Raw genomic sequence first — 144,179 nt, forward strand, 5'->3', positions numbered from 1 at the left:
CGTGTCTGACACTTTTGCGACCCGGTGGACTGTAGCTCGCCAGGCTCCTCTGTCCATGGGATTTTCCAGGCAAGCATACTGGAGTGGGTTGCCATTTCCTCCTCTAGGGGATCTTCCCAATCCAGGGATGGAACCCACATCTTCTGCATCGGCAGGTGGATTCTTTTATGCTGAGCCACCTTGGAAGCCCTCCTGGTTCTTAGATGGCTGTTTTTCTGTGTCCTCACTTGGCAAAAGGGAGGAAACCTTTCCTCTCAGAAACCTCTTTTATAATAATATAAAAGCACAAATCCCACTCATGAGAACTCCGCCCTTAGGACGAAATCTTCTCCTGAAGGTCCCACTTCCTAATGCCATCACAGTGGAGATTAGATTTTAATACGATTTTTTTTTTTTTTTTGGTGTGGGGGTAATGGGACAAACATTCAGTCCATGGCAAAGAAGCACCCTTCACTTACTACTACTACTACTAAGTCGCTTCAGTTGTGTCCGACTCTGTGCGACCCCATAGACAGCAGCCCACCAGACTCCCCCGTTCCCGGGATTCTCCAGGCAAAAATACTGGAGTGGGTTGCCATTTCCTTCTCCAATGCATGAAAGTGAAAAGTCAAAGTGAAGTCGCTGAGTCGTGTCCAACTCCTAGCGACCTCATGGACTGCAGCCTACCAGGCTCCTCCATCCATGGGATTTTCCAGCCAAGAGTACTGGAGTGGGGTGCTGTTGCCACAGCTGCTAAAATGTTTGTTGTTAGTAGTTACTACAGGTTATGGAGGTCCTGGGGTGCATGCTGTTACCTGCTTTGGTCCTATCAGAAGGTACAATTATTAATGTCAATTTCTACTTGTAGAAGTTGAGGTTATAGAGGCATCAGTTTTTCTCCCTTACTCCCAATTCTTTCCCCTTGTTTTATGTTAATATCCCTTCTTTTCCTTAGTGGAAGTCTTCCCATCTCCTTGTGATCCTTGCATAGTATCTTGTTATAACATCTAGTTATCCTCTTCTGTGGAGAAGGCGATGACAACCCACTCCAGTACTCTTGCATGGAGAATTCCGTGGACAGAGGGGCCTGGCAGGTTGCAGTCCATGTGGTCTCGAAGAGTCGGACATGACTGAGCGACTTCACTTTCACTTTTCACTTTCATGCACTGGAAAAGGAAATGGCAACCCACTCCAGTGTTCTTGCCTGGAGAATCCCAGGGATGGGGGAGCCTGGTGGGCTGCTGTCTATGGGGTCGCACAGAGTTGGACACGACTGAAGTGACTTTGCAGCAGCAGCAGCAGCAGCAGCAGCCTCTTCTGCTCTTAGATGGGGCTTCCTTGATGTGGGCTCAGATGATAAAGAATCTACCTGCAATGTGGTAGCCACAGGTTCGATCCCTGGGTAGTCAAGATCCCCTGTAGAAGGAAAGGGCAACCCACTCCAGTATTCTTGCCTGGAGAATGCCATGGACAGAGGAGCCTGGCAGGCTACAGTCCATGGGGTCCAAAAGAATCACACATGACTGAGTGAGTAACTCACTACTGCTTAGAGAGTGAACAGGTAACCTCGGATCAGGAATGGAATATTTCTTGCTGTATCAGTAAATGAAGACTATCATGGTCTTCAGCAGTTGCAGCCACCACCTGATGAGGAACTCAGGGAGGAAAGACTCCCTGCCACCTGGCAGCCATCAGACTGCAGCCACTGGCAGAGGGTTGTGAAAACCCAGGATACTGGCGCCAGATAGGTGAGGTGCACATCACAGGAGTGATGTCAGGGAGCCCAGACTCCTGCATTTTCTCATATACCTAGAAAAGCACTAAATTCCTTCACTTGAGATACCCGGTTTTCCATTCAGACTACCTGCTTGTTGCAAAACTTCTATATAACCTGGCTACCCCTTCGCCTCCTTGGAACAGTTCTCTCAGGGTTTTCCTGAGATTCTGCCTCTTGGGCTTGAAGTTTTAAAAATTCCCACCGAATAAAACATAACTCTCAGTGTTTAAGTTGTGCATATTTTTTCAGTGGGCACTGGGCCACCTTAGGTCCCAGCTGGTGGGGTCTTGGTTAAATATCCCCCCCTCCCCACTCCCTCGATTTCCTCCTGGTGCCTCTCACTGGCCACGGTCAACACAGGGCTGGAGGCCCCGCTGCCTGGATGGTGCAGCCTTTTCACGTGGACAAGTCAGTTACCTGCAGGGTCTGGCAAGTGGAGCAGAGCCACTGGAGGGGCCACGTGGAGAGGAACTGGCAGGCCGGCTGCCCCTTCTCTTACTCCCAGACCTCATCCAGCCACCAAGACTTTCTCATTTTCAGAGTGACTCTGACAGACTCACTCTGATTTTGGGCCTTTGTATATACTGTTTCCAAAAATCACTGCAGATGGTCACTGCAGCCGTGAAATTCAGACACTTGCTCCTTGGAAGAAAACCTATCACCAACCTAGACAGCATATTAAAAAACAGAGACATTACAAAGGTCCATCTAGTCAAAGCTATGGTTTTTCCAGTAGTCATGTATGGATGTGAGAGTTGGACTACAAAGAAAGCTGAGCACTGAAGAATTGATGCTTTTGAACTGTGGTGTTGGAGAAGACTCTTGAGAGTCCCTTGGACTGCAAGGAGATCCAATCAGTTCATCCTAAAGGAAATCAGTCCTGAATATTCATTGGAAGAACTGAGGCTGAAGCTGAAACTCCAATACTTTGGCCACCTGATATGAAGAACTGACTCATTTGAAAAGACCCTGATGCTGGGAAAGATTGAAGGCAGGAGAAGGGGATGACAGAGGATGAGATAGCTGGATGGCATCACCGACTCAATGGACATGAGTTTGAGTAAGCTCCAGGAGTTGGTGATGGACAGGGAGGCCTGGTGTGCTGCAGTCCATGGGGTTGCAAAGAGTCAGACATGCCTGAGCGACTGGACTGAACTGAACTGATATACTGTTTTCTCTGGCAGAAATTCTCTCACCCCTTTTCACTGCATGGAAAACAAACAAACAAAGCCCAAACTCCTACTTACCCCTCAAGATTCAGCTCAAATGTCACCACAAGTGTGTGTTTTACCTATACACTTTTAGAAGTAGCCGACTCCGAAAAACGGGACAAAGAAACGAATCCTCAGTCAGCCACTTACCAGTTGATGTGACTGTGTGCCAGGAACTTCTCAGATTTTTAAGTGCCTCTTCTGTTTTCCCTTCAAAATAAGAATGGGAATTGGTGCCTCGACATCCCTTTTCCCAGGATGAACAGGTCCCCGAGGTAAAGTGTTCTCTAAAATGCAAATCACTTTACAAATTTCGTTTTGTTGTCAACGCTTTTGCCATTGCCTATATATATTTTTTTCTTTCCTGTTGCGATCGAAGCGCAGCAGTCAACCTCAGCGGCATTCAAAAAGAATTCCACCCCCTCCTCAGTCCTTTTCTTTCTACAGCCCCCTTCTCTCCTATGCACTTCCCCTCCGCCGCACTCACGCCTTTTACCGCTTGTTTACTCTGAACCACGACTTGACGGGTTACATCCACCTGGATGTGTTACATCCCACAGTTAAAGACGTTGGGTCGTTTAGTCACGGGAGGGAGGCAAGTAGGGGTGGGTAATCCTAACACGAGCCTGCATTCTGAACGGTAAGGGAGCTGGACTTCTCTGGGAGGTGATAATTCAGACTGGCAGGGTGCTGAGCCAGCCCTCGCGGAGGCAGGACGCAAGGCGAGGTTGAGTTTCTGCAGAACCCGCGCCGCAGCCCGCGCGGGCAGGCCGGAACCGCGGGCATTCCGGAACCTCGGACAGGCGGGCGCGGGGGCGGGCCCGGAATTCCGGGAAGGGGCACTACAGTGTGAAGACTACAACTCCCGAGATGCACAGCAAGAAGCCCGTTCTCTCCCCGCTTGCCCCCTCTCTGTCCAGTGCTTATGATGGAGACCACCGTCTAAGAACCGCGTACGTAACCGTGGAGACCGTATACGCTCTCCTGGCAGTGCGGCGGCCGGGGACAGCTCACGGAGTATACCTCTCACTCGTTGGGTCTTTCGTGCCCACGGTGCAGAACCCGCCTTCGGAGCGGCAGTGTTTCTCGGGGGGACGGTAATTGTGGCCGGACGCGGTGGCGCGGCGGTTTAATTCTCCGGCGGCGGCCGAGCGAGTGGAGAAGAGACGAGATGGTCCTGACCGGGCTCATCCGGAAACTCGGTAACCGTCTGCGTCCCGCCGCGCCCGGGCCGCCCGGCTGAGGCGGCCGCTCGCCGAGGATGGCCGGGCCTCGTTCACGGAGGCCGGGCCACCGCGGCGACGACTTCCCGTGGCGGCCGGGCAGCCCCCCCGGGGACCCACGTCGGACTCGGTGTAGATACCCGGCGTTCGCGTCACGGCCTGCGCGTGTAGACGGAACCGGCTTGTTCCTTCGCCTCTTCAGCCGGCTCCCGCCCCCGGCCTGGATAGGGAAAGCGCTGGGGGGGATCCTCGGCGGGCGGCTCTCGGGGTCGGGAAACAGACGTGTGCTGTGCTGCTTTGACAGGTCACCCGCTGGCCGAGATCCGGGAGCGCGCGCTCAGGAGTATTCTCTGCAAGCTCGAGCACAGCTTGGTTTGCGGCGCGGACCTGGCTTCGCACAGGCTGCTGTTTCTCCACTTGCTGGAATGGTTCAATTTCCCGTCCGTCCCAATGAAGGACGAAGTCCTGGGTCTGCTGAGCAGACTGGTTAAGGTTAGCATCCCTTCGAAATAAGCAAGCGTTCTGTAGTCGCTTAGTTGGAGCTTCTGTTGAAAATTATTAATTTTAAAAAAAGAATCACACCTGGAGATGTTGAATTTTAATTCGTCAGGGTATATAATGTTCCTCCTTTCCTCTTATGTGTGATGTTCACCCTCCCAGGGTCTCATATGCTCTGAAGTTAACACGGTTTCTGAGTTCAGGGATGTCCCCCTTTTTTTTGGCATCATCTTGGGAGGTTAATATTTGTCATGCTGTTTTCCCTTATGGTCTGTTGTTTACATGTTAAAAATTAGAGGTACTTTTGTATAAAAGAGAACACATGAAAGATGATGTTACAGATCCCGATGGTAGACAGCACACGTGTTGTTTTGTTTTGTTTCTCCTCATACCTGGTTTTCAGATTATTTTTCTGTCTTGAGAGTAGTTAGTTGTCAGGGTGGAATAGCTCAGTGTTAGTTTAAGGCTTCCAAACTTTATAGATCACGTGCAGTTGTAGGGGGTACTTATTACTTTGGCATCCTGTGAGTGGTTGGAGGTAGGAAAGGATAGGGCCAGTGTCAGTGGAGAGAAGTAATCAGTTTAATAAATAAAAGTAGGGTTTGATAATGTGCATTTCTAATATTCATTGTCTGGGCTTTTCCCTCGTCAGTTTGACCGAATATTTCATATATGTCTGTATGAATCTATGTGTCATGTACATCATTGCAAGTTTTATGTTTTAAAAAGGGAACATCTGATATACCGAAAATAGTTTCATGTTTTACTTGCTGTAGCATAAACTCTAGAGGTTTTGATATTCGTAGTTTTTCTCAAGATTCTCCTTTTCTGATTGCAGTATCCTCCAGCAGTGCAGCATTTGGTTGATCTTGGTGCAGTTGAATTCTTATCTAAACTTCGCCCTAATGTGGAGCCGAATCTGCAGGCGGAAATTGATGGCATTCTGGATGGACTTTTTAGTCTTCCTTCAGAAGTTCCTGAAACGTATTCTTCATCTTTCCAGACCAGTCAAACTGGTAACTCTCTGAAATCAAACTGATGAAGTCAATTAATCAATCATTCTGTTAATATATTGCTTCTAATGGTTAATTCTAAGGAAAGGGACCTTGGTGGTGGTGGTGGTAGTTGCTCAGTCATATCCGACTCTTTGTGACCCCACGGACTATAGCACACCAGGCTCCTCTGTCTATGGGATTCTAAACCCTTTCCCGCTCCCCTATACCACAACTTACTTTTCTTGTGTTAATTTATATGAATTTGACCATAACTCTCCTCCTCTAACATTATACAGGGACTTGTGTGTAGGTCATATGGTAAAGAATCTGCCTGCAGTGCAGGAGACACAGGTTCAATCTCTGGGTTGGAAGATCCTCTGGAGAAGGAAATGGCAGCCCACTCCAGTATTCTTGCCTGGAGAATCCCATGGACAGAGGAGCCTGGCGGGCTACAGTCCATGGGGTCGCAAAGAGTCAGACCCGACTGAGCAACTAACACCACCAACATTATAGAAAGGAGGACAGTTGTGTAATTTTGCCTTTTTGGTTGAGGGGCATAAAAAGATGCAAGTAACTTTCCTTATGTGAGACTACTTTGACCGATTGTTTTTTAAACGATAAGAAATATTCATTGAGCACTCATTACTAAGTGCCAGGCATTGTTTTAAATGTTTTATACTTTCATTTTGGAACTGTGTTCTTCATAGTGATACTCATGATTTTGTTATGGGATACAATCAAAATGAGCTACACATTTAGTATACCTGCTAAAATCAGAGTCGAAGAGACTAGATTTATGTCCCAGGTCTGCCACTAGCTGTGTGGTCTTGGCTAAGGGCCTCAGTCCCTCTAGGCTTTGTTTTCTCTTCTAGAAATCGGTACAATAAACAAGAACATCTTACAAGATTTTTGTGAGGGTTAAGTGAGACAGTACTTAGCATAGAGCCCAGCGTCTATTAAGCCCAGAACTCCTATTTGATGTCCAGTAGTTCCTTGCTCATGGAAAGCATTTAAATTGATGTGAAGAAAAGCAAATGCTCCTGAAATTTGTGAAAAGTATAAGATTTTCATACTCTTGAGTATGAAATTGAAGTAGAAGTATAAACAAGTGTGTTTTTGCTCATTTAATCTGTTAGACTCGATGTTTCTCTATGCAGTGCTCTGCTGTCCCTGCTGTGACCCTTGGGCCCGCTCACAACAGGAAATAACAATAGCAGCTGCCATTTACTGAATTCTTGTGTGATTGTGATTTTTAACAGTGTATTTTAGAATTTCTTTGTAAGGCATAACAAAGAAAGGATAATCTTATATCATGAATTTTCAACCTAGTTCCTGCAGGTAATGTTAGAGGAGTGGTCGTGGGCTAATTTGTAGTTATCTGTATCAGTCTGAGGACCACTGGCATGAAAATTGCAAATGGAAAATTACAAAATTGAGTTTTAGCCTTTTCTTCATTCTCAGTCTCATTACAATTGAAGTGCTGAATATGCAATCATGTATGATAGGGGATAGTCAAGAGTTACTGAAAGGTAGTGCCTGAATCTTGCCTTGGCAACTTTTTTCTTAAAAACGTGAATGGAAAATTGAAGTGATGGGGAACTATGTGGCGTAAAAGAGGAGAGAGATGGACTAAGAATCAGAGGTGAACAGTCCTTGAATTAATCCTTGCAGCGAATTCTTTATGTACATTGTGCATGTTTTCATTCTAAGAAATAATTGCAATTACTTAACAGTAAAAGAAGAAACTCCCTGAGTTTGAAATTGACTCAGCAGTCACATTTTTTCCCTCTTTAGGAGGACAGATTATTTAGAGAAACATAACTGCATTTTTTTTAGTTTTTAAAATGATCCAGAAACTTAAAACATTAACATATGAAAAGAGCAAGTTTCACTTTCGCAAGTAATGCATTAATAATATATATATTTTCTTTTCAGATTTGCTGCATCAACCTGAAGTCTTAACAGGATATTTTCCTCAAGAGAAAAGTACTTTGCAGCAGACAGAAATACCTTCAGGACCTGTGGGTGAGTGTCTGTGGTGAAGTAGATACTGTTGACCTCGGAAATTGGAACATAATATACTTTTCCTCATTGTTCTGAAGACATGTTGTGGTCAGACTTACATGTTTCAGCACCAAACTGTTTATTTCCTGTAATTAGATTAGGATAGTCGGAAGGGTCCAACTTAATTGTTCTTACTGCCTTTGAGCTGCCGTGTGGGTGTGGTAATGGTGCCGAGGTCCTTGGAGCCTGTTGAGCGGGGAGTCTCTGTCAGGAGCTGAGCTGTGCCCTGTCACCTCATGAGAATTCACATCACCTCGTGAATTCTCCAGCTCACCCAGCAGGACTGTCCATCCACTGACACAAGCCAAAGACTCTGGATCACGTTTGTTTTTCCTTCTGTTGTTATCCCCACATCGGTTGACGTGCGAGTTCTGGTTTAGAGCCTCTCCCGGGAACCTCATCCAGGGCTTCCTGTGTCTGACCTCTGCTCACGTGCCACCTCCTCAAAGAGGCCTTCCTGACGACTCCAGCCAGGGTCACTTTTTCTCTGTCTTTGGTTTTCTTCTTACATGTGTTTAGTAAACTCGGTGTTTATTTATGTCTTGTTTGTCTCCCTTGTTGTAAGCTTAATGGCAGCCACAAGAACTGCTTCGTCTGGTATGCGTGTGGGGAACAATGCCGGAAATGCACTAGGTGTTCAGTATGTATTTTTTGAATGAATGAGTGAATCTTCATGGAGTCTCAGATTAATACTCTTAATAACCCCATTTTACTAGTGAGGACCTTTGGACTTAGAAAAGGATAAAATCTTTGTACTAGATGACACAGTTAGGGCACGGTTAAGTGAGCACGAACTTTATATTTTATTGCCTGTGAAGTTGAAATGAAAAGGCTGTTTCCGGTGATATTTCTATGGACATCAAGTATTCAGAGCAACTCAGTTTAGAAGCCCTCTGTTACAGAAAAGATTTTGTAGAAATTCTCAGATTGAGTACAGCATAAGAAGGAACAGAAGACTTGCTCAGCTGTTAAAATATTTGGCCTTTCCTTTCTGTAAAAGTTGTGTTAGATTTCTTGGGAGCTTAGGTTTGATATGGTAGTTCTTTGTGTTTGTGGCTGAGAGGCTTAATGTAGTGACAGCCGGAGACATCTGAAGGGAGTGTCTCCAGGGCTGGGAAGGGTGGGTATTTGAGTGAAGCTGTTGAAAGCATCCAGGAAGACTGAGATGGTGACGCATTTTTGTGTGAGTTGTAGTTTGTGGATTTGATGGTGTGGATTCTTTTAGACGCATCTTTATGTCCTTCCCAACTCTTGCTTTTCTCTTAGACGGTAAACCCTGCTTTTATGTTAACAGTTTTGAAAGAAGCAACTGTGCTGTGTTTGGGAATTTAATAATATCATTACCTGAATTTAGCAATCCCATGCTCTTTTCAAAGCATGTGGCAGAAAGACTGTTTGCCATTTGGAAGGGCTTCTGTGTTGCCACCTTAAGTTGTACACTAGAAGATCTGTTTAAAAATAATTTGAAGGAAGGTAGTATAAAATTGCATTCGGTTTCTTGGATTTCTTTTAATTTTGTTTGAGCACTGATATTTGGTCTTTAACCTTATGGTCTTCAAGTCATCCTCAAAGAGTAACCGTTAAAATATCGAACCCTATTTATGATATTTGAACTTGACTTACTAAATACAGTGTATGATTACATTTATATAATTTTTAATTTCTACAGTTAGAGATCGCCAAATACCAGTTTCTTTTTTGTTTAAGGTCTCTGTTCTGGGTAGCCACGTGACAGAATAAATAGTTGCTGCTATAAATGTCGTTCAATATTGGTTTCTAAAAATAATAGGAATTGTGTTTAAATTGTGAAAAGAGATCTGTTATTTTTTCTTTGAGGAGACAAATTTGCAGCTGATCTTTTTGACATACTTCAGGAAACTGTGAGCTGTAACTTTATTTGGGGACTTGTTTTGAAGGCAAAGCGTTCCTTGGAACATTGCAAATCTGTCCACGTTGCCTCCTTCGCTGCCTTATGTTTTGCTCTTCCGTTAGCAGCAAATCGGACCGCGAAGTGTTTGAAGTTTTCTACTTTCCCCTGGCTCCCCCTGACCGCAGCTGACAGACATGTTCTCTCGTCCAACGAAAGGTACTGTGCCCGATGTATGGTAGGTGTTTTGGCTTCTGGTGTTTGTAGCCATGAAGTCTGAGAGTTATTACTATACATTTTCATCAGGAAAAAAAAAATTCTAAAAGTGGCTGTGGTTGGTAGTAATGGGAATATATGAATGATTTTCAGTATTTCAAAAAGCAAGCCAGAAAATTCCCCTTTGCCTTTAATCAGGCTTCACGTCAAGTTTCTTTTATGTGCTTGGAATCCTGTGCATGCTTTGGTGACATGAGTCATCTCTTATCAACCAGATTAGCTGGCCATTGCTTAGGCCCTTGGTGTATAAAAATGGAGCAATTAAACATAAATGCAGTCTTTTTAGTAGATAGTATATTTCAAAACATGGACTCTGTTAGGGGAAGGTTGGAGACCTCTGATCTGATCTTATGTAATGGATTTTATTTGGTCATTAATCCTCAAAATAGAGAGATGATATCTAGAAGTTTGGAGAGTGTTTTAAAGTCTAGTTTCACTTTTTGCTAAAACTTAATTTCAATGAATGTCACACCAAATGCGTTGTCTGCCTTGTTTTGGTGAGAGTCTGAAAAATAAAGATCAACTTCTAGAGTTTGGACCAAATAGGGGGATGCTATTAAGTGACTTCTGATGATGGCCGTTCCAGGCCTGCAGTGAATTTTTTTGGAAAAACATGCTGAAGAGGTTGCATGCAGCTGGGGTTGGGCCTGGGTGGCATTGATCTGTCAGTTCTGCGTTGGTTGCTAAGGAAGGATATGGTCTCAGGGGGCACGTGTGGGTGGTGAATGGTGGCTTGGAGCTGGACTGAGAGTGGGTTTGGTTTCTTGGGGTGAGAGGTGAACAACTGCTGCCTTGCTGGGGAGGCAAGTGCTGTCAGAGAAGTTGAGGGGTGTGGTCTCCGTGGGACAAGAGAGGAGTGCCAGCTTGATTCCCGCCAAGTAGGGAAGAGCAGTAAGGAATCTAATGCCTAGAATTTAATTCTGAATCTACTATGATTTCCTCTGTTTTATTTCCTAATTCATTTAGCAGATTTCATTGACCTGATTTTATGGCATTGTGATGGTCCCTGGGCACACAGTGGTGGGCACTGTGATGTCCTTGCTCTTGAGGACGGCGCAGGGGCCTGCAAAGTCGACAGGCAGTAACTGCAGCACAAATTCTGGGCACGTGAAAGAACACCTCGCCCAGGCTTGCTCATTGGTTAGTGAGGAGAGCTGGGAAGGTTTCCCAGGAGACGATGTGTCAGCCGAGACCTGAAGGGTTCTGATAGGGTCATTATGCCGCCTGGTTCCATAGAATCTGGCATGGATAAACATTTTTTAAAAATAAAGACTGTATTTTGTATATTTTGCAGCTCTTTAAGAAGTAGTAACCACACTGTAATCTGGAACTCCTGTGAACTGTTGAAAGATGTTATCATGCAAGATTTTCCTGCTGAGATATTCCTTCAAAGGCCAAAAATTGTTCAGGTGCGTTTCCTCTGTAATTATTTTAGATTTCGAAATAGGGGACTTTCTGCAGTGAAACACATTGTGCAAAGTAGGAGTCCTCGGGAGGCAAATGTACACTCTCATGTTTAGATAATGAACTACCGGACTTTTCAGACCCATTATTCTCTAACTTACTTGGACAGAGGTTGTCCTCCTGATGGGAGGGGGTCTCATTTGGCACACTCAGTCCAGTTTGGCCACCTTGGCCTCACCATTGATGGGTCACTTGATGGGGAGGACAGACGTGGGGCACTGACGTTGGGCGGCCGTGACCAGTCTGATCAGTGAGACTCATATCACTCTGAGCACGTGGGTTCGAACACGCAGTGCCGGCTGCTGTGGGAACGGCAGAGGTGAGCAGTGTGGCTGCCTTCTAGGCGCCAGGCTGCAGCCTGCCGCACGCATGTGCAGTAGAGATGCTGGAGCCCGCGCTGGGCTGCAGCCTGTCCACAGCGTCCGGTCAGACCCGGCACCCTTGCTCTGCAGTTACCAGGCTGAGATGGCTGCTGTGAGTGGCGGCTGTGAATACATGCTGTCCCAGCTCCAAGTGATAGCAGAGGAACAGCTGTTAATCATCAAAACATGCCAAATGATTTGGCTGTTTGATATGAAAAAGGCTTGCTGTACTTTAAAAAAAGTACTCTGTAACAGTGTCTCGAATGTTGACTGTTTTCCTGTGTTCTTTGGGATAGGTACTCAACTAACAGTTCAGATATGAGAAATGCTGACTGTTCCCTTTAAATTAGTTCTTTGACCCGTCTTCCAGCAGTACGCTGTCATTTTTACCCGTTTCTGCTGCTTCTCTCTTATAAATATTTGGTACCTTATCGTGATTTTTTTGATTGTCCATTTAACCTTGAGTAAGCTTTGCGTCCGTCTTTGCAGTCGAGCACTTTGTTCCCATGGTCGTTTTCCTCACTCTTCGTTTCAGAGCCTTTTATCTCTGTTGAAACTGGCCTTTGGAGGAGACGGGAAGCATCGTCTGGCATTACAGTCAGTGTCCTGCCTGCAGCAGCTGTGCACGTGTTTAAGAAACAGACTCAATTTCCACAGAGATCCAAGTTTCTTCTCTAATAAACAAGGTATTTCTGTTTGTTTATTCCTTGTGCACTGGTGGTGTTTGTAGATTCTTCCAAGAACTCCCCATTGTACTTACTGTCAGGCTTACTGTGTGTGTACATTTTCACAGCGGAAATGCCCCATCCTGAGTGTTTATCAAATCAATCTTTGAAAACAGCGTGTTAATGACTGAAGAACTCATGAGCCCATCCTCTTTTTTTTCTTTAAACAGAATGAACTCATTAACTTTTTAAAAAAAATTGGTTTGTTTGGCTCTGTCTGGTCGTAGCTGTATTTCTGTTTGTTTGGCTATGTCTGGTTGTAGCTGTATTTCTGTTTGTTTGGCTGTGTCTGGTTGTAGCTGTATTTGTTTGGCTGCGTCTGGTTGTAGCTGTATTTGTGTTTGTTGTTTGGCTGTGTCTGGTTGTAGCTGTATTTCTGTCTGTTTGTTTGGCTGTGTCTGGTCGTAGCTGTATTTCTGTTTGTTTGGCTGTGTCTGGTTGTAGTTGTAGCACGCGGGTCTTCCTCATCATGTGGGACCTTGGGATCTTTGGTCGCAGCATGTGGACGCTCTCATTGTGGCTTGTGGGCTCAGTTCTTGGAGCACACTGGCTTAGTTTCGCCCCGGCATGTGGGATCTTAATTGTTCCAGGGAGGGAACCTGCGTCCCTGCATTGATTGCCAGGCGATTCCTGGGTGGCCAGGGAAGTCCCCGCGTCCTCTTTTTTGATACGAGACTTCTGCACGGTGTTTTTCTCCCATGCATGCAGTAGCGATAGGAACTAAGGACTGGGATTGTAAGTCCAGCTGATCACGTGGGGCTTTGGGCATTTTAGCAAGTTATACATTGTGTTAAGAAATTGTTTGGTTTGAAAAATACCTGTCTGTATTTTATGGAAACTATTTTAATGCAACTTGTGGTGTAGGCGGTTAATATGGTAGCAGTGCCAGACTCCTCAGGGAAAGAGCACCACCTAATGGCCACCAGGAGTACTCTGGGCTGGCCTTGTCACACCCGCACTTCAGTTCAGGGTTTCTGTGTTCTTACGCAGTATCCATTGAAAGTCGAATGTTTAATTACAGTGACTTGTCATGCTCATAGTTAAGACCTGTTTTGTTGAGAGCATCACTGATCCTGTGCTACTTGAATACTTATGCTTTAAATCAGCTTTATTATGGACTTCAGGGGACCTGGAGTTTCCTCAGTAACATTCTTGAGAGCTTGTGGGTACCCCATATTTCATCAGAGAAAGAGTTAAATGCAATTTGGTTGGTTAAAGTAGTGGATAAATCAGAAGACTTACTCATCTATTAAATAAATGTTTATCACCGATTCTGTGCCAACCAGTGCTTGTGGGCAGGGGTACCTCTCGTCAGATCAGGGGTGGCGGCACCTCTTGTCAGATCAGCGGTGGCAATATGTTAGAAGTGAAGCACACAGTACGTGCACTGTGCTTGAATAATCCCGAAACCATCCATCCACCTGTGGCCTCCTGTCCCTGGAAAAACTGTCTTCTACGAAACCGGCTCCTGGTGCCAGAAAGGTTGGGGGCCACAGCTCTAGGGGCGAAGCACTGAACAGGGCAAGTGTGGTGCCACCTGTCGGAGCTTATGCTGTGGAAGGCTGGTACAGGGCGCAAACACAGGAGTGTTCAGGTAGGTCGTGCCTGAAGGGGATAGGAAGGGTGCTGTGACAGAACGTGACCCGGGAGACGGGTCACCTGGGTAGGATGGTCAGGGAGGGCCTCTGGGAGGAGGTGGCCTGACAGTGAGTAGGAACCTGCATTTGAAGGGCTGCAGGAGGAGAATTCACAGAGGCCAGAGGCCTCGGCAACCCACTCCAGTACTCTTCCCTGGAAAATCCCACGGGTGGAGGAGCCTGGTAGGCTGCAGTCCATGGGGTCGCTAAGAGTCGGACATGACTGAGTGACTTCACTTTTACTTTTCACTTTCACGCATTGGAGAAGGAAATGGCAACCCACTCCAGTGTTTTTGCCTGGAGAATCCCAGGAACGGAGGAGCCTGGTGGGCTGCTGTCTATGGGGTCAGACATAGTCGGACATGACTGAAGCAACTTAGCAGCAGCAGCAGAGGCCTCAGGCACAAGGGTGACCTGCTTGAGGAGCAGAAGTCAGGCTGGAGTGAGTGAGGTGGTTAACCAGGTGGGGGTGCAGGAGGGGAAGGCGGGAGGTGGCCTGGGGCAGCGGGTATTGGGATTTGCAGCTCTTGGTATGACTTTGTATTTTTTTTGAAGTGCAGTGAGAAGCTCTTGGAGAGTTGTTATTGTTCCTCCCTCCGCAGATGTCTTTGTTTTACCTAATTCTTTAAAAAAATTACGGTAAAATACACATAGCATAAACTATGGCATTATAAACATGCAGTTCGGTGCATTCACTGCATTCATGCTGCTGTGCCCTCATCACCATCCTGTGTTTCCAGACCTTTCTCTTCATCCTGAATGGAGACTCCGTAAGCATAGCAGAACCCCCATTTCCCCTTCCGTCTGCAGCCCCCGCTAATCTCTTAATCTATTTTCTGGCTAGGTTCTTCATTTAAATGGGATCGTACAATATTTGTCTGGCTGATTTCATTTAGTTTAGTGTTTTCAAGGTTCATCCATGTTGTAGCAGATGTCAGAACTTTATTCACTTTTATGGCCGAATAATATTTTATTGTATGTACACACCACGTTTTACTTATTCATTCATCTGTGGATGGATGTGGGGGTTGTTCCCAGCTTCTGACTATTGAGTGATGCTCTCGGGAACATTGGCATATCTGTTCAAGTCCGTGCATTCAGTTCTTTCGGGTGTATACCCAAGAACAGACATACTGAGTCTTGTGCTAATTCTGTTTGTCTCTCTCTGTGTGTGCATGCTCAGTCACGTCCTAGTCTTTGCGACCCTATAGACTGTAGCCAGCCAGGCTCCTCTGTTCATGGGATTTTCCAGGCAAGTGTACTGGAGTGGGTAGCCATTCCCTTCTCCAGGGGATCTTCGACCCAGGGATCAAATCTGTCTCCTGCATTAGCAGGCAGATTCTTTACTGCTGAGCCACCTGGGAAGCCCTTAGCGTTCTGAAGAACCACCAAAATATTTTCCACAGTGGCTGTACAATTTTACATTCCCACCAACAGTGTATGAGGCTTCCAGTTTCTCCACAGCCTCTCTGACAGTTTTTTCTTTTTAATCATAGTCATCCTGGTAGGAGTGAGGTGGTATCTCATTGTGGTTTTGATTCCCTAATGGCTGGTAATTAATGACTAAGGGTTCTCTAGTGACTTTTCGTGTGCTTATTGGCCATAGATTTTTAGAGAAATGTCCATCAAAGTTTTTTGCTCATTTTTAAGTTGGGATATTTGACTTTTTTTATTGTGAGTTTTGGGAGTTATTTATATATCCTGGATATTAAATCCTTAGCAGGTGTTTGACTTGCAAATATTTTTCTCCCATTCTGTAGGTTGTTACTTTGTTGATAATGTCCTTTGATGCATACAAGTTTAAAGTTTTGATAAAGTCCAGTTTATCTCTGTTTTCTTTGTTTGTTTGTATTTTTCCTGTATTATCTAAAAATTCGTTATAAATCCAAGGTCATGAGGATTCACCCCTATGTTTTCTGCTAAAGAGCTTTATGGTTTTAACTCATATTTTGGTTGTTGATTCATTTTGAGCTCATTTTTGCACATGGTTTGAGGTATGGTCTCTAAGAGGGCTTTAAGGAGGAGAGTAGATGGTTTGGTTTCTGATGTTGTAGGTGAACGGTGCTGGCTAGAAGGTTCTGGTAATCAGGTCAGTTTCATACGAACCTCATGTGCTAAGGGAGCACTGCCGAAAAGGTTGACCTTCACTTTTCCCTCAGAGAAGCATTTCTACTATTTTCATTTTTTTTTAATGACAAAAAGCTCATAATCAGTCATTTGTCTGTAGCAGGGAGTAATTTTATTTTTTCTCCCTCAGATGCCGTGTCCCAGAACTCTTCCCTGTCTTACTGTCCTGACGCCAGGGCGGCTCCGCATTCCCAGAACCCGTCTCCTGGAAGCAGCAGCCCGCGGCCCTCCGTGGTGGGGCGCACGGGTCAGCGGCCGCGGGGGGACGGCCAGGACTGGGACGCCGTGTCCTCCAGGTGACCGGGGCAGAGGGAGCTCAAGCGCGTGTCAGTGCTAGAGGGAGATCGCCTTTCTCCTCTGTCTTATCTTTTGAAGCGTTAACTCAGATGTTGGCCTTGTGTTAACCAGTGGCTTTCATACTTTTTTGACCATGACCTCCAGTAAGAAATAAGTATTATACTGCAACCCAGCACTCAGAGCACAGACATAGACCCTGAATGTGTGTGTGTGTGTGTGTGTGTCCCTGTGTCCGTACACCAAAACAAAATGTTCACAGAACTGTTCTCTGATTTTGCATATTACAGAGTGAACTGCATTATTTGTTCATTTCTATTTTGTCAAGAAAATGGTGATTCTGACCCACTGAATTGTTTGTAGCAGCCACAAATGGACTGTGATCTAGTTTAAGAGCATAGTTTTTAAATGTTGGATACATCTTGATAACATTTTAATGAAACCCACTTCTGGGTTTCATTTAATTGTAATTTAAATGTATTGGTGTTTACTGTTTTAGGGAATGATTGGAGAATTAAAACAAAGTCCCCTTCAAGGTGCAGAGTTCATGGTGTTTATGGTGTTTTATTTATTTGTTTGTACAAAGAAGATTTTTGTACATCGTTTCCTTAAAGGAACTGGCACGGTGTTTGTGTGTTACCTCATCCTTAGGCTACAAGCATCTTAAAAGCCTCTTAGTCTTTTCCTTAGATTCGTTACACTAAATGCTCCCTGAGACCAGCACTTGTGTGTCGGCCTGATTCTTTTCTCCTGACATGACTAGTGTGGCCGCTCCAGGCTAACACCGACTCACGCTTGCTGTGTTCTTGGTGTTACCTCAAGGGCTTCATGTGCTTTGTCTCCTGTGGTGTCCTCGTAGGAGTCCTGTGCTATGATTGGAATGATTATTATTATCATTTTATAGACAAACCTGAGGCTGGGAGGGCTGGGGGCCAACCCCAGTTTGCACTGTGCAGGGGCTGGGCAGTGCCATCCGAGATGGCTCCTCTGCTGAAAGCACGGCTGCTGTTGATCAGCGTGGTTTTCCTCCTCAGCTCGTTCTCTGAGCTGTAAGTAGTGTGCTGCGTGCTTTAAATTTTCACTCCTGAGTGAACTTCCTTCCAGCCCCTTTCAGAGTTAGAGAGAAGCCCAGCTCATTTCCATGTTTTTGGATGCTTGGTATATGGGAGCTGAAGGAATGACGACGTGTATTAAATTGTACGTGTTCAGTAGCATCAGTCCGTCTCTGTGATTCAGCTTCAGCTGTGGGTAACATCAAAAGTCAACATTTTGGGATGCTTTGTAAACATGATGTTTCAAGCCTTTCTATGGCACTTTGATCCCCACCCCACCCTGTATACCCAAGGTAAAATTTGTTTTTTTTTTTTTTTAATAAAGAAAGCTAAGAAAGATGGGATGTTCCACTTTTGGGTACATTTTCAAAATCATATGATGTTGACTGTCCTAAATAAAGTAATCCATTTCTCATCATGTTTTTCTGGCATTTTCTTGCATTCTTCAGTTGCTAACATTGGCTTAGTTCGAACATTTGGTGAAAATCACAGAAAGTCTAGGGAGCCATATGAACTATTTAGTTTTTTGCCTTTATAAGTTACAGAAGAACTTTGCTATGAATGTGTTTGCTTTCCTTTAGAGATGGATGGGTTTTCAGTGCTTATGTCTATTACTGCTACAGGAATGTTGACATGTTTGGAGAATATCAGTTTGAAGAACAAAATATAAATGCATTCTTGGTTTCGCTTACAATTTTGAGCCATCTTTATGGAATTTAACGTCATAAACTTGTCAAGGTTTCTAGCAGTCTGACCACAGTTGTTCCATGGAACAGTATAGTCGAGCCCAGTTTGAAGCTTCTTAATAAGCCAGACAGCAGCCGTGCAGTAGTCTGTCTGCAGGCGGTTTCCCCACCCCAGGGTCGTGATTGTCCTTGCTTGCTTTACAGTGGGAGTAGCAGCCATGCTCACGTCAGCTCGCGGGTCTCTGTCCCCTCGCCTCTGGACCTGGCGCCCGTGGACCTGCCGGAGCTGGCGGAGGACACGCTGGAGCTGCAGCTGCAGCAGCTGAGCCTGCCCCAGCTCTGCGTCTCCCTCCTGGAGGCCGCCACGCCCCTCCTGAGGACAGGTTGGTGGGCCTTGGAGCCAGAGCTCGTCTGTACACTTTGTGTTTGTTTGTTTTCTAGGACTCTCATTTTTCTCTTTTCTGTCTTACGATCTTTAAAAATCTGTATTTACTTAGTAAGTTCACATTATTAAGGACTTAGTAAGGGCTTTATTGTCTCTCAGTTAAACGTGGATGTCATGGAACACTGTTCAGATAGAGTGTCCCCTTTCACTTCTGGCCTTTTATGGCACAGACATCCACTTGTGTGTGGCTATTTTAAAGGTAAGCAGTGAGAAAAAAACAACACAACTGAAGTTAGAGAAGATGGACTGGCAGGAATAAACCAAAAGAAAAACTTCTTGGTTTTGCTCTTTAGAGATTTTTTGAGTTGCTTCCAGTTGTTCACTCTTCCCACTCAGTTTTGACTTGAGTGATAAGTGAAAGTGAAAGTCGCTCAGTTGTGTCTGACTCTTTGTGACTCCATAGGCTATACAGTCCACGGAATTCTCCAGGCCGGAATACTGGAGTGGGTAGCCTGTCCCTTCTCCAGTGGATCTTCCTGACTCAGGAATCAAACGGGGGTCTCCTGCATTGCAGGTGGATTCTTTATCAACTGAGTTATGTGGGAAGCCTGAGTGATGGGGACATGTTAAAAACCAAAACAGTCCCAACACTGGATTGTACCTTTGCAGTAATATCTTCCTCTTAAAAAACAAACCAGAGTTCAGAAAACCCAGACCTTCTGGAATGACATTTCCTCACCACTGTGCTGGGTAAGTTTGCGCAGATGTCCTGCAGTGAACTCTGGGAAGTGGCTGTGATCTTCCTGGAGAAAGAATAGAGTGGCCAATGTCCAGGGCAGTCCCGCAGTCAGTCAGGTTACCACGCACCAAGGCCCAGCTGTGCTCAGCTGCTGGATGGGGTCTGCTGCTGCTGCTGCTGCTGCTGCGTCGCTTCAGTCGTGTCCGACTCTGTGCGACTCCATGGACGGCAGCTCACCAGGTTCCCTCGTCCCTGGGATTCTCCAGGCAAGAACACTGGAGTGGGTTGCCATTTCCTTCTCCAGTGCATGAAAGTGGAAAGTGAAAGTGAAGTCGCTCAGTCGTGTTCGACTCTTAGCAACCCTATGGACTGCAGCCCACCAGGCTCCTCCGCCCATGGCATTTTCCAGGCAAGAGTGCTGGAGTGGGGGCCACTGCCCTCTCCGAACAGGGTCTGGTGCATGTTATTCCACGTGCTCCTCACACCAGCCTATTCAGTTCATCCCTCAGTGGTAGTTACTGCTCTTCTCCCTGTTGTACAACAAGGAAACTGAGGTTTAGAGTGCTTTAGAAACTCATCCAAAGTCAGACAGCAAAAAACAGAGACTTGAACTTCAGTTCTGAGACCAAAATCCATGCACTTAACACTTTGCAAGGTAAAGGAACATTTGTAGTCTCCTTTGTATTTGTATTCTCTAAGTGTATGCATTTTAAGTAATTGATAAACTTGTCAAAGTATAAACACAAGATAAATTTTGCTTTGTTTGCTTTATACTGGCTGAGTGATAAGTGTATCCCACGCTAATGGTTCTGTAAGTCCTGTGGCTATTTTTTGCTTGCTTGGAAGTGATGTGGAAGAGGCAGGAGGTAAGTGTATATTTGGAAACATTAACAGTTTTTATTTTTTATTCTGAGAACAGTATACCTTAACTTCTTACTGATTGGAGAACTCTGCTTCGGGAGGGAGGAGAACAGATTAATTCATTTACTAATAAAGTGACATGAAGGAATATCTGAACTTCTTCAGCATCAAGTGTATATGTTTGTCTGCGTGGTGTACTGAGGAGAACACTTTTAAATTTAATGGTTTTGCATTTAACCTTTTCTTAATTTGCTGTAGAAAGTCAGATTGATAATTATAAAGCTGTATCATGGTACATAAAATTTTCTAAATGTTCTCTTGCCCTTTGGTAAAGGCACATTATTGCTTAATTTGTAATTGTTCAATGTCATAAGAGATTTCTAAGAGAATTTGCTCCAGCTGTTCCAATGAAGCAATTAATCTGGGCCCTCATGATCCGGTAGTTTGTTTTACTCTCATTCATTAGAAATTGACCTTTGGTATGTGGGGCAGGAAAGTCCTGATTGAATACTCACCTCACTTAGGATTATGGGTGGTGGAATTCCTTTGTTGTTCTTTCTCTGTGGAGAAGGAGGCTGCTCAGGTGCGTTAACAGCACTGTTTTTTTCTGGAATGTTTTTAGAGTTTAAGGTGAGTGTAGGTTTCCCAAACTCTTGTGTGGAAAACTACTAATTCATGACAAGGCTTAAACCTCCTAGTCCTAAGTGGGGAATTTATTAGACCATATCTTCTCAACTGACCTGTGCCTTGTCAACATATTACATGTAACATGGATGGTCTCTGAATTTGAAAACTTACTTTACTCTGTCTCACAGTGCTTTTAGTTATATTGTTATTCTCTTCCTGGCTATCTTTCCTACTTATGAGCACATTTGATTTTTTGTAGCTGAATAGTGTTACGATTGAAACAGACGCCTAATAGTGACTGTATACTGTGGTTTCCCTAGTCATCTCTCTTTTAACAGTTTTAAAGACACCAAAAAATAAGAAGAGAAATAGGAATTTGGGGGCATTAGCTAACCAGAGGATTGAACAGTATGCTATTCAGCTTTACCCGGAAGTTAACTTTTTCCCCTTCTTTCTCCTGTTTGTATTCCCAGGTAGTAGACAGATGATAATAAGAGTTCTGGAGTTGCTCTCAGAAGTTGTGGTGCTTATTGGTGAAGCGATTTCAGCACATCTGTGGGATGACAGCAGTCTTTTTGCAATAGATATGGTGAGACTCAAGATTTTCCTTGCAGCGTGGGTAACAGTATCAGTCTTTTGTTTTATCTTGGTCTTTTCAAGCTGGCTTCATTGTCTCATTAGCCTTTGAAATCTTTTTGTTTTAGATGCAATAGATCCCAGGCTTATTATGCACAGTGTCTAGAATCGACTATTTCTCAAGAGATTCTGCTGCTGCTAAGTCACTTCAGTTACACTTAATGCAGGCTTCCATGTAATGGAAACCATATCATTTTTTACATTTCCCGCATATCATAGATCATTTGCTTTTTTATATCTTTTAATTTCAAATTATCATCTAATGACCTTGCTTTTCTGGGTAGAACTGGTGTTCTGTTTTTCTATTAATGTAAATTTGTAACTTATGCCTCACTTTTCCTTATTTTTTTCCTTCATCAGAGAATTGGAAGTAAAATTTATTAGTCATAAAAATATATATATTGCTTCCTAGAGTTACCATTTTTTCCTCTTTATGTTATTTTGACCTACCTAGATCTGTCTACATTTTATTGATCTTTGCTATAGGCTGCTTGAAATCCTTGTGTATAGACGTTAAAACAGAAAAACTAAATAAAATCCTGGTTTACTTAATACCAGTATCTATGTGTGAAGAAATCCCCCAATATTTTTATATACACAAATCTCTTGAGAAGAAAAAGGATTTAAATCTTTTACAATAGGTTTAATAAATTGTTTTGTGCCCTTCAATTTCCTTGTTGATAAAATAGGGATTATAGTTCTTAATCTTAGTTTTCTGATAGTTCTGAAGGTTATCCCACTATTTTGTAGTACTTTTAGAAGATTTTCACATATTGAAGATTTTCAACAAGTGAGTTTTTCCTGAGAAGTGTGAAGAATGTTTTATCAGTTGCTTCTTAAAATAGCTTAAATTTCTTGGCCAGAGCATTTATCTGTAAAAGTTAGTCATTCACTTTTAACTTTTGGCTGCTGATCTTTTATGATTCAATGAATTATTTTTACTTTAAAGGTTAAATCTGTTGTACAAGAGCCAATTGGTATGTTAGAAATGTTAAATAAAACAGTACTGCTTGAAATTATATTTGATCCACTTATTTAAAAGGAAAAAAATGCTCCCTAGGAAAAAAAGTCTCATTCCTTTAGGCTATCTATTAATAGAAGCAGACAATTATGTAGAATTTCTTAATGTCCTTACTCTTTCAAAGTTTAAAAAGAAAACAGGTATATTTTTGTTGTGTCATTAAAGGAACAATATAATAAAAGTTGAGCAGTTCAGTAATTGAATACCTGAAGATGTGTAATAAATTCTCTAGAGCTTTCCAAATATTGCTAATAACACTCATGAAATCCCATAACTCAGTTTGTGTAGGCATAGTCAAAGAAATTTTTTTCTCTATAAATTGAATATTTTTATTTCACTTGAAGCAAATAAAATATTTTCACTGAAATTGTTTTATTTTGTTAAAATTTAAAATTTATTGATAAGTGTTTGTAAACGTTAGAAGACTTGAAGGATGTCATCTCTCCTCTGCCTCCCTAGGAAGTTGTGTTTATTTTTCCTTATTGGCCTGGTAAGTTAGGCTCATGGAGTGAGGCTCTCTTCCCCTTGCCAGCTGACTCCAGACTCCTGGGGCTGCTTCTCTTCAACTTTTGCCCTTTTCCTCTCTGTCACTGCTGTCACTCACTGTCACGAAAAGCAGTCTTTGCTCCTTCTTTCTTACTCATTCCTTCTAAATTCCTGCCTGACCTGCTGTGAGCTGGTAACTTAGATTTCCCGGTTTGTTAGAAGAGTTGCTGGTTGAAGTTCAAGTGAAATTGCGAGGATTGTGAAAGATTCTAGAGAGAGGGGCTTGGTATCCAGTAAGGGCTCAAGAAGGGTAATTGAACCAAAGTTTATATCTGTTTAATTTATTAAGTTGAAAAAGATTGAGTTAAAACCTAAAATCCAACTTCAGGTTTTGCTTGATATTTGTATTATTCAGACCACAAAGACTCATTTGTGTTGCGTCTTTACTGTCTATTACGCATTCCATCAATAGACAGTTACCACTTTATCGAATTCTTTTGTTCTGAATTATTCATTATTTATACCTTAGAGATTTCTTTCATATTTCACTACACTATTTTTTTTAATTGAAGTGTAGTTGATATATGGTACTGTTTGAATCTTTGCTACACAGCAAACTAATTCGGTTATACACATATATACTTTCTTTTTTTCAATAATCTTTTCCATTATGGCTTATCCCAGGATATTTAATATAGTTCGCTGTGCTGTACACCAAAACCTTGTTGTTTACGCATTCTAAATGGAATAGTTGGCACCTGCCAAGCCCAGACTCTCATTTCATCCCTTTTCTTCCTCGCTTCCCCCGTGACAACCACAAGTCTGTTCTCTTGTCTGTGAGTCTGTTTCTGTTTTGTAGGTGGGTTTTTTTGGTGCCATATTTTAGATTTATCGAATGATCCATGTGACAGGTTTACTTTGTATAAATAATTTTTCATTTTAGTTTTCATATCTTTTCTGTGGAAAGTTGAGATGAGAACCACAGTGTTTTTTTTTCTTCTGCCATCTCCTAACGCTGTCCTTTTAGCAGGATGTTTATAGATACATGTTGTTATGATTTGCCAGTCTTGTCTCTTCATACTTTATGCGTACCTTTCAGTTTAAAAGATACAACTACTGTTGGAGTCGTAAGCTATCTAGAAATTTATGATGGTGGAACATTTGCTCTAAATCGGCCTTGTTTCCTGAAGAGAGATTATATAATGTAATATTTCATTGTTTTTTAAATTATTTGGCTGTGCCTGTTTCATGTCTTAAGTAGATTTGGGATCCCTTTGAGGGCAGAGACCATGTCTCCTAAACTAGTGCCTTTTCCCCCACATACTTACCACTGTGTTCAGGAGACAGTATGTCCAGTAAGTTACTGGATGGGAGGTTTACATGTAATGTTCAAAGTTGGAACAATTAAGCATGAGAAACTAGGAGGAATTTATGGTCCCTTAAGGTTTTATATTTTGTTTATTATTAGAGTTCATCATGTTAATTTCTTAAAACTTGTAGCTTTTAAAAAATTTAGGTGTGCTGCTTATTCTCTCCTGCCATTAAAAGAATCTCAGCACGTATTGTTTATTCTTACCGAGAGGAGTACATTTGTGTTATTTAGTGATAGCATTTTATGTCATTCTCCATGACGTTTGCATACTGGCCCCTGCAGTTGACTGTGGTCCCTGATTGGTGTTTAAACGTTTGCAGAAAGAGAAGCTGCTCGTGGTGTTGGCGTCCCTTGGAGACACCATGTGCTACCATAAAAGCAGCGTCAGTCTGGAGCAGCCGGAGGCGCTGGTCGTGCACCACAGGATGGCCTTTGTCAGCATCTCGCTGTTTGCCGTCCGGCTCCTGCAGACGCTGCTCCCTGTGGAAAAGGTAAGGCGGGTAGTGTGGCTTAGTTGTAGTTTACCGGGTGTTACGGTCCCTGTTGTAATTCCTTCTGATCATTTCACAGTGTCCAGAGATTATCCTGGAAATGTAGAAGTTGAGAAACGGCTAATTTTAGCATATTTGACTAGTTTTGACAAATCAGTTGATAGAAAAAGGCACTCATTCTGTAAAGTTTTTTTTTTTAAGGTGATTTCTAAAAATTCTTGTGAAGCATATTTAGAAAAGTACATTCTTACTAAGTGACTGTCTTGTTGTTCAGTCACTGAGTTGTGTCTGACTGTTTGCAGCCGCATGGACTGTGGCACGCCAGGCTCCCCTGTCCTTCACCGTCTCCCAGAGTTTGCTCAGATTCATGTCCACTGAGTCGGTGGTGCTGTCTATCCATCTCATCCTCTTCTGCCCCCTTCTCCTTTTGTCTTCATTCTAAGTGACTATATCTCTATTTAAAAAATAACCACCACCCCAAAACATGAGGTGGAACATGGCCAGCATTTCACCGCCCCCTCCTGTCCTTTATCTCTCCTGCCCTCACCCCCACCCCCAGCTAAACTCCTTTCTGACATCTGTCACCATAGAAGAATTTGTCTGTTTTTGAACTTTATATAAATAGACTTACAAAGTGTTTACTCGCTCAAGATTTTTTTTTGAGATTCATCCTTGTTGCTTGTAGCAGGTTGTTAATTTTTATCACAAAATATTACTCCATTATGTGACTGTATGTTAAATGTGATTTTAATCAGTGTGACTGTTTCTTTTAAATCCTCTTATTGACTGTACTTTTAATTGGAGGATATATCTCTGCATTTGAATGTTAGTAGTAAAAATATCTCAAATGACTCATATGCAAGTGTTGTGCAGTGGACTTACTGCAAAAAAAAGGGTGTGGCATCATGCTTAGCTGAAGGTATGGGAGAAATTAATGTAGCTAAAGAACTATTTCCTGTGTCTTCTTGTTCTTTGTTATAGGTACTTCCCCTTTTGGTTCCTAGAATCTGCAGAGCACGTAGTCTAAACTCCATTTAATAACACATATGCAATATATGTAATATATTACCAGGCCATCTGAGAAAATCAGACTAAAACATTAAACTTTAAATATAGTATTTTGCTTTAGGGAAAAGTAACATCATTTCTGTTGATTTTATTTTTAACTTTTATTCCCTAGTCGTTATATTTCTGAAAAGCATAACATTCTGTTAAAGAGTGATAATTTTCCAAGGCATTTGTTGTTGTTTAGTCACTGTCATATCTGACTCTTTGTGATCCCATGGACTGCAACACGCCAGGCTTCCCTGTCCTTCGCTATTTTCTGGAGTTTGCTCAGACTCATGTCCATTGAGTCAGTGTTGCCTTTCAGCCATCTCATCCTCTGTTACTCCCTTCTCCTCCTGTCCTTAATCTTTCCCAGGATCACGGTCGTTTCAAATCAGTCAGTTCTTCGCATCAGGTGGCCAAAGTATTGGAGCTTCAGCTTCAGCATCAGTCCTTCCAATGAATATTCAGGGTTGATTTCCTTTAGGATTGACTGGTTTGTTCTCCTTGGAGTCCAAGGGACTCTCAAGAGTCTTCTCCAGCACCACAGTTCGTAAGCATCAGGTCTTCAGCACTCAGCCTTCTTTATGGTCAACATTCACATCTGTACATGACTACTGGAAAAGTCTTAGCTTTGATTGTATATACCTTTGTCGGTAAAGTGATGTCTCTGCTTTTTAATACGGTGTCTAGGTTTGTTATAACTTTTCTTCCAAGGAGCAAGCATCTTTTAATTTAATAAATCCCAAAGCATAAACATAATTTGAAGGATTTTAGTCATAAAAGACTGGAATTACTTTTGAAATATAGGTGTCTCACTTTAGATACTATCATATAAATGAAAACTTAATAGTGCTACAATAACTTATTGTTACCAGACTCAACATTCTATATGTTGAATGTTGTTGGAAAAGTTACTTGTTAATTCTACCATAGAGCTTAATTTTTGCTTTTTTGATTATAGATGTTTTTCATCTATATGCTTATTTGGGCAAGAATCAATTAAAATAGAAATCAGTAATTTATTTGTATAGAATAATGTAAAGCCAACTCTCAATGACTTTTTTGCTTTCTTAAGATACCTACTTTTCTTGTTTTTGAAGGCAAATCAATATCTGCAATTTTTGGTAGCTCTCTTAAATATATAGCTTGGAACTTCATTAGAGCAGTAAATGGGTCAATGAAGAGATTGTAATGAAAGTATCAGCTTATAGATGGTTATAATTGCTTTGATTGAGAACTTTAAAGTGAAATTTAAACAAAAATGCTCTTCTTCCGTTGCTGTTAAATTTGTCCTTTAATTGATAAAAATACAAGGTTTTGCTGCCCTCTGCCTGTTGCTAGCCCACCAGAAACTGAACTTGAATCTGAACTCTGAAACTTTCTACACTGAAAGTAGCTTTTAAATATTTAAGTTGCCACTTACCAAATATGTAATTGGAAGTTGGAAAATGATAGTATGACTCTATGTAAGGATTTCCTGAATTTTAACATTTTGACAGAATGCCCTGAAAGACCTTTTTTGAAATTGATAATTGCTGGTTGTTAGATGAATTTGGAGAATATCCACATACAGGTTAAAAGGAGGCATTGGTAATCTTATGAAAAGTGCTCTGCTTGGGTAAATCAAATTGGTGAAACAAATGATGTTGACTCTTTTTTACCTAATGGTGGTAATGGCATTCCACTGAAATATCTTCACTTTTAGTCCCACCTCACTGACATGTGACTAATGCTTGGAGGACTACCGTCTTCAGTCTGGGGTGTAAACTGTGACGGGTCCGCTGGCCCTTGTGAGGATTAAATGTACACCCTTCCCTTGGTGCTCTGAGTTCCTGAGATGAGTTTCAGATGTAGGAATGTAGAAATTCCTGAGTGATGGGTGAGAAGAGGAAAGAGAGGAAGTTAATATTTATTGAGTGGGATATACCACATACTCTTACTTGTTTAATCCTCATGTCAGCTGTTTATATTTTTCTGCCTAAAGTCAGAGAAAGCTCTTTTAAACTAGAACACAGCGTCTTTGGAGTTGATCGACTAGGATTTACTATCTCAGTGCAGTGCCCACCTCACTCATTCTTTTTAGCTAATTCCTCTTTGTCTTCTTAACCTCTTAAAGCAGCAGAACCCCAAGACAGGCCATGCCTCTCATGAAATGTCATCCCATTTTGAGTTTTTAAATGCCATTTATTTGGGGACACCTCCCAAACTTATACTTCCAGACCACATATGTCGTCTAAACCCCAAAGTCCTATGTATATACTATATCCTTCTTACATCTTCCCTTGACCGTTCATATCTCCAGCTTAACAGGTCCCAAGCCTAGTTCTTCACTTCCCTCCCAAGTGTGTTCTTCCTGTGGTCTTCCCATCTCAGTAAATGACACTTTCATTCTGGTTGGTAGTTGATCATGAGAAAACCTTACAGGCATCCTTGATTCCTGTCTTTCATACACTTAGGTCCAATCCCTGGACAAAGTGTCTTTTTCCTTTGATCATCGGTCCAGAACCTGAGTACTTCTCACCACTCCCACTGCTACGGCCTGAGTTGAAGCTGCTATCCCGTCTTGCCTGTGTTGTTGCACTGACCTCCTCCTTGGTCTCTCAGCTTCCACCATTGCCCTTTTCCACCTGTTCGTTTGGACTGATCATGATGTTTGCCCGAAACCTTCCAGTGCCCCCTTGGAGGACAAGTCCTTTTGATGACCTAAAGCCTTCCCTGATCTGGCACCACTGCCCCTGGAGGCCATCGCCCCGCGCTAGGTCTGCTGGCCTCCTTGCTGCCAAAGATGCTCCATGTCTGAGCCTTTGTACTCGCTGTTCCCTGCGCTGTGGCTGCTTTTCCCTCAGATGTCCACGTGGCTCCTGACTCCCAGGTCTCCACTTACATGTTGCCTTGTCAGAGTCCTTCCTCTGCGCCCCCTCCTGTCACTCCTCGGTCCCTGTCCATCCTTCCTGTCTCCTGTTTTTAGAATTTTCTCAGCACCCCCAGCCGCACCTGACAAGTGTGGCTTACTCTTTGCTTTCTCCGCTGGAATGTTAGCTTTGTGAGGGCAGAGGTTCTGTCTCTTCCCGCTGTGTCCCTAGGAGCTGAAATGGTACCCGCGCGCAGTGGGGGCTCAGGGAGTGTTTGCCAAGGGAGCGAATAGTCAAGAGGTGATTTAGTGTCTCTCTTTTTTCCATGAGGAGTGTTCTTCACAGAATAAGAGAAATTTCTCTTGACTTTATAATGGCTGCTTGTCTTAATAGTTTTTTTTTCCCATGTTTAGTAATATACAATTTTGATTCCTTTAGTTTTTGACTTTCATTTGGCAACTTTATTTCATGTAAAAGCATTGTTTAGCTGATTTAGCTCTTAGGCCTTCAGACAGTTAGTGATTATCCTTAAAGTAGGTTATCCATGAAAACATTATGACCAAACCTACTAAAATAAAGGCAGCATAGTACTGAGCTCTTCTCAAATGGTTTTCTCTGAGTGTTGAGTTTTCAGTCCTTTTCATTTTCTTAGTTGATGCATAGAATCCTATCACAAAGCTAGAATCATTAAAAGAAAAAATCTAACAGGGTTTTCTTAGTTTTGAATCAATTAAGTTATAAAACGGGCCCCTTGATTTTATACTGATTAAAGGTCAATTTTTTGTGAGTGTTCTAAAACTGTTTTAAATATTATGTTGAATTCCTCCTTTCCCTTCTAAAACACAAAACCAAATAGAAATTAATTTCTGTTCAAATCAGTGTATAGTTATACTTGATGTAGTGCTGTTCAATTCAGTGTGTAGTTGGTAAGCCCTGGGCTGTCTCCTCAGGGGTTTGCTGCATTTTTTCCTGGCCATCTGTGTGCGCCTGCACGGGACGCTTAGAGAGAGAGGCCTAGTGCCTTCTCTTCTGCTCTCTCCTGTTAAGCATAAGGTGTGGGCTCCGGGGAGAGGAATGCTAAGGGTTGCTATGGGGGAGGGTAGGTATCCCAGACCCCAGGCTTTGGAAAGGAGTTGAAATTTGGACTTGGGATATTTTAGGTTTAGAAAAAATTGCATTGAACAAGAGTGTAGAGGTAAATTAAGTCTTGGGGGATAGAATTTTCTTTGGAAAAGCACAGATTTTGTGAGAGAAAATGACTAAAAAAGAGTTGAAGTGCATTAAGATTATAGTTTACTGTATTTATCTGACAACGGTTAAATTTTTTTTTTTCTTAATTTATCAAGGCAAGCCGCTTTTTACCGGAACCTATGTCAGCAGCATTATTTTTTATTTCTTTGGATATGCCAGTTTCTTTGGAATATCCAGACATTCACGAAGCTGTTGTGGCCTATTTGGAACAGCTGAATTCTGAAAACTACAGTATTTATAAACGAACTGCAGAGGCTGCTTATTCAATTGAGTGTACCTGTAACTTCCTGTCTGATGTTGGCAAGGAGGTAAAAAGTTTTGTTAACGTCTCCTTAAAATTCCTTTAATAAAATGTTTAGAAAATATAACCTATAGTTTTCAAACTGATGGACATTTAACAATTGAATTCTTCGGGATAGGATTCATTATTACTTAATGGCCCAATTATAAGATTAAGGATATGATTTATATAAAATAAAATGAAGATTTGGCTTAATGAATGGTGTATTTTCACGAGACCAGTGGTATTTTTTAGAACAATTATTATCAGTATCTTTATTAGATTGAGTTCCTCTTTGAAGTGGTTTAATGTGTGAACAGTGTGACAAGTGGCATAAACAGAATTATAAGGGCAAATTTAGTGCTTCTTTGTAGGCATATTTTCCCCTTAATATTTTATAGATCTTTATTTATTTATATAAAGAGCTTGTTCTTTTGTTAAATAAAATTATGAACAGCATTGTAAGGTAGAAGGTCTACTTTCGGTACCCTGTTACAGTAGTAATTATGTATTTGTTATTTATCCCTTTTAGGATATTACTTAGTATGTTATCTAAATAATATAAATAAGTAGCACTTTCTAAATGAAAGTGTTAATGAGTTTTAAAATAGACATTGCTTCAGTAGTTGTTTACTGTCTGATATACCAAAATGGGTCCTGAAGATTTTGAAAAATTAGGAGCAAAATTCTTACTCCTTTTGGCCCCTACAGTAGACTTTTTGGGAACCTCATATTTTAAATTTTCCTTATTTACCAATTATTATTTATTTTTATTTTCTTTTCCCTTCACCTTGATGCCACTGTATCTTGTTTCCTCCATGAGAGACTTTTGAATTGCTGTTTAGTTGAATTATTCCTGTGGCATTTTGCATGGCCAGTTAATCACACATGTATTGATCATACCCTGTTTTCCTAGAACCTGTCAGGATGTTAGAAGGGGGAGGTAGATCTTAAAATACACGGGTCCTGCCTTGAGCTGCAGTTAATAGGGAGACAAGGGCACAGGCTCACTGTCAAAGAACATGCCGCTCAGAGATGAATAGAATAGAGTCTCAGGTGCTGTTGAGTTGGGCATTTTCTTCTCGTTTTTCCTCTGAGGCTGACCTTTTCGGTCTGCTTGTGGAGACGGTTGACTTAAGCAAATGTGAACAGGCTCAGGGCCTCTGGATGATCCAATTTCTTGAAGCTGCTTTGTTAGCTGTTGAGAATCTTACTGTATATGACCTTGACATTTACTGTTGCATTCTGCTTCTTTTTTAGGGAGAAAAGAATCTCTTAGAGTTAGTGGAGCTGGCAGATCAAGCCTTACGTAGCTTTTCCTACCATCAGCATTTCCCCCTAATAAAGGAAATCATCTCCATTTGTTCAAAAATGTAATTTTTTTCTTATTATGATTATATTATTATATGGGGTGTGTGTGTGTGTGTGTAAGTTTAGGGACAATGAAAATGAAACTGGCTTTCAGTTTAATTATTTTTTCATTTAAATTGCTTTTATATGTTCTGATTTTTAAATTGTGGGTGTATAGCTGCATTAGACAGTTAAATGTTTTCTTCAGGAGTAAATTAGAAATGTGCTTGTAATCAACATTAATTATCCTTAGATTTTTACACTTTCTGATGTCTTTCCAAATAAGTGTCCAAATTTGTTAATTTATCTTTAACTTTGTAATTAATAACTTGAATTGAGAGTTTTTTAAATGTAAGTTTCATTATCCTATCTTTTATATAGATTTTTGGAAAGCATAATGCATTGATTAACTTATTTTGGGGACATTGGAGCAGAGTTTGCTTTAAAACCTAGTATTTTCATTGCTTTTGGATAGAGTAAATTCCATGGTGATAAATATCCATTAAATATGAAATTTATTTTTCTATCTCTCTCCTGCTCTGTCAAGTCAGTCACCTCACATAATTACCCAGTGAGAACTACATTGAAGATTTACTCTTAATACATATCAAGTGTACAAGACAGCATTATTAACCATGGTCCCCAAAACGTACCTGCCCCGTGTAACTGCAACCTTGTGTCTTTGACCCACATCTCTGCATTTCATCCGGTCCCTGGCAGTCACCAGTTCTACATTCTGCTCCTATGAGTTGACTTTTGTAGATTCCACATATAGGTCAGATCATACAGTATTTGTTTTTCTGTTTCTTGGCCCATGCCACTTAGCATGTCGTTCAGCTTTGTCTGTATTGTCACAAATAATAGGATTTCCTTCCGTTTTCAGGCTGAATGGTATTCCATTATGGGGCTTCCCTGGTGGCTCAGTGGTAGAGAATCTGCTTGCCAGTCCTGGAGACACAGGTTCAATCCCTGGGTCAGGAAGACCCCGTAGAGAAGGAAATGGCAACCCACTCCAGTATCCTTGCCTAGAGACCCCATGGACAGAAGAGCCGGGTGGGCTACAGTCCATGGGATTGCAAAGAGCTGGACGTGACTTAGGGACTAAACAACAGCAGTATTCCATTGTACATATTTAAACACTGATTATTTTCATGTATTGGCTATTGTGAATAATTCTAGAGTGAGCATGGGACTGCAGATATATCTTTGAGAAACCAATGTCGTTCCCTTTGGTTACATACTTAACAGTGGGACTGCTGGCTCATATGGTAGTTCTATTTTTAGTTCTTAGAGGAACTTCCATACTGTTTTCCATAATGGCTATACCATTTTACATTCTAAATATAATTTTCTAAAGACTTTTTTTTTGTACTCTTCAAGAGAGAATATTCTCTTTCTTAAAGCAAGTCATGTGCTGTTACTTCAGTCGTGTCTGACTCTTTGCTACCCGCATGCACTGTAGCCCACCAGGCTCCTCTAAGCATGGGATTTCCCAGGCAAGAATATTGGAGTGGGTTGCCATTTCCTTCTCCAGGGAATCTTCCCAACCCAGGGATCGAACTCTCATCTCCCGTATTCTTTTACCACTGAGCCACCTGGGAAGCCCACCTTGTTTTAAGTCTACTTAAAACAAGTAAACTTGGCTAAATATTAATTCTAGTTTGGTTAAAGAAGACCCCAGGTGGAGGAATTGGAGTGGGAAGAAATCCCGTTCACTGTGCTTTTCAATGTCATGTGTAGTAACTTACTTGCCTTAGATTTCTTGGATGTTTACCTTCCTACCAGCTGGAAGTCCGTGCAGGCCAGTCCTTTACTACAGGGAGAAAGTCAGAAGGTGTTTCTGCGGATGTTGTCTCACCCTTTGCTGCAAGTGAAAGTTGAAACTTACCACTGCTGTCTGGAAATTGTTAAGGTAGGTTGTTTTGGTTTTTGTGGGTTTTTTTTTGGGGGGGAAGCATTAACAGTGGATTCTCTTATTATTAAAACACTAAAACTAAGAATTATTACCATAAAAATAGATGGTAATTATTAGTCAACTCTAAAAAATTTATATTATTGCATGCGTGCTATGTGTGTGTGTGCGTGCGCACTAAGTCACTTCAGTCATGTCTGACTCTTTGTGACCCTATGGACCATAGCCTGCTAGGCTCCTCTGTCCTTGGGATTCTCCAGGCAAGAATACTGGAGTGGATTACTGTACCCTCCTTCAGGAGATCGTCCCGACCCAAGGATTGAACCCGTGTCTCTTAAGTCTCCTGCATTGGCAGGCAGATTCTTTACTGCTAGCGCCTTCTGGGAAGCCCCCCAAAATTGTTAGTCAACTCTGAAAACTTTATACTATTAAATTCTGTAACTGCAAACTTGGTAAGTCTAGCATCTGAATTGCTTTATTAGAAGTTTTATTAAGAATTACATTTATGTTGTATTATTTAATGATGGAAAAATTATAAGGGAAAGTTGACTTCTATCAAGTATTCAAAGTGATTTCTATGCACAGGAAAAGTTTTAGGTTATTACAGCTTAAATTTTGCAGTTTCAGATCTGTTTTCTTAGTAATATTTTTCTTTTCTTTCTTTTGAAACAAATATTTCCTATATTTTAAAGTATAAAATATTTTAGGATAGAGTAGTACATAAATATTAACTATTTTGATATTGAAAAGAACACTGTACAAAGGACAATATAGAAAAATATATATGTTCCCATGTACTCTTGAAAATGTCCTCTTGTACTCAATACTTTTATAAGTACTATCTAGGTATAATGTGTACGTTTTGCCATTTTTACCTATCATTTTTTTTTGCAGGGAAGTAAAAATATTAGTTACAACTGAGGCTTCTTTCCTTTCGCCACCAATATAACTATTCTTAAAAGTTGGTGTTTATCCTTCCCATCCATGTGTTTTACATACATGTCTCTATAAATCATATATATTATTGTTTCTGCCTTTTTAAAGTAAATAATTTCATGCTGTACACATGTATTTATGGCCTGTTCTTTTCATTCAATCTACCTAGTTCATTCATCTTAACTGCTCTTTACTTTGAATGTATTTTCTTCTGTTTATAGTTAAGTATTTAGGTTTGGTCTACTTTTTACTGAAATTAAGTTTTTCAGTATTTTTAATAACAGTCTGTAAATGATAGTGCATGTTTGAAAATGTCTTGATTTCATCTTACTCCTGAATGATTGATTAGCTGAATATAGAATTGTAGATGGACTGCTGTTTTTTCTTAGCACTTTTCCAATACTCCTTTGCTCTTGATAGGCTTCTGTCACTGTTGAGAAGTCTGCTGTCAGTTAAATTATAATTTCTTTGTATTTTTTTCCCCTCTACCTGCTTTTAAGATCTTTTCCTTATCTCTGCTGTTCTTCAGTTTCATTGCAGTATGACTTTGTAATAGGTATGTCATGCAGACTCAAAACTTGTCAAGAGAATCTTTATCTCCTACCAGTTTAAAAGAAAAGTTTTAGTGACTTAAGTACTAAAATTGGATTTGAATTATAAAGAGAAGAAAGAGGAATCCTTTGGAAAAATCAGTGTCACTGATTTTTAAAAACTTTGTATTATTTTGCAGGAGTGTTTAGGCATCCATAATATCAGTAAACCTGTGTCTTCCCTTTGTAATGGAATTCATTTTCTACTTCACCCAAAAGTTCTGTATGAAATCTCTGCATTTGGCATTCAAGAGCCCAAAAATGAGGTATGGCATGTTAAGAGGAAGTGTCAATACAAAAGAGTAATTCTGTAGATAGTCAGCTAAATCAAGGTAATATTCTAATGTAACAAGATAGTAGGATGAGAAAGTAAAAAGAAACTTGTCTTTGATGTGTGGGTTCAGTTAAATTGTTGTTTAAAAAATGTTTAAAAAAATGAGGCTCAAAATATAGGACATCCTTGTTCTCAGAGAGCTCAGATCAAACTGTAAGTTTTCATGTAAGGTATAGGGATGAGGCAGTAGTTGTAGTAAGAGTATTCCCATAAGAAACATTTTTATTCAGTGGGAAAGTGTACATTAAAGAGGAAAAGGGAAACCATTAAAAGGGGGAAAACCTGGTTGAGGACAGAGTGTAAGATGATGCTGTGGACATAGGAGTCTGAAGGAAGAGGTGCTGACTGTAGCAGCTTTCCAGACTTCGCATGGAGTGTCCCAGGTACGTAAGATGACTTGGCGGCCACCTCACTGGACTGCTGTCCGTGTTGTTGGGCAGGTGAGCGCTGCAGCCAAGGCCATCCTGGTGCACCTGCTGCAGGGCCAACTGAGGGTGACGGCGCCGACCTGGAACAAGTTCATCGAGTCCCTGTGCCCCGTCATCCCCGTGCTGCAGGTACTCTGCGCTCACCCGCCTAGGCCACCGTTTCTGGTCGGTGAGCATGACTGATTGAAACGCACGCCGTGGGGGAGACGAGACGCTGGGGTGCTGTGTGTCTGGGTGTGAGGTTAAGAAGTGAGGCACTGGCCTTCGGCACCGACTGTGAAAAATAGAGCTCAGCCTCATGTAAAGGCTTATAGGCAAAGCTAACCATGCTTTTCAAGCAGGCTTGATAGAATGAAACTGGCTTCTTGGATTCTTCTTGTTTATATATGGATTAGCGTGATAGGTTGATTACTGAGCTCTCAGAGAGCCAGCTTTGTTAGCAGCCCTTCTGGGCTCAAGTAAAGGAGTGAGGGGCATGCAGGGGCCTCCTCCCTTGGATGAGAAGGTAGGGAAGATGGGAAAGGCCCACCCTCACAGGAGCCATCCTTCAGAAGACAGATCCGGGGCCTCCGGCCACCGCAAGACTGCTCCTGTCTTCCTGCAGGCGCTCCCGCTGCTTGTGTGGGGTGGGAGGTGCAGGGGGCAGCTCTGAAGATCTGCAGGGGCCCCATCCAGGGCAGCCCCACAGATTGACTCCTGGAGAAAAATTAGCACATGTCAGGAGGGTTGGCACATTTTGCTGAAGTTCTCCAGTATTATTTTTTAAATACAGTTGAATGTAGGCTTCTTACTTCATGTCGGTTATTTTGAAAAGTCCTTATTCAACTGAATTGAAAGAAATTTGTGAGTTGCCTGACAGGTCAACACAGTTTCTTAATTTCAAGGTAAACAGTCAAGCAGCATGTTATGTATACAGTCAAATCATAACTTGCCTCTTGATGAAATCTGTTAGGGCTACGCCGACACTGAAGATCCTCTGGGGAAATGCATCCTCCACCTCAGCGGAGAGAGTCCGGAGACCGACGAAGGGGTGCTCCCCTCTGCCGCCCGGCTGAAGTCCATGCTGCGGCTCCTGCTGGTGAAGAAGCCCTCGTAAGTAGAGCAGGTCCTCTGAGTGTGCGGGGCCACGGGAGCATTCTGGGAAATGAGTGAACCTGTGTGGAACCAGAGAAGGTCAGGGAGAGCGCTTCTCTTATCAGAGGGCCCCATGGGCGGTCTTGTGGATGCTTTCCTCGGTGCCCCATCCTCCTCCAGCCTCGGCGCTTGGTCCGCCCATGTTGTGGCTGCGCCACGCTCACTGCTGGTCACAGCACTGCTGCAGGCGGGGTGGAGCCGGGCAGAGAAGCAGATGCAGGAACTGTAGAGTGTTCGCACTGTCTTTTCTCTTTAGAAATTGTTAGCCTCATGGAGTGAAACTTCTCCAGTGAAATATTTTTTCTGAAAATTAAAGTTTTTCATGAAAGTGTGGTGGACCGGTTGCCTCACATACCAGGGTCTGTTGTTGCTGTTCAGCCACTCAGACGTGTCTGACTCTGCAACCCCATGGACTGTGTCATGCCAGTCCATCACCAGTTCCTGGAGCTTACGAGCGTGTGGGTATATTTTCATCTTGTTTAGCTTGTCCTCTTACTAGGCAAACTGAAGAAGTGCCCTTTCCTCCACTATTCGTGTGTCATTTTAACTAAAAGGAGAAGAGGAGAGAAGGATTGTCTTTCTTTCTTCTCGGTCAGTGCAGCATGAATCTTCTGTTACTCTCTTGGTGTAGCAGGGGTTAGATTTTCCCTCACCAAGAAGAGAAAAAACACTTAAATGTCCAGATGGATCAGCAGTGATGACGAGAAAGGAAAGGCTGGAAAGGCTGGGGGACATAGACAAGACGTTCTCTTGACGATGGGTAATTTTGTTTTCCCCTTATCTAGTCAGGATGATACAGTGGCTTCTTTGTCAACAGGCAGTCAGATGACAAAATAAGGAAGTAGATGAAATAAAGTGAAACAATAAGAGAATGGAAGGAGGAAAATAGGGAGATTGTAAGAGCATGTGCATCGTGCAGAGAGGAAGCTGTGGGTGATGCTGGAGCGGGTGGGGCAGACGGGGTCAGTGTGCGTGTGCTCCTTGGGATCAGGCTTCTGCAGGTGCTCCCTAGGCAGTGTCTTTGTTACTACTGTGCTCATTTAGTACTCCCTTCCTCAAATTTGGTGATTTAGCAAAACAGATGTTTATTTCTGGATCGCCTTTCCCAGCCGAAAGTCTCCAGGTAAACAGAAACGCTGTTCTCAAGCAGGACATTCTAGTGGCTTAGAGATCCCCTCCCAGGAGCCAAGGGCTCGGGTAAGGTAATTTTCAGTTACACAGAGCTCAAAGCAGTGTAAATCAGTGTGTAATTGTTTTCATTATTTGACTAATCCTCTCTCATCTCACCAGACCATAAACTCTATTAGGCAGGAACACTGTCTCCTGGCTAATCTTTACATCCTCAGACCTTCATTGACCACCTTGGGCATAAATATGCTCAAAATACATTCATTGAAAGAAATAAGTGTGGGGCAATAATCGAATTCTGGTGCTCTTGCTAAACCAGAAAATGCGAAGTTTGTCTCCCAGAGGAAGAGATGCATAAATCCATGCTTGCCGTGTTCCCCTTTAGCCTTTTCCCTGGGGGTGGTGGCTGCCCCTGCACCAGTGACCCCAGACACTAATGCAGAGCATGGGCCCAAAGGAAGAGCGTCATGTGGGTGACACAGCAGAGGGGAGAGGGAGCTTTGCCTGCCTTCCCACACCGTCTTGAGCAAATATGTGCCCTTCAAAGATGGTACCTGCTCGTAATACAGTAAATTTCTGCTTTCTGTTGATTTGGGGAGCACTTGAGGACTGTGGTTGGCTGTAACCTGGCAGCACACTACACAGACACGACACGGCCCTTCTAGAACTGGGCATGTAACTGAGAGGAGAGATCGTGTCAGTCATACTTCATCACTAATTGTAACAAAGCGAGATCAGTGACGGGGACTTCAGGGTGGCGAAACACAGGCTTGCTGTGGTAGGGAGGCCTGCGTGGGTGTGCAGGTTTTAACTGTAATCTCCCAAGTGGAACCTGAAACCTGGAACTTGGATTACCGCTTAGAATGTCCCAGTGTCCATGTAGTTCAAGAACCTGTCTCAGTATTCTCCAACTCATTGCTGCTTGTCCACTTGATGGTTCTAGTTTTCCATTTCAGTTGGTGATGGACAGGGAGGCCTGGCGTGCTGCGGTTCATGGGGTCGCAAAGAGTCGGATACGACTTGAGCAACTGAATTGAACTAATAGTGTGCAGCAGTCAGCCTTTTCTTGAAATCTTCTACCTTCCCACTCAACTGGCTTTAAAGCTAATCAAGTCCAGATAAAATAGAGTTTTGATGGGAGCTAGAAGTATTTGCATTTTCATATTTGAGGGGATCTATTTCACTCCAAATATCTCACTTTAGCTATTAATGTGATTACTCTCCTGAAGGTTTGGCCTGTTGTCTGGACTGTGTTCCTGCGTCTGTGATAGTTTTCATGATTGATTGAGGTAAATCACTTGACATGGAGGCTGGAGTCAGGATTTTTAATTTGGAGTTGAGGCGATATTGACTGTGAAGTTTGCAGTCACAGTGAGTCTGCATCTTCTCTTGTAATTATCAATTATTCTTTATTTCTGCTGCCTATTTATAAATATAAAATGCAAGAATAATTGTAGATACACAGTAAATATTTTAATAGAAAAAGTAAAATGTCATGTATAATTTCAGTATAGTAGAAAATGAAAAAGTGAAAGTGTTAGTCACTCAGTCATGTCTGCTCTTTGTGACCCCATGGACTGTAGCCTGCCAGGCTCCTTTGTCAATGGAATTCTTAAGGCAAGAGTACTAGAGTGAGTATCCATTTCCTTCTCCAGGGCATCGTCCCAACCCAGGGGTTAAACCTGTGTCTCCAGCATTGCAAGCAGATTCTTTACCATCTAAGCCACAAGGGAAGCATAAACATAGCTGATAATTGTGTTGATTTGTGATGATTCTTTGTGATTATGGGGCTTTCTAATTTCTATACTTAGTTTTTTTCAGCCATTTATATTCAGTTTATGTTACAAAAGATTGACTTAAAGACTTTGTTTCTGCAGGGTCCGGGTGCTGGCATTAAAGCTCTTAGCATCTTACCTTACAAGGGAAGAGGGGGCTGATACCAAGCGCCCTTCAATAGACGCCAGAGTTCTCTCCAGAGTTACTAATTTATTTATTGTGAAAAAACCTATTGAACTCAAATTGGATGACCGAAGAGAACTGATGATTAAGGTGACTCTAACTTTCAAGTTTATTCATTTGTTTATAACTGTGTGATTTGTTTTGTGTTACATTCTTTATTCCATTATACATCAGATAGGGAGAGAAGGGGTAGCTTCACGTGTGAAGCTGAAGTTGTATCCTGGCTTTTTCTGGCTTCTGGATACATTTGTTTATTGAACAGATATTTCTTGACTGCCCATTGTATGCCAGGCATCATGGCCCTTTTCATTGAGAATATATGCTGGAAAGGCAAATTGATTTGAATAGAATCTTAAACACAGCATAAGGCTAATCTTGAGGAAAGAAATTCTGTGATGACTCTTAAAAACAAACGTCACTGACATAAAAACTATTCTTTCTCTTCTCTTGGAAATATTCAAAAAAGAAAATATTCCTGTGATAAAATTTTTCAGCCTTTTCATCACAGGAAAATAATATAGAAGTCAAAGGCAGTTTCTCTTAAATATTACAGTGGTTCTGAGATATTTTTGTTAATCTCTTTTTCTGAATCTTTGGCTTTTCCCCTCTCTTCAGAGGTTTAGCCTTCATCTCCTGTCTGCCCAGGGCTGCACCCGAATCATGGCAGACTTGTGGGATCAGTAACAGCTTGCTGTCGGTTATCTTCATTGGTTCATTCCCAGGTTTCATAGCTTCTCCTGTGACTCCAAGTGTGCAGTCCGGCGGTTTTATTTAAGTCTAGACCAGCCCTTGAGGCCTGTGTCAGTGCTGTAGAGCCACACATAATACAATGGATTTTTAAATGGGGAAACACGCTCAGCGTTCTCCTACCCTGAGTGTTTGGGGCCATGTCATGGTCCTGACAGGTGGTTGGAGAACCTTCCGTGGACCGGATACCAGGTCCTGTTGGGGTCATCCTGTGTACTGAGCCCCTGGTGTCACTCCTGGCCCTGTGTGTGGTGTGGGGGAAGGAGTGGCTTCTAGAACTCTCTTTCCCGAGTCCACGTTAGGGCTGCAGATGGCAGTGGGTGGGAGGAAGGAAGAGTGTGGTCTGTGTCCTTTTCCCTCCCCTGCTCCTGTTACGTTTTGCGTCCTTAGACTCTCTCCTGGCAGGAAGCGACGTTTGGGGACTCGTACGGGGCAGGGGCTGGTCAGAGAGCTGGGCAGCCCACCCCAGAGAGCTCTCTGCTCCAGGGTGCTTTAGAGGGGAACGGGAGTGGGCCAGGGGAACTCCAGCTGGTGGCCTCTGGGAGCAGCAGAGAAACCCCGAGTCACACTGGGGTTGACTCACATATCTTGGGTCACTGTTCTCAGGCTAGCAGGCTACCACCTGGAGTGATGTTGTGTAACTTGAATATTTTCTTTGAAATAGTTAGAAGTGGCTGCTAATGGGTTGTGAATGACTTCCTGGCAAAAATGTACATCAAGAGGAGAGGCTTATTTGACATGATGACTCTTTGTTTTAGATCCTAACTCCCTCTCTGACCTAGCACATCTTTCTTCCAAATATAAATATATCGATTACTTAAATAAGTTGGCTTTTGAGCTTTTTGTTTTATGGTATGAACTATTGAATTCTGTAGAATTTTACTGGAGAATTGGAAGTAGATGGAAAAATAATTTTCTTTTTTCTTTTTGGTTTTCAGTTGGAGACTGTTGAAAAGGTGTATGAAATCTTTGTCTCAGATGATATTGATCTTGTTTTGAGAAAGTCAGCCGCAGAGCAGTTAGTGGTGATTATGCAAGGTACTGTCTAAGGAACATGCTGCTGAGAATGGAATTTCAGGTTGCTGCATACAGTAGTGCCAGGGATTGGCAAACTGTGGTTTGTAGGCCATTCTGACCTGTGGCCTGTTTTTCTTAACAGCCTTCAAGTTAAGGGTGATGTTTATGTTTTTAACACATGTGCAACAAAGGCCATATGTGGCCCACAAAGCCTGATATATTTACTATCTATTTCTTTACAGAAAAAAGTTTGCTGACCTCTTGTTTAGATTATCATTATTTGCCCTGTGGAATGTCATTTGATAAGATTATCTTCCTTTTAAAATGTTGATATAAATTCAAACAGTAAATTGCATCTTCCTTTCTCACTTCACCTAGTACGTTGTGTTCTGTTTGTTCCCTCTTGCTTAAAGAAATAAATCAAATTGTGCTTTTTGGGTAGGTAAGAAGAATAATGTACTGTAACTATGTATTTTCTTTAAAGGCTTATTTTTGAAAAGAAGTAGCAGAATGTACTCTTACCTTGTTTGTAGTGTTGTAATTCTTAGTTTTTAGTTTTTTCCTATATGTGATGTATGTAATTTATTGTTAATGTTTGAAAGAAGTACCTTTGCATTTACATAAAAGTATTTTTTTTTCAGCTTGGAAGGTGGGATATGATGAATGTTACCATCCTGATTGGGAGGAGAGAGTAACATGGAAAGGCATATTCAACATATTTGTGGTTTTAATAACAGTAGTTGAAACTACAGAAAATCAGGCTCAAGCAAATGTGGAAAGCCTACGCTAAGAAGATTAAAAAAAGCTTTTAGAGAGTATTCTTTTGGTATTGTCTCATATTTCAAAAAGAAAGCTCATAAGTTGGTATGCACTGTATTGGAGGGTAGTGGAGCTGCCTTTTAAAGTGGCAGTTGAAGACAGTTACAGTGATAGCTACTAATTCAATATCAACTTTATGTTTGTATGTTTTTCCTTAATGAGAATATAGGAGGACAAATTAAGAAAATTTGTCTGCAAGTTATGAAATACTTATATCTAACTTAGAAGCAATGAGAGTTTTTGGTCCTAATGATGTCTCTAGTACCTGTGTGTGTATACGTCTTAATGTTTTAGGGTGGCTTTTTAATAGAATACCACAGACTGGGTGATTTATAAACAACAGAAATTTATTCTCACAGCTCTGGAGGCTGAAAGTCCAAGGTTACGGTGCTGTACATTCAGTGTCTGGTGAGGGCCCGTTTCTTGGTTCATAGTTGGCTGTCTTCCTCCTGTGTCCTTACATGGAGAAGGGGCAACAAAGCTCTCCTCTTTTTATCAGGACACTAATCTCATTCACGAAGCCTCCACCCTCATGATTGGTGACCTCCCAGAAGCCCCACCTCCTGGAACCTCCACCTTGGAGACTGGCTTTCACACAGATGGGCTCTGTGAGGACACAGACACTCAGACCGTGCAGTGTGTGCACACATATCCGCATGAATATGTTGAAGTTCTTTAGAAATATGTAGAATATATTACAGACCCTTTCTTTTGTATTTGCTGTTAAGAGTTTGAGATTAAAGAACTTGTGTTAATAGAAAAATCATGTTGCAAGTGATATTTACACATTCGCTTGTGGAGAATCTAAACGTTTTGAGATGATGGATTTGGAAAAGAGAAGAAATTCCAATGAAAGAACCAAAAATAATTTTCCATGTGCAAATTAAAGGAGTCATTTGTTTACTTAAAATTCTAGTACTTTTCAGAATCTGGCTAGTTCATTTAATGATTCTTTTTAAATAGTTTCTTTACATTATAGAAGATGTGCTTGTTACTTAAAAGTTTTCAAATTGTTGAGATGTGTATAAAGTAAAAAGTTGAAGCTGTCATCCTCTAATTTTCAGCTATTTTTAACAGTTTGAAAGTTGTGTAGATGTCTGTTCTGTATTTTTAAGACTATAGAAAATGTTCTTTAATTTTTAGTAACTTTTTTTTTTTTGGTCTACAGATATTAAAATGCATGCTGTGGTGAAAAAATTGCACCTAGTTGACAAGATAATTGAGTATTTAAGTGAATGTGTGGGTCAGGATGGTGAGGTAAGACATATTTTTACAGACTGCAGTTTTTATTAATTAAATTTGAAATGAATTCACCTGGATTTGGATGAGTTCTTGGAGTGTCAGTCTCGAATAACACCCACAACCTGTTCTTTTTTTTTTTTTAATTTCTTAGAAGTGAGGTCTCTAAAGGAAAAGTAACCTTAAAATTTATATTAGATGTATAAGCATAAGTATATACAAAACTTATTTTTAGTGGAAAACAATTCTTACTGTTTGCATTTTAGTTTCACATAATTTTGGTGAAAAAGCATGAATTTAGAATAAGATAGTGTTATATTGGAGCTTCCCAGGTGGCACAGCTGGAAAGAATCTGCCTGTAATGCAGGTTTGATCCTTGGGTCGGGAAGATTCCCCTGGAGGAGGAAATGGCAACCCACTCCAGTATTCTTGCCTGGAGAATCCCATGGACAGAGGAGCCTGGCGGGCTGCAGTCCATGGGGTCACAGAGTGGGACGCGACTGAGCACACACGCACGCACACACATATGCAAAGTATATTTTATCTCATCTTAAAACTGATGACCATAGACAACTGTGTTTCCCCCGCCGGCCAGGTGGTGGAGTGCCTGGCTCAGCCGAGCCTCACGCTCCTGAGGAAGGTCCTCTGCGCCGACCCGGTCCTGCGAGTTTCTCTGTCCCAGCAGACTTCTGTCCTGACCCTGCTCTTCAGAGGTACATAAATTCTGATAGCAAGGAGCTCAGTCTTAAGCTTTAAGTGTTTATTCTTTAACTGTAGGTGACATTTACTTTCTACTTTACTAACAGAATACCAAAGTGGGTATGCCGGTAAAAGAATCCATCGCAGTGGAAAATGTTTAACACTTTTGTGGAAATTTTCTTAAAATCCTGTTTCAGAGTAGGCCTCACAGCCGGGAGGGCTGAAGCCTCTGGCGGCTCCCTGCGCGGTGAGGTAGCCATCAGGAGTGGTCAGCTCTCACCCATAAAGCGATGGGCTAAAGCTCATGTCACCACTGCCTTCTTTCCAGCATCTGTTTCCTCTCTATTGTTTTATTTTGTGCCTTTAGATCTGATGCTTTGCTGAGATAACCGCTTACATCCTTAAACTGGCCTGAGTTATATAAACCCAGTCTGTGCGGAGTGGGAGCTAGACCATCCTCAATGGCTCTGAGCATCAATGTGTTATATTACATTTTATAAAGTGTGTGTTTTTTTTTTAAACCCCTTTCAGTTTGGTTGTAATTGAGTAGTGTATTTAGATGGGAAAACTCCATGTAATTTTGTTCTCTTTTTAAATTTTTCTTGCCTTTTCTGACTGTTCTCAGTAGAGAGCTTGCTAACATTATATGCTGTTTTCTTTCCTAGAAGTGTAGGCCACTGCTTTTAAATATTCTACGAGAAATGTCTTGATCGGATGTCTCAATATGCTTAACTTTGTCAGTTATTAAACATATTAAGAGATAAATGATACTTATGTTCAAAATATCCTTAGAATATAGTCATTTTATTTTAGCATTTTCTTGTTTTCTAATAATTCCTGCTTGTCAAGTTAATAGGACACAGTTTAAATAAGATTGATAAAGCTGCTAACCATGCTAACCAGGTAAAGTTCTAGAGACTCGGAGTGTTCGGCCTCATACATTTTGAGTAGTGTGTAAAAGTTTATAATTTTTTTATAGATTGATGTGGAAGAGTAGCAGTTATAGATCTGTAGTTTTCTTTCATCTCATTAATAATTATCTTCCTATTAATGTCATTCAGCAGAACTTAATTCCAGTTTACCATTTCTTTATGATTTTGATTTAAATTATTCAAGCAGTCAACTAATTATGAGTGCCTATTAGATTCAAAGGCGATTTCTAAGCTAACATAATCTGTACCCTTTTTAATACTTTTTCTGTCTCATTGATATTTCCAATCATTACTTAATTGAGTCTGAGAATAAATGATAATATCTCTCATTGATGAATTTAGTTTCAGGGCAAAGTTAGTTTTTTACCTAGGTACTCAACAAGGAAAATTCGTTACTCAGCAGACATTCGTTGACTGCATGCTGTGTGCTAGACCAGTAGTGTCTGTATCCTCCAAGTGTACTCTATTAACCTCTATTAACAAGCCCTGCAGAGATTTGCATAGATTTGAAAGGTTGAGAGCCACTGTTGTAGTAATGTCAGTTTGTCTGGGTTAACATTGCATTTCTCTGAGAATGGCATCTCTTCTTTTTGAGTTAAGATATTTTAAATTTGGGGTTTGTTCTTTTTTGAGGTGAAAATATAGAAGTTATGCTTCTTTTTATGTCTCAGTTTCCTTGATATTTCACGAAGATTGTACGATTGTGACTGAAGTTGGAGCATTGTTTTGTCTTCTGTTATTTGATGAAGTATCAAGAATGGATATGTGGTGAGCTATTAAACGAATTTTGCTCTGAAATATCTGTCTAAGGTTTCTGATGCAGTCTTGCAGCAATACATGGAACTTTCTGACTTAGGAAGCTTATGCTTTCCATGGTATGTCGTATGATTTTTGGTTTGAGTAGCAGTATTAAAAAGCACATTGGCTCAAAAAGTCACCCTGAACTTTACTTTTGAACATTACTAAGTACAAAATTTAATAATTACTATTGTAAATTCTATCATAAATGCATTTTTTAGTATATACTCTCAATTTTGTGTTTTTTTTTTTTTTCTTGACTAATTTAAAAAACCCTGGGGAAGATGTTTAGGATGGTAGCATCTGATTAACATTGACCTTCAGCAGGATTACTGGGAGGGAGACACGGAGGCCACCTGCCAGATAGCACTTGCATCGTCTGAGTCATTTCTTATATGGACTTCTTAAAGAAAAGCACTGTTTGCTCTTTATAAGTAGGTTGGGCAGTGGTGCCGTGCTGTAACTGGAGTCAATGACAGAATCAGGAGCATTTCTTGATCTGAGCGTTGGTCGAGGAGGGAAGCGGGTTGTGTTTGCTTGACATGATGACGGTCCACTCAGTTGTCTCTTTGCTTTTCTGTTTCTGCTGTGAAATAGGTCTGAGAGTCCTTCCTGCACACCATCTTCACCATCAGTCTTCAGTCTGCCTGTTTCAGTTTCTAGAAGGTAAAGAATTTCTTCCTTTGATTTTCTCAAAGGTAAAATACTGGTACTGAAAGGGAAACAAGACTCTGTGGTTTGTTAGAGTTTCATCTAGCTTTTCATCGCGTCTTGTAGCACTGTTCCGTCTCCTTCGTAGGGGGGCTTCTGAGGGCTCAGTAGGTGTGCAGCCCCCGTCACCAGATGTTTGGTTTGATGCTGTTCACGTCTACGGAAAGCTTGAGAGAACCGTGCAGTGAACACTCTCATACCCTGCAGTCTACATTCAGCAACTGTTAAGATGTAGGTCTTCCTCCCTCCCTCCCTCCCTCTCGCCAGCTCTTTCAATACATTTATTTATTTTTATGTAATCTTTTTCCCCAACCAGTTTAAAGATAAGTTTCAGACATAATCTTACTTCCCTCCCAATTACTCCAACATATACCTCCTTAAATAAAGACATTATCTTATATAACCACTGTATCATGAATGGTCACATTTAAGAAAATCAAAAGTAATTCTGTAATTTGATCCAGTTTCTCTAATTATATCCAAAATATCCTTCATGGATTTTTTTTTTTAAAGCAAGATCCAATCAGGTCATGAATTATATTTGGTATTCATCTTTCTTTAGACTTTTTAAAAAGTAAGTTGTTTTTATGGAAGTGTACACAAAGTTTACAAATCATAAGTTTTTCCTGATAAATACATGCGTGTATCTAACACACAGATTAAGGTACAAAATATCATTAGCATGCCGGAAACCACTTCATGCTTCTTCCTTACCTTCCTGTGCCCACAAAGGTAATTCTACTTTCATTTCTGTTATTATACATTGTTCTTGCACTTTATAAAGTATATTCTTGTCTTTTGCTTCTTTTGTTCAACTTGGGGAGATTTGTGTGTGTCATGTCAGGAAGCACTGTTGGGTTTTGTTTCATTGCTCTGTAGTATTCTGTGTGAGAGTATACAGCTGTGAGGTTTACATTCTACCACTGATGGACACTGGGTTGTTTTCTGTTTGGGGCTACTATGAATAAATAACTGCTAAGAATATTCTTGAACATATATGGTTCAGAGGGTATTTACACGTTTAACTTTAGTGGTGGTGGTGGTTTAGTCACTAAGTCGTGTCCGACTCTTGGGCTCCTAAACAGTATTCCAGAGTGGTGCACTGGAACCACCAAAGTGATTCACCCTCCCAGCTCCAATGTGGCAGTCCCTGCCGCTCCATACCACATATATGAAAACAACTTCTGGATCCCCACCAGGCACGTCCATCGTTCACCTTTGATTTCCCTATCTCAGACCTCACGTTAGCCATTTCTCTGAGGAGCCCTGGTTACTCCTAAGGAAAATTCCAATTTTTGAAATTTATCTTTTCTTAAATTGTGCAGTCTCATTTGTATACAGAGTCCTACCTTAGCCTCTTTCATTGAGATGCTTGAAGTGAAGAAGCATGCTAAAGTTCCTCTTAGAAATCCTACTCAAGAGTGTTTACCTGACAGTTACAAATATGTGAATTAGGAATTTGGGATTTATTTTATTAGCAAAATTCTTCTTTAACATGTGAGATGCTAGACATTGCTGTACTGTTAAACACTGTGAAATTAACTTTAAGAGAGGCTGCTGTTGAATATTTCTTAGGTCTAAAAATATTTGTAGGTTCTGTTGGTAACACAGAGTGATTGAATTTATTGAAGATGCCACTGTGTTCTCAAGCGAAAATAGTTAAGTTGTGATTCTGTCCGTTATTGACTGCTGTGAACACAGGCAATTCATTTAGCCTCTGTAAGTCTCATTTTGATAATGTGTAAAATGGATATCATACTGCCATGCCATGTAACTGAATAAAAGGTAACATACATTGTTAGCATACAGTAGACATTTGTGTTTCAGTTGAACACCATGTATGTGTTGTTCACTGTAGCCATGGGCCTTGATTTCGGGGGGTGTCAATTCCCTCTGCAAACAACTCTGATACAACAAAGTGAAGTCACTCAGTTGTGTCCGACTCTTTGCGACCCCATGGACTGTAGCCTACCAGGCTCCTCTGTCCATGGGATTTTCCAGGCAGTAGTACTGGAGTGGATTGCCATTTCCTTCTCCAGTGGATCTTCCCGACCCAGGGATGGAACCCAGGTCTCCTGCATTGTAGACAGACGCTTTACCGTCTGAGCCACCAGGGAAGTCCTACTGTGGTAAATGCTCAGGAAATTGTTTAATCAAGTGTTTTGGGAAGTTTGGAGTAGGGCAGAAGGATAAAGTGTGACAACTGCTAGAAATCGGGATCATGAGAGAGATTACAATCGTGTTATTGTAAAGTGGGAGGCATAGAACTAACTCTCCTTTGTGGCTCACCCTTTTGAGTAGCATTTAAGAATTTAAAAGTTCATGATTATTTTTATTCCTTTTCTTCAGGTATCATCTACCAGTGCATGTACTTGGCCACCATGCCGTGAGTCCTTACTCCATGGTGCTGCCGTTATCTGCTGACTCTTTGGCCTTGAAGCCGGTATCAGATATGCTGAGGATGGCTTGGAACCTGTCATGGTTTCACGGGAGTGACAGTGTGTTGAAGCAAGTGAACTCCGAAGCTGAGATCCATGAGTAAGTGTGACACATGTAGAAAAGCATTCACATTTAATTAATTTAATTAGTCCTTATTTTTCCTTTAGATCAAGTAGTTTTTTTGCTTATGGTCATCTGCTTTTTCACTGAAGATAATAATTTTTACTTTGTTTTATAGGTTGTGTGTATTCATGCCTTTTAAAAAACTATCACACAAAGGAATTTCAATACATTGTTCTCTGCTGTCTTAGAGATTGTATAAAGTTGGGTTAGTTGATTGATTAATTCACTAGGAAAAGTGCTCTAGGTTAGTGTAAAAGCTTAATAAGTCTATGTGCATTTGTCATCATTACTGTGATGGTGATGACTTAAATATATTGAAAATTAATGTTTTCTTTTGGATGAAAATTATTTTATATTTCTCTAAGCAGTAAAATGTCAATATAAACATCCTTAAGCTACTGTAAAACCCTAATATTGATAGATACACATCACATTTTCTTTTGGCCATGAGTCACCCTTTAATTAAAAGGAAACAAAGATAAAACAGAATTTGGGGGAGCTAGTTTAAAAATAATTGTGAGCTTTTATTTAAATAGCTTCTGTTGCTCTTTGTTAAGATTTTTAGATACACTGAAGTTATCCATCGAGGACATCCTTACTCTGAAGATGACCCACACACCTAGTGGACTCAAGGACTGTCTCCGCTCCATCGTTCAGGCTGCAGGCCACAGGGAAGTGAGGGCTGCCCTCACAAGGATGAGTTTTTATCTTCTAAATGACCGATTGTCTTTCAAGGGCGGCACTGGCCCCTGTGGGGTTACCCTGAAGTCCTTGTCTTGGCACACCACACTAAGCAGGTCAGTGTCAGCTCAGAGACCTAGACTGGATCATATTTGGGTTCCCCTCCATACATTTAAGATAAGAGCATGTGTTCTTATTGTCGGTATTGTGAGAGAGAACTGTGATTTTAGAAAGAAAAACTTAAGGATTTTAATTATCTGTAATGCATATCTTATAACAGCAAAAGAGAAAATTTGAACGTAATTACTGCAGTTTGGAGTTATAAATAAATTGTTATAATTTTTTATAGATATTAACGTTATTCTATTTTTCAGTCCTATCATAGAAAATCTTAGTTTATCTTACAAAAGTAAGTGATTAGGATAAGATGGGGTAAACAAACTGAATGCTTATCCTGTCCATATTATAAATGAGCTGAGATATCAGGGAATTGATTAAAGCCTTGGTAACCCTGGCTGTTTTATTTGCTTTTGCCTTTGTTTTGTTCTTAAGTAAATTATCTCATTGATATTTTTACTCTGAATTTCATGAAGTTGATAACCATGTGGAGGTCCTTTGGTAGTTACTGGAAAACCCTGGCCTGTAAATTTAACATGTTTAACTGGTAGCAGATGGCTGCATTTGAAACAAGACTGATAAATAGCTGCTGCCAGCAATTTTACATTTCAGTCTTCATATGACTTTAGTATAAAATGTATAACTTTCTGTTAAACAGAAAGTGTGCAGTTTTCAAAATGCGAGGTTTATATGAGTTTCTAAAACGTGGACGCTCGTTTAGCGTAGCTCTCACAATTTGGATATCTAATTTGCCTTTTTCAGTGGTGTGCTGGAGCCAGCTAGGACCACCTTGTTTGAGAGCTGTTGGTTAAATTATCTGAATTTTTGCAAGTTAGTTGTTAAACACAACCACTCTTAAAAATTATATTTTGTAAACTTCTAGTCAAATTATATGAAAGATAAAGGTAACAATTATGCAGAGTCATCGCTTCCTAATTATTTTACAACATTTCAGTGTTATCTGTGTTCTCGAAGCTGTTTATATGGATCTGCCTGTGTGATGGGAATGGTGTGTAATGGTGAGCTGCAGGCCTCCCCCCACAGCTGTGTGGTCCCTCGGTGCATGGCAGGAAGACACGGCAGCGTATTTACACTGTAGAAATTGGCAAGCACAGCAAGTCAGCCTCCCCCTCACTGCTCAGCCAGTTGTTAAATACTTATCTGGGTGCCACTTATTTTAAAGAACTAGAAACCATGGTTATGGTTTTCTTTTACTGTAGGTTTTTACAAGTTCTTCCTGCTTGCACTGAAGATGAGAAGCTGTTAATAGATATCATACATTTTCTCAGTAAGTTATTGAAGGAACAAAGGAAAAATGTACCTGTAGAACTTCTAAACTGGCTTCTAGAATTACTTCTTAGACAAGTAAGTGCTGTTAAGGAATTTGAGTTTTAGGTTGGACAGATGATGTATTTATAAAGATTATTAATACTGTGTATGGAAATATGGAAAAGTATAATTTTTACATAGCTCATGTTTAGCAAAGTAGTCGTTCTGTTGTAATCAATAGCTTTTAGCAGAATGCCTTCCTAACATGACTGAGTTTAAGTTAAAAGTCTATGGACTAAATGGGACCTTCAGTCGTGGTGTTTAACAAAACCTGATCTCTGTGTGAACTTTCAGCTTGCAACCGTATTTTTCAGTGAGGTTCTTAGAGCGGGGAAGTTCAGATAGGCCTGTGAAGAGGCAGGGAGCCAAGCCTGGAGGCAGAGGGACAATGGTGGTGAGGTTGGAAAGAATGAGTCAGACTGTTCAGGCTTTAATGTAAGTTTACTGTAGTATTTACCCTTCCAGCCCTGACTATTCTCTACTTTTTGTAGATGAATGTGTTTTAAGAACCTGCCAAGAACCCAGGAAGCTAGCTTGTGTTTTATTTTTACAGATACTGTAGAGATTTACTTAACCTACTAAAGACAAACCTTTGCACAATCATGAAAAAAACACAGTTAAATTAGGAAAAAGGGCCTAGACTGAAACAGAATATAGTAGACCTTATAAAACAAAAATGTTCCATTATATGTTAATGCATTGCAAAGCTCATTTAAAGACTCGATTCTCTATAAAAATGCAAGGTGCTCATATAATGTAAGTTAGAAATTTTAATTGAGAATGCTTTTAAAAGTACTTATAGATTTGAAAAGATATGTCTGTGAATGTTTCTGTATGTAAAACTTGTTTCAGTTCAGTTCAGTCGCTCAGTCGTGTCTGACTCTTTGCGACCCCATGAATCGCAGCACGCCAGGTCTCCCTGTCCATCACCAACTCCCGGAGTTCACTCAGACTCACGTCCATCGAGTCCGTGATGCCATCTGGCCATCACATCCTGTGTCGTCCCCTTCTCCTCCTGCCCCCAATCCCGCCCAGCATCAGAGTCTTTTCCAGTGAGTCAAGTCTTTGCATGAGGTGGCCAAAGTACTGGAGTTTCAGCTTTAGCATCATTCCCTCCGAAGAAATCCCAGGGCTGATCTCCTTCAGAATGGACTGGCTGGATCTCCTTGCTGTCCAAGGGATGCTCAAGAGTCTTCTCCAACACCACAGTTCAAAAGCATCAATTCTTCGGTGCTCAGCCTTCTTCACAGTCCAACTCTCACATCCATACATGACCACAGGAAAAACCATAGCCTTGACTAGACGGACCTTAGTCGGCAAAGTAATGTCTCTGCTTTTCAATATGCTGTCTAGGTTGGTCATAACTTTTCTTCCAAGGAGTAAGCGTCTTTTAATTTCATGGCTGCAATCACCATCTGCAGTGATTTTGGAGCCCCAAAAATAAAGTCTGACACTGTTTCCACTGTTTTCCCATCTATTTCCCATGAAGTGATGGGACCGGGTGCCATGATCTATGTTGAGCTTTAAGCCAACTTTTTCACTCTCTACTTTCAGTTTCATCAAGAGGCTTTTTAGTTCCTCTTCACTGTCTGCCATAAGGATGGTGTCATCTGCATATCTGAGAGTATTGATCTTTTTCCTAGCAGTCTTGATTCCAGCTTGTGTTTCTTCCAGTCCAGCATTTCTCATGATGTACTCTGCATAGAAGTTAAATAAGCAGGGTGACAATATACAGCCTTGACGTACTCCTTTTCCTATCTGGAACCAGTCTGTTGTTCCATGTCCAGTTCTAAGTGTTAATGTTTTACTGTTTTCCATGTTATTGTGATTGTTGTAAAGGAGGACTGTTCTGTTCACAGCTGCATACCCAGCATTTGTCATAGTGCCTTGCACATCGTGAGCTCTCAGTTGAGTTCGGTCGCTCAGTCGTGGCCGACTCTTTGCGACACTATGGACTGCAGTACGCCAGGCCTCCCTGTCCATCACCAACTCCTGGAGCTTATTCAAACTCATGTCCATTTAGTCGGTGATGCCATCCAATCATCTCATCCTCTGTCATCCCCTTCTCCTCCCGCGTTCAATCTTTCCCAGCATCTCAGGGTCTTTTCAGATCACGTGGCCAAAGTGTTGGAGTTTCAGCTTCAGCATCAGTCCTTCCAGTGAATATTCAGGACTGATCTCCTTTAGAATGAACTGGTTGGATCTCCTTGCAGTCCAAGGGACTCTCAAGAGTCTTCTCCAACACCACAGTTCAAAAGCATCAATTCTTTGGCACTCAGTTTTCTTTATGGTCCAACTCTAACATCCATACATGACTACTGGAAAAACCATAGCTTTGACTAGACGGACCTTTGGTGGCAAAGTAATGTCTCTGCTTTTTAATATTCAGAATGAGGAGGCCTTACAAATAGCTGTGAAAAGAAGAGACATGAAAGGCAAAGGAGAAAAGGAAAGATATACTCATTTGAATGCAGAGTTCCAGAGAATAGCAAGGAGAGATAAGAAAGCTTTCCTCAGTCATCAATGCAAAGAAGTAGAGGAAAACAATAGAATGGGAAAGACTAGAGATCTCTTCAAGAAAATTTTCATTCAAAGATGGACTCAATAAAGGACAGAAATGGTATGGACCTAACAGAAGCAGAAGATGAGAAGAAGATGAGAAGAAGAAGATGAGAGATAGGAAGAGGTGGCAAGAATACACAGAAGAATTATACAAAAATATCTTCATTACCCAGATAACCACGATGATATGATCACTCACCTAGAGCCGGACATCCTGGAATGCGAAGTCAAGTGAGCTTTCAGTAAACATTTATTAACTCACTAGTAAACATGTGATATTAAGGAAGCTGTGTAGTTAATTACAAGAAACACACATAATCCTCATTTCATAAGATGTTAGAATAGAACATAAATGGAAACTGTGGGCCGTATTACGTATGTAAGTATATTCGTAGAATAATAACTCCTAGAACTATAATTGCTGGAGACAGTTACAAATTGCAGAGACATATGTATATGTGTTTCTGTTGAGTTTGTTTTAAATAGATAAACCTTATTTTGAATGATACGAAGATATATACAAAGCTCCAAAAGATTGGAGCTCTTTTGTTTCCTTTTCTGTGAATTGTCCCTTGATGCCTTTGTTAAGTTTTGCCCTACAGTTGGGTTTTTGGTCTCCTCTAGCACATATGTGCTCACACACACACACTCTCCCCCTTTCTCTTTCATTTTTGGTAACAGAAGAGCCCTTCGTAAAGTAGATTAGCCCTTTATCTGTGATATGGGTTACAAACTTTTTTTTTTCCATTAGTCTTCTGACCTTACTGTATTTTGGAGTTATTTTCCTATTTTACCCACCCCTTTTATCTCCTAGCTTTTGTTAGTTATTTCTACTTTTCATCTTTTATTGTACTTAAACTGTGCTCCATGATCATAATTTCTACATTTAGGTGTAGTCTACAGGGGTGTGTGTGGTGTGTGTATATATATGTATGTGAGAGAGTGAGAGAGAAAAATCTGACCTCTCACCCCTTGACCATTACTACCCCCAGGCCAAGCCATATAGTATAAAGACATGGTAAACTGAGAAAAATACTTATAATATAAATGAGAGACACAGTACATGAACTGTGAAATTCCAGATGTTCAAGCTGGATTTAGAAAAGGCAGAGGAACCAGAGATCAAATTGCCAACATCCATTGGATCATTGAAAAAGCAAGAGAGTTCCAGAAAAATATCTGTTTCTGCTTTATTGACTATGCCAAATCCTTTGACTGTGTGGACCACAACAAACTGTGGAAAATTCTTGAAGAGATGGGAATACCAGACCACCTGACCTGTCTCCTGAGAAATCTGTATGCAGGTCAGGAGGCAACAGATAGAACTGGACATGGAACAACAGACTGGTTCCAAATTGGGAAAGGAGTACGTCAAGGCTGTATATTGTCACCCTGTTTATTTAACTTATATGTCTTGAGAAACGCTGGGCTGGATGAAGCAGAAGCTGGAATCAAGATTTCTGGGAGAAATATCAATAACCTCACATATGCAGATGATACCACCCTTAGGGCAGAAAGTGAAGAAGAACTAAAGAGCCTCTTGATAAAAGTGAAAGAGGAGAGTGAAAAAGTTGGCTTAAAGCTCAACATTCAGAAATCTAAGATCATGGTATCTGGTCCCATCCCTTCGTGGCAAATAGATGGGGAAACAGTGGAAACAGTGTCAGACTTTATTTTGGGGGGCTCCAAAATCACTGCAGATGGTGACTGCAGCCATGAAATTAAAAGACGCTTGCTCCTTGGAAGAAAAGTTATGACCAACCTAGACAGCATATTAAAAAGTGGAGACATTACTTTGCCAACAAAGGTCCGTCTAGTCCAAGCTGTGGTTTTTCTAGTAGTCATGTATGGATGTGAGAGTTGGGCTATAAAGAAAGCTGAGTGCCAAAGAATTGATGCTTTTGAACTGTGGTGTTGGAGAAGACTCTTGAGAGTCCCTTGGACTGCAAGGAGATCCAACCAGTCCATCCTAATGGAGATCAGTCCTGAATGTTCATTGGAAGCGCTGATGTTGAAGCTGAAACTCCAATACTTTGGCTACCTGATGTGAAGAAGACCCAGATGGAAAAGACCCAGATGTGAAAAGACCCAGATGTGAAAAGACCCGTTGGAAAAGACCCAGATGCTGGGAACTGTTGAACGCAGGAGGAGAAGGGGACGACAGAGGATGAGATGGCTTGATGGCATCACCGACTGAATGGACACAAGTTTGAGTAAACTCCGGGAGATGACAATGAACAGGGAGGCCTGGTGTGCTGCAGTCCATGGGGTCGCAGAGTCAGACATAACTGAGCAACTGAAGTGAACTCAATTTTTGAGTTCTTAATAAGATAGTTGTCCTTCCAGAGTACATAGACGTATTGCTCAAAGTTTACTCTTCTGTTACTTTCCCAAGGATGATTTTGAACTACTGAATTTGCTTTTATTTTCTCTTATCCTTTAATTACTAAAAAGTTAAGGAAGCATTTAGAGGCAGTTTTTTCCTGAATATCTTTAATAAAGCAAACAGGAAAACCTAATGTCATAGTTCTTTTAACTTTTAAGCCTGCTTAAATATTTTAGATGTTAGATATTAAAATAATTTCTATAGAACTTTTCCTCTGAGTTTTTTGATTACTTGATTTTTGATCTATATACTTTTTTATAACTTCATAATATTCTTGCTTATTTTAAGAGAAGAATAACCTTTAAAACAATCTCCTTCTTTGGTTAGAGTTTTTGTACACTGGGAGTTGTGGTGGCTTTGGTTTGTGAAAGTAGCAGGTATATACCGGTCTTCAGTTTTAGAATCTTTTCTTGAAAATCTGTACAGTAGTTGAATGTTGGTAAATAAGGCTGTAAATAATATACATATTATAATATATATAATATAATTAATAATATATAACAATAGAAAAATTAAAATATATTTACCTAAATTGTGTAAGTATAGTCAATTAAAACTTTATATTTCAATGATTATGAATTTTATAGTATGTCATGAGTGTTGATATATATTCCATAATTTATTCATAGTTTAAATGAAATTTCTTCAGAGTTGTAGATGATGATACTGTAATGTTAATGCAGTTTTAGAAAGGAATTTTGGTATTTGACTTTGTATGGTATTAAAGCTGTTTTAGAAGACTCTCATCTTGTCTTCTCATATATTATCATCACTAGTGTTATAAATAATAATAATACTTTTAAACATGAGCAAAGTAACTTAAGGAGAATTTACTCTCTAATATCATGCTACAAGGGTTAAATTATTAAGTATTATGTTAAATTATTGAGTCTTAGTTTCTCCAGAACATGATTAACAACCAAAAAACCCAACATTTTGGAAGAACAGCATATAGCTCAATGAGAGAGTAAATACATGTTTTACAAACTTCATTTTTTAGAGTCCAAATCCACTGTTGGACCTGCTGGTTCTGACGGAGTCCCAGACCCAAGAGGAAACGGATGATGTCCGCACTGCGGTCAGGCAGCAGCTCCAGAAAGAGCTGATTGCTCTCTTTAGTACCTTGCTGCTCAGTTTTGAGGCCGTTACTGACAGGTACCGTTGGGATAATTGAAAGTTTGGGGACATTTATGTAGAACCTAGTTTTCTTTTGATTTCCAAAGAGTCGCTTCACTTGTTTCAAGTTAAGAGGAGGAAAGATTTCAGTAAAAATCAGTTGTTGTGGTCTGTTTTATTTCAGTCCTGATTATAATTTTACATACATGTGTGCACACTATTTTGTTGTCTCTAGGCTTAGTTCTTGGGGCTTCCCTGGTGGCTGAGATGGTAAAGAATCCATCTGCAATGCAGGAGACCCAGGAAGATCTGGAGAAGGGAATGATAACCCACTCTAGTCTTCTTGCCTGGAGAATTCTGTGGACAGAGGAGCCTGGTGGGCTATAGTCCACGGGGTTCCGAAGAGTTGGACACACACACATGCACACACACATGCACACACACACACCCACGCACACACACACACACACAAGAGCTGGACATGATTAAGGGCTTAACACTTTCACTTTCACTTAGTTCTTGGTTCTCTCTTACGTTTCTATACATCTGACTGAGCAGTCATACCCATTTTTATGACTTTACAAATTTTTGCATTGATGATTTTCAAATGTATGTCCATAGCTCTGACTTAAAAATTTTAAATTAATAATTTTAACCCATAATTTTAAATTCATAATTTTAATTTTAAAGTATACAATTGAGTGGGTTTTGATATATATACAGTATGCAACTATCACTGGTTAATTCCAGAACATTTTCATTACCCCAGAGCAGTCTGTCCCCATTCACCCTTATCCAGACCCCTGGTAACCATTAATTAATCTTGATGAATTTGTATATTCTGGACATTTCATATAACTGGAGTCAAACAATACGTGACCATTTTATGTCTGGCTCTTTTCATTTAGCATCATGTTTCCAAGGTCTGACCACGTTATAGCAGATGTCAGTGACTAAATGATAGTCCCTGGACGGATATGCCATGTTCTGCTTATCTGTTCATCTGCTGGTAGACATTGAGTCCTCCTTTCACTGTGGTGAATTGTGGTGTTACGAACATTCATCTGCAAATTTCTGTGTGAATGTATGTTTTCAGTTCTTGAGTATATACCTAGGACTAGAATTGTGGGTTCATGTGGTAATTCTGTGTTAACTTTTAATTTCATTGTCAGTTGTCAATATGATACCCATTTATGCATTTTTCAGTGTAATTGTTACTTGTATTTTACATTATATATTCTGGATGGTATATTCACTATGTTTTCCTTGGAAAGACTTAAGAGGGAGTATTTTCTGCCATTTCCACTAGTTCCTTCTTTTCTGATACAGTGAATTGTTAGTAACCCTCTACCACCAGTAAGAAAGCCCATTAAACCCATTACATTTGTTCAGTGGTTGATTTCTTTCCCTCCTTTACGTACACAGGAAATGCTTGGAGCTTTTTTACGTTTTCCAAACACAGCTGGCCCTGAAACTACTGCAGTGTCTGAGAGTCACGGACGCTCCTCACTTCTATGGCCTGCCGTCCCTCGAGAGGACCTTGCGGGGGATGGCCCACCTCACGGCGTGTCCGGGGTGGAGCTCACACTCTCCTCTCACAAAGCCACTCGACATTTGTGGGAAGTACTTGTCAGGTCTCCTTGAAGTAAGTAAAAATAGTCACTGACAATAAATAGCAATAATACAACTCTAGGTCATCAGTTCAGTTCAGTTGCTCAGTTGTGTCCAACTCTTTGCGACCCCATGAATCGCAGCACGCCAGGCCTCCCTGTCCATCACCAACTCCCGGAGTTCACTCAAACTCATGTCCATCGAGTTGGTGATGCCATCCAGCCATCTCATCCTCTGTCATCCCCTTCTCCTCCTGCCCCCAATTCCTCCCAGCATCAGGGTCTTTTCCAGTGAGTCAACTCTTCGCATGAGGTGGCCAAAGTATTGGAGTTTCAGCCTCAGCATCAGTCCTTCCAATGAACGCCCAGGACTGATCTCCTTTAGGATGGACTGGTTGGATATTCTTGCAGTCCAAGGGACTCGCAAGAGTCTTCTCCAACACCACGGTTCAAAAGCATCAATTCTTCAGTGCTCAGCTTTCTTCACAGTCCAGCTCTCACATCCATACATGACCACTGGCAAAACCATAGCCTTGACTAGACAGACCTTTGTTGGCAAAGTAATGTCTCTGCTTTTGAATATGCTATCTAGGTTGGTCATAACTTTTCTTCCAAGGAGTAAGCGTCTTTTAATTTCATGGCTGCAATCACCATCTGCAGTGATTTTGGAAGCCCCCAAAAATAAAGTCTGACACTGTTTCCCCATCCATTTCCCATGAAGTGATGGGACCAGATGCCATGATCTTCATTTTCTGAATGTTGAGGTTTAAGCCAACTCTTTCACTCTCCTCTTTCACTTTCATCAAGAGGCTTTTTAATTCCTCTTCACTTTCTGCCATAAGTGTGGTGTCATCTGCATATCTGAGGTTATTGATATTTTTCCTGGAAATCTTGATTCTAGCTTGTGCTTCTTCCAGCCCAGCATTTCTCATGATGTACTCTGCATATAAGTTAAATAAGCAGGGTGACAGTATACAGCCTTGACGTACTCCTTTTCCTATAGCTATTCACTGTTGATCACTCAGTGTGTGCCAGGCACAATATGAAGTGCATTGTCGGTGCTACTGTATTTAATGTAGATTATTACTGTTTATGTTGTTGTTGGTCACTCGCTCAGTTGTGTCTGACTCTCTGTGACCTCATGAATTGTAGTATGCCAAGCTTCCCTGACCTTCACTATGTCCTGGAGTATTGTTTATGGCTCATCATGATTAAATGTTTTAATGATTTTTATTAGCAAATGTGTAAGTAAGGTTACTTTTATGAATAAACTCATTTTAAAGAAAAGTAAGGCTTACACTTAATTAAGTCAGTTTATTTGGGTAACTTGTTTATTTGTGTTTATTAATCCTTTTGTAAATTATACTTCAGATGATATTATCTAGGATTTGTTTCCAAAAGTACATCTTACTTTTTAAAAAAAATTTTAAATACTCCCAGCTGTCCTCTAAAATTTAATGTGACTATAATGTAAAATTTGTTATAGTCACTTAAATGAAATATTTTTTGAGTAATTATAAATACTGAAAAGGAGCAAAGTGTTACTATATTAATTATTTCATATTTATCGAGTGGTAAACAGCAACCCATTCCAGTATTCTAGCCTGAAAAATTCCATGGACAGAGGAGCCTGGTGGGCTATAGTCATGGGGTCACAGAGAGTTGGACATGACTAAGCATACACACACATCGCCCTTATATTTAAAGGTGTCTGTGGTCAGAAATATATGGAATTTTAGAACAGATACGTTAAGTAAATACTTACCATAATGTTTTTTAAAAAGTCAACTCTTCCAATGCTTTTAATATAATTCAGTCTACAAGTATTCTTTGGAAGAACTGATGCTGAAGCTGAAACTCCAATACTTTGGCCACCTGATGCGAAGAACTGACTCTTTTGAAAAAACCCTGATGCTGAGAAAGTTTGAAGGCAGGAGGAGAAGGGGACAACAGAGGATGAGACGGTTGGATGGCATCACCGACTCAATGGACATGAGTTTGAGTAAACTCTGGGAGTTGGTGATGGACAGAGAGGCCTGGCGTGCTGTAGTCCATGGGGTCGCAAGGAGTCGGGCACGACTGAGTGACTGAACTGAACTGACTTACAAGTATCTAATTTATAGCTTTATTTATAATGCATTGTATAAATACTCCATGTATCAACCTTTTGGAACCCATTGCCTCTATGAGGTGATTCTGTCAGTTTCAAATAGAGATAGGTGAGGACCTGCTACAGCAGTAATGGAAGAAATATTTTGGTGTTTATATTTAGAAACCGTCAGAAGTGCTTTTTGTTTGTAAAAGCTGTGTAAGAGGAGAGACTTCAGATCACACTTGTGTTTCAAACACCTGAAATTAAAATGAGCTTTCTATGTTATTGAAGAACAAAAAGGTTTAGTTCTAGGTAAGAAGTCAAGGCAAAAAGAAAATACTTTCATTCTAAGCTCAGTTGTATTTGGGGTAGTGAAAATCAGCACAGCTAAGGAATAGAGTAAAAGTATGATCCTTGTTTTATGAAAACCTTATTAACAAAGCTTTGAAATAAACAGAGGAATGCGTTTTATCTTCATGTCAATATAACATCTTGGGAAGAAAATCTTTATCTTTACATTAATGACAGGATGGTAATACATATTTAATCTTATTTGGGTTCTTCTGCTTACTTAACTAGCTAAATAGGTTTCTTTATTTTACTACTGACTAAATTGATCTTTTAAAAAGTAAAATAATACTTATGTGAATGGACATTGAAACAAAGTCATTGTTGATCCAAATGATTTGTTTCATAATTTTTCACTAATTAAGGCTGATTCCTTTTCAGATGGGAACTACAATTCATTATTAGATATTTTGTTTCTGTGCAGTGAAATTTGAATGCAAGTATTTGCCTTTTATGGTTGAGAAATTAGGCTTTTAGACTAAGCATGGTTCATTATGATAGGTAAATAAATATGATAATTAAATCCTTAAAAATTATATATGAAGTGCAGTTCCAGGTATCTGACAATAAGTCAGGTTGAAAGGAGATACTGTCAAAGTTCTTAACTTGTCCATCATAAGCCAAAACTAAAACCATGATAATATAGCTCTCTCCAGTGAATCATTCACATTTCTTACTTCTAAAAATAGCCCCTTAAAATATTAAGCTTTTAATTGTGGAAAACCTTAAACATACACATATGCAGAAAGAATAGTCATGTAACAGTCACCTGGAGCTTTTTATCCCCTGGCCAGACTTATGTCATTTTCAGACACAGTTTATAATTATTTGGTTTATGAAAGTTCTAATTTAAGTCAGAATCCCCAAGTTATCTAACAAATAAATTGCTTTTGTTAAATAAGCTGTACCTAACATGATTTATATTTATGCTTTTTTTTTTTTTTTAAACTAACCTTCTTTGTTGCATGAGCTAAAAAGAGACTACTTTTTAGTTTGGATTCTAAGACAAAATGGCTTACTGTGCTGAGTAAAAGCGTTGAGTTCTTGGGTAGAGGAATTGAAATACTTTCTGTTGTATTAGATAGCAATTGGTTTTGACTGCTTTGACTCACAAGTGTTTCCTTTGTAATATATTGGCACCTAAAAATAGTTAGCATTTTTTTTTTTTTGGTATGGTAATGTGAGTTTCCATGTTACTCTTTCCATACATCTCACCCTCTTCTCCCCTCTCCCCATGTCTATAAGTCTATTCTCTCTGTTTGTTTCTCCATTGCTGCCCTATAAATAAATTATTCAGTATCATTTTTCTGGATTCCGTGTATATGGGTTAGAATACAATACTTATCTTTCTCTTTCTGACTTACTTCAGTCAGTATAATAGACTTTGGGTTCATCCACCTCATTAGAACTGACTCAAATGCGTTCATTTTTTATGTCTGAATAATATTCCATTGTGTATATGTACCACAACTTCTTTATCCATTCATCTGTTGATGGACATCTAGGTTGCTTCCATGTTCTAGCTATTGTAGATAGTGCTGCAATGAAATGGGATACATGTGTCTTTTTCAATTTTGGTTTCCTCAGGTTTTCTGCCTAGGAGTAGGATTGCTTGGTCATATGGTGATTTTATTCCTAGTTTTTTTAAGGAATCTCCATACTGTCTTCCATAGTGGCTGTATCAGTTTACATTCCCACCAACAGTGCAAGAGAGTTCCCTTTTCTCCACTCCCTCTCCAGCATTTATCGTTTGTAGACTTTTTGATGATGACCATTCTGATTGGTGTGAGGTGCTATCTCATTGTAGTTTTGATTTGCATTTCTCTAATAATGAGCGATGTTGAGCATCTTTTCATGTGTTTGTTAGCCATCTGTATGTCTTCTATGGAGAAATGTCTGTTTAGGTCTTTTTCCAACTTTTTGATTGTGGTGTTTGTTTTTCTGGTATTGAATTGTATGAGCTGCTTGTGTATTTTGGAAATAAATCCTTTGTCCAGTTGTTTCATTTGCTATTATTTTCTCCCATTCTGAGGGTTGTCTTTTTACCTTGCTTATAGTTTCCTTTGCTGTGCAAGAGCTTTTAAGTTTAATCAGGTCCCACTTGTTTACTTTTGTTTTTATTTCCGTTACTCTAGGAGGTGGATCATACATAATCTTGCTTTGATTTATGTCATTGAGTGTTCTGCCTATGTTTTCCTCTAAGGGTTTTATAGTTTCTGGTCTTAGATTTAGGTCTTTAATCCAGTTTGAGTTTATCTTTGTGTATGGTGTTAGGAAGTGTTCTAGTTTCATTCCTTTACATATGGCTGTCCAGTTTTCCCAGCACCATTTATTGAAGAGGCTGTCTTTGCCCCATTGTATATTCTTGCCTCCTTTGTTAAAAATAAGGTGCCCATAAGTGCATGGGTTTACCTCTGGGCTTTCGCTCTTGTTCCATTGGTCTATGTTTCTGTTTTGTGCCAGTACTATAGTCTTGATGACTGTAGCTTTGTAATATAATCTGAAGTCAGGAAGGTTGATTCCTCCAGATCCATTCTTCTTTCTCACGACTGCTATTTGGGGTCTTTTGTGTTTCCATATGAATTGTGAAATTTTTTCATTCCAGCAGTCTTTTTTAAATTAAAATTTTGTGAATTGTGAAGTGATCTTTTGTCACTTTGAATTTTTTTTGTTATTGTTGTTTGCTTGAATTGAAAGCTGTGAGGACTGTTATTCAGTGTCAGCAAATATTTATTGAACCCCTACGTGGGAGACATTATATGATTTACACAGACTTATTTCAAAAGAGTCTATAGCATATTTTAAAGGATTTTCTAAATCAGATGGAAGGACTTTCCCCTCAAACGGCTGTCTCTTAACTCCCTATGTTCATTCTGGTTCAGCTTCTCAGATAAGGGTTTGTTGTTCAGTCATTAAGTCATGTTCGACTCTGTGACTCCATGGACTGCAGTCCGCCAGGCTCCTCTGTCTTCCACTGTCTCCCGGAGTTTGTTCAGATTCATGTCCATTGAGTCGGTGATGCCATCCAACCATCTCATCCTCTGTCATCCCCTTCTCCTTTTGCTTCAGTCTTTCCCAGCATCAGGGTCTTTTCCAGTGAGTCGGCTCTTCAACTCAGGTGGCCAAAGTGTTGGAGCTTCAACATCAGTCCTTCCAATGAATATTCAGGATTGATTTCCTTTAGGCTTGACTGGGTTGATCTCCTTGCAGTCCAAGGGACTCTCAAGAGTCTTCTCCAACACCACAGTTCAAAAGCATCACTTCTTCGGCACTCAGTCTTCTTTATGATCCAATTCTCACATCAGTACATAGCTACTAGAAAAACCACAGCTTTGACTATACAGACCTTTGCCTAGAAAAGGGGAGATAGCTTCAAATAAGAAACATTTATTTTGTTGTTATTGATGGAAGTGTGTTAAATCCTTCAGATATGTGGGAGATAAAAAGCTGACAGCCAATGATTTAAATAATTAATATATATTTAGATATAGAATAGAAATCTAAGATGGCTTATCAGTGGAGAAACTGTTTACATTTGAACCATAATTCTAGAAACCTAGCCTAACTCTGGTGGTTAGTAAGAGTTCTGTATAGCTACCAAATGTCTAAGTATACTTTTCAACAAGGTATTTGTAAACTGAACTCTTACTTCAAAAGGATATTATAATACTTGAAATATGTTATGAGCATATTTTAAATCACACAATCTCCTAGGAGTATACTACATATGCTTTGTACAAATTCCAAAGGCAAAAAGGTTTATATGAAGAATGTTTACTTGTGATGCAATACACATAACGAAATTTTGCCTTCTGAACCATTTTTAAATGTATAAACTGAGAATATGATAATATATGAATACTTTATGTGGTTAGGGTTCAGCTCAGATGAGTCAGTAGAAAGGTATATATTTAGCCTCTAAGAGTAAAGCTGCCCCTGAATTGTGTGCATTTGCTCTTCAGGTCATCACATCCTTCTATGTGGAGCGAGGAGGAAATGCGATGTCCTTCATGGGAAAAGGTGTCACAAAGAGCACCGTTCTCTGCCTGCTCCACTTGTCACACGAGATGATGGCCCAGGCCCAGAGCTCGGTGAGTGCGCTTGCAGCCGTCTGTCTTCCCACGGTTGCCAGGAAAGGGGTGTGCTGTGCTTGATGGGTTTCAGGCCTGTCTGATTACTCAAGAAAAATGTCTTTTGATATCTCCTTTTTAGGAGACAAAAATGATTTTTAAGCAGTTTCTTAGAAGCTGTATATTATACAAATCTGAATTTTACTTTTTTATTTTGCTTGAAATCTACATGCACTGGAGAACTGGATTTTTGTCTAAATTACGTGGAAAATAGCAATTCTGAAGAAAAAAGAGATGTGTGACTTCTTAAGAAGGAGCTGAGATTTTTGTTTGTTGTATGTTGGCTAAATAATGAATTAAAGCCAAGTCTTAAGTAAAGATTTTTACTTTGTTTTGCTTTTTAAAATTCAGATATTTTAAACTCTGTTTTTTTCCTTAGAAACTTACCTAGTGTGTTTCTCTTCCCTTTTTTGATTCTAGGAGTGGATGTCACTTTGGTTCTTGCCTTTGGGGAGTCAGAGTGAAGACCATGCTCCCACTCAGCAGGGATTGGCTTGGCTGATTCCATTGTGGGTTGACCGAGACCCAGAGGTCAGTGTGAAGGAGAATCGAGTCTATTATGTGTGGATTAGAGAACAGATGAAGCAAAACACACATGTATACACATGTTCATATTTTCCAAAATGAGATTATTTTAGTGACTAAACCTTAAGCTGTATTTACCCCTTCTCTTGAGCAGGTTGGGCTGCATAATAAAACACCATTGACTGGTTAGTTTGAACAAAGATACTTATTTTCTCACACGTCTGGAGGCGGGAAGTTGATGAGGTTGTCTACACATGTGGTCAGGTCTGGCAAGGACTCTTTCTGGCTTTCATGTGGCTCCCTTTTCACTTCATGCTCATAGCACCTTTTCTCTCTTCCTCTTCTTATAAGGCCACCGGTACTGTGAGATTAGGACCCGATCCTCATCGCCTCATTTAACCTTAATCATCCCCTGAAAAACCCTATCCTCAGATACACTGGGGGTTAGGGCTTCCACATACAAAATTTGGGGGTACATAATACAGTTTTTGGCACCCCCATATTCAGCCAAATTCAGAGTGCAGATTAAAAATAGAAAGAGGAAGTATTATAAAATCTGTCAATGAGATTTCTAAAGAACAGTGAAAAAATTATTGGAGAAGTCCAGCCATTTTTGAACAGTTTAGAGGAATAGTGGCCAAGTGACATTTGAGTGTCATTTAATAGAATTGTAACACACTACACTGCAGTGTTTTATATTAATGAGTTTTCTTGTTTGGCCATTTGATCTTATTTTTTTAAACCACTTTATTGAGGTATGGTTGCCATACAAAATTCTGTACATATTTAATGTGTGCAGTTTCATGAATTTGGAGATAAATATACACCCGTGAAATATACCTCTCCAGAATCAATGCCATAAACCAGTCCTTCACCTCCAAAAGTTTCATTTTGTCTTCTTTACTGTTTGTTTTTTGTGATTAGAACACTTACCGTAAGATCTACCCTCTTAGCAAATTTTTAAGTATATATTAATAATGTCCTGTGCTAAGTTGCTCATTCGTGCCCAACTGTTTGTGACCCCATGGACTGTAGTGCGCCGGCTCCTCTGTCCATGCAGATTCTCCAGGCAAGGATACTAGAGTGGATTGCCATGCCCTCCTCCAGGGGATCTTTCCAACCCAGGGATCAAACCCAGGTCTCCCACGTTGCAGGGAGGTTCTTTACCATATGAACCATCAGGGAAGCCCATATATATTAAAAATATGTAGGGTTAGCAGCTAGAGGTACATTCTTTAGCCACGTTGAACTTGGACTTGTTGCTTCACCGTGTTATGACTGCATTGCTTTTTGTTACCCTGTGGTTTTCACAGGGAAGCTCTATTTTGTAATTAGAATTTGGAAGTTCACCAAAATACATAGCTTGAGCAGCAGGAGTACCGTGGCAAACATATTATATCATATCCCTCTTACTTGAAACATTTTTCTTTTAAAATAATTTTGAGAGAAATACTAAGTGCCTTATAAAAAGATAATTCAGTTATTTATTTTTGAAAAGAAATTTCAAAGAAGTTTAAACTGTTCGTTTGAAAGAAACACTGAAAAATTAAGGAAGATGGAACAAAATAATAGTATCCTCTTAAAAATGAGAAATAAACAAGAATCATGTTCATAAAAGATATGTAAGCACTGTATGCTTTCCCTCGAAAAAGGCTTTTGCACTGTGCTTTTTTAGTCTTATTTATACCTGGTTTTGACTTTTTGTGATATTTGCTTTTATTATTTATATTAGGTATAGAATTTTTATTCCTTTACAGATTTATAGTACAGTATTCTTTGTGTCTTATAATTTAGGATTGCCAAGACAATGTCAGAATATGGTATTTTATGTACCAGAAAGATTAACAATTCATGTTATGGAATCAGGTTTTTTTTATTTTACAACATTTTCTCTAATTTGACCAGGTGAGGTTCACTTCATTGGGCTTAGGATCAGCACTAACCACCCTTGAAACTGGCTGTGTGGCCTTGGCAAACAGTTGTCAAAACATTTCTGGTGGGCTCTGGGGAACGGTGGTGAACATTCTTCTGGACCAGTCGGAATGCAGCATGGTGCGCCGGGAGGTAGGCCTGTCTGTGTAGTTCTTCCTTCCTGTTTCCCTTGGAAATCTGTTGTGAATGTTCTTATAAACCATACTCCCTGTTCACCACAGTGGACTGACTGCTCACCCTTGTCTCTTCTGCCTGTGAAAAACCCAATTAAATGGTTGCAGAGAACAGAATGGTATTGATTCACAGTAAAACCTGGAGTCCTTTGCTCTGAAAGATCAAAGCAGAATGGAGTCTGTTTTAATATGGACTCTTCTACTTTATTATACGTTGAAAAGTAGTTCACAGGGAAAAAATTATATTATCTCAGTGTTCAAGTTTATAAAGCTTTACTCAAGATGAGCTGTCAAAATACTCATAACATGTAAAGAGGAAAAGTCAATGCTATTTTAATTCTCTCTAGACAGTTTGTGATTTTCTTTACTGCTGCTTTTATCAGAGATGATTGACGTAGACCATTTTAGAAACAGTAATCCAATAGTGCTTAGAGATTTGTAAAGAAAACGTCTGCTCCCAGGACCACCATTAGCCAGTTTCCAGTTGCAAAATCCAGAAGCTGTAGTTTTCTTGTTAACCTGTTTCTTGATAGTAATGCTTAAATGGATAGCTTCTTCTTGAAGGTGTTCAGATTACCTGTTGGCCTCCAGTGAAGAGGCTGAAAATTTCCCTCCCTCTGATCCGCTGTTACTCTGGTGGTTCTCCTGTTATAATGTAATCTGTCACTGAATAGGTAATCAGTGTTCATATTAGTGTGATTATTTAACTTGGCTGTCTTCAGGACCTAGGTCAAGTAGGATTTTTGTAGTTTGTGTTTCTAATTTGCCATTTTTTATTGAGAGGAACTTAGGTAGAAAGAGAGGAGGAGAGAGGTGTGTGTGTGATCTGTAAGAGAGTAATAGAAACAGGAAATATATTTTTTAAATGCTGCCAGGATAGCTTCTGTTTTACATATCATTTTTTAGAAAGACAACATTCTGAAATAGGAAATCCTGATGAAGTAGTTTCTCCCCTTATTACAGCAGTTGGGGAGTTCTCACAATGACCTCTTAGCATGTTCAGCTGACCAGGGATATGCTTTTTTTTGTTATTAAATTACAGTGTATTGGTTATTTCAGACATGACAACAAGATGGCAGTATTGACATTTTTTTTTCCCCTTTAATTTCAGGCTGCATTTATTTTTCAGAATCTCCTTGTAATTCCAATGCCTTCAGTAATTCTAAAGGATTATACTTGGCAGGTAGGTGCCTTTAAACAGTTATCAGCCTTGTCGATCTTTGAGATTAATTGATGATAGAGTTTCAGCATATATATTTTTATATTGGTATATATTTCCTTAGTGATGAAACTTCGTACAAGCCAACAGGATCCCTTAAAAGAGAATATAGAGATCTTTTTATGCTTGATCATATTTACCAGTTCTCTATGGTGTTAAAAATAATTTTAAGCAGAAATAATAATCATTAGCATGGTGTTTACTATGTTCTAGGCACTCTTCTAGAAGCATTACAAATATCGACCTGTATAATGGCTTGAGTTGTGAACCATTATTCTCATTTTGTAGAAGAAAATTTAGCACAAAGAGTTTAAGTAGTTTGCCCTACATCACACCCTTTTGCTTTCAGTCCAGCCAGTTTCTCTTTCCCACTGACTATATTGTTTCTCTAATAATAAGCAAATTTGTTTGTAGTTAAATATACATTGATCTTAACATCTACTTTTCTGGGTTAGTACACAGTGTCATAACTTAACCTTTCTTTGGTTTCTATTGGATTAATTTTCTGTTTCATGTTCTAAATGTCAAGTCAGTAAATAGTTTTAGCCGACTTTTTTATAGCCTGCTGCTTTTTAGATGTTTTGGAAGATAGAAAAGTGCTGTCTGTGGGGAGATGGGACATGCTCTTCTGCCCTGTTCCTCATCCACATGTCCTCATCCCATGTATGTGTGTATGCGTCACACTGTGGCATCTCACACCCCAGGATCTTACTTAGGTCTAAGATTGCTTGTTCAGTTTTCGTTAGAATACGTCTTCAGGGGAGTCACTGAATCTAGTTGAGCTGTATTGAGGGCAGCTTTATGGGCACTCAGGTGGTTGTTAAGGCCTGGATCTCCTTTAACTCTTGGAAAGTTTATTTTTCCAGACTTTACAAACCTCGTAACACTGCCAGTTATTGAATATCCCAGGCAGGTTTTGCCCTGACTCCTCTTGTTTGTTTAACCGGCCTTCTGATAATGGTTGTTATTCACAGTCTGTGTTGTAGTAAACCCATAGGAAAAAAACTAGAAAAGAATATACAGGATTAGTATTTATATTAACAGCATAGTGATTTTAATGCCTATTATCCAGTAACCAGATTTAAAAATGTTGATTTTGGCTCAGATGCATATAATCTGTACTCTCATTGTTAACCTAGTGACACTTTTATACTATAATCTTGATGTTCTGCCAGTGAATTTTTTAAAAAATAATTGAAATAAATATGATGCAAAGGCAAGCATAATAAGTTTTCTTGGTTTTGTTAAATAGAACAGAACCCTGTTCTATATTATAATACAGAACCATGTGTAGAAGTTCACATTTTTTTTTTCTAATTAGTTAAATAGTCTGCAGTTCCTTTTTGATGCTGGTGATGTGCAGCTTTTTGGTTTTGTTATTCTCCAGTTCTTTATCACAGAATTAGTTTTCTATTAAAAAGTTGAAAACAGTGGTTTAAGTATGATTTCACAGTCTTCTGCTTTGCCTGTGTTGGCTAGAATCAAAGATATTTTGGGAGCTACTCTGAAATACAGTACTTGGTGATGAAACTTCTGCTCAGTTCAGTTCAGTCGCTAGTCTTAAGCAAAATTTAAGTCTAATTTTCAGGGGGCATTTTTAATGTGCGCTCGTTTTCTTCCTGTCTTTTTTTAAAATCTGTTTTGGTTATTAGTTTTTGTTTTTATGTGTCCTCAGTTGGTGATATAAGTAGTTGGTAATCTAGTATTTGTCCCCCAGTTTTAAAAAGTCTGTGCTGTGCTAAGTCGCTGCAGTTGGATCTGACTCTTTGTGACCCCATGGACTGTAGCCCTCCAGGCTCCTCTGTCCTTGGGATTGATTCTCCAGACAAGAATACTGAAGTGGGTTGCCATGGCCTCCTCCAGGGGTATTTGTCCCCCAATTTTTAAAAAGTTTACTGGTACTTTAAATCTCAGTGTGGAAACAACTGCTCTAGTAAGGGAGAAAGATGATCTTCACATGTAGACAATGGAATTTTATAATCTCCAAGAAGTATGACCTCCACCATTTCACTACAGCTAAGAAAGAAGATGCTCCTTTTTCAGTGCTTTAAAATTAAAACTGTTTTTGGTAGAATGAGGAATAATAATCTTATTCAACAAGATGTTTCATTTACTTGTCTTGATGTACATTTCGAAGTGTTCTGGGGGATGTAGCAGGAAGTAGCACTAATATCTAGATGCTGATGTTTCTAAGAAGGGGTCACTGCTTCTGTGCACTTTCAGTGGATGTAGGTAGACTGTCTGCAGATGTGTTCATGTCTGTTGTATAGGGATGGCCGACTCATTTATAGTTGTAGTATGTACTATTTTCATATTTAATGGGAGAATTATCAGTGCATTTTTTCACTTTCTATTTTATTCATCATAAATCGTTATGGGTATTGGTTTCACAAAACAGTGAATGCTTCATGTCAGAGAAACAATTTCATTTTAACTGAATTCTTAACATGTAGTTAAGCAATTACATAAGGAATTTCTTATGTAATTAAGGTCATTTTTTCAATTTATATATTTATAGCATTTTACAAGTTTGTATACAGCAAAATAATTCCTTTTTCTTCTTGAAAACATTCTTCTCATATGTAATTTTGTTTTGCTTTAGTTTCTTTTGAATCATAGCTAGTGGATATGTTAGTACCATGACATATTGAAGGTAAGAGGTTTAATTTTAATCATATATTAAAGAAGAGAGTTAATGGAGAAACTCATCTTAATGTAATTCTACCTCTAACTTGTAATTCTACCTTTAACTATTACTTCATCTTCCTGGATAGTACATTTTAAAGATTCATCTTTCCTTGGTGATCAGGGGCCATGAGAAGTGGGGCACATATGCAAATTTCATAGTTAATGCTATATATGCAGACCTTTCCTGTTGGCACTTAGCTTTTTATTTTTTGTTTTTATTTTTCTGTCTCTTATGTTCTGTTTTAAAAGTCTGAACTATATTATTATTTCCAGAAAAATAGAAATAGTTATGAACTCAGTTCAGTTCAGTCACTTAGTCGTGTCTGACTCTTTGCGATCTCATGGACTGCAGCACACCAGGCCTCCCTATCCATCTAGTGATGTGATAATTAGCATACTTTAAACTGATCCTTGGCATACTTTTAACTGATTGCTTGGTTTTAGCCATTTCGATATTCTAGGAAAAGTCATGAGTGGCACCTCAAAAAATTATTTGAAAAAAAAAGTGCAAAGAGATTAAAAGTATGCAATGGTAGATTCTTCTCAGCCTTCTGCTGGAAAATGTGTGTGTGTGTGTGTGCACACACATGTGTTTATGATTGTGTTAGCATGCACACATGTGAAATGCCCTTGGAAGAAGGGTTCACTCAATGGAAAATAAAGTGACAAGCAGATTTTACTGTGGATATTAATGAGCGTTTTCACTTTATCTAGCTTACTGATAGGCACAAAAAATAATTTTGAATAAAATAACTTGGATTACGTTGTTTCAGATATTTTAATACAAATCATTTCATTGTTTTGTGTGGGTTGCAACACACTACTTTTACTGTATTTGTGGCTGAAGTAAGTAATTACTTGATTAGAGCTGTACCATTTTGTAGAAACATTTTAAACTAAGTGACCCTCAAGAGAGACTAGATCAGCTTTCTGCCTTTAGTGGATTTTTTGACAGCAGAGAGCTGGATTAACTTTCTAGGTCAGGGTCAGGCTGGTGTATGTGTGGAAGGACAGAGAGAAGTGAAGGAGTGTTGTAGCATTTGTTTCCTTTAGGGGGCTGTGGGGAGACAGAGGGTCTTTTGGAAGAAATTATGTAGTAAATTCCTGTCTCTCTCTCCCTCTTTTCCTACAGGGCCCCTGTGTCCATGATGAGGACTCTGGCCTGTCTCTCATAGGAAAACCTGCCCTCCAGGCTCTTTTATACCACTGCCATTTTTATGAACATTTGAATCAGATGGTAAAACATTGTTACCTGGGACGGTATGCATTTGATTTCAGTTTTTCAGCTCTTAATGGAGCTCCTGAAGGCAGTGATTTAAATGGTAAGTGTATTATGTTTATATTTTTAATAAAATATATTTCGTAAATTGTTTAAAACCTTTGTGTTGGTTACAAAGTATTTGAAAACAATGAAAAATACCAGGAAAACATTCATATCTAGTTCTACCCAGAGGTTGCCGCTGTTGCATTTAGGGTGTATATTTCCTTCCAATCTTCCGTACATTTTTGTATTTCTTCCTTTCACTGAACATTGCCTAAGAATTTTTCTTGTTATAAATTCTTTATGAAAACCATTTTTGACATCTTATTAATGTTTCATAAGTTATTTCATGCCCTTCAGTAAAATTTTATAGTTTTTTCCTCTATTTATGTCTTAAATTTTTTTTTTTGGAAGGCTTTTCTCAGGCAATCAAGAATGAGATTTTTCCTACTAAATTTTCTAATTTGTTTTGCTAATATAGTGAAAACCTGTTTTGGCATATTACTTATTTATCAAAATATTTGCTGAAATCTTTCAATTTTTACTTGTTTGTAGATTCTCTTGGATTTCCTAAGTATAAGATCTTAGTGCCTATAAATAATAATTGTGTCTCATAAAAAGAAATAGCAATTTAATAATAATAATTTAATAATGAAAAAATATTTTTAAAATATAAATAATAAAAATTTTAAATTTAAATTTTAATATAATGTTTAAAAAACTTGACATAATTTCCCACAGAAAAGGTTTAAGAGTAGAACAAAAAATTCCCAAATATTAACATTTTACTGTATTTGCCCTCCCATGTGTATGTATGTACATATAAGAAAAATTTATTTATATGCATATATATATACATTTTTTATCCTGAGCCATTTAAGAGTAAATTGTAAACATGAAATTTCTTTACCCTGAAATACTTAAGTGTAAGTTTCTAACTCACTTTTCTGCTCACTTCCTGGAGGAATTAAGAAGAGAATGACATTTGATGAAGTTTCTGAACATTCTAAACAAATGTCCCTATGGAAAGCAACCCGTTTAATTGTTTGGATTTTCTGTACTGGTGTCACTAGATGCATGGCCCTGGAACCAGCAGCATTGACATCTGCTCCTATCTTGTTAGAAATGCAAATTTATGTGCTCCTCATACCCCACCTTGATTGGGGGAATGGAATCTCTGGGAATAGGACTCAGGAAACCTCTCTAATAAGCTCCCTTTGATTCTTCTACACTTTGAAGTTTGGGAACTGGTGCTCTCCATAAATCATGTTAGATTAAACTATAAAGCATAGTTAACTAATTGTTAATTTTTTGTGTGTGAAACATGCTGTATATATTAATTAATTACAGATGATAAAAATTAGGCATACTTTTTTCTTTAGTTCTGGACTGGTTTCATGTAAGGACTACTCTTCCTGTTAATTGTTAAGATGCCCAGAAGACCGTTCGTGTTGACAGTTTTCCTGTTGTCACAGGTTTAGATGACTCGTTCAAGTTCTGGAGGGCTCCATCTCGAATGTCCAGTCAAGATCGAGATCCAAGTTCTCTCTCTACCTCGGAAACAATGGTACTTCCAAAGAACACATAAGTGCTGCATTTTGAATTTCTGCAAAAATTTCCATTTACATAGTGGAGGGATAAGGATGGATGTGAAGAATCAGGTTATGACCACCATGGCAACTGGGATTTAGTTGACTTGCTGTCTGTCTAGAACTAGGTTCTACCTGGCTCAAATAAGTGTACTAAATATAATTTTATAGATGAATTTTCAACCTATTTTCTACCTTTTTTTTTTTTTTTTTAACAGAAGTTCAAAAGTTTTAAAATATTTATCAGTAGTAGCAGAAGAAAGGGCTTCCTGGGTAGCTCAGTGATAAAGAACCTGCCTGCCAGTATTATAGGAGATTTGTAAGAGATGTGGGTTTGATCCTGAGGTGGAAAGATCCCTTGGAGAAGGACATGGGAACCCACCCCAGTATTCTTGCCTGGAGAATCCCATGGACAGAGGAGTGTGGTGGGCTATAGTCCATGGGGTCGCACAGAGTCGGACATGACTGAGCACACAGTAGCTGAAGAAGAGAACAGACCCCATGTGATTAGCAGTGCTTGATTACCCTGAAATTTTGCTGAAGGACCAAACAGTTTGAAGAATGTTGACCCATTCAGGCGATTCCAGTGTGGTACTGATGACTTTAAACACATTTCTAAATACTTGCATCAGAGAGGAGCTTGTCTTAATTATCTGAAATGCTTGAAATTTATGTATATCTGCCTGTCTTTCTTCCTTTTTATTTATAAGTTGCTTTGTTCTAAAAAGTTTGAGACACTAAGTATTTTTAAATAATGACATGCTAGGTTTCATTTGTTTTGGAAGCATACAAAGTCATTCTCAACTGGAAAACATTGCAGTGTATTTTTGGAACAATCACTGTGTAGTAGAACCAATTAGGAAGGCAAAGGTTTGACTCCGCTGCTTCCAGGAGCAAAAATAATATGAGAATTAAATAATTATACAGGAATTAATGAGATTCACCTCCTGCAGTTTCTCAAGAAAGTGGTACTTTTTGCTAAGTTTTAAGTCTCCCTCCCTCCCCTGTCTCCAGACTCAGAAGAGTTTATGTTCAGTGCTAAATTGAACCTTTATTTAGAAAAATAGAATAATTACCCCAGTTCTAGTAGGAATGATGCTCTCTTTTGCAAGCTAGAAATAGTATTTTTGTTTCAGTAAGAGAAAGAATGATATGACTCAGTGCTAAAGGGAACTGCAGTAATTGGCTATTTAAATAGTTCATAGAAGGACAGTGTTAATTATGTGCTTAAAAATAGTAATTCTTAGGTTTACCCTTTTTGTTTTAAGGGCTATAGGCTAACTTTGCAATCTGTACATACTTCAGTTCTTTGTTTATAGAAGGTATGTAGTAAATAGTAATTACTCTAAGTAACTTGGAGTTATCTTAGCTGCTTGGTAGATAACCAAGTTGTATTTTTTCTATACAAGGAGACTTAAAAAACCCCAAAGCAAATCAAGCATTTATATTTCTCTATTTTATAATAATATGTAAATCTTATAGATTAAGATACTAGTTTTTCTGAGAAACACTTTGTAAATATATCACTTTTTATAATAATTAAATTAGAAACACCTCTATTAATCCAGGACAGGGAAGCCTGGCATGCTGCAGTCCATGGGGTCACAAAGAATCGGACATGACTGAGCAGCTGAACTGAACTATTAATGCAAGTCTTTAACTTGTTCATGTGAGGATATCACATGGACTTTGAGAAGTATATACCAGTGAAATCTGTTGTTAAGAATTCTTGTGTATAGTCCTATGTAAAACTTACTTCTCAAAAGACTAATACTACCTGTTAGAATTTTTACAGTCAGCTCTTTCTTTCTTTCATGGTTTCCAAATGGAAGAGTTTTAGTGTTGGTAACTTACTCACCAAATTGCTGACTTTTATTCACAAAAAGTAGTCTCATTACTCCAGTTCTACGAATTGTCTTGTTTTCCTTATCATATGAGGGGTACTATATCTTTTTTTTTTTCCAGCAGGAGACAGATGTGGAGAGTTTTTATTCATTATGTCAGTGTTACTTTAAACCTAAGCATTCCGTACCCAGACCAACTGATGCTTCCTCAGGTATAAGAAAATGTTGAGGTATCAGTTAAATGGCTGTAAATCTTGCTAATAAGCTTCTCTGGTTATTTAAATCGTAGTTTTTATGTCTTCCAGAATTGAGAAAAGATACAGCTTGTTGATCGGTTTGTTTTTCCACTATGTCTTTCCAAGGAGGGCATTGTCTTTTGCTGTGGGCCATGCCATTCAGTGCACTATGGCCGCACCATTGTCTGGTATTGGTGCCACACTAGGTGCCTGAGTGGCGTTATCTGATGCATATTGATGTAGGCGACTGCAGCTTGTATGCTTTGTGAATTACAGATAGAGTAAGGAGTGTCATTGTTACCTTGGGGAGTATTGCCCTATAAATAAAGCCTTTTTAGAGATGGCTTCCTCAACTCACTGTCCCCTTCCCCAGGGCAGGGGTGGCAGTTGGGAGGTCAGGCATCAGTTGTTTTTCCTCTTGGAATCACATTTCTACTTCTCAGAGATATTCGAACTAGATGAGTGTTTATTCCTTGGACATACCAGTGTGTATCAACAGCTTTAACACCAAAGTTTGGTCTTTTCTGTGATCTTGAGCAGAATTATGTCTGTTTTATCAATTTTCAAAGTAAAGGACATGTGGGTCATTTCCTTTTGAGCTTTTCTTTGTGAAATATGTGATTCTTTCAAACTTTCTGCAGCACTAATTTAAGGAGCACTGGTTTTATTTAAACATTTATAGAGAAATTTTACTCATGGGTCCTCATACCCTTTAAAAAACTGAAAATCATTTTTACTATTGGTATTTTACAAATGAAGGGATGAATGCATGGAATGAGTAAGTGTCTTGTGCAGGGTTCCAGCATTGCTGACTGGTTAAGCATTATTTGAATCCAGAGAAGCTGGCCATAATGTCATGCCCCTTCACCACAAAGCAAATGTGACTAGTGCCAAAATAGATGTGACAGTGAGGGTGCAGTGAGCTTAGGTGAAAAGGAATGATGAAATGGGAGTGATTTTGTGTGAGAAGTGGCAATTGAAGTGGGCTTTAAACGATCAAAACCTTCTTTTTTATATTATGTACACATTTACAAGGAGCTAAAAAGATACTCAGATGGTGATTGTAGCCATGAAATTAAAAGATGCTTACTCCTTGGAAGAAAAGTTACGACCATCCTAGATAGCATATTCAAAAGCAGAGACATTACTTTGCCGACTAAGGTCTGTCTAGTCAAGGCTATGGTTTTTTCTGTGGTCATGTATGGATGTGAGAGTTGGACTGTGAAGAAGGCTGAGCGCCAAAGAATTGATGCTTTTGAACTGTGGTGTTGGAGAAGACTCTTGAGAGTCCCTTGGACTGCAAGGAGATCCAACCAGTCCATTCTGAAGGAGATCAGCCCTGGGGTTTCTTTGGAAGGAATGATGCTAAAGCTGAAGCTCCAGTACTTTGGCCACCTCATGCAAAGAGTTGACTCATTGGAAAAGACTCTGATGCTGGGAGGAATTGGGGGCAGGAGGGGAAGGGGACGACAGAAGATGAGATGGCTGGATGGTATCACTGACTCGATGGATGTGAGTCTGGGTGAACTCCGGGAGTTGGTGATGGACAGGGAGGCCTAGGGTGCTGTGATTCATGGGGTTGCAAAGAGTCAGACACGACTGAGCGACTGAAGTGAACTGAACTGAAAACGATACTCAAATGTCTTTGAATTCAGTGCCCGCATATGAGATTTGAAAGTCTAGTTGAGACATAAAGCATAATTAGAAAATAACTGAATACCAAGCTTTGAGGTGGTGGAAGCATTAGATATTCAGAAAATGCATAGAGTTGTTTGGAGTGTGGGAGAAAGGCTTAAGTTTGATTACTGGTGTGACCAGATGGGATTAACCAGGAGACCTGAGTCTGGGTTTATGGTTTTGAAGAGAGAATCTGTAATAGCTATAAAGATGTAAAGATACTCCAGCAGAGTGAAATGTCATGAAACATTATAATTGATATTAGAGAAATATGAATTGACATTTGTTGGATGGTAGTTAAAAGTTATTTTATAGACCAGGATGACAAATAACACATTCACATATTGATGTGTATTATTAAATATGATCAAATGAATGTCCTTTGGAGATTATTTTCAAGCAAGCAAGATTTGAGGACAGTATAGAGCAAGTCAGCTTAATACATTTTTACTTTTATCTGTTAAAATAGTAATCCTTGGTGACTCAGATGGTAAAGAATATGCCTGCATTGCACAAGACCTGGGTTCGGTCCCTGGGTTGGGAAGATGCCCTGGAGAAGGGAATGGCAACCAGCTAGAGTTTTCTTGCCTGGGGCATTCCATGGACAGAAGAGCCTGGCTGGTTATAGTCCATGGGGTTGCGGAGAGTCAGACATGATTCAACAACTAATACTTTCATGCTAATATAGCAAATTTTAAAAATTTAGATTGTTTAGTAGAAATACAAATAACCCCAGTCAGTTTTGGTTAACCCCAAACACAGTATATTGGTCTAGAAAGAAGTTCTTATGTTTTATCAATCATATGGGGTGGGGTAAGTTAGAATGCAACCATTAGATACTTTGTAAAATCATATTTTTCAAACTTTGTTTGTCCCTTCCTTGGCTGATACTGAGGAAGAGCCCAGTGTTTATTAAGGCCTGATGTTTGTTGCGTTCTTCTAATGAGCCGGGTATTTAGTGGGTCCTCAGAGGCTTGCTTGTCCTGCAGTGAGTGTAATCTTCATTTTCATCAGTAGAGAGGACTGCTTGAGTGTTTGTCAGTTGAAGCGATGTTCAGTGAAAAGATGGAGGATTTCAACTCCTCGTCCTCTTAATTTTTTCCCCTGTAGCCGAGGGAGCTGGAGCCAGGCTTGTTTGGCGGCTCCTGTGTGGTTGTGACGTCAGTCTCAGTGTGTGATTGTTTCTTCACAGACTGAAAGTTATCTGGATGTCCATTGACAGGGACATTTCTTTTCTGTTTTTTTTTTAACACATCTCTTATAGCCAGTTATAGGCAGATATAATTTTAAAATGTCTTTAGGTTTTCCCCTCCTCCTGTGTGGATCTAGTGTTATATAAAATAAGACATTTAATACATGCTTATTTATGAATGATTTATCTAGACTGAGGTTTATCTAGCCTCCATCTGTAGATGACTTTATCCACTCAGCTTACAGCTTTTGGCTGCAGCTTTCTGTCACTTAGTTGCTGCTGCTGTAACGTCATACTTCAAGTGGTGAGAGGTGATTGAGGTCAGAAGTTGAAAGAGGGATTTTAAAAACTATTAATTTCATGTGCCATTTTCTTCAAATTCTTGTTTTTTTTTTTTGCTATCAGAAACTGCAAATGAAAATCACCTTGGGTTTTGCTTTCATCCTGTCAAATCAAGTCTAAGGTACCCTACTTTAAGGATTAGGACAAATACGGAATCAATGTACAGATACTGTGAGCTGTACAGTGTCTGGGTTTGTGGTAGGTAGATTCGTAAGTTCTGTTGACAACTTATTTGCGTGCATGCATGGACCTGGAGCTGACCCAGGTATGGGAAGTTTATGCTGTCTCAGAGAAAAGAAACTGATGGGAGAACTCAGTAATTTTTACACAGAAGGTACTTGACAGTTTGGGCTTTTTCAGCTTTATAATTTTTATAATCTGTAAATCTACATGTGAAATTCTGTTTGTTTTCTACAGAATTTCTATCCTGTTTAGTGTTTCCAAAAAGCATGATAGAAATTCTGTAGAAAATTTCTATCTAACACTCTGTAAAGTGTTTTCTGAAGTACAGTGTCAATATAGTTCTTAATTTTTAAAAACAGTTCATTTGTGATGGGGAAGAGATAAATCTTTTCATACTTCTAATTCTTTTATATGCACTATTAAAATTTGTGTGTGCCATTTGGAACTAAAAAGACTCTTATTATGAATTAAGAAGTACAAAATACCTTAAAGACACAACAATTTATAGTTAAAGTAGTATGCATCTTAGCCTCTCAACATTTGAGAGTTAAGTTGGAATGGGCTTTACGTGGATGTTCAGTCACTTCAGTCGTGTGTCCAACTCTTTGCAACCCCGTATACTATAGCCCACCAGGCTCCTCTGTCCATGGGATTATCCAGGCAAGAGTGCCGGAGTGGGTTGCCATGCCTATTCCAGGAATCCTTGACCCAGGGTTGAACCCGTGTCTCCTGCAACTCCTGTATTGCGGGCAGATTCTTTACTGCTGCGCCACTGGGGAAGCCTGGGCAATGGGCTTTCTCAGGACCTTAAAATCTTCGATGAGCTTCATACCAAAACTTTGCTCCTTTAAGTTAACTGATTTACATAAACTGTAACAGGTCTAAGAAGCAGAAAATGCCATTCCAAAATCTGTTATGACTCTGCAGACATGGAGTGTTTTTCAGTTATACTAACTAGTGTGCTTTTGTGATAAACCTTTTTGTGTGAGGATATCTTGTGTGTATGTTGCTGGTGTTTCATTTCCCAGTTGGTGATGTTAACCAGTGAGTGCTCCAAATATAAAGTAATTGTCTTTGCTGATCCCTAGGTGGCAGCTTCGTCGGGCAGTGCTGAATTTCAGTCTCTCGTGCTCTCCATGGTGCCTCACCCTGAAGTCATACACGACCAGCTGGTGGCCCAAGGTATCCTTTTAGGAAGGCATTCTACTTTCAGGAAGAAGATTGACAAGTTGGTCCAGACAGAAATTTTGAAAGTAAATGTCTAGATAAAAGAACCAAATTAAGTCACAGAACAAGCCGTCCAGATAAGAACAAAATGAAATGTCACAGAACATAATAGAATAAGTACATCAGAAATTAACAAACAAATACGCTTAACTAATAAATGGGAATTTGGCCATCAAGTAGTCTGATTGCCATATGGTTCCTTATTAGATAATAATGGATACGTGGTATTTGAATCAAGGAACTGATAGATGTTAATTAGCTTCATTTTTTCCCCTTCTTTTGGGAACACACCTCAGTTTGCCACTTGAAAAATGAATCCACTTGAAAGTGATGAGAAGTGGGGTCATAAGGGTTTTACAGAGCCTATGCTTTCGGTTTAAAGCACACAAAATATTTCGAGTCCTTATTTTATAAGAAGGTCATGATGAGTAGCCTAGGATTTATTTTTATTAATGACAATGTGTAAATTTTATTCTTTGTTTTAGGGACTGTTGCCAGCTCTGTTTGCTTCACACTTTATATATTTGTATAGATTATAGCTAGCTTTTGTTTCTTCTAAGGCAGTAGATAGACCTTTATTCAGTAGCTTTAAATCCCTAATCTGTAATGAATATACTACCTAAAAAGAATGTAATTTTAAACACTGAAATATGAGCATCTGCAGGGAAAATGCGTTCTAAAACTTAAGAAATATTTGTCTAAGTAAGACTTTACTCTGAATTTTCATTACACTGTTTGTTCCAGAACTGCCTGAACAGTGTCCCAGTTTGGTTTTTAGTAATTCATGTTAACATATAAAAATGTTTAATTTTAGAAAGTACTTATTTGATCCTCTTAAGAACAAAAGAAGCAAACTCAGGTTGTTTTAAGTAGCTTAGAACACAGAGCATGAAATGAAGTTTGATAACGAATCTCACAAACATTTATTTCTAAGAGTATGTTGAGTTACTGTTTTTTAAACAGCTTTATTGAGATATAATTCACATTCATACAGTTCACTCATTGTAAGTGTACAATTCCTTGGGTTTAAATGTACTCACACAGTCATGCAAACATTGCCGCAGTCGGTTGTAGAACACTTTTATCACCCAGAACAAGCCTCGCTCCTGCTAGCAGTCACTCCTGATCTCCCCTGCGCTCCCCAGCCTGCTGCAATCACTAGCCTGCTTTCCCTCTTTATAGATTGGCCAGTTTGGGATGTTTCATATAAATGGAATCTTATTTAGGGGTCAGGGTGAGGGTATCTCCGGAATTTTTTTTGTACTTTTGTGTAAGTTTGGTTTATTCAAAATAGAATGTTTCCTTAAAATAGAAATAAGAAGTAAAGGTCATGAGGGAGTCTTGAGGCAGCTTAAACTGTCTTGTTAACAGTCCCTTGCCGAGTCTTCTAGGAAAGTTCCGTACTCTTGTATCTTCAGTTCTAAAATCCAGAATTTCTGAAAGTGAAAAATTTTCTCAGAACTCAGGTGGCAGTAAGCCTTAGCTGTGCCTGAATACATTTGAGTACAAAATCTGACCAGTTCTAGTTGGAAGTTGTACTTGCTTATATGTTTGTCCTACTTGTTTTGATCATGTGTCTGCTCCTTGTGGGGCATTGCCCAAGATTCCACTGGGGGTGTTAGTTAGTGTAGAGTGGTGGTTGTTGTTTAGTTGTTATGTTGTGTCTGACTCTTTTGAGACCCTATGAACTATAGCCCACGAGGCTCCTCTGCCCATGGAATTTCCCAGGCAAGAGTACGGGAGTGGGTTGCCATTTCCTTCTCCGAGGGATATTCCTGACCCAGAGATTGAACCCTTGTGTGGTGCATCTGTTTGTTACCCGCTGTCTGAGTGCATGAGACACAAAACCATGCCCTGCCCTTCTCGTCTTGGGCAGTACATTGGCACCCAAGGTATCCCTCAGATACATGCATGTACATGTGCACACACACACACACACACACACTCACACTCACTCACTCTCTCTCTCTCTGGAGGAGCTGAATGTCTGACTCGCTGGCCTCACGGTTGAGGTGTGCCGAGCAGTTAGGGGAATTCCCCAGCTGTCTCTCTTTAGCACTTTTAGGAACTTTCATCTGATTATCAGAACTTGTGAATTTTGTATGTAACCACAAGCTAAACAAAATGGTGATAATTTTCACACCTATCTCAATAATAGGTCAGCGTGAAGCTGCGTCTCCACGGCTTCCTCCTGATTCACCCCTCTCTGCTCCTCTGCCCAGGCAGTGTGTGTTTGTCACCCCGCCCCTCCTCTCCGCGACGTGCAGCCTCCTAGACAGCCTCTTGGTGGCCACTCCAGGCGACACTGCCAGCGCTTTCCGACGAACCCGTCTCATTGAGCTTCTCTGTAGGTAAGAGAGAAACACTCCCAGGGAAGCAGGGAGACCGAGGTTTTCGCTTTTGCCAGATTTGTCTGGACAGTTTTTATTTTCAGTCTGTTAAAGCATTTGCATTGCTTTGTTTCACTAACTGTTAAACTTCCTGTACCCCATCCTGATATTTTAAAACTCAGAAATTTGTCCTCTGACACACTAAAGAAATATGATACAAGCCTCCTTGATTGTTCAGAATGGAAGTGAAGGAGTTCTGGGTTTCATCTCCCTAGTCGTCATATCAGAATAACGTCATTGGGTTGAAAAGTCATTTTTAAAATCCATTTGGAATTGTTTAGTTATGGGAGGCTGAAAGTTTTAATAGAAAGTAGTCTGATAAAAGTTAAGGAAATCATGATTTGGTTCTTTGATGTATCTAATATTAATTGGCATCTGAACGGACTTTTTCTGATTTTGTGATTGGCTGTATGGTATCGTTAAAAGGCCAAGGAGATTGGATTCAGTCCAGCTTAGGTCCTGATTATGGTTCATTCTCTCGCTAGTGTTGCGGCCTTGGGAAAGGCACTTTAATCTCTGATGCGTCATTGATAACACTAGTTAATGGGATGACTGTTAGGATTAAAAAGAGGTGTTGTCTGTGATACTCTCTTGAGTAAAGTATTCCTTCCCTCCTGACATCCTGCTTATTCCAGACACATATACCCACCTCCTGTTCCCCATATGCTCATTTGCATTTCTCTCTCTCTGTTTCTGCCCTTTGAACATCCGCTCTCTGAATTGTTTTCCTTGTCTTAGCCAAAGCACAATGCTTTCTTTTTCTTTTTGGGATAAGAGCAGTCTCAAGAGAAAGAAGTCTGCTGTGCTTCACTTACTCAATGGTGTCCATTTCTTTACCCTTTATAGTAGTCAGCAAGATGAGACTTTGGTCTGTTTACATTTCTTGTCCTACTAAATGAAACTGCTAGGTGATTGTCTTTCCTTCTTGAATGTTTCCTATCTCAAAAATGGTCAAAATGGAGTGTTAGGAATATTTTTGCTTCAGCAGAGTCTGTTAAGAGTCTGTCATGACGTTGAGGGCACGGAGGTATTAAAGAATCTTACAGGAAAGGCTTATATTTCCATCCATGTTATTTCTGACTTAAATTTTTTTGCTGTTCTTTTTTTTTTTCTTTTTTTTTGGTTTTTACTTTCTAAATCAGAACTTACTTCCTCGAAAGTGTTTTTCCTGTTTTAAATAGGGACATAAGCACCAAGGTCTTTCTCTTGTTTGTCTTTTCCTTCTGAAAGAACTTTATTATATTCTGCTTGTAATAGGTTTCATTATATATTTTCCTTAGAATTCTTGGTTTCTGACTTTTAGCTGATGGTATCTTTTCCCATGTTCTGAAATATTTTAGGGAAACTTTTTATAAACATTTATTTCCTTCATTTCATAAAAACCCCTTTTCTTGAGTTACGTTCATGGTCATATCCAAACTGTAAATTCTGATTTGTTCATCTTCAGTAACAAGCATCCCGATAGTCTGAAGGGTGCTTCTTCTCTTCCTTCACAGCATCACAGATGCCACCCTCCTAGAGACAAGCGTCCAGGAGCTCCGGGCCCTGCTGCCCATGTCTCTTCCTGCTGAACACACTCAAGCTCAGGTGAGCGCCCACGTCGCCCTCTCACCTCGTCTGTGTGTGCGTTTCTGTAGCCTTTGGTGCCAAAAACAGAAATTATGGAGGACATACCACAGGAGAGGAGTGAAAGTCTCTTAGGATATACATGGTTTGATGAGGTTATTTGAAATAGGTTACTTAATATTTAAACCGGAGACATCTCTGAATGGTAGTAAAGAGCAGTGAGAGGTTTGAAGTCCTAGATTCTATGCCTGGTTCCATCATTAACCAGCTAGACATGTTTCATCAAGGATCTGGGTACCTTTGAGTACTGTATTAGACAAAGGGAATGTTCATTGTATAGCCCACCTTCCCCCTCTGTGATTTTAGGATATCTCTGTTATTTCTACCTAAATTAAAGTTGTAGAAATACTTAGTAAATTCTGTGTATTTCAAAGCTCAGTTTAATAAGGATAAATTTATGTTTGTTCCTTCACAGATATTTAGTGAAGTTGTTGCTAACAGAAATGGTACCTTAAGATCAGATTTTTAAAAAGGGCCAAAAGATTTATTTGGGTGAGAGATAATAAAGGTAGGCCAGACCAGTATCTCTTGCTCTGTAATGTCTTCTTCGAGCTTTCTGCTTAAGGCAGACCGTGTCCTACAGGCTGGGTAACACTGTACATCATCTTCCAAACACTGGCCCAGTGCGGCGTTTCCACTTGTGAGTGTGCTTGTTTGCGTATTGGCCATCGCCTCCATTTTTCTGCCTGTCCATCCAGCAAATCTTTATTGGGGGCCTACTGAGTAGCAGGATCTTCCCTAAGTGAATAAAATAGAGAACCTTCCCCTCAAGTTGGGAGTGTAGACGGTGATCAAATACATATATGCCTGATGGTGTCTTAGATAGACATCTAAGAAGAAGAACTAAAGGAGGAACAAGAAGTAGCGTCAGAGCTGGCAGGGCGGGGCTTTTCTGTGTCGAGTGCTCAGAGAGGGGCTTTCAGACAGTGACGTGTGGCCTGAAGTGAGCGGGGAAGCCAGTCCATGAGGCCTCGCGGGGCCCCTGAGAGTTGCCCTATTCAAGAAACTGCACGGAGTGGCTGGAGCAGAGTCTGCGAGGTAGAGATGAGGCCAGAGCATCCAGGGCTCCGTGAAGGTGGAAGTGCCATTAGGGCCTGTTTTATAAAGGAAGCGACAAGCCCAGAGATGGAGAGCTTGCCCAGGACGGCTCCCACAGTGAGAGGCAGGGCCAGGATCCCAGCCCGTGCAGGCTGCTTCTGGAATCCACAGTCTTCCTCTTGTACTATGTGGCCTGTGTAGACTGACTGCTTCTTGCCCGTTTGTCCTTAGTAAGATGGTTCATTCATTCCAGGAAACTCTGGAGCATACGCCCCACTATATCGTGCTGTAGGCACCAGTGATGCCTCTGAACAGAGCAGCACGCCCCTGCCCCAGAGTCTGGGTCCTCGGAACGGGAGACAGTAAACAGTAAACAATAGTTACAGGTTTTATCAGGTGGTGATGAATATAGAAAATCAGTGAGGATGGGTGAGCCCTCAGGAAAAGCCTCAGCAAGGCGAGATGTGAGCAGAGCTGAGGAGACAGGCTGTGGTGGCGAGGCAGAGCGTGCGGCGGAGCTCTGCGGGGGACAGAGACATGAGGTGCTGATGCTGGGGGTTGCTTGGTGGGGCTTTTTTTTTTTAAGAAAGAGTTTCAAACGTAAGAAAAAAAGTTACTTTATGAGCTATCCTACCGGTAGCTGACTGCATCTTCAATATTGTAGTTCACAGGAGAATCTGACAGCTCAGGCGTTCTCGCTCAGGCTTCCTGCAGGCTCTCCCCTCCCATGGGTTGTCTGTTCTCGGTCACACAGCACACGCAGAGGGCAGACTCACTGTAACTGCAGTGGTGTGGCCTAGCAAGGGGTCAGGAAGTACTTCACAGCGATAAGGAAATTAAATTTCACAAACTGCTTGCATTTAACCTGATAGGAAAAAAGTAGAGCCACCTGTACTTTTATGTAAAATGTGTCCACAGATTAGATAAAGGGAGTACCTTTCATCCAGAGAAGTAGTTCAGAAGAACTCTTTGGAAGTAGTCTGACGCCATTCACCAGAGAGGCACTTTATGTTGTTTAGTTGCTAAGTTGTATCTGCATCTATTGCAATGCTGTGGACTATCACCTGCCAGGCTTCTCTGTCCATGGGATTTTCCAGGCAAGAATACTGGAGTGGGTTGCCATTTCCTCCTCCAGGGGATCTTCCTGACCCAGGGAGCAAACCTGTGTCCCCTGCATTGGCAGGTGGATTCTTTACTGCTGAGTCACGAGGGAAGCCATGTAGGTACTTACGTCTCAACAAATGCCTGGCAGTCCCTGACTCTTACAGTAATCTGGGAGGAAAAACTGAGTGTGTGTGTGTGTGTGCACACATGTACAAAAAGAGAGGCACCAGAATGTATCTGTGAAGTTCATTTCTGTGGATTGTTGCATTGCTTGGGCATGGTGGAGAGATAAGTCATCACAGTTTGTTCTTTATTATTACATATCCAGAGAATTGTTTGTTTGTTTTTTTTTTCAGTATTTTTGCCCATGAATACTTCTTACAGTATTAGTAACAAGCAACATTCCAAAGGTGGTTTTATTGGTAATTTTAGGGAGGATTTAATTGTTCTTTTAAAACTTAAGAATAGTATTTTTATGCTAAAGGATAGTTGAGGGCGAACAGTGGACATGTTTTCATTTTATTTGTAGCAATCACTAGGCTGTTAGGCTGACTTCTCCTACCCCTCAATTGTACACCTTGAAGAATATGTTATAATCTTTCTTTACAGAATTGTAGAGCTTTGGACTGCTTTTTTTGCTTCTTCCCAAATTTTGACTCCACAGTTTAGCTACTTGAAAACCATAAAGACTTTCTAAACTCTCTAAATAGAATTCAGAATTTGGCTGTGAAAACGATGTTTTGTTTGGTATAATTATAGTTGACACTGTTAATGACCGTTAGTGACATGCTTATGAGAAAAATAATGCTTTGTCTGCTGTGCGTTCATTTTAGGTCTTTCAAAATTAAGATGGATATTTTATGACTTTTTTATTAACTTGTATTATAAAGAAGTGACACTTCATCACTGAGATTGGCTTTTCATATGATGTGCTTTGTTTTTACTGTATCTCCTCTTTCGGGCAGGTGTCCTTTCTCCTAGAATACCTGTCCTCCTTATCCCGGCTTCTGCAGTCATGTTTATTGGTGGATCCTGACCTTGTGATTCAGGATGAGCTTCTGAAACTTCTTATCCCAAACATCATCCAAGTTCTCACCCTATGCACCAAAGATATATTAGGTAAGCTGTATATATTTATTTTTAAATTAATTTATTTTAATTGGAGGCTAATTAGATTACAGTATTGTAGTGGTTTTTGCTATACACTGACATGACTCAACCATGGGTGTACATGTGTTCCCCATCCTGAACCCCTCTCCCACCTCCCTCCACAGTAAGGTTTATTTTTATTTAATTTTTTTTTTTTTTTTTTTTAAGTTTAGAAGGAAAGTAAATAATACTGAGGAAAAAATCTTAACTTTGCACCAAGTATTCAGATCAAGGTCACATTTTGGGTTGTTCTTTGCTGGTGTTTTTGGAAGACTTTCCATAAAGTGTCTTACAGGTTGGATATTTTAAGTGGTTCCAGGAGACCGTTTGAGGCAAGTACGCAGTATAGTGAAGGACCGTTACCCTGTTCTGTCATTTTAAATGAGGGTAAAGTTCTTTATGTAATGTTAGAAAGTACAGTGAGTGTTAGGTGTTAATTATTCTTATAAGCTATGGCTAAGTAACAAGTATAAGCAAGTCCAGAATATAATATCAGAAATTTCCAAAAAATTCTTAAAAATTCTTAAAAAATATGCTCTATTGAAACGTTGAATATAGAGCTTAGTAGTGGGGAAAACTCGGAGAAGGCAATGGCAACCCACTCCAGTACTCTTGCCTGGAAAATCCCATGGACGGAGGAGCCTGGTAGGCTGCAGTCCATGGGGTCGATAAGAGTCGGACACGACTGAGCGACTTCACTTTCACTTTTCACTTTCATGCATTGGAGAAAGAAATGGCAACCCACTCCAGTGTTCTTGCCTGGAGAATCCCAGAGACGGGGGAGCCTGGTGGGCTGCCATCTATGGGGTCACACAGAGTCGGACATGACTGAAGTGACTTAGCAGCAGCAGCAGCAGTGGGGAAAACTAAAGCAACTATCATATTTTAATCAAAATTAAAATATAGGAAAGAGTTTATAATGAAGTAGTCATTCATTTGGTAATTCTCTTTGACCATTAGCTCATTCTAGTTTAGTCCTTTGCACTTATGGCTTTGCAGGTTTGGGGTCTGGTTGGTGAAGTGGTTTACAATGCCCAGCAAAGGCAGTCTGCAGAGTCTCATCAGCACTGCGTCACCCAGTGCTGGGGGAGCAGTAGTTACTTAACGTGCAAGTTTGACAAGTGGCAGTGATGTCCGGATGAGCTAGCGAGGTTACACCATGTGTTCTCTATAGAGAATAGGATGAGATCCACCCCAGGGAGCAAGAGGTGATTTTTACGTTAAGTGTAATGAAGTGTCTTGGTGAGGTTTAGTTTTCAAAAGGCTCTTTTTCTTCTTTGTGTTAATAAGTCGAAACATTTTGATTGATGTTTTTTACAGATGTAGAGTTAACGTCAGCTTTTTATCAGACGTGGACTCACCTGTTCCACCTTCTGGCTGCACTGCTGAGGCGAGCTGGCCCTGCCTCCTTCCCATCTGTTACCATGGGTCTGGCCCGGTCCTGGGCAGCGGTGATCGGTAAGGAGATGGTCTTGCTGGGCTCAGGGTGTTTTTGCTTATAAAATTAAGATAATCCATTGTTTACACACACTCACACATTCTTATAAACAGGAACCTATATGAAAAGAACAAAATGAAAATGAAATCAGTTTCTTGATCAATAGGTTGTCTTGGTACTATTTAATTTATCTTTAAACACTGCAGTTATTGTTGTGCTAATAAACTTCATTAGGATTAAAAAACCTATAAACTTTGTTACTCAAATAAATTTGACTGACTTCTTTAATTTTGAAGATGTTTCCAGTCATTTACACATGAAACTGTCTTTCAGACACATTCTGCAGGTGTGCGCGTTTGTCTACCACAAGCCCCACTCTGTATACCGCCAGCCTGCAGTTCCTTTCTATTCTCTTGACTGAAGAAGCAAAAAGGCATCTCCAGGATAAGGATAAAACAAGCTTATGCCACAATCCAACAGTGGCTTCACTTCTTGACAAAACCCAGGAAAGTCAGAACTCTCTAGAACGACTTACTGAAGTAATTCTTCAGGTTAGTGGTTTCTTGATTTTTTAAAATTTGGTTTAGTTTTTAAATAATTGACTTTCAGTTTTGATCTTGTAAGAATTTTATTTAATCATTAGGATTAAAAAACAATGCTTATTACGACCATTTAAATAATAGAAGAAAGGAATTTGATAATCGTTCTTCAATTCTTCTGTTTTCTAAGGGGCCTTTTAAATAAATTACATATATGTATATATATTCCCCTGTGAATTTGATTAAGTGCTTAAACTTGCTGTATGTTAATATTCAACATAGCTTTTTTCTTTAGAGGTGAGTCTTTGAGAATGATTTTCGGTCTTCTCTATATTATAAATTTCTTATTCAGTCTCATCCACACAGAACATTCTCAAATCTTAATGATTTATCACATTCTAGTGGATTTCATGAAGTAGTTGAAAACTAACGATAGCTCTTAAGTAGGACGCATCTTTTCATTCACAAGTGTTTTGCTCCAGCTTAAGTTTTTCTCGAAGGCAGTTTGATTTGCATTCTTTGCAGTGCTATGAAGGAAAAACCTCCAAAGATGTCCTGAAGAGGGTCGCTGCGAACGCACTGATGTCACTTCTGGCCGTCAGCAGAAGAGCACAGAGACACGCGCTGAAGGGTGAGCCACCTGACGCCTCAGCTGTTTTTAACTTGTATATTTTACTGCCTGTTTATTTTAGGTGTAAAGAACCTAAAATCTTAGTGTCACTAACAAGAAGAGTTTTTTTCCCCCCCATACAGAAACATAGTAAACACGCTTTGCTTTTTTAAAAAATTTTCTGTGACGCATTCCATAGTTTTATTTGCAAAGCAGAAATAGGGACACTGATGTAGAGAACAAACGTGTTGATACCAAGGGAGGGCGGAGGGTGGGAAGAACTGGGAGACCGGACTGACACACGTACACCACCGTGTACAGACAGACAGTTAGGGAGGACGGCTGCACGGCACAGGGAGCGCCCCTCCGCCCTCCGTGGTGGCCTAAATGGGGAGGAAGTCCAGACACGCATTTCTTTTAAAGTAAGAAGATTACACATGTGGATTACTGTTTGTGTAATGAGTCTTTCTCTAGAGAATCTATTAAAGCTTAGAGTTTTTTAACGTAACATGTCACTCAGTTTCATAATAATCACATGTTAACTACAAGCACATATTGCACATACAAAGAAGACACGGAGTTTTGATAGGAATAACAACTGCATTAGATGATCCTATATTTTCATATCAATTTCCCTCTGGAGTGTTGTAATTTCTCATCCAGATTCAGGGAACACAGGTGTTTGAGATGAAAGAGAATATCAAGTCCACTAATTTCAGTTGTAACTTTGCTACCGAAACTCTGCATGCCTCCAACATAGATGAGATGTGTGAAGAGGAGTAATAAGTTAAAAATAAGTGGGTTTTAGCATTGTAGTTCTCTTGTGTTTTTATCCTCTGGTTCATTAATGTCTCACTGAAAATGTGAAAATAGAATTGGTCAGAAACAGAAAATATCATTTTTTGAGAAATTTGGTTGTTGTATATAGTTTTAACTTATTTGGAAATAAAGTATCTTTCTGGCTATTTTGGACATTGTCTTCCAGCTCATCTCGTAGACAGCTGCGTGGAGCAGATGAGGCACATTCATGCACAGCTGAACCTGGGCTCTCTGAAGCCGGGGAGGGCAGCGCTGAAGAAAAAGGTCACTGAGTTTTCAGACTCTGGGAGGCAGGGGTGACCATTTCTCGAGTTCTTGTGCTCATTAATGACACCCATGTTTGGTTGAAGTCAGTGTTTTAGAGGAAAGGTATAGCCACATAAATTAATGGGATTTCTACATTAGCAGGTTTGCGTTGGGATTTATTTGTGTGTGTGTGTGTGTGTGTGTGTGTGTGTGTGTGTGTGTCCTTATTTCTCACTTGAAGATCTTTAAGTGAGATTTATATGATATGTTACTGTTTTAAGCCTTTTGGGATATGTAAGATACATTTTTATTCTACAGAACGAATATCTTTCATAGGTTCACTAGAAATAGAATAACTTACTAAGTGTTTTCTATATGGCAGGCACTGTTCTGAACACTTCATGTTTATTAGCCACTGTTCACTCATGACAGTAATCATAGAGCCAGTAACGGGTAAAGCCACTATTCGCCCCGTGTCTGTGCAGTTGCAGAACTGGTATTCCTAGTATCAGTTCATATCCTTTGGTGACTCTCAGTGTCTCTTTTTAGCACTGAGTCTGCTGGACTCGTGACAGGCTGCATGTTCACTGTCAACTTGATGTAACATAGGTTTTTAAGAAAACTGTATTTTATATCATAATAACTTTTGTTTATAACATTAACTCAGTTTCACCTGTACTACATGGTATCTGTTTCTGTGTGTACTATACCTGCTCATCACTAAAGCTTGAGTTTCCGTCCATCACCAAACAGCTGACTCCCTCTACTGCCTTTGCCCTCCCTCACCCCTTCCTTCCTGGTCACCGCTCCGCTGGTCTCTGAGTCTGTGTGGTGTTTTGTTTTTTGGGTCTGGTTTGGTTTGTTCATTTATTTTGTTTTTTTGTTTGTTTTTTTAAATATTCCACATATGAGTAGAATCATGTAGCACTTGTCTTTCTCTGTCTGACTTATTTAACTTAGCGTAATACCTTCAAAATTCATCCCTTTTGTTGCAGATTGCAAGATTTTTTTGTGGCTGACTAATATTCCATTGTATATATACACCACATTTTTTTAATCCATCATCTGTCAATAGTCCTTTAGATTATTTTCATATCTCAACTGTTGAAAATAACAGTTTTTATATAATAGCAGTGGTTAATAATAATAAATATGGTTAAAAAGATCTGCCACAGAAGCTTATTGAGGAAATGAAGATGTGTGTGTATTTATAAACATATCTACATATCTAAGACCATTATTACAGCAGTCTGTGTAATGACTTGTTTCTACTGCATCTAGTAAGAAACCAAGAAAAAGCCTTATTTAATCATTTTATTGGTCTAGGTGCTTATATGTTTGTCAGTTTCTTTTCTTGCCTCTTTTCCTTTTCCCTCTCATGCAAAGGCCCTTTTCCTCATCATTGAGAAAGTCAGCCAACACCTGATATGATTGAAAACCAGCCAGTATGTGCTTTACTTTATTGAGATGAAATATGGAGGTTATCATGTATCTCAGTCCCTCTGGGGCTGATAGAACAGAAATAGCTTTTTTGTGGTGGGTGCGCTTCTTGAGACGTGGTCATCTTTCAGAGATCGTTAGCCTGTTAGTCCCCTCCAAACCGTGGTGGTCGGGCCACAGAAAGAGCATAGCTGTGGTGTCACATGATCCAAGGGAGAAGGAACTATTGTATGCAAAAGTGGAATATGCCATCGTTGTTCACATCTTTCAACTGCTTTTTGTTTAAACAGGAGGATGGTTTTATTAAAGAATTAAGCATTGCCATGCAGCTCCTAAGAAACTGTCTTTATCAGAATGAAGAATGTAAAGTAAGTAGAGCTCCTTCTCAGTTTTGAAAGCAGCGCTGTTATGAAACAATTTAAATTTCATATGAGATAATTAGGGAAACTGGAAAGCTCTTTGAAGTTTCCTTAGATGCACGGTTGATTGGTTCATAAGCTCAGCGTTGATTTCAGAAAATAACGCACCTAAACTTACCGTTGTTCATCAGCCCGGATGACATTTCTTGTTCATATCAGCATTTTAACTTTATCCCTGAAACTTTGACTTGAGGCAGCTAAAGCAAACTTGAGTCTCTTTTTTCCTACTGTTAGCCATTTCTTTTTTTTTTTTAATTTAATTTTAACTAAGATGGTGTGAATGGCTGTGTGTGTCTTTTAGGCAGGATTTTTTTCTGCCTAGGCAGTTGTCAGACACCTCTCCATGGGGAGGTGTCGGCATGCACAGGAAGGAAGATGAGGCTGTCTCCTGCTTCAGAGGAGAGAACGTATCACTGTGCTGATGTCAGGCAGGTTCTTCGGTTCCAGCTCTGCCGCTCGCAGGGCCCCTGATGCAGCCCCTCTGTCGGGACCCTTGAGATGTTTTGCTCTGTCTGTGAGCATTGGTGCTGTCATTTCACACAGCCATCGGGGCTCCTACGCAGAACACAGTGTCTGGAACACTTTGATTTGCTTTGTCAGTGATGGGACACTTCTGAAGCACTAACCTCCACACAGAATCACTGTGGAAAATGAGTAAGTCAGAGATAACTTAAGGAAGCTTTCTTTTTAAAAAAAATTTTCCTACCTCTTTTTAAACTTTTTATTTTATATTTGGGCATAGCTGATTAACAGTGTTGTGATAATTTCAGATGAACAGCGAAGGGACTCAGCCATACGTATACATGTATCCAGTTCTCCCCCAAACTCCCCTCCCATCCAGGCTGCCGTATCACATTGAGCAGAGTTCCATGTGCTATACAGTATTACCTTTTTCATTATTTTACTTGTGATAAAATTGGAAAAAGTATATCTTAGAAAATGAACATTTGGAGCACATATTCCTTAAACTATATAAAATAATTTACTCAAGACACATGCCTAACAATTTACATTTCAAAACAATTTCATGGGAATTAAGTATTGATATGTTTCATTAGTAATGTCACTCAATTTGCTGGTGTCCTTGCAACTCGATGCAGTGAGTGTTCATCCATGACCCCTCACTCAGGCAGTACTCTGGCACACTTCCCGGGTAGCATCTGCCTGTAGATTCACGAGATGCTGGCCTGGGCACTGGGCGTAAATGTAGTGCTCACATTTGTAACACGTTAGCCAGCTGTGAAAGTGTAATCTCTCAACAGGTCAAAGCATGTGTGCATTTCCAAGTTGCTTAATAACGAATAAATCCAAAGAAGAATATTCAGATGACTCTTGAGGATAAACAGTTCTGTGGGACAGACAGCCTTAATTTCTTTTCCTGTTCCAACTTACCTGAGGGGTGTCACACACTCCCAGTACTAAGTGTTGGTCACTCTTGTGGTGACTCAACAAGTCCTCCATGCCCATGCCACCCTGATGTCCGTAAATGTGTGACAATGAGGAGCTTTCGCACTGGGCTGGTGAGGTCGATGGACTGAGGGTTAGAGGTGGGGGACGGTGCTGGTCAGGCAGGAGGTGACGAGGAGAATGGGGAGGGAGGGGCAGACTTGAGGATCCGAGGGATGAAGAGATGTGGAGCAACTTGCAGGCTCAAGTGTAACGTAGGCATGAGTCGCAGAGCAGAATGTAGCCGTGAGTGACGCTCACGTGGGGTCTGCCCGTCTGTGGGACATCGGGATGGAGAACGGCTGGCAGTCAGTGGATCACATGGGCCTGGGGCTCTGAGGAGCAGCACAGACTGGGGGGTCTTAGGAGTTAGCGCTGGATAGAGGTGTTTGTAGCCGTGACTGTTGTTGAAATTTCCCAGTAGAGTACGTAGTGAAAGCCTAGGTCATATCCTCGGAAAATTCAACTATTTAAAAATGAGACTGTGTAGGGAATGCTGGAGAGTTTGGAGGTAATAAAGGATAGAAGGGCTGCATGGAAATGAAGAAAAAAGAGCCTTTAATAGATGCCACAGTGCCTGAGGGTTTCACAGCTACAAAGGTAGGAACAATTTTACCAGCATCATCAGTTCAGAAAAGAAATTGAAGATGAAATAACGGTTGGGAAATGACAGCAAGAAGCTTGCTTATGAGAAGCATCATTTATAATTGAGAATATGTAGTTGTAAAGGAAGCTAGCCTATATGTTGACTTCTTCTAACAGGTAATGCTTAAGTATAGACAGAAGTAAGCAAATCGAGGACTAGTTATTAAAGAGAGGAAGAAACGACCTCCTAGATGGACTCAGAGCCCTGAGGAGGCGGTGGGCTCTGTCTAGGACACAGATGGATGGATCAGTGCTGTCAGAAGAGGGACTCCGGGTCCTCCCTGCCAGGCGGGATGGGAGGAGACCCAGATGAGCCATGTGGAGTCGAGGAGGAGCTCATCCCTGCCTGGCTCTGCCTTCTCCACGAAACAGCAAACGTGGTTGTCCTCTGTGGTCGTGGGGCTGCCCTCCAGGCTCGTGGAAAGTGGGGAGCAAGGGGAACAGCATTGGGAACAACTCGCCTCTCTCTTTGTGACGTTGTGAGCGCATTGAACAAACGCCCACGTGTGTGTGCATGTGTGGGCCTACAAACTGCCTCGTCAGTTTGTTCATGAAGAAATTGCTGCATTTGCTGCCAATAGGTATATTTTATCCATAATACTGTCCCAGTGATCTTCATAATGAAAACTGAGTTCCTTAAGAATTATTGAGATAGCATAATATTTTGACTGGATTTTGCCATATTCAACTAATTTAAAAGCAGTGATCTTGGCAGTGATGACCCTGTATGTAAGACAGCAAAAAAGACACAGATGTGTATAGTGGACTTTTGGACTCAGAGGGAGAGGGAGAGGGTGGGATGATTTGGGAGAATGCCTTTGAAACATGTATACTATCATGTAAGAAACGAATCACCAGTCTATGTCCGACCCAGGATACAGCATGCTTGGGGCTGGTGCACGGGGATGACCCAGAGGGATGTTATGGGGAGGGAGGTAGGAGGGGGGTTCATGTTTGGGATCACATGTACACCCGTGGTGGATTCATGTCAATGTATGGCAAAACCAATACAGTATTGTAAAGTAAAGTAATAAATAAATAAATAAATAAATAAAAGCAAGCAGTGATCTTCTGATCTATCTGGCCACACACATTAGGTATGTATATGCACACAGGAGAAGAGCAGGTGGGGAGGACTCAGAGTTGATCAGCATGTTTCCTTGAGCAGAGAATCCCATTTCTTAACTGTGTCACAGCATTTGCAAGGGCTCATTCAGTGCTATAAGATACCACTGTCTTGCTTAATGTACGTGTTCAGAAGCTGTTTTTCTTCATTTCTTACCTAAGTTGCATTCCTGGTCACCCAGTGTTGGAGGGAGTTCCTGAGACTGGGTCTCATGGTCAGGGTGGTCCTGGTTTCAGGGTGCTGAACCTGTCCACAGGATTCTGTTCTCCAATCAGAACAAAATGAATTCTGTTTTTGTCTCCTGTGTTGGTGAAGATGTTTTGGCTGTGATTTTCGTTTATATTTTCATTATTCAGACTAATGCCGCCTTGCCTCTTTTCCCGCCACAGGAGGCGGCTCTGGACGCTCACCTGGTCCCCGTCATGCACGCTCTCTGGCCTTGGCTCTTGATGGACGACTCACTGATGCAGGTTGCGCTGCAGCTGCTTTGTGTCTACACTGCAAATTTCCCAAATGGTAAACTGAGCCCGATGCTGCCTTTCAGTAATGTACTAAAGTACTAGTGTTGTTAAAGTGCAAAAATGAATATGCTTTTTGAAGTGTTTCTTCCACTTATTTTGAGGGTGTGTTGGTTAGAGGTATGCTTTCCTGTAGGGATTTATAAGAGTGAATGGTTTGATGAGACAGAAGAGTCATCAGACAGCTCAGGGCATAGAGGGAGAAACTGTCCTGATGATACCACAGGAGAACACTGGATTTATTAGGAGAATTGGGAGAGGGAAAAGTGTGATAGAAGACCTTAAAAACCAGGTAAAGATTAAGCTTTTATAGATTCTAGAACAGGAGGCTGGTGTGATGACAGGTGGTCCTGGGGTCGGGTGGCTTGGTGACAGTTGATGTCACTGGGGTGCCTCTTTCTCGCCTGCCTCTGTCAGGCGTTTTGTTGAGCGCCTCCCATAGGCCCTGTTGTTAGTGGCCGACAGCTGAGAGTGAGAAAGGCAGGCGGGCGACGACTTGGGAAGGGAGGAGAAACTGAAAAACACTCTCTGAGCGAAAGAAAGTGGGGGCCTGCAGGCAGTATGCATTTCCCATGTAAACTCAGGGGCACAGAGTTGAGGTTTAAGCCAGCAAGACTGGGGTTTGCCTGCTTTTTCTAGCAAATTCAGCAGCTCAGCAGTTGGCTTTTCCAAATATCAAAAGACAGAAGGGGCCAGAACTGGGGACCGTACGCAGCCCATCTCATCACTGCTGTGCTGAGGGTGGCTTACTCCTCAGAGTCTGACCTCGGCCTCCACTCTGCAGCCGCCCGTCCTGGTGGCATTTGTGCTCCCCCGCGGCCCCGGTTTATCGATTTTTCCCTTCTGTAAAATGGAGACAGGAGTCATAGTGCTTTCAGTGCTTTATTGAGATCGCCAGCCCCTCAGTCCATTAGGTCACCAGCACCGGCCTTCGGGGTGCTTGCAGCTGACGGGTTAATGACCGAGTCCTTCCACAGACGGACGAGCTCACCACTCAGGTGGCTGAACCAAAGTGTGAAGCTGAGCCACCTTGTGACGGCTGCTGTTTTTGAAGGTTGCAGTTCCCTCTGTTGGTCAAGTTACGGACAGCATCCTGTTCAAGCCGCACACCGAGGGGCTCCCGGCAGCTCCCTGATGCTGTGTATCCTGAAGATGGCTTCCCAGGTGCCTCCAGAGAACACGGCTGTTCAGCAGACAGTGTTCATGATTCTTTCAAACCTGGCCTTATCTCACGACTGTAAAGGGGTAATTCAGAAAGTGAGTATTACACTCGCCTTCCTTTTATAAAAAAGAGACTTCGTAAAATACCTTTCCAACCCAGGACATGTGTGAAAAGTCTAGAATTCGGTTTTTAGGGAAACTTATTATTTCAAGCATTTTATTTTAAAAGATTGTAAAGAGATTAGAAGGGTTCACTTTGTTTACAGCCTATTGACACATGAAAAGTGATGGAAACTAGAATATGACTATATTGTTTCCTTTTAATTTATCTTCTTAGCTTTTGGATTGTATTTTCTCTCTCTCAAAAATGATAGTTTTAGAAAGACAGCTGTCTTACCTCTGTCTGAGATCGTAAGAGTAGTATGTGCTATGCTTAGTGGCTCTGTCGTGTCTGACTCTTTGTGATCCCTTGGATTGTAGCCCACCAGGCTCCTCTGTCAGTGGGGGTTCTCCAGGCAGGAATCCTGGAGTGGGTTGCCATGCCCTCCTCCAGGGGATCTTCCCAACCCAGGGATCAGACCTTGGTCTCCCGCATTTTAGGCAGATTCGTTACTGTCTGAGCCACAAGGGAAGCCCAAAAGTAATATATTGGTCTTTAAACAGACCAAATTGAGAAGTAATAATTTCAAGTCAATTGACATTGTCAAATGATTTTTGAAATTGCAGCCCTTTTCTCCCAAGTTAGACCTAACTTCTTTATGTCACAGGTGATTTGTCAGTTCTCTGGGACCCTTGTGCCAAAACTTGAATTCTTATCACTGGTTTTAACTTAGGGCACTTTAAAGGAGGCTTGCTGGTTTAAACAAAATCTACTACACATGTTCAGTTAGACTGTATTTAGTGATATATAAACAGAATCCCTAGTTTGGAAGATCCCTTAAAATCTGATTATGAACAGGTTATTGTTACTTAATAGTCCACAGGCATTTGAGTGTTTGTTTTATTTACATGAAGGCCAAGATAAACTGAAAAAGTTGACAGCTCTCATAAGAATTGAGCCCCCTTTTCCTCTATTGTATCATCACTGCAATCCCTCCCCCCAAAAAAATACACTTTGAGTACAGTCTCTAAATAAAAAGTCTTACTAAAGAAAGATCTTTTCTCAGTGATATGTTGTGCTAACTCAGCATTGGTTCATGAGTCTTGTTGATCATTTTCAAGAATTTTGCAGTCCAGCTGACATCATCATGGTATCTTGAAATCAGCCATGGTGGGAACGTTCACTCCACGCAAATTGAGGACCTACTGCTTCAGCCTCAGCTGTTTATTTACTAGCATGTGGCTGGATAGCTGGTCTGTGTGTATGTGTGTATGACTATCCTGGACTGAATTTTTGTGGTTGCCATCCTTCCACATGTGTGAAAGCACAGCCTGGGGGTGGGGGGACATTGCTTTCTGCCACTTCCTTACAGAGAACATGTTGGTAGGAAGTGAAGTAGGAATTTCCAAGTGGAACATAAGCGCTACTCTCGGATCTGACGTGTGACTGACTGGTGCTTATTCCCTTTAAAAAGCTTCAGTTTCTTCACTCAAAAAATGTTTAGGTTAAACAAAACGCTTTCTAAAGTATTTCAACTCCCGATCTCTGATCTGGCTGCTGAACTTCAGCATATTCTGATATCAGTGCGATCAGGCTCCACTCCACGTAGAGGCCAGTCAGGTTGTTTTCCCTCTGCTGCTCTGTCATGACGAGCCCTAGACACTTGGAGTTACACCTCCCCTAACTCTTGTTTAGTTACCAGAAAATGTCATGAATGCTGTTATACAGTTAAGATTCTAAAATATCTGTCTACCAGGGCATATTTCTTTGCATCCTAACCAGTGTGGGAAGTCTGAAAAGGTCTTTGTGTGTGTGTGCATGCCCAGTCTCTCAGTCGTGTCTAACTCTTTGCCACTCCGTGGAGTGTAGCTCCAGGCTCCTCTGTCCATGGGATTCTCTAGGCAAGAATACTAGCGTGGGTTGCCATTTCCAACTCCAGAGAATCTTCCTAACCTAGGGATTGAACCTGCATCTCTAGTGTCTCCTGCATTGGCTGGCGCGTTCTTCGCAAGTCTTTAGGCCCAGCAGAAAGAGGGAATGCCCAGAGCCTATTTACGATTTAAGACTCTGCTCTGTATTTTATCACCGTTGTCAGCTCCAGGTCTCCAAGATCACGGCAGAACCTGGCTGAATGGGAAAGGCAAGGGGTGAATCTAACCAGCCCTCGTTTGGGTGAGAGGGGAGCAGACGTGAGTGATGGCTGCAGGACAGAACAGGGTATAGTTTGACCATTTCCTTGATGCTTGGGTGGGGTGGGTAAGGCTCCTATAGCTCGTTTTGTTCTCGCACTCAGAGTCCTTTTACATAAAAGTGCTAAATTTATTTTATAGATTCAAGCCAAAATCTTGATGTAGGTTTAGAGGAACCCAAGAAATAAGCCCGAGTAGATTGTTAAACAGGAAGAGACATGGGTATCCTGGAGAGTTGTGAAAGTTAATGTTCCTATTTCTGTACCCTGATCAGAATGCTCGTTTGACTGGTTCCCATGCTGGCCCAGGCTGCTTCTTGATGATACCTTTATGCTTTCTTTCCTGTTGCATATAGATTATTCTAGGCAGTAAGCCACTCTCTTTCACATAGTCCAGGGTTTGGTGTGGTTTTTGGAAGGGGTTTTATTTGGAGGTTGAAATGACTCTTACATTTAAGTACTGGAGCTTTCTTTGCTCTAAGTTTACAAGAATGACACGTAGCCATGAGAAATCTTCAGTGATGATAAGCGGTTGGGTAAAGTAGGTATAAGATATACCCACAGATTAAAAAAAAAACAAAACACTTGTAGCTATAAAGATTCAAATATCCTTAGTAATATCACAGTTATTAACTGGTGTCCAAGACTGACTGGGATTTTGTTTCTTTCTCCTCCCTGTAGGATAGCTCTCAATGAGTAGCAAAATTGCCAGAAGGCAGACAGGAAGAGAAAAACCCAAGATGCCTGAAACAGTCCCCAAACCGAATGATCAATCCTAAATAACTGAGTTGACTAGTTGCTTTATCCGTCGTCAGGGATTGATTAGTAGGAATTAAAATTTGAGCACTATTTTGTTCTCCTTTACTTTTTCACTTCTACTTGGAAACAGTGTCGATGGAGTATTGGGAAGGTATTGGGAGGAAGGAGAAATTAAAGTTTCTTTAATTTAAAGGAAAACAGGAGCAGAATGCTGGTTAATTGATCTCTGTGGGACTCGGAAAGTAATTCTAAAAGACTCAGGGAGAAAGTAAAGTAACGTTCTCTCCATTTATCCACAGAGTAACTTCCTGCAGAACTTTCTGTCTCTGACGTTGCCGAAAGGGGGAAACAAACATCTGAGTAACCTGAGCGTGCTCTGGCTGAAGCTGCTGCTGAACATGTCCTTCGAAGAAGACGGGCAGCAGGTGATTCTGCGGCTGGACGGCTGTCTAGACCTGCTCACGGAGATGAGCAGATTCAAGCACAAGAGCAGCCTCTCCATCCCCCTTCTTATTTTCCATAACATCTGCTTCAGTCCTGCCAACAAGCCCAAGATCCTGGCTAACGGTGAGTCTTCTCCTTTTACACCAGATGAATCCACTGATACACGTGCTTATCCACACAGCGTTATGTTCAGGTTAAAACAGAGTAGTTTTATAAACAGTCCGCCTGGTGGTCATTCAGCACCAGCCACGTTCAAGGCTCTGCTGGAGGCGGAGGCTGTGGGAACGGATTGGGCGTGACTCCCGCCTGGCGTTCACGGATCACCGCACGAGGGCCACACTGGGCGCAGGAGGCAGCTCCTGGGAGAGTTTGGGCCCCTCCTTCCCCCCGCCCCTCCTCCTGGTCCTCTGACTCTTGCGCCTTTGGGCAGGCACGGCCCCGCCCTTGGAGCCTTTCCAGACAGCCTGTCTGCGTGGTTGGTGCTCCCCGTGCCCGTCTCCTGCCTCCCCCACCCTCTCTCTCTCTGCCTCCTTTCCCTGTTTTATTTTCCTCTGGAGAGTCACCACCAGCTGATACGCTGTGTGTTCAGTGTACATCCGTGCATTCCTCCTCTGTCCGCACTAGAGCAGAAGGTCTCACGGGTCAGGAGGTTTCTGCTGCTTTTGCTGTGTGTACCCGGGGCAGCTATGACTGTGCCCGTCACGAGTGGGCTCCCGGGGGGCACTTGAGATGGAGAGAGTGAGCAGGCCGCGGAGTTGAGGACCCGCGAGCGCACGGTGACAGGAGCCCCCCAGCGACCTCACTCTCCGCCCTCAGGACAGATGGAGGCGAGGGTTGGTGAGGAATCAGAAATTCTGAAACGGGGGAAATGGAGCGCTCTGTTTCTGCAGCCATGCGCTGTTCTGTGAGGAGTGTGTGAATTTCAGGTTTTATAAGGGGACGTGTTATCATGAGAAAAAAAAAGGAGAGGTGGACTCTAGACCCCATGTATCCAATGCTGGACGCCAGGGCCTCGGGTGCTGGTTCTCTGGGTCCAGTTTCTTCATCTGCAAAAGAACCCCTCCTTTCCTGACTTTGGGAGAAATCAGTTTTAACACATAAACTGTCCAGCCCTGTCTATGGAATGTGGTAGGTGCTCCAGATGCATTAATTCTCTTTTCTTTTCATGTCTTCCACTTAATCATTTCTTAGAAGTGTTTTTCTACAAAACATGGAATTTCCCAAATGGAAAACTGATTACATTATTGTGTATAGTCATGATTCTATTTTTCTGATGATAATTATTGAATTGTTAGAAATTCAGCGAAAGATTTTAGAAGCTCAGCCAGCCTTTAACTTACCTGAATTAACTCATCTCCTTTCCCGGAGAGGGATTGACGGGAGTGTTGGTGGCTTTGTTTCCAGGTTTCTGCCCTCCTTCACTGTGTCCCCCTCTGTCCTCACATTGCTGAAATGAGGGTGACAATAGGACCCTACCTCATGGGACACGAGAGCCTCTGGGAGGTGCCTGTCCCCTTTCCACGGTCGCCTATTAGCATCACCTTTATTAGGATAAGTTTCTTCTTTGGGGTCCAAAGACGTTTCTTCTTTGTATTTTTATTATTGAGAGGGTCAGGAAGAGCTGAAGGAGAGAAGCCTGCATCTTCCATTTCTGGATCACTCAGGATTTATTTTTAAGCATTTCCTTGCATCAGCAGTATTCTCTCTCCTCCATGAGCTTGAAGAAGGAGGCTCCCTAGCCCCACAGATGTGAGATGAGGGGCCTCCAAGGTGGCTGGGAGGCAGTGACTGTGCAGTTTCTCCGTGGATGTGTCCCAGGCGTGGCCTCCATTTCCACCTGGGGATCCAGAGGAAGGAAGGAGCTTGGCTGAGTCATGCGGCTGAAAGATCTTCCCGGCAAGGCCATGTGACTCTAATCAGCAGCAGCCAACATCCAGTTTAGGTTTAGGTGGTCTGGAGTGGAGTGGGCAGTGGGGCTCGACTGCTACGTGAACAGATCCAGAGGGCGTCTTGTTTCCGGTCATGTCGGACCAGGTCTCTGAGCAAAACAAAAACGTGCCAGGTAAAATATATTAAAATTCACCTTAAAAAAAATCAAATAACTGAAGATAGTGGGAAACTTCCAGGCCAGTTTTGATCGGCAGTCTGTGCCCAGGATGGTAAGAAGTCTGGAGAAGTCTCTTCCGCTCCAAGGACGTTGGCCAGCCAGTGTGCTCGGGCTTTGGTCCATGAGTGCCAAATGGGAAGGGTCCTCGAGGACAGACTCTCTCAAGTCCTATGGGCCATCCTGCAGATACTAAGCCGGAATCTCAAAGAACTAACCTCTTAGAAAAAGGTAAAAGTGAAAGTCATTCAGTCGAGTCTGACTTTTTTTGACCTCATGGACTATACAGCCCATGGAATTCTTCAGGCCAGAATATGGAAGTGGATAGCCTTTCCCTTTTCCAGGGGAATCTTGCTAACCCAGAGATCGAACCCACGTCTCCTTCATTGCAGGCAGATTCTTTACCAGCTGAGCCACAAAGGAAGAAGGTGAATCAGAATTAAATTGGTGCCCTGAGCCTCATCCAGGCAATGATAAAGAAAAACAGGCGCCACACAGACCGCCCCTCACAGCTTTTCAGCCCAGAGACACACAGACAAGTGGCCCATGACCTTGGTGGGAGCTGCTCCTCAGTTGAACTGCCCTCTAACGGGCGGAGGACAGGTTCATCCTAGGCCTCAGGGAACCTCCACGGCAGTTTTTCAAAAGCATCAGCCAATTCACAGTTAAAGATGACCAGGCATGTCAGGGAAATGGCAGCATGAAAGAGCAACAGCAACAGCAGGGGCAAAATACCAGCTTACCTGCCTGAATTGTGAAACACAGACTTGAAAACAACTTTAGTGATGCTGCATTTAGATAAGTAAACAACAAGCTTGAAAGTATTTGCAGGGAATGAGAAACTGAAAAATTGAAAGATGTGAAAAAAGAACCAAACAGAACTTCACTGTTGAGTACGATAATGTCAGTCCCTTACAGGTGTTTAAGTGCAAATTAATTAAGATACTCAATTTGTTTATCACACTTAGCTGCAGGTGGCTATTGGCTATGTTATTAGACTGCAGGCATATAAATATTTCCATCTTTGTGGGAAGTTCTGATGGACAGGAGCCAAAATTTAAAATTCAGTATACATGTCTGGCAGCAAGTTGGGTATAGTGGAGGAGAAAATTTAAGCATTCAAAGATAGATCAGGAAACAATTTCTGGAATGTAGCACAGAGAAGAATAAAGGGTTAAGGGGGAAAAAAAAAAAAAGGCTAAGTGACAGAGTGGACCTACTGGAGCAGTCTGATTGCATGTGCATTGAAGTCCTCACAGAACAGGGAAAGTGAGAGAAAGTGTTTGAGGCAGCGATCACTAAACATTTCAAGAACTGTTTTCATCAGACACTAATCCACAGATTCAGGAGACTCAGATAATTCCAAGCAGATAAGTAAAAATAAGAGATTATCTATATGTTTCTTTGAGAGTTCACATCATACTTCTTGGTTAAACTTAAAAATGTTTTATATGCTTTTTGTGTATGTACATGTTGTATTTCACAGTAAAATTTTTTTAAAAAATGGATCTACTTGCATTATCAGAGGGGGCACTACATGAATTGTCCTGTATATGTACTTTCTTTTAAAAATGTAAGAGATAGTAACTGGACAGAGGAGTGGTATCAGCTTACATAGACCATGGGTTATATGTTCTGAGGGCTTGCTGCGAAGTGTGAAAATGTCCCTGGCTGGTACTCAGATGGAGAACACCGAACTCACCCTCTCATTTGATGCTGTTCCCTAAGAGTCTGCCACGCATCACCTCCCATGATGAATTTCATCGTCTGAAATGACCTCGCCTGAGGAATTTCGCAGATAGCTATTTATGTAGGCTGGCTCCTGTAGGTTATGGTGCAGGGGAAGCAGAGAGCGCAGGGCAGGTGGTTCACGCAGGAGTGGGTGGGTGGCGGGCAGGTTGCAGCGCCCACACCTCCCTTCCTCTCTGTCTGTCCCTTTACTGCACAGAGTTCACTTTATGGAGCAGCTTTTTATTTACTTTTTCCTATAGAGGATTTTAAATTTCTTAAAATTTCTTTAAAAATTCTAGATAGGATCACTTAAACAGCATTCTTGTTTGCTTTCATTATGGTATCTTTCATCCAGCTAGAGTTTATTGTGCCCCTACAGTAGACTTGCACTGTGGATATTCGCCAGTGAGCAGATTCTACACAGACTCTGCCCTCAGTCATGCACAGGGAGAGAGTTCCCAATAACAAGTGTTTCAACCCTAAGAATGTATTATGTCTTAAAAATCACTCTCTTAAGAGGGAAAATAATTTGATAGAGTTAAGTAATAAAATGGGTTCATGTATTGCTCTGAAACACTTGGACAGTCTCCTTGGGGCTAGATGTCTCTACTTTAAAAGCTGGAGGCTGCTGCAGATAATCTGTAAGTCTTGATTCCATATTCTGGCTAGCTTTGCTCAAAGAGAGTATATCTTATATGTTGTTATATCTTTAAATAACCTCACATACCTACACACAAAAATACCTTTGAAATGTTTAGTCCTTTCTTAAAAGGCTTAGCTACTATGGTATTTCTTGATTTTTTTTCTTTATAGCAGCCCTTGCTATTGATATGTTCCTATAATGTCTTTATAATTTATCGTAAGAGCAAGTTCTGTTTTCCTGCATGTGAAAATGTCAGCTATGATCAAAGAGTTCATTAGTAAACTCATTGTGCAATTGCTTATTTCTGCCCTGTTGTTGTCTTTAAAGGAGTGTGGCTTCGTTGAATTAGGGACGAAAAAGATAAGCATCCACCACTTCTGTGGTTCTGCGCCTGTTCTAAAAATTGTTTTAGGGTTGTCCTCCCACATATCACATGATGTAAAAGATTGTTTTTGCCAACTTTGTATGTATTGGATGGGTGAAAAGTGGGTATCTTTGACTAGTCTGAGATTTGAATACTACTGTCTGGACCTGACCCTTTCTTTTTTTGTGTGTGTTTATTATTAGAGAAAGTGATTAGTGTGCTCGCTGCTTGTCTGGAAAGTGAGAATCAAAATGCCCAGAGGATTGGAGCAGCCGCACTGTGGGCTCTCATTCACAATTACCAGAAGGTCAGTTGTTAAAATCATTGTCCCTGGGGGGCAAACGCCAAGCTTCTCGGGATGTCAGAGGAGTGTCAGCAAGGAAAAAAAAAAGTCAAAGACAGTGTTGCCTTTGTGCATTCAAACCATTAGTAAACCATTGGTTGGAATCTCTCATGTTATCATTTCCATAGGAGGCGCCTCAGTCCCAAGTGTCTCTCTTGGGTGAATTCTCCCTTGTTAATAGAACTAGATTTGCCATATTCCTGCAGTGTTACTATGAATCGTTTTTCCTAAAAGATGTGTCTGGGAGAAATTCATCTTGACATCCAGCCAGACAGTGAATTTTTATCCAATTGTGGGATTCGGTTTTCTCCCAGACATGTCAGCGCTGAGCTTTGAAGTCAGCTCACTTCTCACAGGGCCAGCCCTGTGAGAATGGCAGGCAGGTTCTCTGGCCTCAGCTCTCCGGATGGCAGACATCTCACTCCTCAGAGAGATAGCTGCGTGTCCCTGGCGGCTACGTGGTGACCAGCAGGTGGGTCCCTGAGTGGTGCTCAGGCAGCCAGCCGGCCCTGGTCAGTGGGCTGCCCTCCCTGCTGGCTGGGTCAGCGCACAGGGGGACAGAAGCCACTCTTGTCCCCGGCACCCCTGACCCCTAGGGCCCAGCACACGCTCTGGCATTTTGGAGTCCCTCAGTAAATACGTGAGCAGCTGACCAACTGCTCATATTCCATATTGTTGATCTGAAATCTGAGGTTTGAGGGAATAATGAAACGCTGAAACTAAGATTGCATAGTTGAAAGTAGCAAATTGAGATTGGGGGAGGGGGGAAGGGGAGGAAAGGAAGAGCACGGGACAGCAGAGGAAGAACCTGGTTACATGGGGGCGGGGGGAGTGAGCATGGGACAGCAGAGGAAGAACCTGGTTACACGGGGAGGGGAGTGGGGGGCACAGCGGGACGGACCGGCTTCTCTGGCTGCTTCCTTCTCTTCTGCAGTGTCTTGTTGAATACTGTAGTCCACAAGCGCAGAGTTAGTGCTCTGCCGTCCTGATTCTTAAGCACATGGGACTAAACGTGATTGATGGATGGCTCTGTATTATCTCCAGGCAAAAACAACTTTGAAAAACCCATCAATAAAAAGAAGAGTGGAAGAAGCATATTCCTTAGCAAAGAAAAGTAAGTTTTATTATTAAAGAGATTATAGTTGAAATCTATACAGACTTCCCTGATTAATGAAATATTTGGACAGTTCACAGCAGAATGGCAGTTTCCTACACTGATTTTTACACTGACGTCTGAGGAGCTTTTTTGTGAAAGTATCGTGAGGAAGCAAACTTCTTTGTGAAGGCATTGTAAAGTGGACCAGTATTTGATCTATGCTTTTCACTGTAAATATTTTTTTCAGTAATAAAATGCTGTAATAGGTGAGAATATTTGAGACGTAGTAGTTTCTTAAGACATGTCAGTGGTCTTTCTCTCGGTCATTTTTTTTCTTGTACCAAATCTGTTTCTGCCAATGGCTACCACTGCTACCGTGTGTTCTCGGGTGATAAGAATTGGGCCCAATTAAAATTGACCTTGAACAGAAAACTTTGACCCAACGTCAGGAAGCTGAATTACAGTTGTCTAAGAATAGATCCCATTATCCCTGCACCCACTCAGCCCTGTGATGTGATCATGGTATGAGGCAGGGTTTTCCTCTCAAAGGGCATTTTTCATTTTAAGTGACACCAGTTTTCAACAAGCTTTATTCTCTAAACCTTTTTTCTGTTAAGACACTGAACTGTGTCTTTCCTGTACTACTCTGTGTCTATTGGTTATTAATTTGTGTTTTTATAAAGTGTGATTTTTTTTTTTTTGGTAAGTGGTTCGGTTGTGGGATTTGGGGTTTTTTTCCTAGCTGTGACCATGGGTTTCTGTCGGTAGTGAATAACTGAGTTATGTATTAGGGATGGTACATAAAAAAGCAAGACATTCATTTGGGCTTATAGGTCGTTAAGTGTCCATTATGGGGCTATATTATTTTTTGTTTCTATTCTTTGGCTAAACCATTAACTAAAGATAAATTTTACAGTGTCTTAATATTTAAAATGTATTTTAAATATTAAATTTAAAAATATCCTTACAGTGCTAGCACATTGAGAATTGAAATAGAACTGGAAGCTATACACAGTTCTGTTCACATAGGTTAGTGTGTGTGTCTGCTGCTCAGTGCAGTGCTGACGTTAAATAAACTTACTCTTCTGTGCTCTGATCTTTCTGTCTCAGCTTTCTCAGACTCAGAAGAAACCCCTCTAAGTGCCTATTATTTGAAATGTCTTGAAAATCTTGTGCAGCAGCTTAACTCTTCATGAACGCCCTGAGGTGCTCTGCTCCGAAGTAGGCGGCCGCTGCACAGGTGAGCCAACCTTGAAGCAAGTTGTATGTAGACCCATTCCTGAAGACATGCTAAGCCTCCGCAACAAATGATGTAGAGAGTCCTGGGAACACAAGCAGTTTTACCTTTTTCTATGCAATGTGTTTTGTAAAAATCTTATTTATCAATTATTTAATAAAATATTTTTAGTAACTGAAAATTGACTAACGATTTCCGCTTGCAGGCTTTTATCAGTCTCATGAGTATACATTTTAGGAATGGAAAGAAGATATTGTGTTCTGATGTTTTTTTTAAAAAAACATTGTATGTAAAATTTGGCTCTTGTCAATACAAATCCTTATTTTTCAAAACATACACATCAGTGAATGGATATTTGTAGTAAATGTGTTTAGTTTGGTGAGTAGCTTATTTTTGCAATTTTTAGTAATATTAACTCCTTTCCATATGATTTATAAATATGTTATATCTTATTATTTTCACCTTTCAACTTCTGAAATGCTGTGTAGTTTAAAAAAAAAAAAAAAGGAAGAAGTGGAATGTGTGGTCATTTACACCTGGATTCAAATTCTGTCTTAGCTCAGAACATCATGAAGAAAAAGAAAGTGAAGAATTTAATAGGACCAACTCTGTTGAGGTCTCTGGACATAACTCGTAGCCAGCATGTAGTTCTAAACTCAGAACTTAAGGTCAGGAGTTCCCTGGTGGTCCACCCGTTAGGACTTGGCACATCCAACCGCTGTGGCCTGGGTTCAGTCCCTGATTGGGGAACTAAGATCCTGCAAGCTACATGCAGGGGAAAAAAAAGAGAACTTCAGATGTAATCACTTTCAGCAGTTTTCCCGACATTTTTGAAATTAAGAGAAAATTTTGTCTGAGAAAAGAAAAATAAAAGCAGAAATACATAGATGTATGTGTGTATATACACGTCTCTGTTTGTATACACACATATACCTCACATGTACGTGATTTGATGATGATGATGATTTAGTCACTATGTCGTGTCTGACTCTTGTGACCCCATGGACTATATAGCCTGCCAGGCTCCTGTTCATGGGAATTCTGCAGGCAAGAATACTGAAGTGGGTTGCCATTTCCTTCTCCATCACATGTACATACACACTCATTATTTAGGAAACTGTTTTCTAAATAAATTGTGATTAACAAGAAAAAAAGCACTTTTTTTTTTTTTTTAACTAAGTGCTGTTAGCAAATTGCTATCATTAATAAAATAAACCATGTAATGTTTAAGCTGGAAGCATGGGGACAAAATATATATTAAATACTGAGATAGAAGCAGATTAATTTTTAGTGTCTGAAAATTATTGATTAGAGATCTGAGAAGTAGATCTCGGAAGTTCAGAAGTTTCCAGGCAGCCCAAATTAATTTGAAGCAATGGACATGGCAGTATTCTGAAAAATTCTAAGAGCAGAAACTTTAGGAATTATTTCTTCCTTTTGCTTGGTTTCTTATATTTATGTCATTTGGGGGGTATTACCTTTTAAGTCTTCACTGATGAATGATAAAATGGATTTCTTTGTAACTTCATTTAAAGAACTTCTTTCAGTGTGTCAGGCACTATTCTCAGAATGTTTATTATTTAATCTGTCTTCCTCTAAAATACTGCCATTGTTGCTAGGTTGGAGGTGAGTGAATGGAGTTGGCTTGGTGGCTCATCTGTGGCTGACAAAGAGTGCAGGCGAGGTTGGAGCCCAGGATAACTATTGACTAGCCTGGGGGTTCCAACCACTGTGCTCTATTCCCCCTGCTTCTTTTCCCCTCTCATTGATATCCCTGTCTTTGTGTTTCGATCTTATAGATAACTTCCATTTTTTCTACAAAAGTTGGGTTTCTTCAGGGAAGTCATCACTTCCTTTATGGTTCATTGGTTGGTTGAGTTGCATCTCAGGGTTTGCTTTGCCTCATGTCCTTGGAAGCTAAGAGAACTGTAATTGATTGTATTCTCTTAGCAGTTCAGGGTAGTACAGTGCCATGAGGGGATTTGTGACCCCGCAGGGATGTTACAGAAGGGCCGCCACCCTGGAAAGTGGGAGGGAGGTCCTGGCTTTAGGAGAACGCATCCAAGGTGTGAACCTCGGGGGCATGTGGTGTTCCAGGGCCTTGGTGGCTTGCCCGCCTGTCCTTGTCTCTTCAGCTTGTGTCCAGCCAACCAGTGGGGAAGCAGTGGAGCAGACGGTCCCTGAGGTCACTGGCCTGCTGTTTCAGCAGCCACCATGGCTCTACCTTGAGGACCCAGCAGCATCAGAATCCCCCAGGATGCCTTGAAATGCAGATGCCTGGGCCACCTGAACCATAGTCTTAGGCCTGTGTCTGGAACGGTTAGCAAACTGGCCAGATGATCTTGATCCTAATCACAGCTTGAGAACCACTGATTAATACCTCAGCTTTACAGATGCCTTAACATCACTCAGTCACTTAGTGAGGAAGTCAGGGCTTGAGTTTGGGTCTCTTGCCTGCGAGCCAGATGTCCCTCCCATCACACATCCCTCATTTAGGCAGCGGTCCAGTGCACGACAGGGTTGGGGGGTGGGGTACTAGCTCACGCCTCCCTGTCTCCAGAGTTCCCATTTCCTGGCCATTTTGTTGGAGGGGGTTAGTATGTGTAACTGCTAAGAATGAGCTCAAAGACTGTGCCATGTTAGCCACAACAGGCTGACACTGATCCTGAGTTGTCTGTGTTCTAGACCTTGAGCCCTCTGGGGGAGAAGGTGGCCCTCGGTTTTGAAAACAGAGGAAACACGTAGAATATTTACCTGACCTAGTTGAAGCCCTTCCACACTCTTCCAAAAATTGCTTTCAGAAGTGAATAACTGGATGTTCTTTTCTTTGGTATTCTGTAAATAGGGGAATGAAAGATGGAATTTGCGGGTTTAACTGCAGGTCACCAGTTTCCCTTTGGAGTGCTGAATGCACTCATTATCCGTAGTAATTTTCCATCGTCAGTCTTGGTGGCCGCACCTGTCTGCTCCTGTCTCTTGAGATCTGCCTGACCCCTCATGTTTCTCGTATCTGGCAGATTGATGGATAAGAATAACAGTTGCTCTTGTCATGTGGGGTGTATCCACGGTTCTTTCAGCAAACGAGAGAGCATGGCGCAGTGGTTCAGGGCCTAGGGCTCTCGAGTGTAGGGACCCGGGGCCAGCCTGGCCTCACCCCACATGGCTATGGGACCGGGGACAGCCTGCTGCTTCTGCTGTCCTTGGGGATACGGACACCCGCCTTGTAAAGTGAGGGAGAAGACTGAGTGCCTGGTCCTCCCTGTACGTACGTGATTCTCTCTTGGACATTATCAGTGATTGAGTATTATGATCTCTACTATCTTTCATTAAAACATTAACATTTTTGTGTCCTTGAATACTTCTGTCCCTTTCCAGATGCTGGAAAGTGAGTTTTACTCAGAACTGCATTCCCCAAAGATCATCCGTTTCTGGTGGAGGCTCATGTCCACAGTCCTGTGGTCACTAATGGCAGACACTGAGCAGGTCATCAGGGAGAACTAAGTCTTGTAAAGCATTGCATAGAGGCGCTTTATACACCTGGGTGACTTGAGGCTTCTTGTTCTTTGGCCCATCAAGTTGTCTTGATTGAATGTCAGTTGGTGAAATATTGCTCTCTCTCCATTTGAATTGTGAAAATGAAAAACACAAGAAATTATAACCTTAGCAGCCAAAAGAAAATCTTAGCCTAAAGAACCCATCAGTTTGGGAGCTGATTTTTCCTCTGGCCACTTGTTGTTGACCTCATGATCCAAGCAGTTAGGGAAATGGATGACAGAAGACCATTGTTTTGGGGAGTTAGGAGACTTAGTTTCAGTTTATTCTTAAGTCAGAAGTTATTCATCCCAAGATGTTCCTTTTAAAACTCAAGTAACAAGTCACCTGGTTCCAAGTGAAATGGGTTTGCTGAGCTGAGTAGGTAGACTGAGGCTCAGAATATATGGAAGACCAAGCCAAGACCTGGGTCCTGAGGCTTGGTAGTGAGATGCAAAGGGCTCAGCGTGATCCCATTTCAGATGTTCTCAACAACGTCCATTTTTGTGTTTCATTCACTCCTGCCTTTGGGAAGTCTGCCTGAGAAAAGAAATTTGCTCTTTTAAAGTGCTCCATATGGTGATGTTCCATAAATTTCTCTTTAATCCAAGAGAAATTTATGTATGTGAATGTAGACTGCAAGGAAAATTCTTCCATGCATTTCTCCATTTCCAACAATGTCACTTTCCTGTGGCTTGCGATGTGGCTTGCCCATGACTGTGCCTTTGGAGGAGCGTCTGCATCTTGTTCCATTTGTTCATGTAGGCAGCAGTGCTCGGTGATCTGGTAGCAGATTGCCTGCATTCTGGGCACATTCTGGAAACATGAATTCCTCAGATCTTCTGTGAACATTCTTCCCTTGGCTTACTCTGGAAAGAAACAGATTATAAAGTGGGAAACTATTTTTAATCATTTTCTGATGATATTTGTAAAGCTTGAGTTGCAGAGAATCAGTTTATGGATATGGTAGCTCTTGTAAAAGCTTACCTCTTCTATGTGTTAGGAAAAGCCATGATTGCTTTATGCAGAGTAGAAAGCCCAAAATGATAATGGCTTCAGTAAGAGAAGAGTTTTATTTTCTTGTTCTTTTTGTTTTTTCGTTCCCACACCTAGGAAGCCCCCCTCACCCCCCTCCTCCCACTGGAAGGCAGTCCTTGGGTGCCAGTATCTCTAGTCTCAAGTGCCCATTCTTTGGTGCATTTTTCCTCCAGCAAGTTATCCTGTGGACATCGGGAAGGAAAGACCTCCCCCGGCTGTCTGTTCCCCTTTCAGCAGCCTTGTCAACTCCCCTTTTATCCTCTTCATGTTCTCTGGCTTGCTCCTCCATGCCCTTTCTCTTCCTGCCTCTTGGTTTAATTCTTCAACTTTCCTCCACCAGCGTGCCTCCACCCACCTTTCGTTTCCACTTCTGCCTGCTTTCAAAGGCCAAGATCAAAGGTCATCTCTCCCATGAAGCTGTGGCAGATTCCCCGACTGGCAAGAACGTCTTTACTCTTTGAGTTTCCGCATCGATTTTAGTCGAATTTTTTTTTTTTAACTTTCATATCACTTAGCCCTTTTCCCTTTGTATTATACTCATTTGCATAAAGTCATTTTCCCCACCATCTGCTTCAAAACATGACTTCTGACAGCTTGAGACTCTGCCTCCGACAATGCCTCACAAAGCAAGTGTTCAGTTTATATTGATTTACTTGAATTGAATGGATGGATGGATATGGAAAATACTTTATTAGTAAAAGCTTTTGAATTTCATCATGAAAATTAGGCTCAAATTCTGTTGACTTTGTCAAAATAGGCATTATTTTAAGCTTTTTTGAGAGTAGATTTTTGTTAGGTGTTTAAAGAATGAAAGCAAAAAGTACTGCTTAAAAACACTTTAAAATCTGTAGAATTTTTTTTTTTTAGTTTCGTAGAGAAAGAATAAAACCCCAATATTTTAGATCTGATTTGAAAATATAACCAGCACCAACATGGAACAGAGATTCTGATCTAAACTGTCAAGGCCCATTACTTATGAGGAATCTTATTTAGGCTATTCTTTCTGGGAGGCAGGATGTAGGTACCAACTTTTTGCAAACGGAACCTTCAATTCTGAAAGTTATATAAGCTGTAGCTCCAGCAGTGTGGAAAGAACAGAAGAAGCCAGTTTGCATCGCCCATGCTGTGTACAAGGCACAAACCAACAGATAACCTGTTGGCTTCCTTTCAGTTTGCTTCTTCGTGCCCACATTTTGGCAGCAGCAGGCAGGCACTGTGAGAACCTTTGACTAAAATAAACGTGACACTGCTTTGCACAGAAAGGAAGGAGGGGGCAGTGGTAATGGCTGAAAGGAAACTTTTAATAGTTTGACTTAAAATGGGGGGAAATGCTTTTTTGGTTGATACCACTGCAATAGGGAATGAAGTCTGGGATTGCTTCACTTTATATTTTTCATGTATATTTTCTATCCCCAGCTGAAAATATACAGGTATGTCTGCAAGGTGAGGATAATACTACAGTGCCTGCACATTTTTACCCAAATGGGGAAGTTTTAAGTATGCAGAGAAAATTGAAAACTGATAGATCCAATGCATATGACATTTACTCTGAATTAAATTAAAGATTTGAAGTTGTTAAGGAGATGGGGGCTGGTATTCACCACAGTGCTGAGCTCTCAGGACTGCAGGTTCACCTTCCTCAGTTCATTTCCAGTTGGAGAGGGAGCGAGGTGAGCGAACCCTGGTGTCACGGGGCAGCTGTTGGAACCACTGTGTGCAGCAGGTGGTGGTGTCTTGACTCAGGGACAGAAGACAGCCTGTGCTCGCCTCCACCAGCCATCTCCTTGAGCGAAGCAGTGCCTGCCTCTCTGTTCAGATCTCTAGGCTGGGGGTGCTTCCAAGCAAACTCGAAGCTGCAACACAGAGCCCCTGTGCTGCCAGGGAGTTGGTCTCTCTGATGCCCATCAGGCCCTCCTGTGCCCTGACACTTCAGATCCCCAGGCCTGGACATGCAGTCATGGGAGTGTTCCTCCCTCATGCTGCTTCTCACTGACCAGCAGTGGTTTTTGGTTTGGGGATGACTGAATGATGGGTGCCCCAGAGACTCCATTCTCCAGCCCTTGAGCCGACTGGGCCTCTACAGACCAAGGCCTGGCCTTTCCCTGTGAGTAGTCTCCTGCTATTCCTTTGGGAAAATTAGCTCACTCACCAAATATTGAATAACAAGACATTTGAGACCTACGAACACTTTAGAAGGAAAATCACATGCTGAAAATAAATTTTTCAAAGCGGCAGCAATGTCAAAACAGATGAGCCAGGAATTTTAAATTAGCCAAATAAATACATTGAAAGAGATAGGAAATTAAAAATAAAAGACCTACATGAGGAAACATGAAAGAGGTACAAAAATATGTACAATGGATATGAAAATTTGAAAGATGACAATGGGTAGGATAAGTGGTAACATGGATCCAACTGAGGATGAATTAATCAGAAAACATGACTGAGGAAATTTTTGAGAAAGAAGAAAACAACAGTGACTCGGAAATAGAAAGGAAAAATATAAACACTAGGAGATGTGGAGGCTAAAAGTAGAAGTGCTCACATCTGGATGGCAGAAGTCTCAAAAATGGAAAAAAAAAAATTGAAAACAAGTCCTTGAAATGTGGACATAACTTTCCTAATACTAAAAAGAGACAATAAAGTTTGTACTTAAACAGCCCATAGAAAACTGAAGAAGACAGGGAAGGAAAAAATATATATATATTATATACTCATTGTGAAAATCTAAGAATGTCAAAGACAAAAAGCCCCTAAACAACCCAATAGGATAATAACCCCAAACTGGAAACAACCTAAATGCCCATCAATAAGAATAAGTTAAAAAATATTGTACTATATGGAACAAAATACTGCTCAGCAATAAAAAATAACAATACCAATAACCACAACATCATGAATAAATGTCAAAACATTAAATTGGGCAAAAAAAAAAAAAGCCTGACAGAGAATGTACTGGATGATTCCATTTACATGAAATCAAATGACAGGTAAACCCAACCTCTGGTGGCAGGAGTTTATAGTAACAATAATCTTTTGTCTTGTGTTAACTTAAAAGACACAAAGCAATCATCCTGGCTCTGTGTCTGATCTACAGCATATTATCCCTTGATTCAGGTTGTGTTAACATGCATATGTAAAAAAAAGTCTTAAAAATGTGCATGAATTTTCCTCCTGAAAGAAGGAAAATTATATTTAGATAATATCAACAGCATGGACATTAGTGAGGAGAAGAACAAAGCAAGTAAAAGAATGCTGTATTGCTATTGTGAGAGGAATGCAGGTATCAATTTTTGTTTTTAGTGAGGATGAAAAAAGCAGTGACAAATTGAAGGAATAAGATGACAGAACCTTATATAAATATATCAGTAAAAGTAAATGGGTTAAACTCAAGTGAAAGACAAACTTGAAAGATTGATGAAATCTAAGTATATGCTATCTATAAGGGTGAAGTAAGGATAAAAAAGCAAATGTAGCAAAAATAAAACTGATATTAATGTGAAATGAAATTGACCTTAAGATAAAACATATAGATATGAAAAAGGTCACTATAATGATAAAAGATTCTGTGTTTTAAGAAGATGTGGCAATTTTAACATACATATATCTAACAAAATAACCTCAAAATATTTGAATCCCAAAGTGACAGAACAATAAGGATGAAATGATGAATCTGTTATTGCAAGAATAGCTGTATATCCATGCTATTGATTTCTGATAAGTTTTAGTAGGCAGTAGCTCAAAAAAGATATAGAAGATCTGAATAATACAATTGATAAACTTGATCTAGTGGATATTTACAGATTTCTGCAACCAAGAATTAGACACATTTTCCCCTCAATCCATGTAAAGCATTTAGTTATTCAAGTATCAGGCAACAAAGCCCTCAATAAATTTCAGAGAATAAGTTCATATTGCATGAGCTCTTACCACTTTGTAATTGAGTTAAATTTTAATAAAACAATAAGAATGTATACTTGGAAATTAAAAACTTCTACATAACTGACAAAGAAAACCACAATGGAAAGTTACTGAATGATAATGAAAACTCTACACGGAAATAACTATGGGATGCAGCAAAAGTGAAAGTCTGTCACATTTTTTAATCCTTTAGAAAATTCTTGCTTTAGATCTGTCTAGAAGAAGGCAGCCTCAAAATGATAAGCCGTGTGCCTGTCTTAAGAATTAGAAAACTAATGACAGAATAAACCTAAATTAAGTTGAAGAGATAATAAAGAAATGAGCAGAAGGTAGTGAGATAGAATCAAAGATATTACAAAACAGAAGACAAAGCAAAAACTGGTTCTTTGAAGAAAATAATAGACAAATTTCTGCCATAAATGATCAACTGAAAAAGCAAAAGGAACAAATGGTGTAATGAATATAAAGGGGGACACAATACAGATAAAGTAGCACGAAGAGTTACTACAAAATATCAGCAATTCTGTACGAGCAAATTTAAAAGCATAAACTGACAGATTCTTGGAAAGATATCATTTACTAGAATTGACCTAAAAAAGGATAGACTTCAATAGTCTTGTAGCTAATAAAGAAATTGAAGTAGTGATTATAATTGTCCCATAAAGAAAACACAAGACTAATGGTCTCAGGCAAATTTTAACAAACATTCCAAGGGCAATCCCAATTTTAGTCAAGCTGTTTGCAAGAGTGATAGGAAAAGAGGGAAGAATGCCCAAAGAGGGAAGAATGCGTCCTTCTATGAAGCCAGTATAACAGATACCTAAACCAAACCAGGAAAATATGAGAATGGAAAAGTATAGGCCCACTTATGAATAGAGACAAAAATCCTAAACAATATTACTAGCCCAAGTAGACTATACATATATATATATATATATATATATATATATATATATAAAGACATCTATATGCTTCTCTTCACTGATAAGGTGTAGAAAAAGTACTTGATAATATTCTACTTAATGGCAGACTCTCTTAGTGAATCAGAAGTAGAAGGCAATACGTTAAACAATAAGGAGTATGTTTAAAAAACATAGAGCACCGTCATTCTAAATGGAGGAACAGCAGATGTACAGTTGGCCTGCCATATCCACAGTTCTGCACTCCTGGATTCAACCAACTGCAGAGTAAAAATACTAGGGAAAGAATTCCAGAAAATCCCCAAAGCAGACCTGGATTTGTCACACAAGAAGGAAATGGCAACCCACTCCAGTGTTCTTGCCTGGAGAATCCCAGGGACAGGGGAGCCTGGTGGGCTGCTGTCTCTGGGGTCACACAGAGCTGGACACGACTGAAGCGACTTAGCAGCAGCAGCAGCAGCAACGATTTACATTGTACTTACAGACTTCCTTGGTGGCTCAGATGGTAAAGCACCCGTCTGCATGGGGGAGACCCAGGTTCGATCCCTGGGTTGGGAAGATCTCCTGGAGAAGGAAATGGCAGCCCACTCCAGTAATCTTGCCTGGAAAATACCATGGACGGAGGAGCCTGGTGGGCTACAGTCCATGGGGTCGCAAAGAGTCGGACACGACTGAGAGCCTTCACTTTCACTTTGCATTAGGTGTCCTGCGTAATCTAGAGATGGTTTAAAGTGAGGGGGGATGTCCATAGGTTATATGGAAATACTGCCCCATCTTAGAGATATGTGTATCAGAAGATTTTGGTATTTGTGTGGGTCTTAGAGCCAATACCTTGTGGTTATCGAGGAGTGATATTCCCTTGAAATTATTCCCACAAATGGGTGTTCTGAATAATAGCAACTGAGTTTCCTGCAGATGGCTGGCTTCAACAGCCAATTAGTCATGTGAATAAGGAACCTTCACACGAGTCCTGCACCTAGCCGCTGCATCCCCCTTCAGCCTTTCCATCATCCCACCCGAGGCCCCAGATGTCACAGTAGCTGAAAAACTGTCAGTGCTTTGCTTCCTCTGAGTACCAACCCTTGGATTCCTGACCACCAAAAACGGTGGCTGCTTCATATCATTAAATATAAGTTCTTCTCAAACTGATGAAAGTGAAAGCATTAGTCACTTAGTTGTGTCCGGCTCTTTGGGGCCCCATGGATTGTAGCCTGCCAGGTTGCTCTGTGTGTTGTATTCTCCAGGCAAGAATACTGGAATGGTAGTCATTCCCTTCTCCAGGGGATCTTCCTCCTGATGCAGGGATTGAACCCAGGTCCTCCCACATTGCAGGGAGATCCATTACCTTCTGAGCTACCAGGGAAGCCCTCTCAAACTGATGGATAGGTTTAATTGCACCCAGAATTTCAACAGAGTATTCCTGGTAGAATTTGATGAGTTTATTCTGAAGTCTACAAGAAAGAATAATGAGATAGCCAGTACGTTTTTAAAGATCAATAGCAAGAGGAGGGAATTTACCTTATTACCAAGCAGCAGAATTTCATATGAAGTAATGGTAATTAAAACTGTTTGACATGGTGCAAAGATAAGCAAAACATATTTATGGAATTTTGGTATATGTCCAAAGTGGCATGACAGATAATGGAGAAAGGAGGGACAGTTTGATTAACAGGAGAAGATAAAGTGTTATCCATATGGGAAAAGATGAAGTTGGATTCCTTCTTCATAACATATGTAAAAACTACAAATAATTAAGGACTGATATGTCAAAGACAAAACATGAACACCCTTTAGACCTGGGGCTAGGAAAAAATTTTTTCCTACTAGTTTTTAGAAAGCATTGAATATAAGAAGATTGATAAATTTTAATAAATAAAAATTAACTTTATTAATTAAGCACCAAAAAGAAATTGAAAATGTTTATAAACTAGAAGGAAATATTTTCACCATATGCTACTGACTGGAGAAGGAAATGGCAACCCACTCCAGTATTCTTGACTGGGAAATCCCATGGACAGAGGAGCTTGGTGGGCCACAGACAATGGGACCACAGAAGAGTTGGATATACTTAGTGATTAAACAACAACAAATGCTACTGACAGTGGACTAATATCAATGATACACAAGTAACTTCTACAAATCAGTGAGTAGAACCCAAACAGTCCAGTGGAAAAGTAGGCACAAATCATGAGCAGGCATTTCAAAGAAAAGTTCATATGCCCAATACACATATGAAAAGATCTTCAATATCATTTTCATTTAGAGAAGTAGAAATTAAGACCACACTCAGACTGACAAAAAGTAAAGAACTCTGACAAATAACAAATATTGGCAAGGATATAAATCCACAGGAGTTTTTTATACATTGTTAGGGGAAGTATAAGTAAGTACAACCACACAACAAAAACAATTTGGCATTTGGGGAAGCAGGATCAAGTCAGCAGAGTAGACCTTGAGCTCACCTGCTCCCATGAACACACCAAAACTACAGCTGCATGTAGAACAACTCTTTCTGAGAACAACCTGAAGACTAGCAGAATGGCTGTTCTACAATGAAGGCTATAAAGAAAAAACACAGACGGGGGAAGAGAAGCCATCTGGTTAGGACCCATAGCCCCGTGGGTGACCCAGAAGAGGAGGGCAAAGTTACAAACTTGTGGAGCCTCCCTAAGGAGCAGGGGTTTCAGCCCCACATTGGACACCTTAGCCCCGGGGCCCAGCACCAGGAAGTGGAGCCTCCTTGGCTGGTTTTAGAAACCAGATGGGCTTACCAGAGGGCTGTAGGAAACCAAGACTCTACTCTTACAGTGTGCACCCAGATTTGCTTGCTACTGGTTCCAGCACAGAGGCATCGGTCTGAAAAGTGACTGGTGCTCGGGACCAGTGTACTGAGACCACCATAGCATACCCCCCAGCCCACACGGGGCTCTAGCTGCCAGCGTACCCTAGGAGAGAAGATGCAGCTCACAGTGGACTGTGGCCCCAACTCCTCGAGCTTCAGCCCTGCCCCCCACCTTCATAGACCTTTAGCACCCCTAGAAGCCATGGCTCATACCTGATACTGACTGTGGCCACCACACCCCACTCCAGCCCTCTGTCACGAAAGTGACAACTCCAGCACATCCTGGAAAAGGCCTTGGCCTAAATAAAACCCCAGGAAAAAAGCCCTAATGAAATGGAGATAATTGATTGACCTGAAAAAGAGTTCAAAGCATTGCTTACTGAACATGGAGAAAGAATAGAGGAATACAGTGAAAACTTCATCAAGAATTAGAAAATTTAAGAAAAATTAGAACTGAAGACTACAATAATTGAAATTTAAAATACACTAGACGGAATTGCCAACAAAGGCCCGTCTAGTCAAAGGTATGGTTTTTCTGGTAGTCATATGGATATGAGAGTTGGGCTATAAAGAAAGCTGAGCACCGAAGAATTGATGCTTTTGAACTGTGGTGTTGAAGACTCTTGAGAGTCCCTTGGGCTGCAAGGAGATCCAACCAGTCCATCCTAAAGGAAATCAGTCCTGAATGTTCATTGGAAGGACTGAGGCTGAAGCTGAAACTCCAATACTTTGGCCACCTGATGCGAAGAACTGACTCATTTGAAAAGACCCTGATGCTGGGAAGGATTGAAGGTGGGAGGAGAAGGAGATGACAGAGCATGAGATTGTTGGATGGCATCACTGACTCGATGATGAGTTTCATCATCATGATGGCAACTTGACTTGAGTTTGAGAAAGCTCTGGCAGTTGGTGATGGGCAGGGGAGCCTGGAGTGCTGCAGTCCTTCGAGACCCAAAGAGTTGGACACTACTGAGTAACTGAACTGAACTGAGATGAAATTAATGGCAGATTAGGTGACAAAAGTGCATAAGCAACTGGGTGACAGAATAGTGGAAATCACCCAGTCAAAACAGCAAAAACAAAACAAAACAAAACACCAATCTTTTTGGGACCTCTTGGGATAACCTCAAGCATACTAACATTTACATTTAGGGATCCAATAAGGATAAGAGGAAGAGAAAGGAACAGATAATATTTTTGATGAAATAATGGCTGAAAACTTTGCTAACTGAAGAAGGAAACAGATATTGAGGTCTAGCAAAAGCTGCAAACCAGAAGGGAGTGGCATGATACAGTTAAAATTCTGAAAGGAAAAAAAAAATCTACAATAAGGAGACTCTACTCAGCAAGATTGTCATTCAAAACTGAAGGAGATATAGTTTCCCAGACAAGCCAAAGCTAAAAGAATTTATCACCACTAAATCAGCCTTACAAAAATATGTTAGAGTATTATTTAAGTAAAAGAAGGTCATAAGAAGAAATAATAAAATATATGAGTGAAAAAAACCTCAATGGTAAAGGCAAATATCTAGTAAAGGCAGAGGATCAAACACTTAAAAACGATGCTTGGAGCTGGTGCACTGGGATGACCCAGGGAGATGGTATGGGGAGGGAGGTGGGAGGGGAGTTCAGGATTGGGAACACGTGTACACCCATGGCAGATTCATGTTGATGTATGGCAAAACCAATACAGTATTGTAAAAAAAAAAAAAAAGAATACAGGAGGGACATCCCTGGTGGTCAAGTGGCTGAGACTCTGCACTTCCACTGCGGGGAACACGGGTAACATGTTTACATGAGAACTAAGACTCCACATGGTATGCAGCATGACCAAAAGAAGAATAAAGGACAAAAAATTGTAAAATCAACTATAATTGCAATAAATAGAGAATACACAATGTCATCAAAAACAAAACTTTGGAGAGGGGAGTAAAAAATGCAGTTTTTAGAAGGTCAGTCAGTTCAGTTGCTCAGTCGTGTCCGACTCTTTGCGACCCCATGAATCGCAGCACGCCAGGCCTCCCTGTCCATCACCAACTCCCGGAGTTCACTCAGACTCACGTCCATCGAGTCAGTGATGCCATCCAGCCATCTCATCCTCTGTCGTCCCCTTCTCCTCCTGCCCCCAATCCCTCCCAACATCAAAGTCTTTTCCAATGAGTCAACTCTTCGCATGAGGTGGCCAAAGTACTGGAGTTTCAGCTTTAGCATCATTCCTTCCAAAGAAATCTCAGGGCTGATCTCCTTCAGAATGGACTGGTTGGGTCTCCTTGCAGTCCAAGGGACTCTCAAGAGTCTTCTCCAACACCACAGTTCAAAAGCATCAATTCTTCAGCATTCAGCTTTCTTCACAGTCCAACTGTCGCATCCATACATGACCACTGGAAAAACCATAGCCTTGCCTAGACGGACCTTTGTTGGCAAAGTAATGTCTCTGCTTTTCAATATGCTGTCTAGGTTGGTCATAACTTTTCTTCCAAGGAGTAAGCATCTTTTAATTTCATGGCTGCAGTCACCATCTGCAGTGATTTTGGAGCCCAAAAAGATAAAATTTGACACTGTTTCCAGTGTTTCCCCATCTATTTCCCATGAAGTGATGAGACCAGATGCCATGATCTAAGTTTTCTGAATGTTGAGCTTTAAGCCAACTTTTTTTCTTTTAATTTATTTTTATTTTTAAATTTATTTTATTTTTTTAAATTAAAAAAAATTTTTTTATTTTTACTTTTATTTTACTTTACAATACTGTATTGGTTTTGCCATACATTGACATGAATCCACCACGAGTGTACATGCGTTCCCAAACATGAACCCCCCTCCCACCTCCCTCCCCATAACATCTCTCAGGGTCATCCCCGTGCACCAGCCCCAAGCATCCTGTATCCTGCATCAGACATAGACTGGCGATTCGTTTCTTACATGATAGTATACATGTTTTAATGCCATTCTCCCAAATCATCCCACCCTCTCCCTCTCCCTCTGAGTCCAAAAGTCCACTCTACACATCTGTGTCTCTTTTGCTTTCTTGCATACAGGGTCATCATTGCCATCTTTCTAAATTCCATATATATGTGTTAGTATACTGTATTGGTGTTTTTCTTTCTGGCTTACTTCACTCTGTATAATCGGCTCCAGTTTCATCCGTCTCATTAGAACTGATTCAAATGTATTCTTTTTAATGGCTGAGTAATAATCCATTGTGTATATGTACCACAGCTTTCTTATCCATTCATCTGCTGATGGACATCTAGGTTGTTTCCATGTCCTGGCTATTATAAACAGTGCTGTGATGAACATTGGGGTACATGTGTCTCTTTCAATTCTGGTTTCCTCGGTGTGTATGCCCAGCAGTGGTATTGCTGGGTCATAAGGCAGTTCTATTTGCAATTTTTTAAGGAATCGCCACACTGTTCTCCATAATGGCTGTACTAGTTTGCATTCCTACCAACACTGTAGGAGGGTTCCCTTTTCTCCACACCCTCTCCAGCATTTATTGCTTGCAGACTTTTGGGTCGCAGCCATTCTGACTGGTGTGAAATGGTACCTCATTGTGGTTTTGATTTGCATTTCTCTAATAATGAGTGATGTTGAGCATCTTTTCATGTGTTTGTTAGCCATCTGTATGTCTTCTTTGGAGAAATGTCTATTTAGTTCTTTGGCCCATTTTTTGATTGGGTCGTTTATTTTTCTGGAATTGAGCTGCGTAAGTTGCTTGTATATTTTTGAGATTAGTTGTTTGTCAGTTGCTTCATTTGCTATTATTTTCTCCCATTCAGAAGGCTGTCTTTTCACCTTGCTGATATTTTCCTTTGTTGTGCAGAAGCTTTTAATTTTAATTAGATCCCATTTGTTTATTTTTGCTTTTATTTCCAGTGTTCTGGGGGGTGGATCATAGAGGATCCTGCTGTGATTTATGTCTGAGAGTGTTTTGCCTATGTTCTCCTCTAGGAGTTTTATAGTTTCTGGTCTTACATTTAGATCTTTAATCCATTTTGAGTTTATTTTTGTGTGTGGTGTTAGAAAGTGTTCTAGTTTCATTCTTTTACAAGTGGTTGACCAGTTTTCCCAGCACCATTTGTTAAAGAGATTGTCTTTACTGCATTGTATATTCTTGCCTCCTTTGTCAAAGACAAGGTGTCCATATGTATGTGGATTTATCTCTGGGCTTTCTATTTTGTTCCATTAATCTATATTTCTGTCTTTGTGCCAGTACCATACTGTCTGGATGACTGTGGCTTTGTAGTAGAGCCTGAAGTCAGGCAGGTTGATTCCTCCAGTTCCATTCTTCTTTCTCAAGATTGCTTTGGCTATTCGAGGTTTTCTGTATTTACATACAAATCTTGAAATTATTTGTTCTAGTTCTGTGAAAAATATCGCTGGTAGCTTGATAGGGATTGCATTGAATTTGTAGATTGGTTTGGGTAGTATTCTCATTTTCACTACATTGATTCTTCCGATCCATGAACATGGTATATTTATCCATCTATTAGTGTCCTCTTTGATTTCTTTCATCAGTGTTTTATAGTTTTCTATATATAGGTCTTCAGTTTGTTTAGGTAGATATATTCCTAAGTATTTTATTCTTTTCGTTGCAATGGTGAATGGAATTGTTTCCTTAATTTCTTTTTCTACTTTCTCATTGTTAGTGTATAGGAATGCAAGGGATTTCTGTATGTTGATTTTATATCCTATAACTTTACTATATTCATTGATTAGCCCTAATAATTTTCTGGTGAAGTCTTTAGGGTTTTCTATGTAGAGGATCATGTCATCTGCAAACAGTGAGAGTTTTACTTCTTCTTTTCCAATTTGGATTCCTTTATTTCTTTTTCTGCTCTGATTGCTGTGGCCAAAACTTCCAGAACTATGTTGAATAGTAGCGGTGAAAGTGGGCAATCTTGTCTTGTTCCTGACTTTAGGGGAAATGCTTTCAATTTTTCACCATTGAGGATGTTTGCTGTGGGTTTGTCATATATAGCTTTTATTATGTTGAGGTATGTTCCTTCTATTCGTGCTTTCTGGAGAGTTTTTATCATAAATGGATGTTGAATTTTGCCAAAGGCTTTCTCTGCATCTATTGAGATAATCATATGGCTTTTATTTTTCAATTTGTTAATGTGGTGAATTACATTGATTGATTTGCGGATATTGAAGAATCCTTGCATCCCTGGGATAAAGTCCACTTAGTCATGGTGTATGATCTTTTTAATGTGTTGTTGGATTCTGTTTGCTAGAATTTTGTTGAGGATTTTTGCATCTATGTTCATCAGTGATATTGGCCTGTAGTTTTCTTTTGTAGCATCTTTGTCAGGTTTTGGGATTAGGGTGATGGTGGCCTCATAGAATGAGTTTGGAAGTTTACCTTCCTCTGCAATTTTCTGGAAGAGTTTGAGTGGGGTAGGTGTTAGCTCTTCTCTAAAGTTTTGGTAGAATTCAGCTGTGAAGCCGTCTGGACCTGGGCTTTTGTTTGCTGGAAGATTTCTGATTGCAGTTTCAATTTCTGTGCTTGTGATGGGTCTGTTAAGATTTTCTATTTCTTCCTGGTTCAGTTCTGGAAAGTTGTACTTTTCTAAGAATTTGTCCATTTCTTCCACATTGTCCATTTTATTGGCATATAATTGCTGATAGTAGTCTCTTATGATCCTCTGTATTTCTGTGTTGTCTGTTGTGATCTCTCCATTTTCATTTCTAATTTTATTGATTTGATTTTTCTCCCTTTGTTTCTTGATGAGTCTGGCTAGTGGTTTGTCAATTTTATTTATCCTTTCAAAGAACCAGCTTTTGGCTTTGTTTTAAGCCAACTTTTTCACTCTCCTCTTTCACTTTCATCAAGAGGCTTTTTAGTTCCTCTTCACTTTCTGCCATAAGGGTGGTGTCATCTACATATCTGAAGTTATTGATATTTCTCCCGGCAATCCTGATTCCAGCTTGTGCTTCTTCCAGCCCAGCGTTTCTCATGATGTACTCTGCATATAAGTTAAATAAGCAGGGTGACAATATACAGCCTTGACGTACTCCTTTTCCTATTTGGAACCAGTCTGTTCTGTGTCCAGTTCTAACTGTTGCTTCCTGACCTGCATACAGGTTTCTCAAGAGGCAGGTCAGGTTGTCTGGTATTCCCATCTCTCTCAGAATTTTTCAGTTTATTGTGATCCACACAGTCAAAGGCTTTTAGAAGGTGCTGGACCTTAAATCACTATCGGTTTAAAATAAAAACATAATCAATATTATGTATCCATTTATAAAATATATCAATAACATATCAATATATATGAACCTCATGGTAACCACAAACCAAAAACCTACAATAGATAACACTCAAAAAATGAGAAAGGGACCCAAACAAAACACTAAATAAAATCATTGAACCACAAAGAAGAGACTAAAAGAACTACAAAACAACCAGAAAATAAGTGACAAAATGACAATAAGTACATACCTAATAATCATTTTAAAGATAAATGGACTAATTGCCACAATTAAAAGACATAGAGTGAATGAATAAAAGCAAACAAGCAAGACCTGTTAATAAGCTGCCTACAAGAGAATTGGGCTTCCCTGGTGGTTAAATGGTAGAGAATCCACTTGCTAAGCAGGCGATGCAGATTCCATCCCTTGGAAAGATCCCTGGAGAAGTAAATGGCAACTCACTCCAGTATTCTTGCCTGGGAAATCCCATGGATAGAGGAGTCTGGCAGGCTACATACAGTCCATAGGGTCGCTAAAGAGTTGGACACAACTTAGCTACTAAACAACAACAACACAAGAGACTTGCTTTAGAGCTGGAGACACACACAGAGGAATGTGAAAGGATGGAGAGAAACATTCCATACAAATGGATACAAAAAGGAAGCGGGGTAGCAATGCTCATATAAAACAAAGTCTATGACAAAAGACAAAGAAACACATTACATAATGAAAAAGGAGTTAATCCAAGAAGATATAAAATGTTCATAAATATATGTGTACCTAACAGCTTCTAAATATATAAAGCAATTATTAACAGACATAAAGGGAGAGATTGATAGTATTGCATTAATAGTAGAGGACATTATTACTCCACTTGCATTAATGAATGTGGATAGATTAGACAGAAAATCAGTAAGGAGAGTGGCCTTAAATGACATGTTAGGCCATTTGGAATGTACAGTTACAGAACATTCCATCCCCCAACACAATAGACAGTCTTTTGAAGTGCACATGGAACTTTCTCCAAGTCACCTGCTAGGCCACTAAAGAAGCCTCAATAAATTTGAGAAAATTGAAATTATATTGTTTCATTTTCTGACTCAAGGTATGAAACTAGAAATTAATTACAGGAAGAAAACTGGAATAAAACAAAAACATGTGGAGACTAACCAACATGCTACTAGAAATCCTATGATCATCAAAAAGAAAACTAAAAATACCTTGAGACAGATGAAAATAGAAATGTAACTTTCCTAAATCTATATGACACAACAAAAGCAATTCTAAGAGGATGGTTAGTAACAATACAAGCCTACTCAAGAAATAAGAAAAGTCCCAAATAGTCCACATAAATTTCCACCTAAGGGAATTAGAAAAAGAAGAGCAAACAGAGCCCAAAGTTAGCAGAAGAAAGGAAATAAAGTAGGATGAGAAATCACCACCAATAATAGAAAAGATCAATGAAATTATCTTCTCCGAAGATAAAATTGATACACCTTAACCCAGACTCATCAAGAAAAAGAGAGGGGCCCAAATAAATAAAACTAGAAAGAGAAGTTACAACCAATATCATAGAAATACAATCCTAAGAGAATACTATGAACAGTTATATGCCAATAAATTGAATGACCTAAAAGAAATAACTAAATTCCTAGAAGCATATAATTTTCCAAGGCTGAATCAGGAAGGAATAGGAAATCTAAACAGGCCAGTTACTAGAAATGAAATTGAATCATTATTCAAAACAGTTTCCATAAATGAAAGAACAGGATCAGATGGTTTCATAGGGGAACTCTACCAAACACTTAAAGAAGAGTTAATACCTAGCCTTCTCAAACTATTCTATAAATTGAAAAGGGGGGAACATTTCCACAGTCATTCTATAAGGCCATCATAACCTTGAAACCAAAACAGGACAAAGACCCTACCAAAGAAGAAAATTACAGGTAATATCCCAGATGAACATCAATGTGAAAATCCTTGACAAAATATTAGCCAATCAAATCCAGCAATACATCAAAAGGATCATACATCGTGATCAAGGGAGATTTTTTTTCCCAGGGATGCAGTAATGATTTAGTTTTAAATTAATCAACATGCTGCAACATAGTAACAAAGTAAAGGATAAAGAAAATCACATGATCACCTCAACAGACACTGAAGAAACTTTCAGCAAAATCCAGTGTCCATTCATGATAGAAACTCAATGAAGCTGATACAGAGGGAGCATAGATTGCCTGTAGATATCCAGTTTTCCCAGCCTCCTTTGTTAAAAGGATGCTGATTCTGGTGGCTATGAGGTCCATGACACAAACCTTGGTGATTATGTTCCCCTTCCTCTTTTCCACATGGGCTGCCCAGGGCTTTCGAGTGAGATTTGATGTGTGCACGGACAGTGGAAATTTTTCTTCTTTCAAACTGTCAACTGTAAAAGTAGTCACTTGGAGCTTTTTATTTCATTGATTTTGTAGAATCGATTCCTTCAGTTTACATTCCAAGCTATAGATGTGTGATGGGTTTTTAAAAGTTCATGTCACAAATGCACAGAATGAAACCTGATAATACATATTCATATGGTTTGCAAGTCTGTTTGGCAGACTTCAGCTTAAGACTGCCCTCTCTCTTATTCCAGTTACGTATGAGTAACACAGGAGAAAAGCATTATTTGATGCAGAAACAAACAGAAATAAATTGGTAGAACAAGAAAAATGGAAATTGTATGTTTCTTAAAAGGGGGTCTAATGGCAAACATTTTTAAACTGAAAAGCTTAAAAGATGCCTTTAACCTATTGTAATTTAGAAAGAACCTCTCGGATTTCATCATTATGAAAGCATACCTAGAGTTTGAGACCATTGTCTAAAATCTCAATAACAATACTATGTACAAGTCTGCTGTGCATTTCGCTTGCCGTAGACTTGTATTAAGTCAGCACACATTGAACACTATGTTCCAGGCCTTGACACCATGGTATGAAACACAGAGCCCCTGGTTAAGCAGCTTCTAGCCCTCAGGGCAGAGACAAACACATACACACATCGACTGCTGGCTGACATGACCCAAATAAGATCAGTGAGCTCCTAGAGTCCAGTGGATGAGGCAGCTAACTGTGCCTGCCTCAGACTGCTAGAGCTGAAGATGGCACTGATTTATAGTTAATGCTGACTTTGTGGGGCATCTTAAAACTAGTTCAGCTCATGTCGCTGTTAGGTTACATCTGAAATGAAAAGAGTATTATTGGGTTGGCCAGAAAGTTTGGGTATTTCCATAAACTGGTGTAGAAAAACCCAAATGTAATTCTAGACACAACCCACAAATGACCTGAATGCATGATGCTAAGTTGCTTCGTAAGGCTCGGAGAACCGCACTCTGAAAAGGACACTCGGGGACAGCCTCTAGTGGACTGACAAAGTTTATTATCAAATTGTGTAGTTTTATAGTTTTCAGGGAATAGAGCATAAGACAGACTTGCACGTAGCCATTCCAGATAAACATCAAAGCGTTTAAGCATAAAATACAGTTCCCACCGCCCAAGCCATAACGTAGCTTTGGCGAAACTCTAAAGGGAGCCTTATCATGAAACAACAGTCCTTGCTCTCAGAAACAGGTGGTCAGAAGGAAGCCTTCGAACGCCTCAAGGCCGGGCGTATAACCGTTCGTTATCCGTTCCCAGCCTCAGGCACTCAGTGAAAGCTCATAACCCTTTGTTATGCTCGTTCCAGCTTCCAATCTTCGTCATGAATGGAGCAAATACATTTTCAGTATTTGCTCAAAGCCTTCCAGCTCCTCCACATTGCTTCAGTCATGTCTGACTCTTTGTGACCTCATGGACTTTAGCCAACCAGGCTCCTCTGTCCATGGGATTTTCCAAGCAAGAACAGTGGAAAGACCGAAACATATTTTAATCTCAAAGAAGAGGAATGGATAAGAGAGAGGTTTGCTCTTGATGGACTTGAAAATATGTGGATTCGACCCCACTATCCTCCAGGGCAGGAGAAACACACAACTTGTGCAACACACACACACATATCATGGGCATATATTAGAGTCTGGAGAAGGTACTTAGAGACAGGTAGAGATTGATACCAAGCAGCGCAAGTGAAAGTGAAATCACTTGGTTGTGTTCAACTCTTTGCAACCCCATGGACTGTAGACTACCAGGTTCCTCCGTCCATGGAGTTTTCCAGGCAAGAATACTGGAGTGGGTTGCCATTTCCTTTTCCAAGGATCTTCCTGACCCAGGGGTTGAACCCATGTCTCCTGCATTGTAGGCAGATGCTTTACCATCTGAGCCACCAGGGAAGTCTAATGGCAGGTCAGTATAAACCCCTGACAGGGTTTCTGCCATGAGCCATATGAGGTCACCATGGAACTGCAGAGTAGGGCTCCTCACTTGCTTCACACAGGGTGTGTCATACACACAAGCACACTGGAGAGTTAGTCAAGTACAGCAGAAAACATGTTTGTTAGGAGAACAAAGAACTAGAGCTCCAAGCATCCTAACCTTGTCCTGAAGAATCCCGGACGAGCCCCCAAGATGAAAGTTTGTTGCTCAACCACGGAAGATACTGGGATTCTTGCCTCCAGAGGAGAAGAATTCAATCTGGGGCCAGTGACGAAGCTTGATTGCTCAGAGCTTTTGTGTAATATAGTTTTATTAAAGTATAAAAGAGATAGAGAAAGCTTCTGACATAGACACCAAGCAGTGTAAACATCTTCAAATTGATTACTTAATGCCCTGTTTGGGCTCCAGCATTGCTTGGAGCTGGGTGGGCCATGCTCCTGTGCAAACCCCACCCCCCACCCCCGCCCTGAGCGGCTCAGTCTCCAAGGTCACAGGCGGGGCTGCCCGTATCTGCTGATGCCCTTACTTGGGTCTGGTCACCTTGCACTGAGTGGAGGTCCTCCCGCCTCCAACTTGAACGTCCACTGGCTCCCACAAGTAGGGTATTGCTGACCATACAGTGATGCTCAACCTCAATTTACGTTTGGATGCCAGACAGTAATCACCAAGCTCACTTCCGGAAACATCTGAATTATGGGTTATTGTTCTACAGCCCAGTGAAGTTAAAGCTCTGTTTCCTCTCTGCTTAGAGCTGATAAGAGCACAGATCAAGTTAATACAGTTATTAAACTGAAAAGAAAACAACTACTGGTCTGTTTTATTCTGTACTCAGAGAATCATATATCCCAAGTTTTCGGGCAACAGCCACTGATTTCCTTCCCTCTGCTTGATCGTTAGGCAAGGCATTTCATACATCTGAATTCAGTATGTGTGCGTGCGCCTTGTGGGCCCATAATATTCTTCTAGCATTTTAGGATGGCTAAATTTTTTATTACTTTGTCCCTATTTAGCACACCTGTTGGTACTCTATGGAAGACAGATGCTATTATTTATTGTTAGCTATAGGATGATCACTAAATTGGAAACACTGTGGCAAGTGCTTATGTTTCACTTTTATTTCTGCTCAGCTATGAGCTGGTTCTCATTTCTGAGAATTTGAACCCACCCTAAGATCTGTCTTCTGATCTTTTAAGGACCCTTTAGAAACATATGGTTTATGGTTTGGTTGGTGTTATTTTTGGTTTAGTTTTACTTTAAACATTCTTCAGCTCTCTCTCTGTACTTTCCCCAAGACGTCATGTCACCACCCCCTCTGACCAGTTATTGCCTCTACTGGGAAGACCCTGCTCTGCTTGTAAACCCTTGGCTCATTCGTACCGTTCTCGCTGTCCACGTGCCTCCACATCGGCCTGATTTCTTAGATCCTTTTAGATCTAAGTAGCCACCCGTCCCCCTGGGGAATGGCATGGCAACCCACTCCAGTATTCTTCCTTGGAAATTCCATGGACAGAGAAGCCTGGAGGGCTACAGGGGTCACAAAAAGTTGGACATGACTGAGCAACTCACACACACACACACACACACACACACACACACACACAGAGTCACCCATTCCAGAGGAATTAAGGTTTCCTCCACATTCCATGCAATACATTGAGGAAACATCCAGTTGTTAACACTTGCTCTTTGTCTCCGTAACTGCAGTTTGCTCAGGCTGACACGACAGCGATCACACAACCAAGGTTACAGACAGTCTCAGCAGGACATGCACAGACGGTAGAGAATCGTGACACGTACATAACTTGGAGAGTTTTCTGGTCTTCTTATCCATAGATTTTTATGGGAGTTAAGGGCTTCCCAGGTGGCGCAGTGGTAAAGAATCCTCCTGCCAATGCAGGAGATGCAGGAGATGTAGGTTCGATCTCTGGGTCAGAAGATCCCCTTGAGGAGGAAAGGGCAACCCACCCCAGTATTCTTGCCTGGAGAATTCCATGGGCGCAGGAGCCTGGCAGGCTACAGTCCATGAGATCACAAACAGTTGGACACAACTAAAGAGACTTTGCACATAATGAATATTGATAGAGTAAATAATATGGCTCCATGGGGTTGCAGAGTTGAATATGACTGAGAGTCTGAGCACAAGTGTGGGAATTAAGGAATAATAAAGAGAGAAGTGACTTTGAAAAGGAGTAAAGTATATTACTAGAGACTCATGTTTATCTCTTCTAAATGTTTCCAAATCCTCAACAGACAACAATTTTGCTCTCTCATACCCACTGACCTTGTCCAAAATTATATTAATAGCATAACAGGGACTTCCCTGGTGGTCAAGAGGCTAAGACGTCATGCTCCCAAGGCAGGGGGGTCCTAGGTTTGATCCCTGGTTAGGGAACTAGATCCTGCACGTCACAACTAAGATGTTGCATGCTGTAGCTAAAGATTCTGCATGCTGCAACTACGACCCAGGGCAGCCAAATAAATATTTTTAAAAATTACAGCATAACAGAGTGCGCTTCATGGCGGCTCCACTAACACTCTTAGAAGTGGTCCCTTCTTCAATTTTCCACTCCCACTTCCTCTTCGAGGCCTCAGATCATTAGATTCAGAAAATTCACCCAACCTCATTGTGTGGGTGGCTAGATTAAAAGGCACCTCAGTGCCCAATTGTGTCATCAAATATACAGTGTCGTTAATGCATTCATAGCCGATGGGGCTATTCAGCTGTCCCTGCTTCTAGACCCTTCTGGTAGATAGAATCAGGAAACTTATTTTTAAATTTCATGAGTTTACACTGATAACTTTAATGTTAGCCTAGGAACACACAGTTCTTCTCCTTGCCTGTTTCCTTATTCGTATATCTCTTTTTCACAGTGAGAACCCTGGTTCCCTACAGTATCAGAACGAATGTATCTATCATTTCCTCTACCCTGCAACCCCAGCAAAATAGTTTCAGAATCACTCCTCAAGTGATACCACCTGCAGCAAGTTGGTCCTACTTTACTACTAGGTAAAGTTTGAGTTTTTCTATTTTGTTTTTCTGCAGTTGTTTTGGTACTTAGAATATAGCCTTAGTATTAAAGTTCATAGTCAGAGAACTGAGTTCCAAAGTGGCTTGAATTAATTCTTCTTCTGTGTGGTTATATTTTTGATGTATACTTAGGTTCATTTTTTTGTGACCAATTTTAGTTTTATTTTTTAAATCCTTTAATTTTTTTCTTTTGACTATGTAAAACATACATAACTCAAAAGTCAAAATCATCTAAAGAGAAATGGCCTGAGAGGTCTGCTTCCTATCCCTTTGTCCCCACCTGCTTCCCACCAACTGCACATATAAATATCACCGTAGTTTATGACTTATTCCTCATATTTCTTTTTTTTAAATTTATTTTTAGTTGGAGGATAATTGCTTTACAATATTGTGTTGGCTTCTGCCATACATCAACATGAATTAGCCATAGGTATACACATGTCCCCTCCCACTTGAACCTTTCTCCCACCGCCCCCAACCCACCCCTCTAGGTTGTCACAGAGCACCAGGTTGAGCTCCCTGCATCATACAGCAAATTCCTGCTGGCTATCTATTTTACATATGATAGTGTATGTTTCCATGCTACTCTCCCAATTCCTTCTGTATTTCTTTTTGCAGTGTATACATCACAATACATATATTGCTATATATACACATATATATATGAAATTACTCCTCTTTCTTACAGCAAGGACAGCATGCTATACATACTCTTTTGTACTTTTTTTCACTTAAAGTATGTCCTGGAAGTCACTCTCCATGAGTTCATAGGGCTCTTCCTCATTCTTAGTACTCCAGTATATGGATGTGCCAAACTTTATTCAACTAGTTTCTCATGAATGAATATTAAGTTGTTCCCAATGTTTTGCTATAATAATAATGCCACAGTGATTAAAAACCTGTTCCTCTGTTGTTTTGTACTTGTACAGGTTTAGAGAAAATTCCTAGAACTAGAATTTCCAGGTCAAATGGTCAATCCAGATGGAGAGTTTCATTGCTCCTCCCAGGTTCCTTTGTTGGGCGTTGGTCTCCACCCCCTAGGCCACCACCTGTCCCTGGAGTATGTGTGAGACCTGTCTCCCCAGAGATGCTGTAGGATGTCTGTAACCTCTGGCCCACACTCCCCAGCACCCCTGAGTCCCGCAGCTGTGATGCCCAGTTTCCAGGTCACTGGCAGCTGCCCACCTCCAGCACCTGTGTCTCCATCCTCATCCTGAGGTGGACGCAGGAGTTCACTAGACCCAGAGGGGAGGCCTGTTTCAACGTGAAAGCACAGAGGTTGAAAGAGAATGTTTTGTTTGAAGAACAGCTTGAAATTCGCCACTGTGAATGTGACTGGAGTGTGTAATTTGGTAATTCATAAAGATCCATTGTGGACAAATTGTGAAGGACACCGTATGCCATTTGCCCAAAGCAAACTCAAATGAGTTTCTGCTCTGTGTGGGACCTGTGTTCACAGTCACGTGGTCTAAGTGAACTGCTTTCAGTGCGTTGTTATCTCTCTGAAATTGACTTTAGCCATGACTTTGTCTTCCTCAGAACCAAGCACATTCATATACTTTTTGTGCTCACATATTTTTGTTCAGAACCCATTCAGATCAATCAATACTTATTGAAGACTTTGTCCATATTTACATGGATGGTTTTACTACAGTAGCTTATACAAGGCTGACTGCAGCCCTTATTAATCCACTCGATAAATAATTACTCATTTGCTTTTTTCATTTAAAATGTTCTCATCTGATTGCACGTGAAATTTGTAACTAAAGAGATTCATAAATAGACATATAAAGATTGACTTTAAGGCATCAATCCAGACAACCACCATCATCTATATCATGGCATCATTTTCATTTTTTTAATCCTCCAGTAAAGTGTTTCTCTAGTGGCAGGAAAAAATGACAGGTTCATTTTTAAAAATTCTTCTTTACCAAATGAAAGCATGCTCATTTTCTAAAGAAAAAGAAAATATTATACCCATTTTACCACCTGAACACAATGTAGTGTATTTCTTCCTAAGCATAAGAGAAGAAAATCAAACTTTTACCACTGTTTTACTGGTGTGGTATCTTCTTTCACGTGCTAGTATTACCTGTGCTCATGGATCCTGCCTGCACAATTACCCAGATTTCTTTTACTTTATGGGGAAGAGGGAACTTCATTGGATGTTTAGTATCTCTGGCTGTGGCAGCTGCATGGTGCAGGGGCAGGGGCTGGGGGCAGCGGCTGTGCGTGCAGCACGGGTGGCAGCACAGGGGCTACCCCACGTCCAAGATCAGGAGAAGCCACAGAGAGGAGCTACCCCATGTCCAAGGTCAGGAGCGGCAGCTGAGAGGAGATACCCCACGCCCAAGGTCAGGAGCGAGGCCTAGAGGAGATATCCCATGTCCAAGGTCATGAGCGCAGCCTACAGGAGATAACCCACATCCAAGGTCATGAGCAGCAGCTGCGCTTTGCTGGAGCAGCCGTGAAAAGATACCCCCTATCCAAGGTAAAAGGAAACCCAAGTAAGACAGTAGGTGTTGAGAGAGGGCATCAGAGGGCAGAAAGACTGAAACCACAATCACAGACAACTACTGAATCTGATCACATGGAACACAACCTTGTCTAACTCAATGAAAATAAACCATGCTTTGTGGGGCCACCCAAGACGGTGGGGTCATGGTGGAGAGGTCTGACAGAATGTGGTCCACTGGAAAAGGGAATGGCAGACCACTTCAGTATTCTTGCCTTGAGAACCCCATGAACAGTATGAAAGGCAAAAAGGACACTGAAAGATGAACTCCTCAGGTTGGTAGGTGCCCAATATGCTACTGGAGATCAGTGGAGAAATAACTCCAGAAAGAATGAAGGGATGGAGCCAAAGCAAAAAAAAAAAAAAAAAAAAAAACAACACCCAGTTGAGGATGTGACTGGTGATAGAACCAAGGTCCAATGCTGTAAACAGCAATATTGCATAGGAACCTGGATTGTTAGGTCCATGAATCAAGGCAAATTGGAAGTGGTCAAACAGGAGATGACAAGAGTGAACATTGACATTCTAGGAATCAGCAAACTAAGATGGACTGGAATGGGTGAATTTAACTCAGATGACCATTATATCTACTACTGTGGGCAGGAATCCCTTAGAACAAATGGAGTAGCCCTCAGAGTCAACAAGAGTCCCAAATGCAGTAGTTGGATGCAATCTCAAAAATGACAGAGTGATCTCTGTTCGTTTCCAAGGCAAACCATTCAATATCACAGTAATCCAAGGCTATGCCCCAACTAGTAACGCTGAAGAAGCTGAAGTTCAACAGTTCTATGAAGACCTACAAGACCTTTTAGAACTAACACCCAGAAAAGATGTCCTTTTCATTATAGGGGACTGGAATGCAAAAGTAGGAAGTCAAGAAACACCTGTAGTAACAGGCTTATTTGGCCTTGGAGTACAGAATGAAGCAGAGCAAAGGCTAATAGAGTGTTGCCAAGAGAACACACTGGTCATAGCAAACACCCTCTTCCAACACACAAGAGAAGACTCTACACATGGACATAACCAGATGGTCAACATCGAAATCAGATTGATTATATTCTTCGCAGCCAAAGATGGAGAAGCTCTATACAGTCAGCAAAAACAAATCCAGGAGCTGACTGTGGCTCAGATCATGAGCTCCTTATTACCAAATTCAGACTTAAATTGAAGAAAGTGGGGAAAACCACTAGACCATTCAGATATGGCTTAATTCAAATCCCTTATACAGCGGAAGTGAGAAATAGATTTAAGAGACTAGATCTGATAGACAGAGTGCTTGATGAACTATGGACAGAGGTTCATGACACTGTACAGGAGACAAGGATCAAGACCATCCTCAAGAAAAATAAATGCAAAAAAGCAAAATGGCTGTCTGAAGAGGCCTTACAAATAGCTGTGAAAAGAAGAGAAGTGAAAAGCAAAGGAGAAAAGGAAAGATATTCCCATTTGAATGCAGAGTTCCAAAGACTAACAAGGGGAGATAAGAAAGCCTTCCTCAGCGATCAATGCAAAGAAATAGAGGAAACCAACAGAATGGGAAAGACTGATCTCTTCAAGAAAATTAGAGATACCAAGTGAACATTTCATGCAAAGATGGGCACAATAAAGGACAGAAATGGTAGGGACCTAACAAACAGAAGATATTAAGAAGAGGTGGCAAGAATACACAGAAGAACTGTATAAAAAAGATCTTCACGACCCTGATAATCACGATGGTGTGATCACTCACCTAGAGCCAGACATCCTGGAATGTGAAGGCAAATGGGCCTTAGGAAGCATCAATATGAACAAAGCTAGTGGAGGTGATGGAATTCCAGTTGAGCTATTTCAAATCCTAAAAGATGATGCTGTGAAAGTGCTACAGTCAGTATGTCAGCAAATTTGGAAAACTCAGCAGTGGCCACAGGACTGGAAAAGGTCCATTTTTATTCCAGTCCCAAAGAAAGGCAATGTCAAATAATGCTCAAACTACCACACAATTGCACTCATCTCACAAGCTAGTAAAGTAATGCTCAAAATTCTCCAAGCCAGGCTTCAGCAATACATGAACTGTGAACTTCCAGATGTTCAAGCTGGTTTTATTTGTTCAAGCTGGTTTTAGAAAAGGCAGAGGAACCAGAGGTCAAATTGCCAACATCCGTTGGATCATCCAAAAAGCAAGAGAATACCAGAAAAACGTCCACTTCTGCATTATTGACTACTCCAAAGCCTTTGACTGAGTGGGTCACAAAAAACTGTGAAAAATTCTTAAAGAGATGGGAACACCAGACCACCTGATTTGCCTCCTGAGAAATCTGTATGCAGGTCAAGAAGCAACAGTTAGAACTGAACATGACACAACAGACTGATTCCAAATAGGGAAAGGATTACGTCAAGGCTGTATATTGTCACTCTGCTTATTTAACTTATGTGCAGAGTACATCATGAGAAACGCTGGACTGGATGAAGCACAGGCTGTAATCAAGACTGCCGGGAGAAATATCAGTAACCTCAGATACACATATAACACCACCCTTAGGGCAGAAAGCAAAGAACTAAAGAGCCTCTTGATGAAAGTGAAAGAGGAGAGTGAAGAAGTTGGCTTAAAACTCAACATTCAAAAAACTAAGATCATGGCATCTGGTCCCATCACTTCATGGCAAATAGATGGGGAAACAATGAAAACAGTGAGAGACTTTATTTTTTGGGGCTCCAAAATCAGTGCAGATGGTGACTGCAGCCATGAAATTAAAAGATGCTTGCTCCTTGGAAGAAAAGTTATGACCAACCTAGACAGCATATTAAAAATCAGAGACATTACTTTGCCAACAAAGGTCCATCTAGTCAAAGCTATGGTTTTTCCAGTAGTCATGTATGGATGTGAGTGTTGGACTATAAAGAAAGCTGAGCACTGAAGAACTGTTGCTTTTGAATGGTGGTGTTGGAGAAGAGTCTTGAGAGTCCCTTGGACTGCATGGAAATCCAACCAGTCCATCCTAAAGGAAATCAGTCCTGAATATTGGAAGGACTGATGCTGAAGCTGAAACTCCAATACTTTGGCCACCTGATACAAAGAACTGACTCATTGGAAAAGACCCAGATGCTGGGAAAGATTGAAGGCAGAAGAAGGGAATGTCAGAGGATGAGATGGTTGGATGGCATTACCGACTCAAATGGACCTGAGTTTGAGCAAGCTCCAGGAGTTGGTGATGGACAGGGAAGCCTGGTGTGCTGCAGTCCATGGGATCGCAAAGAGTTGGACACGACTGAGCGACTGAACTGAACTGAACTGACGCTACTTTATATCACCATCTGTTTGAGGTGAGAGAATCACAAGAAGTGCAGGAATTGTAACTCTCAAAAGCCCAAGGTAAATACCCTTCTTAATGGTATGGCGCCTAAAAGGTGAATGAATCCCCAGTTTAATGTCTTGGCAGGAGTCACCAGGCAGTGGAGCACCAGAGAACCATCAAAGTTATGATATGGTATTGCCTTCTCTCTTTATTTTAACTGAATTTTTAATTCAGATAATTGTAGATTCACATACAGTTGTAAGAAAAAATACAGAGAGACTCCATATATTTTTCACTCAGTTTTCCCCAACATCTTACAAACTAGAGTACAATATCACAGCCAGGACACTGACTTTGGTGCAATTCACCTACACTATTCAGCTTTTCCCAGTTTTACTTGTACTCATTTGCATGTGTGTGCTTGTGTGTATTAAGTTCTAGTGTGTTAACGTGTATAAGATGCTTTAAGTATATCATACTAATACAAGAATAATTGCATTAATTATTTTAAGATGTATACAATATTATCACTTACGTAGATTTGCATATTTCCCAACTGTTTAGTCAAGATACTAAACAGTTCCAATATCATGAGGATCCTTTGTGTTGCCTGTTATAACAAATGCTTCTCTACCACATCACTCCCATACTTTTTTTATATTAAAAAAAAATTTTTTTTAAAATTTTTTACTTTACAATACTGTATTGGTTTTGCCATACATTGACATGAATCCACCACAGGTGTACATGAGTTCCCAACCCTGAACCCCTCTCCCACCTCCTTCCCCATATCATCTCTCTGGGTCATCCCAGTGCACCAGCCCCAAGCATCCTGTATCCTGTATCGAACCTAGACTAGCGATTCGTTTCTTACATGATAGTATACATGTTTCAATGCCATTCTCCCAAATCATCCCACCCTCTCCCTCTCCCACAGAGTCCAAAAGTCTGTTCTTTACATCTGTGTCTCTTTTGCTATCTCGCATACAGGGTTATCATTACCATCTTTCAATGGCACCCCACTCCAGTACTCCTGCCTGGAAAATCCCATGGATGGAAGAGCCTGGAAGGCTGCAGTCCATGGGGTCTCTGAGGGTTGGACACGAATGAGTGACTTCACTTTCACTTTTCACTTTCATGCATTGGAGAAGGAAATGGCAACCCACTCCAGTGTTCTTGCCTGGAGAATCCCAGGGATGAGGGAGCCTGGTGGGCTGCCGTCTATGGGGTCACACAGAGTTGGACACGACTGAAGTGACTTAGCAGCAAATACCATATATATGTGTTAGTATACTGTATTGGTGTTTTTCTTTCTGGCTTACTTCACTCTGTATAATCGGCTCCAGTTTCATCCACCTCATTAGAACTGATTCAAATGTATTCTTTTTAATGGCTGAGTAATACTCCATTGTGTATATGTACCACAGCTTTCTTATCCATTCCTCTGCTGATGGACATCTAGGTTGCTTCCATGTCCTGGCTATTATAAACAGTGCTGCAATGAACATTGGGATACACGTGTCTCTTTCAATTCTAGTTAACTTGGTGTGTATGTCCAGCAGTGAGATTGCTGGGTCATATGGCAGTTCCATTTCCAGTTTTTTAAGGATTCTCCACACTGTTTTCCATAGTGGCTGTACTAGTTTGCATTTCCACCAACAGTGTAAGAGGGTTCCATTTTATCCACACCCTCTCCAGCATTTATTGCTTGTAGACTTTTGCATTGCAACCATTCTGACTGGTGTGAAATGGTACCTCATTGTGGTCTTGATTTGCATTCTTCTGATAATGAGTGATGTTGAGCATCTTTTCATG

The 144,179-nt window shown here is 40.6% G+C and overlaps 1 protein-coding gene across 1 annotated transcript; it reads left to right on the forward strand.

Annotated features, from left to right (window-relative positions):
* Nucleotides 1-4,118: 4,118 nt before the first annotated feature.
* RTTN (rotatin) lies at nucleotides 4,119-110,791 on the forward strand. The gene is made up of 49 exons (XM_052660402.1): nucleotides 4,119-4,169; nucleotides 4,495-4,682; nucleotides 5,527-5,704; nucleotides 7,619-7,708; nucleotides 9,740-9,833; nucleotides 11,185-11,299; nucleotides 12,252-12,402; nucleotides 16,336-16,501; nucleotides 18,442-18,620; nucleotides 21,323-21,438; nucleotides 24,685-24,855; nucleotides 30,104-30,316; nucleotides 31,549-31,661; nucleotides 33,424-33,550; nucleotides 35,217-35,342; nucleotides 35,851-35,967; nucleotides 36,791-36,930; nucleotides 39,978-40,149; nucleotides 41,745-41,844; nucleotides 43,811-43,899; nucleotides 44,477-44,594; nucleotides 46,184-46,280; nucleotides 46,908-46,976; nucleotides 49,371-49,559; nucleotides 50,141-50,380; nucleotides 51,602-51,746; nucleotides 57,659-57,813; nucleotides 59,200-59,419; nucleotides 65,787-65,915; nucleotides 66,375-66,485; nucleotides 68,385-68,543; nucleotides 69,696-69,767; nucleotides 73,624-73,813; nucleotides 75,228-75,319; nucleotides 81,904-81,997; nucleotides 84,201-84,393; nucleotides 85,929-86,019; nucleotides 89,166-89,319; nucleotides 90,670-90,807; nucleotides 91,121-91,338; nucleotides 91,852-91,957; nucleotides 92,922-93,019; nucleotides 94,732-94,809; nucleotides 98,467-98,593; nucleotides 99,650-99,852; nucleotides 103,103-103,370; nucleotides 108,293-108,396; nucleotides 109,477-109,546; nucleotides 110,639-110,791. Exons 1-49 carry the CDS (start codon nucleotides 4,139-4,141, stop codon nucleotides 110,722-110,724), a joined length of 6,690 nt encoding a protein of 2,229 aa, XP_052516362.1. The 5' UTR covers nucleotides 4,119-4,138; the 3' UTR covers nucleotides 110,725-110,791.
* The last annotated feature ends 33,388 nt before the right edge of the window (nucleotides 110,792-144,179 follow it).

Source organism: Budorcas taxicolor, chromosome 22, assembly GCF_023091745.1.
Source record: "Budorcas taxicolor isolate Tak-1 chromosome 22, Takin1.1, whole genome shotgun sequence".
Taxonomy (NCBI): domain Eukaryota; kingdom Metazoa; phylum Chordata; class Mammalia; order Artiodactyla; family Bovidae; genus Budorcas; species Budorcas taxicolor.

Coding starts and splice junctions, on each gene's coding strand:
- RTTN (XM_052660402.1), top strand. CDS start 4,139: ATGGTCCTGACCGGGCTCATCCGGAAACTCG. Junction 4,170..4,494: donor CGGGCTCATCCGGAAACTCG/GTAACCGTCTGC, acceptor CTGCTTTGACAG/GTCACCCGCTGGCCGAGATC. Junction 36,931..39,977: donor CTGCTGGTGAAGAAGCCCTC/GTAAGTAGAGCA, acceptor TTGTTTCTGCAG/GGTCCGGGTGCTGGCATTAA.